Raw genomic sequence first — 144179 nt, 5'->3', positions numbered from 1 at the left:
CTTTCCTAACCCCATCCCTGCATGCTTGGACAGTGTCTCTATATTCCTCCCAGGTCACTCGTCCCTTCTCCCACCTCTTGTACAATTCCTTTTTATATTTGAGCTTTGTCAGGAGCTCCTTGTTCATCCATGTAGGCTTTCTGCCACTTTTGCTTGATTTCCTGCTCATTGGGATGGGCCATTCTTGAGCTTGGAGGAGGTGATCCTTGAGAATCAATCAGCTCTCTTGGACCCGTCTCCTCTCCATGACCACATCCAATGCAGATCCTTGAAGAGGCCAAAGTCTGCTCTCCTGAAGCCCAGGGTTGTGATCCTGTTTTTTGCCTTGTTCTCTTCTCTCAGGAACCTGATCTCCACCATCTCATAGTCCCTGCAGCCAGGGCTGACCCCAGACTTCACATCTCTGACCAGTTCTTCCTCGTCTTTAAGAATCAGGTCCAGCAGAGTGCCTCCCCTCATTAGCTCGCTGATCACCTGTGTTAGGAAGTTGTCTTCAGTGCACTCCAGAAACCTCCCAGATTGCTTGTGCCCTGTTCTATTGTCTGTCCAGCTGATATTGGAGTGGTTATAAGCCCCCCATGAGGACCACTGAGGGCCTGCAAACATCAAGCTTCTTCCAGTTGTCTGAAGAAGGCCTCATCTACTTCTTCTCCCTGATCAGGCAGCAGACACCCACAACAATGTCATCTGTTTTGGTCTGCCTGATAATCCTGACTCAAAAGCTCTTGTCTGGCTTATCATCCATCCCTAGGCAGATCTCCATGCATTCCTGCTGCTCTCTCACATAAAGGACAACTCCTCCCCCTCCATGCCATTCTAGCCTGTCCTTCAAGAGCCTGTATCCATCCATTCAGCACTCTAGTCGTGTGAGCTGTCCCACCATGTCTCCGTGATCCTAATGACATCATAGCCCTGCAACTTCACACAGACCTCTAATTCCCCTTGTTTGTTCCCCATGTTCCATGTGTTAGTGTTCAGGCATTTCAGAGAGGCACCCAGTTGTACTGACTTCCCAGAAAGGGTATCAGAGCTTTCCCCATAATGCTGTTCTGTAGTGACTTCCTTATTTATGTGCATATGTTTGGGTTGACTCCACGTCAGCCCTGTTTTGTTGATTACAAGGTCCCTCCTGTTCACATCATGCTGCACCCTTTGCTTGCCAACCGAGTCTGCCACTTCTTCACTTGATTTTTGGTCATCCTCTCTCTTCCCCATCATTCCTAGTTTAAAGTTCTCCTCACCAGGCTGACCAGCCTGTCGGCAGAAGATACTTTTGCCCCATGTAGTCAGGTGGATCCCATCTCCTCCAAGCAGTCCTTGATCCTCAAAGAGGGTCCCATGGTCACAGAACCCAAAATCCTGTTGCTGACACCAGATGTATAACCAGTTGTTTATCCACATGCTCCATGCACTCAGGCCCTTCCCTCTCCCTGGCAGAATCAAGGAGAATACCACCTGGGCCACCATGCCCTTGGCCCGTGCCCCCAGAGCCATTTAGTCACACTTATTTTTCAGGTCTCCCCCAGCAGTATTGTTCGTGCCCACGTAGAAGAAGAGCTCTATCTATGGCAGAACTATTTGTAAAATCTTTGAAGACCAGATTTCACTTAGAGGCCTCACAAATTTACTTCACTGAATGCCAGAGGTGGCAAACCCATTGTCTCCCATTTTGTTTTCTCTAAGGAGATGGAAAGAGAGGTCTTCACATTATTTTCCTGTCTTCTTCCCAAAACAATCAATTACAATACACAATAGGAATAATACATGACATTATTGTACAAAGAGCTCCAGTTTTCAACTTCTCTTCTTTCAGCATATGTGTTCAGAATGGAGAGAGTAATTCTGAGAATTTAGACTTCATAAGAATGCAGTGAAAGCTGGGAGAATTGCTTATATGCATATTTATTACAGCTTTATAGTGATTTGATTTATGCTTCTCAATAACAGCCAATTTATAGTTACAGTTGTCAATTAAGAGTCGTAGTTATAATTTAGTGAGTGATGTACCCCAAACTCATTGTACCTTGAATATAATCTTACACTGGTCCCTGTGACATGGAACTAGGGACATACATATTAGACTTCTTTAAAAGGCTGAAAATTAATGTAAGCATTCATGATAGTATTCCTTTCTGAGTCAATTTGAACTAATGATTGAAGTAAAATTGAGAGATGTTGAATACAATGTTTTACTAAAATCTGAGCATCTTCCATTTACTCTTTTATCTTCTTATTCTACAGTTTAAACAAAGAAGTCAAGTTTATCTGGTTTAATTTGATCTTTAAAGATCAATGTTCATTAACGTTAACGAATGTGTTGCCTTTTAGGTGCATACAGGCTCAGTATCTGTTGCATTCTGCTAGCAAGAAATCGTGGGTTTGTTATTTGACAACCCCCAGAAGTACCCTTTTGTGGAGGGCCATGACAGGGTTAAACTGGTGGAAAGTTGCAAGTAGCAAGCAACAGGAGTCTCAGACAAACATACCCAAGGACACTGGTGCAGCTGGAAATGATACATCCTGAGAAAGTACAGATAAACTAGCAGAAGCCAGTGGGAACCAAGGTTAAGGGCTAGACAGTTTTGCTAAATAAGTAGCAAGGTACAAGGCATGACCGCTGYGTGYGTGATCGGTGCTATGATTGGCTACCTGTGACATAATCTGTATGAACCACCAATCAAGGGTCAAGGCGCCGCATGCCTGCACCTATAAGGTGGGCAAATTGCTGAATAAAGTTGGAATTGAATCTGCATTCTGTGAGTGCGTATGATTCTTTCCCGTCACTCCCGCGGACCGCGACACCCTTTCACCTTTTCTTAACCATTTTTCCTTGCATATGAAATCTCTTCAATCCCCACAATTCCTAATTGCTATCCCTTTAGTCATTACCTAATTGTTTATTTCATATATCGTCTATGGAGGATTATTCCTATTCATGTTGCTGCCACTTTTCCTACATTTTTCTCTATCTGGCAATGTTTGTATTACTTTCTAGCTATCAGCATACTTTTATTTTATTTTTTACTTTATTTCTCCATTTAAAACTAACTTTTGGAGTAAGGATGCTTTTTTTTACTTTATACTTAAACTCTTCCCCTCACCTCAGTCCTCTCTCGTCCTTTCCGTCTACCAATTAAGAATATGTTTAGTGACAGTCTGATTTTTCAAAATGTGGTGTGCTGAACACTGGAACATGCGAACTTCTAGATATATACTACTTTTTAAAACTATGTATTTTAATTAGCTAAGTATCAATATTGGCTAACTTCAATGAAAACATATGCTAACATATGAAAATCTTGTCCTAATAATCATTTCATTCTAGGCTCTTGCTTGCACCAATGGCTTGCTGCTAAATATTTATAGCAGTATAAAAATTTCCAATAATTTATTTTTACACTTGCACCATGACAAAAGGAAGCAAATTCCATCCAACAGAAATTGATCAGTTTATGCCCTGAAGCCTATGAATTAATCGTTCTTATTTCACCTTAGTGAGCAGAATTGCAGGCTATTCTTATTAATATAAGTGATTCATTTTTTAAAAAACTTGACAATCTAATTTGCTCTATCTATCTGGTTTGTTCTCTTCAAGTAAATCCTCTGGTTGATATTGCTGCAAAAGTAGAAAGGGATTTCTTATAAACTCAGTATTGTTTTTCTTCCAGTACTTCAACCTGTACTTGTGAAGACAGACAAATCATTCATCAGTCCTCCCAGAAACATTCAAGAGGGGAATAGATTAGGGGGGAACTGATAACTACGAAAAAATACCAGTGTAATTAAAGGAAGAAATTAGAGAGTTTTTGAACAGGCTTTTTTCATGCATTTAATCAGAAGAGGTCATCAGAAATTCTCCTCTTTCAGCTAAGTACTTTAAGTAGCTGACCCAGGACCTCACTATCTGTAAAAGTCTGACTGGAAATATTCTGAAGTACTGGGAAAAATCATTTGAATAACTAAAGAAAATGTTATTACATTCTGTAATCCAATATTGTGCATCAAAGTTATTAACACTACACTCTTAACACTGATTGAACTTCACCTAAATATCAATCCATTTTCAATTTAGATTAAAATGAATTTGGAAAACAATTTTTTTCAAAAATAGAAAGGAACATGACCTTGTTCCTACCAAACTGGAAACTTCAGAGTATGTGAGTTGCTCTTGATTATTTTCAGTGAGGGAAATAGTTGTCTTTGGAAAACTCTAGCTTAAAGAGGGTGTGTTACCATGGAAAAAGCAAGTCTCTCATCTTTTAAACATACTTTCCCATATAGCAGAACTAAAACAAGCTTAGACTTTCTATATAAAAATGAAAAAAGAGAATTTGAAAATTTTAGGTTATTAGAAAAACATCTTCCATTGCTCTCATTGTGCACACCCTGCAGTAAGTTCAAATTCTGCTGCTGACTTCAGCAGATGAACTTTAAACTAAGACCCAGCCCTTACATAACCCCGCAGTAAAAACAGACACAGAAAGAGGACAATCAGGCTCTTATACCCATCTCAGCCATCTTCTTTCTCTAAGTCCTCCATCATCCATCAAACACTCATTCTCTCTACCTAATTCAAGAGGAACATTTCTTGTGTAGACAAAAATTGAAGCTTCTTAAGAACATATAATTTCCACGTTTGAATACAGTTGCCCAGCTCAAGCTCAGATAAAGTAACAGCAGGACTGACCGCTTAACTTCACAGAAATAGCTGCTAGAGAAACAAGAGTAAGCTAAGATTTTAGTAAAAATGTTTGTTTTGCAGAGAACGCTGTTGGAACCTCATGCTGTATCAAAGCCTCATGTAAGCTGAGTTCTCCCAAAATCTAGGGCTGCTGGAAATGATTCAGTCTAATTTTTTTGTTATTGGAATATGGTAGCAATGTATGAACTCTTAAAAATCATGATGACATCCTGAGCATCAATGAGAGAAATCTAAAGGTCCTAATTAGAAGCTTTTCAAGCACAACAAGGCCTACTCAGGCTTTGGTGATAATAAGCATGCAGACTCAAGGGCCCTCACCATGACATGGTCCATGGTAATTTACTCCACTGACTACAAATCTATTTCAATTAATGTAGCACATACCCAGATACCAAAATAGATTGTTAACAAAGACAATCACATAGTGCTTTGTGCCAACAAAAGAATATAGTGACAAGGAAAAGATGTCCATCTGATTTTAAATGTAAAAAACCCAAACCATAATGTGACAACCAATGAATAGAAAGAACAACAGAGAACAAGCTGAGGTTCATCAATCAAAGTTGAGAAAGATCTGTTGAAATATGCTTTCTGTCTTATGCAGTTCTTGCAAGCAGCCTACAAAATTTGCATGGATCTCACTAAATCCATGGAAAAAAGTAGAGTTACTGCAACTTCAGAAGCCAATGCCAGCAGTGACCACAGTCCTTGTGCTGGCAACACAAGAATAAAATTGTGAAAAAATCAGTGAAACAGAAATCAATACTGAAAATGGAGAACCCTCCCAAAAAAGTTAGAAATTCTGATTTGAACTGAAGAGCAGATTTGGGGTCTCTATCACAGGCAAAAGAAGAGGAAGGCAGACTGGAAAAGCAGAAAAAAAGAACAGAGCAAGAAACAACATGATTCAGCAGCAAGTCCCAGCTGGATAATAACACTGATAGAGCCACAGACATGGAGACATATTGAGGCTCTGAGGAAAGAGCAAGCAGAAAGGACAACTACTCCACATTCAAACTTCTGAAGTACATTGAGGAAAAGGGAACAAGGAAGTACACAAAAAATCAGACAAAACAGTAAAAGATACATGTTGAAGGCCCAGCTGCTGAAGTCACTGCTATGACAGGAATCCACAGAGCCATGTACTCAGTAAATTAAGTACGGACATTAAATGTGGACTTCTTAAAAAAAAATCCAATGCAAATGTTAGAAAAATGCTCAATAACTAAATATATCAAGGATGGGGGTGGGAGGTTGGGGAGTTACTCAACTGTATTACATTGAGAACACAGCTCAGTGAACAAAATGAATAAATATTCATACCAGCACAATCAAAATGGCAAAAACAAAGACTGCAATCAATAATCTTGGCAAAAGATGTTCAGACTACAGGAAAATACTAAGAGCACTTGAAACTTCTGCCCTAATGAAACAGGCAATGAAACTAAATTATCTCTTTTGAAAACTAGGCCTTTCTTGAGCAGAGGAAATATGGAGTCATTGTCCAAATATCTCAAAACACCCTTATGAATTTCAGTGACTTTCAAAAGGTGTTTAAAAGTCTGGCACAAAGCTTAATCATGCAATACATTTCTAGTTAACYAGTATTACCAATGCGACCTAAAACTAGAGGAAGAATTTTGTACAGCTAAACAGAAAACAGAATAGGACTGATGTGTGTGCAGGATATGAGAAGTCACTACACATTCTTTGTGCTGTTCTTTGGCCCCGTAGTCTGAAGTATTATGTGACCAAGACACTTGAACACTATTCCAGATGAGCAATATCTGGATATTCTAGATAACCAATCTAGAAGAGCTAAATTTTGCAATACTGAGTAACACTTTCATAAAACCTCAGATAATCTTTCAAGCTATCATGCCACACTTGGCTCAAACTCAGCCATGCCAAAACAATCATCCCTGAAATCCAAGGTTAACATCACTTTACAAAATCATCAGATAGTTATTCTAATTCACCTTCCTAACTCTTTAAATCCAACAATAACAGCAAAGACTAGAGAGGTCTCACAACATTTAAGCCTCAGCAATACTTAGGAAAGAAAGCAATACTACACCAGAGCAGAATGAGAACACTCAAAAATTAATGCTAGTCCAAAATGAGAAAAATGATGGCTTTTGAAAATAAATGAGTCAAAAGATTATGGACATTTGGTTGAAACACTCCACTACTTCTACAAAGGAAAATCACCAGTATCCATCATTATCAGAAGGAATCATGTTTGATGGAGCAGCCGATATCCTGAATCCCACACAAGGCTGTCAGAAAATAAACTTTTGTGCAGAAATGCAGATACTCATTAAAAAACTAATTACAACTCTTAGCATGGAGAATGGAGTATTTGATCTCGACACCATAAGGCATGTGGAAATAGTGGCAAGTGGCAGAGAGGAAAGGAACAGATTCGTTGTCATCCCTTGGAGCATTACTGACACAGGCAAACAGTAGGAATGAACAAAGACATAAAGCAATTCTACAGTTTCTGTTGTTCAACCGTATTAACTGCCATGTCCAGGTTGGAGTTACTGTGAATAGTACAATGAAATCACAGCTGCTTAATAGTCAGTATTTTAACTCCTGTATGCCAGTCTGCTTAAATCAGGATTTTCATTACACAAAATGTTTTCCATATGTAATTTATGACTATATATACATTTTAATTTAATAAATATTGAACCATCACTTGTAAAATAAAATGGCAATTTAAATTCAGTTCAAATTCTCTAGCAAACTTCTTATAGAGCCTCCTCCTTGTAATAACCTGTTATTTATATTAAGATAGACTGGAAAAACTTGAATAAAACCCAGTTCAGAATACAATCCTAAAATCTGTTTGCTGTGGCAGGACTAATATGCTGTAATTAACCTAATTCTTTCCAATTTAAAAGTTAACTATTAAAGCACATTGCATATAAATACACACATTATATTTATACAGAGAGAGATTGAAAGAGTCAGTATCAACAATTTCAAGCCTACAAAAAAATTAGTAATCTTAAACTGTAAATACATCCATAAAAGAAAACCAATGATAATGAATTTTTGCATCTAATGGTTTTTATTCCTAAAAAGTCTTCCTGTGATATATATATTTTTAAATATGTGGCGCCTACTAAGGGTATATATATAAGATAAATTCTTCTCATAATCTTTATTAAGGAGTCAGGAGTCATTAACGTCCTAAAAAAGCAAATGGTGAACTCCCACCTGAACAGGCAGAAAGAATGCATTTTCTATTTCAGACTGACACAGCTGAATATATCATGCCTTTGAAAAGCAACACAGTAAAGTCCTTTATCAATTCAGATCATAGAAGCAACATGGTCTCAGCCTGGGCTGGGATTAAGCACTTTTGCAGATGAAGAAGTCGTTCAGATTGTACACAGACCCAATTCTTGGCTTGCACTAGTGCAGTATGACAAGGGGGCCAACTGGTACCATTTGTAGAAGGAATATGAAGTGTATGTAGCTCTGAAACTCACTTCATCTCATTTATTCTCTAAGACTCCAGGAGAGAAGGAGTTTCTTTTTTTATCACCAGCTCTCAGACTGGGGGTTGGTGTCCAGCTGGGTCAGAGCCCGAAGGCAGGTTGTGAGGATGCTGAATACTCTGAATTCTGCAAAATCACTAATGAGTCAGGGAACTTTGCGCAAACTTTCCTTTATGATTCACTTATAAGAAGCAATCAGAAATATTTCAACGAGCTATAGATGTCTTGTTTCAGGACAAGACAAGACAGACCAAATAAAATAGAGCAAATAATATTCATCCAGTCAGCATAGTTAAAAGTAAATGCTGAAGTTGGTTGTCAGAGCATTACAGATGGATCAACTATTTTTGTCCTAAGGAAGAGTCTCCTTCCTTCCTTCCGTCCTTCCAAATAATACCCCACTTACAGTTTAGTTATCATTTTATTTTACTTTAAATTTGGAGAGAGGAAGCAATATGAACATTTTTGTGGTTGGATGCAATGGGATAACTTCTGCATTTAGAGGTAGAACTTTAGCAGAAGATGTGAGAAAGATGTTAGAAAAGTGCATGCACTACAAAATGCACTACAAAATACATTCTTCTCTAAGATGAGATCAGTATATTCAGTAAAGCCCCACGGTCTCCCAAACTGATTTTCTCATCTAGAGAGGTTTGAGTGGTGCCATTTTAAGTATTAACTATTTAAGTATTAAGCCACCCTGCCTTGAACATTTTGATATTCATAATTCTACCCAGGACAATATCTCCTCTGCAGCATCCTTCTCTTCTCCTCAGGCCTTGCTGTTTCTTTGGTGGCTCCAAGCCATTTCTTGAGAGATGTGTGCATCATACACAGATATTTTTGAAAAAATGAATGGGTACAGACATCCTATTGAGCTGTGCTCTTGTCACTGCAGTTGTGTTCCAACTCTCCCCTGAACCTTGGCTTCCACCAGATCTCTCTGTAGTACTTCAAGAATCGCAGCCTGATGCTCAGCTGCAAACCCACAGAAAATATTGGCATAATGCCATCATAATCTGTGTGATGCTCTGATTAAATTAGTTATTTAACTGTGAGTGTCCTATATGTATGACCCCACTACATCAGGTTAATTCACCAGCCATAAGTTACAACAGGAATGGTTACACCTCCATTGGTAGGTTTGCAAACTGAAAAATTCTGACCGTTTAAAGATTGTTAGCAACCATTTAAGCTAAGATCTCTTACTTACCAACAAATCTGTTAAGTATTACTTCCAAGTATTTAAATAGTACAATTTTAAGTCTCCCTATTTTTAGGAATGCCTGCCATGCTTTTTGCTGCTAGTTTAATTAAGTACAATTCATCAGACCTCATGGTTAATTATGTGGGTTTTTTTAATTCCATATAGGAATGGAGACACAGTGTTTCCTACAAAAATATTGTACTAAGTATGATTTCATTTTATTTTAAACATTTTTAATTCTAAAATATTTTTAAAGTTTAGTCATTATTTCAATTATAAAAAGGCAGTTGTAAATTTGCATCGGTTTTCTAATTATTGCAATGTAAATAAATGTTCTTAGACAATTAGCCAACTGAAAAATATCCCAGTAAATTCACAGTAGACTGATTTGTTCTGTGTGTTTTCCCATTTGAAATTTTGTGAAATACGTAAATTCCAGTGAAATGTTTTACTCTCAGCACAAAACATTTTCCAGTGGAACAGTTCTACCAGTGGCATGCATTTTAAGGATAAGACTGTCCTCCTACCTCCAGCTTCCATTCCGGAAATTATTCTTATCAGCTTTTAGCTAGGGCTTCTGAATAAAGTTCACAGTCCTTAAAGACATTTGCACAGAAACATCTTATCTGGGATTAAGGAAAAAAGTGAGCATTCCTTCTACAAACCACAGGTGTTTGACTTTCCCTGACTAATGAGGTAATCAGAGTTGTCTGATCACCCACTGTTATCTCTTAACTTTTAGCTCCTACAACTTTTTATTATTTTACAAGATCTGTGGAGATTACCTACAGATTCTAAAAGCTGTTCCTTTGATTAAATTAGTTGCAATCAGGTTTAGCACCTTCTGTGATACAGACTTTGTTCTAAATGGTCTCTTTAAGGTTAATGTTACTTTGCTTCTTAAGAGAATTATCAAAAAAATGTCTTCATTATTATCTTTAGCCTGGGCATCTGAGGTCTCAGAATTAACATTAATCAAAATTTATGACCCCTGTCGTTCAGATGTAAGGTCCTTCTGGGTTTAGATATAAAACACAATTAAATGAAAATCCTTTCATAATTTTGCAGCTAGAGAATCACATGAAAGATGAGTATGTATCCTCTATGGCCCAGAAACTTATTGACAGAATTTGGTAAATAAGGAGAGCTGTTCTGTCTGCACTTAGACTCTTTTAAACCACCAGAGAGTGGTAATTTCTTGTTGATGGGTGCATTGTTATGAGTTATGATGTACTATTATTCTGACACTTTAAATAAGGTGTTTTAGCAAGTAGGAGAGATAAGTGCTGCAGAAATTTTGTTATTATTACAATATACAATTTGGTAGTGTCCCTTCTAGCATGTACTGCCATTATATAGAAATGGAAGTATGTAATTTCCCTCAAAGACAAGATCAGTGCTCCTTCAACCTTCTAGGCTGTCCCCTTCCCAATACAACAGATTTAGAACAGTTTACAGAGGAGGGAATTTGTTCTTGTCAGCTGTTCAGGGTTTGGTGTTGGGGATTTCCATTTACCCCAGATTTTCAGTTCAACTCTTAAAGAAAATTTAACCCAAAACCAAAAGAATAATTCCTCTATGAGCTAAATGAGCTATGACTTGTGCTGAACTGGACTTCAAGAATTAATAAAGCCTTGACCAATTCACTAAATCCTCCACTAACAACAATTCCACATCAGCAAACTCAAAAAATCCCCATCTCCAAAGTTAGCATCTGCAGATCAGAGTTTCTCTCAGATAGCTAATCTCAAATCCATTTTAAGGTACTGAAAGTAAAATTGAGGGTTAGATCACCAGTTACATCAGAGGGTTAGGTTTCTTCTTCTGTGAAAGCTCTTTTAGGTCCCCAGTTCTTTCTTTGTCTTTCAAGGTATTCTTGCCATCTCAAGACACTTACAATCTGAGAGGTTAATTCCACAAAACCTGGGCTATCCCACAAAAATATCTTCCATCAGACTACAGTCGCTTTCTCTTCTTCACACAAGACTGAGAAAAGACTTCCCCAGTAGTGGGAACAGATTACAATTAATTACATTAACATTTGGGGTGGGGGGAGAGGGCAGGGATTGCCTTGTCACGTATAAAAATGTTCTAACAATAATTGCCTTCCGCTTTCCCACACTACAGTAACAGCTTTGATGGATATGTTTGCCCAAATTTCTTGAAAGAAAAACTCCTTTTTTCTCACTTAAAGAAGCATTTCCCAGCCTTATCTTGAACCTAATATAATAGCCTCTTTTCTTTCATTTTCTTGGCCTGACAGGTTTTTGAAGTTGCCTATGGTGTCACACAAATGGAAAGGCCAAATTTCCTCTCCCACAGGAAAAAAAAAAATGAAACACAGGTTTGTGCTGGGAGGTTTCAAGGATTAACTCAGAAAAGTAGTACCTTCTATCATATTGCAACAAGCAAGAAGGAAGTTTTTATGAGATAAAAGTAAAGGGGGAGAAACATTTATATGAAACTCCTAAAGTTAAGCTGAATGTCAGATTTCTAGTCCAGAACAGAAAAAAACCCAAACCCTGACCTAGGTGGAGAGACTTCCATGGAAAATTCTCTTATTTTGGTCTTTCCCATACCACCCTGAAACATGCTGAAATGGTTATTCAACACTTTGAAAGCGCAGTTTTAGAAATTACTAAGCAGAAAGCGAACAGAAGTGACTACTTCGGTGTTCCCTCAAAACCTGCCATTTGTGTTACCCACACTTGGTCCAACTCAAGCATCATCCAAAACAATCTGAAAGTCCTGATTCAGCCTAAGAATTTTCTGAAATTTTTCATACAGGAGGGTTTTACAAAGATAAAATTACACATGTTCAGCCACGACCTTTTCAGAACACTTTTGCCAGGAAGAGGAGGCTTGTAATTAGTAGGCTCCTTTTTTATGAGGAATGTCTTTTTAGTAAAGGAATAATTGCTGCTTCAGAACTCTGACAAGGAATTTGCCTGCTCCAGGAGTCAGTAAAATTTTAATAGTGCATCGTGTTAGACTCCCACACTTTTCTGAGGATGAAAAAGAAATGCACAGACAGAGGTACAAATACAGGAAAGACTGGTCAGAGTCACCTCACGGTGCTTAATTTGAACGACATTAGAAAAATATAGAGGTGAAAACAGTGGACAAGAAGTAATACTACATGTTGATCAATTTTCAAGTGAGCAGTTTAAGCATGTATCTTATTGCACTTTTAAGTATGTTTCTTATCCCTACTGAAAAGGTTGTCTTCTGTATATTCCTTATACACTACTAATAAATACTAAAACAAGATGTTTTGTGTTAGCTGCACATACATTTCTCACTTACAAGTGTCCACTGTAACTGCCATGTTTTACTTACACTATTGAAAATACAGAACCTCTGCTTACCTAAACCCATGGGGTGGAAGGGGCCCTCTTCCTCTGGTCCCTCTCTTCCTTGTTCTCTCAGCAGTGGAAAAGAAAGGGACTCCCAGCATGTGATATTTCTGATGGAACGTAAATAGAAAGATTCTCCATGACCTTTGATGATAATTCCCCAATAGCATTGTCTAAGTAAATAAGTCAAACCATTTGAAATATTTAAGATAATGAAACATCACACCAATCTTTAAGGTCAAATCTATAACAGTCTTATCAAGAGACTACTTTTAAAGCACCTGAGGTTGTAATCTTCAGCTCATCACCATAGCCTAAGTAGAACAGGGAGAAAAAAAAAAAGATAGGAAAAGATTACTGGTTTCAGGCTTTAATTTCCTTTTAATAGAAAACCCACTCTCCATGCTCCTTTGCTCTTATCCACGACATCTCCCCAGCCCCACCAAAATTTCCTGAACACATAAATGCTTCCTACTCCCCTCTCGCTGTCCATTCTCCAGCCAGGCCAACCCATCAATTCTTGCAGGGAGGTAGGATTTGAAATCAGCTAAGTATGAGGAAAAGAAGAGAGGCAGGGTGAGAAAAAGGAAAGGGAGGAGGCATCAGGATTGTCCTGGAAGTGGAGATAGACTACTGACATCTACACCAGAACATGTTCTTTCACACAGTTGAAGAAAAATTTCATAACTGGCTTCCTAATTTTAAAACAATTATCGTCTGTGAAACCAAGAATAAAAAAAGCTGTCTATCAGACCTGTTCCAAAGCAAGGATATAAAGTTTACCTGCATGGTATGAAATGATTTCCGCACCTTACAAGCATAATATGATACACCCTATAATTGCAAGACAACACATTATTTCTCAAATAGCAGAAAATACACTTCTTTCCACTATAGTCTTAAATAGCCTATATTTTCCTCTGGAGTTTTAATGCACCTATCATATAGTACTGAATATTACTGTATGCATTCTGGAGTCAAGGCTCATTAAAGTCATTTAGACAAAAGATACACTATAAATGATTCTTACACAACATAGAGCAGAATAAATATAGCAAGAGTAGTAGTGGAAATGTTGTGATATATGCGTGTCTTTCAGGCTTATTTTAACTGCAAGCTGGTTAACTACTTTAGTCCATCTATTGCACTTAAGAAATGTTGTGCTGCCTGGTGACAAGAAATTGTTCACTCAGGCTACCTACTAAATTAGTAGATTATATAGGATAGCAAGTTTATCACAAACAGAATAAATTTTCTCTTCTACTGAGATTCTTTTAGCAAAGGAAAAAGAGAGAGGCAACCAGTAACCACCCCCTGATTCTTAAACTCCCCTTTATCTTCCCTATGTTCAGATTAGAACAGCCTCTAATATTAAATAAGAGGCTGTGGTTACTCAGGGTAAGATTTGTCGCACTACTAATCATCTAAAACTTCTGTGTCTAGTCCACATTAATCATTTAGGCTCTAGTCAATGAAGAAAAAGAGCCCTCTTGAAGCAGACAATTTATCCTATTTTAAAAGAGGTTTCTAAAAGAGATGAGATGAACTATCCTCAGTGGAGGTCTGCCTTGCTCCATGGACTGAAGAGGGAGTCTGGACAGCCTCCTTAGATGAGAAGCCCAGTTTTCGGCTCTGCTTAGGTGAGACTCTCTTATGTAATCAACTATCAGTTGGAAAATGGGTGAACTGGTACTTCCCTACCTGTTATAAATTTTCTGGGGGCAATTTGCAACAACTCCCCCCCAAYGCGCACCCCATGGAGTTTTCAACCAGACAGCTGGTGTGAGACTTGTATCTCTCTACACAAATTAAGCAGCACTAGCTGTGGAAAATTTCAATCTGCTGTAACAGTGGCATAGCTAAAAATTAATTTTACTGAAATCTGCTGAGTGACATCAGGACACTAACGATGTCAGAAAAGAATTCAAAAAGCAATTATACAAAAGGAGTGTATAGGCATACCTCGGAGATATTGCGGGTTCGATTCCAGACCACCACAATAAAGCGAATATTGCAATAAAGAGAGTTACACGTATTTTTTGTTTTCCCAGTGTGTAGAAAAGTTATGTTTACACTATACTGTAGTCTATGAAGTGTGCAATAGCATTATGTCTAAAAAAACAGTGTACATACCTTAATTAAAAAATACTTCATTGCTCAAAAATGCTAACCATCATCTGAGCCTTCACCAAGTCGTAATCATTTTGTTGATGGAAGGTCTTGCCTCGATGGTGATGGCTGCTGACTGATCAGGGTGGTGGCTGCTGAAGGCTGGGGTGGCTGTGGCAAGTTCTTAAAATAAGACAGCAATGAAGTTTGCCGCATCGATTGACTCTTCCTTTCATGAAGGATTTCTCTGTAGCATGCGATGCTGTTTGATAGCATTTTACCCACAACAGAACTTCTTTCCAAAGCAGAGTCAATCCTCTCAAACCCTGCTGCTGCTTTATCAACTAAGTTCATGTAATATTCTAAATCTTTTGTTGTCATTTCAACAATGTTCACAGCATCTTCACCAGGAGTAGCTTCCAGCTCAAGAAACCACTTTCTTTGCTCATCCATAAGAAGCAACTCCTCATCCGTTCAAGTTTTAGCGTGAGATTGCAGCAATTCAGTCACCTCTTCAGGCTCCACTTCCAATGCTAGTTCTCTTGCTGTCAGTTCTAGTTCTCTTGCTGTCAGCCTGTCCTTTGAAGCTTTGAAGTCAGGCATTGACTTCTCCTCTCTAGCTATGAAAGTCCTAGAGGGCAACTTCTGCCAATAGAAGGCTGTTTCATCTACACTGAAAATCTGTTGCTTATCATAGCCACCTTCATCAGTTATCTTAGCTAGATCTTCTGGATAACTTGCTGCAGCTTCTACATCAGCACTTGCTGCTTCCCCTTGCACTTTTATGTTATGGAGACGGCTCCTTGCCTTAAACCTCATGAACCAACCTCTGCCAGCTTTGAACTTTTCTTCTGAACCTTCCTCACCTCCCACAGCCTTCATAGAATTGAAGAGAGTTCGGGCCTTGCTCTGGATTAGGCTTTGGCTTAAGGGAACGTTGTGGCTGGTTTGATCTATCCAGACCACTACAACTTCCTCCATATCAACAATAAGGCTCTTTTGTTTTCTTAGCATTCGTGTGTTCACTGGAGTGAATTTCCTTCCAGAACTTTTCCTCTGCATTCACAACTTGGCTAACTGTTTGGCGCAAGAGGCCGAGCTTTCGGCTTGTCTCGGCTTTCGACATGCCTTCCTCACTACGCTTCATCATTTCTAGCCTTGGATTTAACGTGAGAGACGTGCGACTCTTCCTTTCACTGGAACACTTAGAGGCCATTGTCGGGTTATTAATTGCCCTAATTTCAATACTGTTGTGTCTCAGGGAACAGGGAGGCCCAAGGAGAGGGCAAGAGACAGGGGAACGGCCGGTCGGTGGAGCAGCCAGAACACACAGAACATTGATCGATTAAGTTCACCATCTTGTATGGGCACGGTTTGTGGCACCCCAAAACAATTCCAATAGTAACATCAAAGGTCACTGATCACAGATCACCATAACAGATATAATAATAAAGTTTGAAATATTGCGAGAATTACCAAAATGTGACACAGAGACACAAGGTGAGCCCATGCTGTTGGAAAAATGGCGCCAGCAGACTTGCTCAATGGAGGGTTGCCACAAACCTTCAATTTGTAAAAAAGGCAATATCTGCGAAGCACAATAAAATGAGGTATGCCTGTAGTTAAATTCTCCATGAATGTGATTCATCTGATCAAGTCCTCATACATGATATGTCTTCGGTATAAAATCCCTGATGCAGCTCTTTACTATGCTTAATCTCTACAGAATATATGTACTGAATATCACACACCTGATCTACAAGCACATACCTCTAACACTGTGCAAACATTGCAGTGTTTGTATTCATCATCCACAGTATGACCTGTCTTTCATGTTGTGACAAAATGTCCCAAAATGGTGCTTATTCTTAAAGGTTATAGTTTTTTCTTACAGCTTTTTCTTCTCTTTGATATGCAATATATTTTCAAGCACTATTTTCCTTCACAAGTGCAAAGAATCCCCAGGTCAGTCTGAAACACATAAAGATGAGACCCACACATATCCATCAAGGAACATGTACCATGTAGTGTTCAGTAACAGCCACTGTGACCAGGTCAATCCTGAATCATAATCTCTCCGAGTTTTGTATTCTCTGTGAAGTTGTAACTTCAGGGGGACCTAACCTGTCCCTCCTTTAGTCTTCTTTTGCCCCAATTTTTCACATGACTTTAAACATGACCACAGTATTGTATCCTTCTCGTTACTCTTCTTAGCAACCAGTCACCCTAAGTGAATTTCCACTTACTACTAATTTTCTTAAGTGCACCACCGTAAATTAGCAAAATGTCTGTTGTAAAACTTGTCTCTAGCAACCCAGCACTAATCGTTCCAGAGCTGCCAGCCATCTTGCTCTAATAACACATCCAAGATGACCACCACCACAAGCTAACCACTATATCACCTAGTATCATTCCTATATTATCTGTTTATGTTTGCTGTAAATTCCCACTTACAATCACTTGCAAATGCCAACATGTTCTGCAAGATCTCCACATGATAAAAATTCTTACTGCAAAAGGTAATTTAGCCATTGAAAATTTTATAAATGGATAGGTTGTAAGACTAGTTCCACAAGGAAAGATTTCAAAAAATGTTCAGTTCAAGAATGTCGAAACACTTCATTGCTCATGGGTATTCTCTCAGTATTGGCTTCATTCACAGTAGCTGTGATTCTTGGTTCCAAATACCTCTGCTGTCCTTTGTAGTTATGATCTTTGTCTCTGCCTTAGTCTGTAAAGCTTTCTCACATCTCCAGCTGTACAGGATCTACAGTGAACTGAGGGAAATGGAGTCTGGAGGGGCAACTGCTTTGGTATGTGCATGCCCTTCAAGCTTATTTCAACTGCAAGCTAAGAGCCATCATTGTGACTCCAACAGGTGAAAACACTGACTGAGTCCCCACTGACTTTAGTCTTACTTGGAACCTGAAAATGTGAATGCTCCTATAAACTAGTTCTCAGCTGAGATTTCATTTCATCCTAGTTAATGAATTTCCTGCCTGACTATCATGAACCAAATAAACAGTAATGTGTACAGAAGTGGACGACATTTATAATTTTATAGGAAGTTTCTAGACAAAGCTCCACATCTGTAATAGCCAAAAGATGTTATTACAGTGTCATCTGGCATTCGGGGGACTCCATAATTCCAATAGACTGAAAAGATTCTGATACTGATTTAAAGTATCTGCTTAAGAAAGAGTATCGTCATAGAATTATAAATAGATCTGCTCATATTAAAAAAAAAGAAAACAATTATTTGACCGAATATAGAGCTAGACAGAGCTAGACCAGTTGACTCTTCTTGTCTAGCATGTATGGGATCAAAAGCACAAAAGTAATAAATGTCCACACTCCGCACCTTGCTTGTTAGTTTGCTCCAAGTAAATCAACACCCCAAATGCAGGGAAAAAAGATTGCTGATAGGAGCATTGGAAGTGGTGGTGAAAAGGCAGCCTTGGTTTGCATCCTGAGGCCCATCCTATTTCCTCACACTATGAGGAAGGAAGGCATATCTTACAATAAGGTCCCTCGGAAGTGACTCTCCTTTGGGAGCAAGGGAAGAAATTTCTGCTGTCCTGAATTGAATTAGTCCCCCGACACTTTTCCAGTTTGATGTGTTGCCAACTTATCTGGAGAAGAAACATGACACCCATAACACAGGGGTCTTGCTGAAGGTGCAAATACAATCTTCCTGTTGTTTTGCAATTTTACAGTGTATTGTAAAAATGAAACTGGGGACCAATGATAACATCATTCCATTTGTAACACATTCTATTTCACACAGAAGAATTTCTGTACTTGAAAGATACCCCTAATTGTGAGTAGGTAGCATAAATCTTTATTCTGAATATTTAACTAAGTGAGAACAAGACAGTGAAGGGTCTGTTATTCCTGTAGATGTCAGACTTCCTGGAATTTTCATCTTAACATGTTATCTATTTTGTTATTTTAATTTATGTCATTAGCCTCCCTGGTATATTTGCTACTCCTTTATGTTTTTTAACAAGTGCAATACAAGATAAACACTTGCAATAACTGCCTTTATATTTGGGGGGAATAACTGCGTTCCTTTGAGTCTCCTTATGACTATACTAAATGTGTTTATTTTAATAATCTTAATAAATATAAGCAGGTAAAACCTGAAGTACACATTCTAGGTTAGTTTAAGGCGCCTGCTTGCAATTGTATTATATTATCATGTAATGCACCCTTTTATAATTAATTAATTTAACCCTTATGCTGGAAAGAAAGGAGCACTTGCAACTCTCACTACATAGCTGTGAAAGAAAAATACTGTAAATGTTTCCTCAGATGATAATGTCAATAGTCTGTTAGCTCAGCCAAGCCCTGCCTGAAGGCTTGAGGAAGGTATTTGCTCATACACAGAATCAAAATTTTGCTTAGAGGAAGCAAAGGATTATCCTGGAATTTAGGACTTTATTTGCACTAAACTATAATAATCTATTTGTGCCTATCCTGCTCCTTAGTTTATGGATCCCCCTAAGATCCACATGAAGCGACATATACTTGCCTGGCCAATTTTCGTCTCCACACTGCCATGCACTTCTATTATCTGCTGTCAGCCATTCTAATTAGAAATCCTTAAGAAAGCAAGGTAATCTCAGCATTCAGGGGAAGAAGAAACACAAATTAACTGTTTTTGGTTATTTTAACTTCCACACATTATCTAAGGGAAGTAGCAAGCTAGATGATCCCATTTCAATCCACCAAGGCAAGGATCACATCACTTACCATTTAACAGATTCTATCCGAGTGACAATGACAAGTCTTTACACAGAAATGCAGTATCAAGGGAAAAAAGTTTTTTGCTTCTTTAGTAAGATTTAGCAACTGAAAGCAAGGAGAGGATGCAATATCCAGTGATCATCCAGACTGGACAATTTTACTTGAAAAAAGTAATGTGTTTGTTTTCCAAGAATACACAATCATCTGGTAATCCAACCATCCTTGCTTTGGTTTTGTGATATGATTTATTCAGAGCACAGATGGAGCTTGGGCCTCTCACATCCAGCAGAGAAAAAAAAAACTTGCTTATGAAAGTAACCAACATTTCCATTTCCACAAAGGGGAATTTTCCAATCACAACAACAAATTATGTTTCAGCTAAAAATTCCTCACTTTTATTTTGTTCATTGCATTTATTCTAAATTGAGGAATATAATCCTGAAAGACAAACTGGTCCGTGAGATGATTTTCACCAACCTGCCGGTGTTTCTGCTAGGACTTTGGAGGAGATGGAGACCTGCCACTAGTGAAGAATGGAAAGCCTGGCAGATTAATGCTTAATCTCAAACTGCTTTTACCTCTCTCTCTATATATATACACATACACATAAATATAAAAACATTAGGGCATTTTCTGAAGGTCCACTTTTCTAAAAATAAGCTTTTAGTGAGTTTTCAGAAAAATTTTAGTCTTCACTTTACCTAGAAACAATTTTCAGCATGTCCAAAAAATATCTAGCATTTTTAGCTTTTTTTAATTTAAAATGATTTTTAATCCATTCTTTTTCCTTCCTTAAAATTATTCTGTTTCAGAAGTTTCATTGAGAAAGCACATCCAGAATTATTAATATGCACAAGTGTACATGCACCCACTGTGTGTGAAGTAGCCAGGAGGATCCCATGTGACATGTCAAAGTGTTATAAAAGCCCCTTCTGCAGATGGAAAGACAGGCAGAATAGCTTCATACCTGTGCAGTGAAGTTTCGTGTTGTTGTTTTCTTTTCCTCCATTCTAGTATTTCTACATATTCATAAACAGCACTTCTATAACACACACACAAAACATTCACAATTTTATCCTTCACTTTATCACGAGTTTATCTGAACATATGCTGGGCCACAAATCTGTTGTCCTCTCCATTTTGCATGATGAATTATACTTGTTAGGTACAATGTCTTTCCCAATGTCAAAAAGAAAATGTTACTGCAACTGAACTTTTCATATTTAACTATCATTATGTGAATACCTGACAGATAAGACAAACAACAAACGTTCATGGATCACAGTAAATCTGACTGTTTAGCTACTCTACATACTTGGAAATATTACTTTAAACCTTTGTTAAATAAACTTTAGTGAAACTTCAAAGAACTGACAAATCCTTGGAAAATCATTTTAAAAGATATAATGAAACCATGTCCATAGCCACAAGTAGATTTTCTAAGGATTTCTTAATAAAAAGGATTTTATAAGKTTGTATCACCTATTTCAAAACAGGACAAGTTCAAGACGGATTTTTACTTTGGTCTCTAAAAGTCTCAAAATTGCGTTATTAAAATTAAAGTGAAAAGCAAAGGCTGTGCCACAAGTAGACAGAGGATTAAAAAAAGATTAAAAAATCCAGGGTGACCCCAGCATTCTCAAGGAATTCAATAATCTGTCTGGGTTCCTAATATCCTGCCCTAGACATGCCTGAAAATACTAGTTCTTTACAAGTCAGGACCCTGTGCTTATCCAAAAGCATTAGATATCTCAGTCACCTCAAAGCCACCAAGTAGAACAAGGTCCTATGTGTATACTCCAGAGTCATTATTAGTTTTCATTTCTTTTATTAAAGGCTGGTCAGCACAAAAATGTCACCTGAGAGGAAATGCTGCTTTTCCTGGGATTCAGTATTTCAAAATACCTGCAAGCAAAATCGAAGCAAGGAAGATAGGGAGCGATTTTCTGCTGTTTGCCTCCAGCACACGTGCTGGCCACAGACGCCAGCCACCGACTCCATGAGAGCTCCCTGCTGACTGATATGCTCCCACAGGGCAGCACGGCAGTTCACATTTTTTTCTTCTGGAAAACTCTAGGTAGGCCTTGAGTAAACTCATGTGAGAAAATTTTACCGATGCCCATTCTTGTATGCTGTAACTCAGAATGATTTCTTCAAAGCTATGCAGTAGCTTTACTACAGGAATCAACATGAAGTCCCACAAATATACAACCTGCTGCTCAGTCCTCCCAGTGCAAAGTCAGCCAGGAAAAGAGCATGTTTGTAGCACAAAGGTGGGGCATTCCTAGGAGAACCATCTTAAAAAGGAGGCATTAGCTCCAAGACAGGAGCTGGGGTGATTCAGTGCATTTTCTCAGAAAGCTGTGGAGCACTTGATACAGTTTAAAGCTGCCATTCACTCTACCTTTCCTCTCTGAATTATAAATATCATGGGGCATAGGTGCTCCCACTGACACATGAAGGTACAATCTGCACTTTGCAAGAGCATCAGTGAATATAGCTTTTGGTGCATTAGTCCACACAGAATAGTAAATATTTCTTTACACTGCAACTTATAAAAAAATCTTTAAGATAGAAGCAAGCATTGCCTCAAGGGAGTTATAACGCAAGGCAAGCAGACTTATGCATCTGGAGAGAAAATTGAACACTAAGTTTGAAATTCTTCTTAAAAAAAAAGTCCTGCAACCTCTCTTTACCACGATGCATAGTAGAATTAAATAATATTTTTATGAGTTGATAATAAAGTACAGCATATTTCCTTCCTCACCTGTAATTATTCTGCATATCTGAGTAGCAGTTTTACAAGGCAGAAAATAGTCATTTTGCTGTAAATTTTTTTCATTTAAAAAAATGGTGGCCTTTCCCTGTGAAAATATACGAAAAACACAACACTGCTGCAGCAAGACTAAAAAGCTTTGCTCATTTACAGGCACTGTGAAACACCTCAGTTCTGATTTGAAAATTTCTGTAAGTACTTATAAATACATTTGAGGAATTCTTTACCCAACTATAACCATGCTATTCCTGAACTAAACAAACTGAATAAATACAACTTGAACTTCCTGGCATATCTAACTGATAGAATGCTTGCAGTAAAGAAGAAGGTAAGGTTTCCAAGGCTGGGTGAACTACTTTTGAAAAGTATTATGTTTTCTGCTTGTGTTTTGGACTGAAGCTTTTATATTGCTGACTATCAGGAGTGACACAAATATAGCTCTTAGCTAAAGAAAATTTCTCTGCTATGGAAAAGATAAAACTTTACAAATCTGGGGCCCCTAAAAGCTTTTACTATAGAAAGAAATTGTGTGTGAGTTGTTACGCTATTACACAAATAATAACCATTATTAGGAAATGTATGCCAAGATTTTCTTAAATGGGCGTCCAAGCTCATATTCCTAAGTATTTGTAGGTGCTTAAATAAAGGGTCTGCTACTAAAGCTCATACTAAGAGTTCACTTTGGAAACTATCTTCATAATCCTTGAAGTACCTTTGTTTTCCTAAATTTCCTTTCTAGTTTGAAAGATCTTACACAAATTTAGAAGTGGTCCCTGCTATCACTGGCAATATTGTACTATAACTGGTTTACTTCGAAAAGGTCTAAGACAGGCAGTAGTCTCTGCCTGTGCACAAACGTGATATTCCACAATTTCCAGCAAAAACAAAGGTAAATAAACTGCACTTATAGTCTACCAGCAGTTATCAGCTAGAAAACAACCTAGCAGCCTTGTGGTGCTGTCTCAGAGATGTAGGCAGGAAGTAGCTCCTTCTGCCTCTTAATTTTGGGCCATCATTTGGCAAATCATTTTGTGTGCCGTATCAATCCAGAATCTGGATTTTAAAACATGTGGGTCTATACATTAATTATATTACAAGAAATAAATTTCAAAATAAGCAGCTAATGAATTTTTAAAAATCTAAACCATCAACTTCATAAATGTGTGTCTTCCTGATGATCAGAAGACTGGAATGGCTTCCAATTTTAATAACTTCCGGATTTGTCAGCAGACAGAATACATAAACTGAAGGATTTTATACTGTTTAGATGCCAGAAGACCTCACTAAACTGCGCCTTGCTGTTGTTTCACTAAGGCTATTTCATTTCTTGACGAACATTCACATTCTCTTAATTGTCTCCTGCTGCCTAACCCACATTACATCCTGGGGAGAGCAGTATATTGTACCTCTCACAGCATCTAAGCAGAGAGGATGAAATAAAAAAAAAAAAAAGAACATGAACATAGAGAGGAAGCCAAGCCAAAGAGGGCTCCAAAGGGTGGGTCAAATGCAAAGTAAACAGATATGCAGTGAATGAATACCACAAAGGTATGCAATTGCTCAGTTCCCCTGGATCCTCATGTCTGGATCTCAGCTGCCAGTACCACGACAGGCACTTGCTGGACTAAATCCTAAATCAATATATTCAAGTAATGCTCAGAGACCCCCAACGGCCCCATGCACCTCACCTGAGCCCTGTCCCTGCCCTGCCCATGCCCCAAAGGCTCCCAACGGCCCGGAGCGCCTCGCCTGGGCCCCGCCCCCTCCCTGCCCCAACGGCCCCCAACGGCCCCCAGCAGCCCTGAGTGCCTCGCCTGGGCCCCGCCCCCTCCCTGCCCCTGCCCCCGCGGCCCCCAACGGCACCCAAGGGTACCGAGCGCCTCGCCTGGGCCCACTGCGGGGCTGGTGCTGAAACGCTGCTCTCTCAGGCTGCCAGTGAGGCTCATCAGAGCAGTTCAGGCTCATCAGCGCCCATAGGGCCCCAGCAGAAGGACTGCGCCTCTCACCGGAGCCTGCGCAGCACCTGGGGAGCGGGCAGTACCACGAGGCCCTGATGAGCACCCAGGCCTCTCTGCGCCCTGCGGCAAGGCTGAGCTCTGTGTTTAGGAAGTCATGCCTGATACTCATAAAGTCATAATTGCCATACATACCAAGCAGCTTTTCCAAAGGATTAAGCATCCAGCTGCCTGTGCAATAATAACAACACATGTAGTTGATGAATTAGGATGTTTCTTTATACAGCCTTCAAGTGTGTGCATGCTAATATGACAATTTACCCTCCTTTATACAGCCCTATGACAAACCCATGCCCTACATGATAGGCCATCTGAAGTGACCATCAAAAAGAGATGGAAATCCAATGCAGAGAGTGAAATGCAAACTGGGTGACAAATGATCTTTCTGTTTGCTAGTGGTAACCAGTGTAACCATTGTTTTCAAATACACATTTCAGCACTGAATATATTAACATTTACATTAGCAAGAGAGTCATCAGTGAAAGTTGTTAGTACCCTCTACTGGTAGAATTCATAGTAGCAGACGATATGCAAGTCCCACCTTGTTCAAATGACTTCTGTGCAACCCATCTTTTTAAATAGGATCCATAGCTAATTAAGAGACCTAATTATTCCTCTATAAGTTACAGAAAAAATAGAATTTTAAAAAGACATTAGAAGCTAGACACAGTTTTGTCCAACTTTTTTAGATTACTTAGAACAAAATTAAGCTTGGACGTTGAAAGTCATATGAATCCACTCTGCTGGATGAGGATGTAAGCAGAATACTGTTTCTCTGGTGTTTTAGAGCAAAGTGTTTTCATTCTGCTTGCTTCTGAGCCTTTTAAAAAAGTAAATAAGTGCTATGATCTTTGTGCTTAGCACATTTCTTTCTCTCACTTTCTATAGAAACCAATCTTGAACATATAGGGATAAGAGTACTGATGCAATAAATAGAGATGTGCAGACAGCAAAGCCCCCAAAGTCACTGCTTGCATTGTAAAAACTCCCTGCTTCCCAAAAGCCAGCCAACCAGCATCAAACGATCTGGGCACATACATTGTCCAGCTCAATCCTGGCTTCAAGGCTTGAAATAAAAGCCTGGTGCCCTTTACTCGGCAGGCCACGGTGTCCCATTGTGCTGCATTAAGGCACAGAGACATATTTCTGGCTCAGAGCTTCACAGTGTGAAATAAAGGACTGAACACAGAGGTGCTAAAAGGTAGTGGAGAAGATACTGACAGTGAGCACTTTGTGTTACATTTTCAGAGGCTGGGACACGAACAAACTCTGCTCTCTCCATCCTTCAACTACAGAGGAATAGAAGAGTTTGCCAAGTGTCTAAATTACTTCTGGATGGCTTGACATATCTGTGATGATAATCAAAAGGAAAGACCACGTAGCAGCCATCATTGTGTAACAAGAAATCATAGCCTGTTATGATCTATCCAGTGCCTGTGAAAGCTTTTGCTTGAGAATTTTGCTCAGATGCCATTCAGTCCGGGGAAGCAGCAGACCAGATCAACAAAAGATGAAACGATTGAGAAGGAATCCAGAAAATCTTTGTAGCTCCAAACATCCTTCAGCCTTTACACGCAGAGTAATCCCTTTCTCTAAGTACTTATAAGGAGCTGTGCTGAGAGGAGTAATGAGAATAAAACAGCGTATTTTTAAACTTAGAAAGAAGCTAACCTGTGGTGCCTGCTAACATGGTTTAGTGATAGCAACATAGGAAATACTGATATGAAAAAATGATTTTAGCTTATCAGGATCTTTCAATTTTTGGAGCAACATAGCAAGATTGTCTGTTAGAGAATATTGGAATACTCAGTTCACGGCAGTAGAAGATAAAAAACCCAGGTATTATGGGTGTCTGTCTGTCTTACTCTCTGTCTTTCTAGTATGCAGACTTTATTTTAGAAGCAAGTCTTAAGCCTGAGTGGACTGTAAATACATTTCTGCTTTATTGATATGATCACATATTATTTACATTACTGACAGAAGTACCTAAAAATTCCAAACGAGGTCAGGACCCATGGTGCTAAACACTGGGTAAATCCGGGTAAGTTAAGGCAAACTGATGATCCAATGAGTTCATAGTTTGATGAAAAATAAGTAGCATTAGTACCCACACTTTCAGAAACATCCCTGGATACTTGTAGCAAAGTTGTGAACCTGATCTCATGAGGGCTAAACTGATGACTTAGTCAAGATCTACCATTCTTCCTTGATGCTTTAAAAGGAATTGCATCTTCCAGGTACTGGTAGGCAACACAGACACACTTGTGGAAATCTAGCATGTGTATTTATCTAGTCAGATGTCACTCCAAACCTGCTGATACTCAAATCTGAGGCAAAAAACATTAATTAAAGATACACGGGGGGGAAAAAGAGAATTGCAGCCAGCTTGAAGTAAGGCAAAAGTTATTTTCTGTTTAATACAGATCACATTTTTCATTAACTTTAGTACCATGATTTAGCACTTTTCATGTAAATAATTTACAGTAACGCAAGGTCTGTGTGAGGTGAAAAATGAAGTATATTTGAACCTAATAAGAGGGAAAAGCTAAGTGGCACATATTTCACTACTATACCAATGGGTTGAAGATCATGTATTTTAAAGATATTTTGGTACCTAGAGATATAGATAGACACCTAATGGGAACTGGAAACAAAAACAAATTAATCATATGGAATCACTAAAAATCAAGGAGAATTAGTTGCTAGCCACTTTGAATAATTCTACTATGCAGTCCTCTTTATCTTGATGTTGTGAAAGCTTCCTTAAAAAATCTGGGTCCAAGACAATATATCCTCGTATCTAGTTTACTTCTGTAAGTCTGCCATAGCAATTCACATGTTTTGAAATCCTTTAAAATATATCAATAAAAGAAATTATTTTCTGAATGTGGTTAACTGTACGGATGGCTATAATCAGCTAAGCAGCTTTAACCATTATTTTTAAAAAAGTCAATATTCTGTCTGCTCTTTAGAAGTATTAAAGTACCTATTTTCCTAGGGATTTTTTCCCTAGTGTCTTTAGCTTCCTTTATCATCTGCTATGCATGTGATTAAGTGCCTTGCTCAGAGGTAAGTTTCAGAGAAGGTGAAGCAATGAGAAAAAGTGGAGATACAAACAAGACTGAAGCCAAGGATTTTGAACTTTCAGCACAAGTTTGAGGAAGTCACTTTAAGGGGAAGAGTACAGGGGAATAAGCTCCAATTTTAAAGAACCTTCCAACCTTCAGATACATCTTTTACTCTCAGGAAAAACCCACATCAACTTCCAGTCATTACTACCAGAAGAATGTAATTAGCAACATAAAAACCCAAATACTCCTCACTAATGTAGAGGCTGTATCTGCAAAGGACTCCAATATTTAGGAGACACTGAGACCCTTCCTATCCCCCTTTAACCCTAGGGGGAGTTAAGTCTAGCAAAATCTAACTCTAGCAAAATCTCCACATGCCAAAATAAGAGGCTATGCATGATATTACCTATAGCCTGATGCCACTGAGCTACCTGGGATCTTAACTCCTGCCAAAAATCAGTAACATTAGTAGGCATTCCTCCTCCCCCTTGCATATCTCTAGGACTTGATACTTGTGCAAAAGGCAGTGATCATCAAGACTTTGGAAGGAAGTGCCCTCTGGCATATTCAGTAGATCAGAGCATGGATCTTCCCTTCACGTGTCCTGATTCAGGTCAGGGTCTTGCATAAACTTTCCACATCATTAGATACTGCCTGAACTGCACAGTATCTTGGAATAAGTGTTTCCCCACCTCTCCAACTGAGGCCATTCCACTTCTTATAAATAGTGAGATATTCCCAAGATAACAGGTAGGGAGAGACAAAACAGGCAATCTGGTTGTTAGTGCACTCACCCAGTTAGTCTAAATCCCAACCCGTAAAATATTGATAAGAAATGGAATGACTTCACAGGAGAAAAAAGTCGAGCCCAGAATACCTAACAACAGAGTGTTGGACTTAAATCTCTTCTCCAAATCAGGCAAAAAAGAAATTTTAGAATGTACTCCATTGAATGCCCTAGCCACTAGTTAAATGGAGAGGAGCCTTGTATTTCGCTTTTTTTTTTTCTCATTATATAGGATTGGCCTCAGCTTTAGGACAGGGTTTAAAACTGAGCAGCCTTAGATGTTTCCTTCTGGTTTGGGCTTAACCATTTAATTAACTGTGAAAAACAGGAGTCACAGCCTTATCCCTCTCCTTGGCATTTCCTGCTGCTTAGCTAAGAAGGCTCTTTGTTCAAATTGCTGGCTCCAGTAAATTCTCTGCTTTGGCGCTGAACTCTCCAGGCATCACTGGAGAAGCCAGATACTATTCAAACTAAGCCTGGAGATCCCAGAGACACAGGGAATAGTCTGCTGTACCGAAGAATTACTACCTAGAAATTGGGAATTGTGCCTAAATAAGGTATAAAGATTGAATGATCATCACATCATTGTCTTAACACTTCAAATAATTTATTCCTGGTCATTTTTCACTACAAAATATTTGTATTTCAAGTGTGTTTCAGTATAATATTTAAGGACTTAATCTAAAATTGAAGCAAGGAAGAGTAAATAAAATAGTAGACAGTATTTTTGTGTAGTCATGCCCAAATCAAGCAGTTGCATTCAGCATTCTAAAATAGCTGTAATTAACCTCTAAACCAAGTCTAATAAAGGCAATAATTTAATTTACGTAGCTGTTCATACACAAAATATTGTGCAACACTTGTGATTACAAGTCCTCTGTGAAGAAGCATACATTCAGAATCAGGCTTTTTAGCAACACCCTGCAGAGAAGTACATTTCAGTTTATACTATAATGAGTTCAAGGTAGAAATGGGCAAATTCCATATGAGCTGCTGTCCAAATTGCTTAGTTAGGACCATGAATTGTGGATTCAGGCATTCACCTGCTTGTACATCACAGCAGGAATTTTGCAGTAGTAAACACTCAAAAGCTTTCTGTTTTTTTCCTGATAACAGCACTTTGGGTTCAGATTGCCTAACAAAACAAGATGAGAAGCGAGGAACCCTTCAAAGACAAATTGTATTCAATATCAGAAACAAAATTGTTTGCTCCACTCCCACTTCATGCAATTAATGAAAACAAATTTAAGGTTTCACAGCAGACACTCCATTTCATGTGACATGTTCACCAATATATCTATAGTTCCAGAAGAGGGATCCACGTCCCCTTACAAAATTTTGAGACATGAATTTTCTGACCCAAGTCATTTTTCTTGTGTGCAGAAGGCAAATGGTTTGTGGGAGAAGGAACTGGGACTGTATCTCGAGGGAGTTTGTCAGCTGGCTATGGGGATAGTGAACCAGGCCTGAGGTGGTGTGCTCCAGGGTTTAGAAAGCAATTACTGAGAAGGGCATTTGGCAAGAGAAAAGATTTGAGGCATAAAATGAGAACACAAAGAAACATGCAGACAGTTTCAACGCCTCTGCTCAGTTTCTGTCTGTGACAAACACAGGGCACTCCAGCAAGAAACAGCACAGCAGAAATTGGGCTGTTAAACACCGTTCCTCCATGTAAAGGAAAGGGTTCAGACACCAGTGCCCCAGCGTGCTGCCAGCGCCAGCTGAGAAGAAAGAGTCAGCAGAAAACAAGGGTTCGCAACCACCAGGCCTCCCCAGCTACCTGGCAGCAAAGTTGCACAGACATAGACGAACTCTGAAAGAGCTGAAAATTTGGGATGGCAGTCCTCTGAAGCTGGCTAACAGATCTAAACTAAAGGAAAAAAAAAAAGTCATATCTCCCAGAGTAGATCTGGTCTATGTTTCTGGTATTGGGGGAGAGGTAGGAAAAAACAGCAAAATATGCTATGTAAAATATTTGTTTCAACATTATGTATTACTGGAGCTGATCGCATGTACTGACTTTGGTGACAAATACTTGGTTCCACTAGGCCCCACAGAGCCAAACTAGCTACACACACTGGCACATATTCCTCTCTCAACATTACTAAATCCAGGGAATTGCATTTGCATGCTCACTAAAGGGCTGAATATATACTACTAAGAGCATAATAAAGACCTCAGTTTCAATGGAAAAACTGAGGGTCTAATGAGGTTGCTGTTGCCTATATTACTGGCAGCGATGGGTAGGGAACAAAGAAATGAACTTAGTATCCAGGATAAACAAGTACCACTGTCCTGGAGGAAAAGAAATTCACATCTTTTTACTTGTAAATTGAAAGTGTTAGATATGGAAATTAGGGAGAAACAAGAAACACTGGGTACTGTCACTTTTCAGAGTAGAATTGTGCTTGACTTTTATTTGTTTCAGAATCATCTTCTTCCATAAATATGGCCTGTCTTAAATGCACAAAGAATATCTGTATAAAAAATATCTCAAATAGCAGCAGGCAGTTTGCACCTGATTATTTTTTCTCATATCTGCAATGTCCAAATCACCCTCGGAAGAGAGCCATTTTGGCAAGCAAAAGTGAGAACAGCAAAACTTTCTACATTCTATTTAGCATCCTAAAGAGAAAGGTTTGGGGTCTTTCTCAGACTTGTTTTCAGCTTTCTGCTCTAACGGGGATATTCTGCCTAGACTTTATTCCCAGCAGCACTCATTCAGAATATGCTACTTGCCACAGTAAATTTTATCACCCCCACATCCATTTTTTTTTCTTTTAGTCAGCAGGCAGGTTTGATGGAGTTGAAGGGCCAATGTCAGCCATGGCATAAGCAATCGCTGCTCCAGGACAGTTGTCAGTGCTGACACCAGCACTTAATTTGGATGGGCCAAGCTTGCCTCAAAGACCTATTTTGACAAGCCACCCTGAGGAAAGACAATTCGGCCAGCTTGTTGAGACAGCTTATCACAGTGACTAATAAACCAAGACTTAACTTCTGTAATATGGAGAAGAGCTGGGCAGCTGATACTCCTCCACTAGGATGTTCTGTGTCAGCTCCTACTAGTGCGAGAAACCCGGCCCAGCGCATGTTCCTTCTCTAGGGTTATTTAAGCATAAAGCATGTACATCACCATACGTCTTAGTTTGCTTTCTCAGAACATTTGATTAGGGGCATCAGCAAGAGAACAAACCAAGAACCAAGTCAGTCTGACCTTCTACCCTGTTATAAACACGAAGCCTTTACAAAATAAAAAATAAAAATGACTGTCAGCAGCAGCATGGTCAGGAGCAACAAACCTGTGCCAAACATCCAGCACCTGCCCGGTCTTCAGATGGCAGCCTAACCGGGCAGCCCTGCTCTCCTCTCTGCCCGCCTTCTGGCAGCCGGCTCCCCCATGGCAGTGCTAAACCCATTTGCTATCGTAATGACAAACTCTTCATTACTTCCTTAACGTGCCAGCTAACAAATTGCAAAATTAAACTTTGGTACATAAAGTCTCCAAATCCAATGAGTAATTAGTGCTTTTTCACACACATAAGCACAAATTGTGCACTGGAGAACAGCAACCCAATATTCAGCAGYGGGATTGATTATAACTTGTGTTGTGATAATATGAGAAAAGTTGACCCTCCCTCCCCCTGCACTGCTCACTCTTCCTTTCCTTCATGGCCTTCACAGCCAGGGTTCCTGCCAGAGCACCACCAGTCTTGGTTCTCCTAGCTTCTAACTTGTATCACACTAACTATAATATCTACTAAACTACACTGTTTGGGTAGTATATACAATACATTCTGGCATACCTGTGTTGTACCTGACAGTAGTATTCCTCATGGACAGTGAGTGAAAACCAGGCTCACTGGGTCTGCTGAGGTTTAAGTTTTGCAGACCTGTAAGTACTTTGTAGAAACAGCATCACAGTCAAATGTGGAGATGGTTTTTTTTGTTTGGTTTGGTTTGATTTTTTTTACTGTTATTGCATGTGAAGTTACAAATGTTGCAGAGTATAGACCACAGCTGACTGGAAAAGTTTTCCCAGATGCAGGAGAGATTGACTAGTCAATGCARGAGCACAGAAATCCAGAATAGACTGGTGGTTGGAGCTCCTACCTAGGGTTGGCACTACTGGGTATGAATCCCTGGCCTGATTCAGGCAGAGCAGAATAAAGCCTGGGTTTCTCACATCTTAAGCAAGTGCTCTCTCCTAGAGATCTTTCCTTCTGTTTTTCTGCAGAAAAATATCTGAGAAGAACTAGGGTTTCTCTCAGTCTAAAATGGCTAATATCCCAGATTTCAAGGCTCTTACATCATGAGAAAGAAAAAATATTTACTGTCTACATTTTGTGAAAGATGATAAACATTCAATGGAGCAGTATGAAAGTGTTTCAGTCTTAGAGAAGAAATGGTTTGGCATAGTTTCTAGGATTAGTTTATAGCATTTGTCTTTATTGTTTCATATTGGCTAGAGAGCTCCCAGTATTTATTGTTTTGAATTGCTTCCACGCTGATGAGTTAGCCCTTTTGCTGCTCCATTCCAGAAACAGAGTTTATAGAGTATTTCTTATTTCCTTTGAGGCTGGCAGATCTCCCAAGGAATGATACAGTTGCAAAGTCATTGGAAATAAAATAATCTGAATTATTCAAGACAATCCTGCTCAATTTTGACCACTCCAGATTTCCAAACTTCTGCATACATATGATTTTATATGCAGGAAGTAAATACATTATTTTTATGTACATCACTACAGCAGACAGTACAAACCACACTGATAATATGCAACTCTGAACGTTCAGGCTACAACAAATAATTGAATTTATAAGTATTTAAGGCTGTATTAGCGCTGTATTAGTTTTCTATGCACTATCACAGCTCCAGATGTAGAAAAAGAATAGGATTCACTCCAGAAGCAGCTCTGATCTCACCTGTCAGTAATAAGTATTGTGAGCTGTAGCCACAAACTGTGCTCCCCAGGTGAAACACTGATAAGCTGTGATCTCAATTTGTGGGTACTGGGTACAAAAAAATTGGTTTTGGCTTGGACTGTGGCAACATATTCTGCAGTACACATTCCTGCTAAGCTTCAGCAAAGCACAGGAGAAAAATGGAGATAGATAAGCCAGGGGTGATAACTGGACACAGTGAGATGGAAGAGATGCAACTGTCAGCTGGGTAATGGGATCATTCCACATACAATGATATGAAGAGGGGGAAAACAACATCACAGCAAAATAGCTGAATGTGGTGCATAGCAAAGACTTGGCTGGGTACCCAGATATCTTAGAAGTCTAATGGCTAGAAAGACTCAAGTCACAAAACAGGACATGCGCAGAAGATCATTAACATTCACACATCAAATGATGAAAACACAGAAATAGTTTGAAACTCACAGGATTTGCCAGAAGACCAAAGACCACAGCTTCATTTATGAATTACTGAAAAATGGTAGGCTATATCTGTAGTTGTCCTGCAAACTTTGAGGGTCTCACTCAATGAAGAGAGAGAAATGTTCAAACGTTTCAGTTCCTCCAAGTATACTATTTGTACTGTACAGTGTGATAAAGGCTAGCTCATTTCTTACACTGGAAAGAGGCCCTTGTTTCCAAACTCCAAAAACACCAAGCAGATTTTGTTGGAAAATGATTTCCCTGACAATGCTCTCATCTATCCACCCCAAGCAGTGAGATTGCAAAAATCTTTCTGTTTTGCCTAGCAGTGAAACAAAGACTTTTCCAAACTTTTCTTGAAAAATGAGCAAGAAAAGTCCACTACCCAGCAGCTAAAGCAATTGCGTGGCTTTTAGGACACTCCCATTCAAATTTGGGCCCTCCTGTTCTCTCGCATGTTGCCTATCCTGGAGTAAGTTTCCTTTAATAGGTTTTTGTTAGAAGCATTTCACTTTCTGTAGATAGGTACTTAATTGAGCTGAGATTTGAACCTGAACCCTGTGTTTGGAGAAAGTTCCCTTGCCTCTTTCTTTCTTTTTTCTGATTTTGATAAGAAACTACACCCTGTGGACTGAACTTTTCTGCTGGAAGTTTAACGACACCTGGTACAGTCCCATGAAAATGTATTTTGTCAGAAACATTTCTAACTGACAAGCACACTGATTAAGCTGTGTATCACAAAGGTGTCTAAAGATGGGTGATGGGAAAAGCAGGACTTGATGCGAAGTGAAGACAGAGGTCTGTGGAGGAGAAAAAAGCCTGACGGAGAAATCCAGCATGGTGTTCCCTCTGCTTCCCTGAAAGATACTCCATTTAGTCTATTTTCCACTTAAGAGATGGGACCAAAATGTGGAGATTTTTTCTCCCTTAACTGCCTTAACTGCAGAGATATTTAGCTTTCATGATTGCTCCACCTTAGACAGCAAAAGGAATATGGAAGAGACCTGTGGGAGTGAGTCTATTCACTCACCAGAGATATTTGAAGTGAAGCTTTTCCCTTGCAAAGAAACTTCTTTTAGGTATTTCACACTGATTTTGGAAAGTCATGCTGCGAACAGTAATCCATTTGAAGTTAGACCCCCACAGCCTAAGAGCAGAACCAAAAAGAGATTCCTACAGTACTTTTCCTGATTAGGGGCAAAACCTTGGAAACAAGTTAATTATCTGGACCTCTTACCCATGCTGCAGAAGCGCAGATCATTTCCTTACAAATGATCCATGCTCATTCCCTCGGGTGTTCTTTAGGCTCTTAATTTAGTATCTTTCACAAGTATAAAGCCACCTATGAATAAAACTGGAAGTTTTAAAAAAATATTGAAAGCCAGAAGAGGGAGCTTTAGCATGTGTCAAATAACCCAAAACATACCACAGAAGAAGAAACATATTATGCTGGAATTTATGCTTTCACTACAAGTAAGAATTTTAGCTAATTGTCTTCTATAAGGGTGATATGAGACCTATGAGAATCAATGATACTCCCAAAGAAAGGAAAGTGTGCTACAAAAACGCTAAGGAAATTCCCAAGGGAAAAAAAAAACAAACAACTTTAAAACCACACATTTCTTTGTAACTAAACTAAGGGAAAAGCATTAATTAGAAATCTCTCAGATTTTCTAATGAGTAACAAATAAGAGTGTTAAGAATTAAGGCTTATGTCATTTTTCTTTCTGCCGATGAAAAAATGCCAACTGCTTTCCTTAAGCTCTTCCTTGCCTCTCAAAATCATAAGTCATGGGAAAGATTCATCCATACATTACAGCTAACAGAGCAGGCTCTGCCCGCAGACAAAGTCAATAGCTGCTTGCAGCAGTAGGTCTCTCCAGAGAGCTCAGCAGTCACGGCCTCCCTATTTTACAAAAGCCAAGCTTGACTGCCCCGCAGGAGAAACCTGGATGCCTCAGATAGCAGCTACGAGGGCACACTGGCCACTTGAAATAACCGAAGAAGCCACTTGGTCTCCCACTCTCCGATTGCTTCAGGAGCAGTAGCAACACCAAGCCCAATCGGCAAGGGTTCTCCTATTCACTTCTCAACCAGCTCCAACTCCTTTCCAAATTCATGGCTCTCTAGAAAGAGCAGGCTAATGAAAAGTCACTTTTGGCTTAAATTGATGAGAAACATTGATTAACTTGTCCTCAGAACAAATAAATAAATCTCCCTCTGGATTTGTATGTGTTCTCAGAGAGGGAAAAAAAAGAAATCAAATGCACTCAAAGCAGGGTAGGAAATATACTGGTTTTGATGTTTCTCTTAGCTACTGTAAAAGCTTATTCCTCTAGAAATCAGACACAAAATAATCAATACAAAAGATATTCTGCAGTCTGGGAAAGACTGTGTAGATTGATGGTTTGGTGTGAGATTTATTCACAGGTGTATTCCCTCTTGTTCAAGAATAAAACATGCAGTAAAAAGAGAAGCACTCTTGATGCCCTTGCAAATGACTATGTGCGGTTCACCAGTCACTTTGGAAGACTGTCTCTTCAGATCTGGAAAAATCTCAGCTTTCTTACTGTCAGTCAAGTTACCGTTTTCTCCCGTACATGTGGGAAACAAGAATGATTTTCTCTGTTTTGTATTATTGTGCATTCTGTGCTAAGATTATAGAAAGAACAGCTTATATAAAAATTCTAATTTCGGAGCCAGGTGGAGAAAATTTTACATATATTTCAGTGGCTCATTATTTTATGATTCAGCCTGAAGACATTCTACTCCACAATAATCAATATAATAAATGTGATTTATATGGTTAGAAACATGAGAAAACTTCCTTCCATTGTGTTGTCATTTCAACCAAACTTGCCTCATGTTCTTTTACAGATCCTAGGTTGAGCAAAAAAGCTCAAGGAATGATTGGTTTTCCTAATCTTTGATGATGCTCTGGTTGAACAAAGCAGACCTTAATGTAGGCAAAAAGAGCTATTTTTGCAGCTTCTGTGTTCCTAAAGATTGATAATAATCTCTCTCAAATGTCATGACAATACTACCAGAAAAGCTACCCTGTAGATTTAGAATTACACTTCTAGAAAGTGTGATCAATAATTTGACAAAAGATCTTTCTTTGCTGAAATTATTTTGAAGAAAAGGATATTTTCCCCTATCTAAAAGTGAAAATCACTAGGAACAAAGGGGATATACTACTCTTTAAATGTATGCCTTTAAAAACTTACATCACACTGACCAAATTCATCCCTGACTGCAGTGAAATCTCATGAGGGATAAATGTGGTCCCTGAGGCACTTTTTAGAACTATCTTCCTGTAAAAATGTCAAAAAGAGTGCGTTGTAGATAAAGAATTCATTTTCCCTTTAACTGCCAAAATCACATAAGATTCAATCAAAAGAGAAACAATTATTACTTTTACAGTGCAAAATCAGAGGATTAACATTCAGAGTTATAATAAACAGCAAAAATGCATCAAAATACACAAAACTATTTACTACTTCATTTAAAGATGAATTTCACCTTGCTCTCCTTTCCATTTCCCCTTGCTCTCTTGCGCTAGTAGGAGTGCTATGAAACTTTCATCTGGAGGAGTTAAAGAAAGTATGCACACTGACAGGCAAGAGTCCTAAAATAGTCATACTTCCACCCAAGTAAATGACTGTAAAAGCTTAAGGGTTCAATAAAACATTGCACAAAATTTACCCTTAAGTAATTAGGCAAATAGGTGTGACTTTTTGTATTCAATTTCATCCTCAAATACATGCCTGCATTTCTGCAGGCACAGTCCAGAACCAGCTTTTGAAAAACAGGCCATAAAGAGTAGTAGGTATTTTGTAAGCACCAGTTTCACATGTCATGGGGTTTCCAGATTACAGATTTTAACTGTGGGATTTTCAAAAGTACAGAATATCTCCCCAGTTGCTCCCAAATAAATCAATGCTGACTTCACCATTAACTTACATGGAAAGCGTGGTCAATTTAAAATGGGTGCTTCTGAAAATCTGATTTCTACAATAACCCTGAAATAATTGCAGTGAAGATCTCTAATGCTTGACAGATTAATAGCACGAGGAATATATATGACAAAACAGGGATATTTTTAATGTAAAAAATGGACTTTTTTCAATCATAAATTAGGTGACTTTTGGTTGCTTTAATAAATTCAGCAAATGAAATTTAAGCAGTAACACAGATGCAAGCAATTAATAAATCTGAAACAAGAAATCCCTTTCAGACCTTCAAAAAAAATTGCCACAGGTGACATTTCCAGATGGAGATAGAAGTTTTTGCCCTTCCCTATCATTACAACATAGCAATTTGTCTCCATCCTAGATAGGTTAAAAACTCTTGTGACCTCTCCCACCCCTTGTTCTTTCAGAATTTTACTTTAGGGCTATCAGAAAGCCCAGATCTGCAGATTTTGCTTGTCACAATGGCATAGGCAATAGAAAAAAGTATGAATAAACTGATGTTTTACTAATTAAGGTTTTATGTTACGCAAGGAAATCAGGCTCCTAAAATAGGATGGCTTTGCCCCAGGATCCAACCTAAGCAGCAGCTTTGGATCTGGTTGAAAGAACTTATGGATCCAACAATTTTCTAACCCTTGGTGGAGTTCACGGAGGGAAAACTCCTCCACTTCGGAGCAAGAACCTGGGCTGTGACAGCCCCCTGCAGAGGGCCCATCAGTCCAGCCAGAAGTTATCTTAGAGAAAATGTGTTACCCTGTGTCTTCCATCACATCAGATGGGCACAGTTTCAAGAAAGCTCATTACTGCTCAGTGCAGCACCTCAGGGGATCAGGTTTGGAGCTGGTCCTTTGTTATAATTCAGAGGTGAAAACAGCAGAGGTGTTGGAAAAACAGAACATTACACTGAATAACAAAATAAGTGCCCCTGCCTTCATATGGTTTGCACTCTATACTCTCAACCTGCTGACACAGATTTTCTAATTAAACTGCAAAAAAAAAAAAAGAGTTTAATGCAGCTCATTAAAATACATCTTGTCCCCACACAGCCCAGAATACAGGCTCTTTTCTTTTTTCTGTATATCATACTATGTGGAAATGTATTTTTGAAAGTCCAATCAATATCAGCCTTTTAAAATTTAGCACTAAATAGGCTGTAGTATAGCAAAAAACTCTGAAGATAATGGCATATTAAATCTTCTCTCTGAGGAGAGGAATAGTGGCTTTATTCATCTGAAATTTTACAGCGTGGAAGGGCAGAAGGAACTGCTGCAAAAGTACTGCTGTGCTCTGACCTTCTACGTCACAACAAAGCCAGTAAAGACTAAATTTCTATTTGAATCAAAGAACATGAGAAAAAATCTCAAACAAATAGAACAGAAAATCCACCACAACAGCTATTATGTTGTTCAAGTACTTTATTACCTTTGGTGGCACTCTTACCTTCAAATCTGAATTTGTCTAGCTTCAGCTTCCATCCTTTGGGTCTTCTTGTATACTTCACTCTATACTTCTCATATTTCTGACAGACCTTGTTAGCAGATTTCTGTCCCTCTGCAGATGCCAGTAAATTATAATTCCTTCCCTTTCTCTTTGATAAGCCAAATCTATTTTTCCCTGAAGTCTCTTACCTTACAACAAATTCTTCACTCTTGTGGCTCTTCTCTGAATCTCCTCAGACTTATCCTGCATGAGTTTTGAACAGTTGTAAATGAGCCAAGATTCTGAGAAAAGCCACACTAGAGACAAATACAGAACTAACATCTTCTGTCTTTCTGTTCAAAAATCCCTGATACACTTTATATTTTGGTTTAGGTAATTAGGTGAATATAATTGAAAGCCTCTGTACTAATCTGATGCAGAATCAGGATGAACTATACTTCATASGTAGCATTAAAATGATGTTTTACACTATAATTATCTAATAACTTGTTCATTTTCAAATCTCCTAGCTAATAGTGAAAGAATAATAGGCCAAAAATGTTAAAAATAAGTCCAGTACTTTGGAGACTGGCTTTTTGTGGAAATAGACTTACTAAGAACAGAATGAATCAGCTAGTCTCCAAACGTCTCTATTATTAACATGATATGACTCTTGACCTTTACAAGATAATCTGATGTATTGTATAAAGTAATGAAAAAATTGCCTTACTGCACAGAGTGCTTAGCTGCAAGTGCGCAGCAAAACACAGTGTACAGTCCTTAGGAATGCACAACAACGAAAGCACTACGTAAATCTTACGAGATGGTAAACAGGGAAAAAATAAATACAATAGAAACCAAGTAGTCATACCTGAAGAAGTCATAAAAATAACCCAGTAGATTATTAGCTAGTAAGTCTTCTGCCTCAAGCCAAGAAAATTAAGTTCTCCAGCTCTTGAATTTTCAAGTTCAAAATGGGAAGAACAGAAAGAATCTTTTCTCTTTGCCAGGTATAGCAAACAGTTTAACTGCAGAGGAGATGTAAAGGAAAACTTTAAAATAAGATTTCATTTTACTAAAATCTTTACTGCCCAGAAAGGGCTCAGGTGCAGTCAAGCATATTATGGAAGTGACAAGACCATCTGAACATATTACGTTTCACCTTTCATAGAATTGACAAGTGCCACATCATTTTCTGCTTTCAAACTAGTTTGCTTACGTAGCCTCTGACTAACGCTGACGTCTGGATCTGAACAAAGTAAACGTGCAGGTGACGCGGATCCTGTTAGAAAACAGTCTCTCACCAAGGTATAGAGCTGCATGGCACAGTGGATGCTAGCTTGCTGGATTATAATGTAATTTTTGCATCTGTTTAAATTGTTGTTGTGGTAAGCGAGAGAAAAAAGGTTAGAGGTACGTGCAAAAGTGAACTGTGCTTTTTGCTTTCCTTCCACTGGGCCTTGTCAAAGACAATGCTTGCCATGAGGTTGAATAACAATAAACACAGTTAATAAAGAAGACTGACTGAATATGAAAATAAATGAAAATAAAACCAGACTAAGACCATGGGCTTGTCTGGAGTTTTCCCCCTCTGATTTTGATAATGCTTCAGATTAACAATTGTCAACACATTCTTGCACAGATGAAGAAAATCCCCATTGCCACAGTTCCATCCATTTTTCTAAGAAAGGCTGATGGAGATCCACAGAAATGCAGAGCGGTACAGCTGGTGTCAAAACAGAAATACACATTTTTCATCATAATTCCACCCAGTCAGTTGTGTCTATTATAGCCCAGCTCTTTGCAAAACTGACCGTGTAATCTCTGCTTAGATGCCTCTGGTGAACAATGCATTTCCTGTAGAAATCCATCAAAACAAAGTGATTTCTAATAACTTCTACCTGTGTTAGCTCCAGAGTAGCCATTTCAGAGAAGGCGCTGCCACAGGGAGACAGCAGAGGAGTCAAAGTGGAAAACCCACATAACAGTCTATGGTCAGTTATTTTCTTTGCCAGCCCTAGTGACCTGAAGAAAAGCCAAAAAGAAGGCAAGAATGAGAATGTAGGTATTAAAGGATGAATAGATCTGCCACTTCCTGATGATATCAAACTTCTCTATTCCATAATAACAATTTTTACCTAATACATCGCTTGGAGACTAAGCTGGCACAGTGTGGTTTGGCTTGATCTGTATGCGGCCTTTTCAAGAGAACAGACTTTTTTAAAAAAAACTTCAAAAAAGCTGAAGGATACATCTTAATTTTCAGTGTTTGCTTTGTAAACCATTCCCGCAACTTGAGATCATTAGTGCAGATTTTCTTGGACACACTCAGAAGATTATATGACAAATCACAGCAAGACAGGAAAATCAAGAGGATTTTTCTTTCCCTCGGGATTATCCTGGTGTTAGGATAATCTTTGTATTTACTATGAATTAAGCCCATTTTTAGATTATAAATATAATTACCTTCCACTAGTGAGCAAGTTGGGTTTTTTTCTATCACTGCACTTAAAAGCATCCATCCTTATGAATGCTTGTTAAGGAAAATGAGGGTAGTTTTCACATGACTCGAGTTCCACCTTGTCCCCTTTATTCACCAGTGAGCACCATCTGAAACTTTATCCAGCACAAAAAGACATCTAGCAACTAAACAGTTTCCTGAAGTAAACATTTCATTAACCTTTCCAAAGTGAACAGTTTCTCCCAAGAGAGAAAGTATGTTTCAGATAAAAGATAAAAGAACACTGAAGCAGGGTACATGATCAAAAGAGTTTTCATATTAAAGACTAGAAGGCAGATATCAATAGCGCAGAAGCCTAAGAGATTCAGAAGTAGGTGATTACATACCAAAAACTCCACCTTTCTGCTAGCATCCAAATCATAGCCAAACTCCACTAGGAAAACAGCTGGCTGGAAGCCATTTTTTATTTTTAGACAAAATTTTTAGATAAAAGGATGCTACAGCTACAGTTGTGCTGTTCACATATCCTTTCACTTCAAAGATAGCAATTTTCTCAGAAGAGGTCATTCTTCACATATCGAGGAGCACTTCAGTAGCAGCCTTCAGCAACTGCGGCCCAGTTTTCCACCTGGCATTTTCGGGGTGCTCTGCCACCACCCTGGATCAGCAAAGAACATGGTCAGCCATCTATACCAAGCCTACGCTGAATGTGAGTTAAAAATATCCCCCCTGCCCCTCCTACATGCCCCTCTGGTGATTTATGTCACTTTTTTTTCTTTTGGTAAAAGCTTTCTCACCACCAGCGCTGTGTTCTTCTCCTGCTTGTTGCTAAAGGGCCCACAAAAAAGCATGGACTATGGAAAGAAGAATAAACAGTGAGGACAGAATACACACAAGCGTGCTTCCAAATATGCTAAGCAAACAAATGGGAACAGGCCTGTTTCCAAATATCTCTATTACAAGAAACTTAAGACTCTTCCTATAATAACGATAGATGAAACATTTTCAGTATGATTCCTTTTTTAGAATCCCTTTATAATTAAAAGCTAGATTTTATCCCATCTTTTTTTTTTTTTTCTCCACACCAGCTTTTTGCCAGGATAAAACATGACTTTACAGTCCAGAATACTGCAAACGTTTTTTTTTAACTTATTTGTTTGTGTTTCATTCTCTTACATTTTTCTTCGTATTAAGAAATAACAAACTCTGAACACTGAGCTTCATATAAGAACATGTCTCCACCTACTTGCAAGAAAGAGACCTGATGGAAGTAACAAAGAATAAACTGAATAATGGGATTTGGAGAGTATCATCTGGTGCATGAGGACAGAAACATAGGCAGCTTGTGGTGCCATCTGTACCCACCCTCGTTGCCCTGAGCTTTTGAGTATTTTTTCCCCTCGTTGAAGGCAATGTGAAATGATGAAATGGGAAACAAACAATAGTGGATAGGCAGGAGGGGGTAGAGTTTTAAAGCATTTGAAGGTGAGGATAAAGTACTTGAAATGAGTGCGACGCAGGGAACCATACAGGGATTTTAAAGAGGTGTTAGTATAGTCCAGACTATTGACAGATTAAGTTATTATAGAAGCTTCATTTTCAACATACTTGATGGTTTGAAGTGAATAAAAGACATTTCAAATTGAAGTTAAAACTAAGCACACAGAACTGGAGAAACAAAAGAAATCCTATAAGCAAAGGTTATTACTTCAGAAACTATTTCTGTTCACTGTCCTTTCTATTTTCTTGTTAAGCTACACAGGAGCCTTAGCTGTGAAATATTCAAAAGTGTCCAGCCCCACTGAAATCCAATTTCTTTTTCTATTTTTAAAATTAAAGGTCTTGAGTCAAACCATGATATATTATGCAATGAATCTGCAACAGGAAGAGCTGTATAACATTGCCAGCTAGTGGTCATTTGACTTCAAAACACAATAACTCAATTCTATCACAGTTTTAATATTTTTGAAATGTAATAAACCCTTTTATAGCTGTAGTTTAAGAAGATGACAAATAAATTGCAAACATATTTCCGTAGCTTAGTTATCAGAAGCTAAAAATCTGCATGAAGGTAGCATTTTGTTCATAAATATGTTAGTCCTGCATTTATGTTTAGTTTTCCAGTTGAAGAACACATGGACATTTTAGGACCATAACAGCACTGGTTCCCACAGCGCAAGAAACTATTATAGTTTAATGTTATTTAATTTTGCTRTCTGTGCCAGTTCTACATATTCTGACACCTGGATATTAATATGGATTTTCATTATGATTGTTGTTGAAAAATACTACATAATTAAAAGTGAACTCCCAAAAATGCACAGATGTCAGCAGAACAAACATGAAAGAGATACTAAAGGGGCAAAGAAAATGCAGGAGAGTGCATTTATAATAAGGCACACATTTAAAAGTACACTTACAATATTAATAAGACAGATAACTTGTTCTCTAAATCCTCTCTGTAATCTAAGGCCTACCTGCAAACATGCTGTTTTATGAAGTAGGGTATAAAGAAACATGATCACCAAGTAATGTAAAATATATGGTAAGAGAAAGTAAAGGAACGGAAAGACCTCATCCTAAGGTAAATGTCAGATCCTGCAAAAATACACACATGCTTAACTCTGCTCTGCAGATGGCTTCATTGATTACATTTGCTTTGAAAAAATTAAGTCAGCCAGCATTTGCAAGTCAGGATGTAAAGGCTGTAGAGCACAACATGCATTTTGGAAGCAGACATTTCCTACAGATTAATGGAAGAAAAATTGAACTTCTAGGAAATTATATGGGAAATTACAACTGATACAAAAAATTAAAGGCATTCCTATGCCTTTATAAACAACTATCACCAAACAATTTCTATTTCTGGTTAGGGCACTGTTGAGATTGACACTATCTCAGTGTCCTATGGATATATCTACCCCATCTTTTGCAAGCAGTTTTAGACTTGCTCTGTTTACACTCTGAGCCACCTGCAATTGGGAGCTACCTTTGTGTGGCAATAAATCTGAGTCAATTCGGCTTGCATTGCAGCAAGGATTGCTTTTAGGGTCCATTTCTGAGCTAGCTGTGGAACAGGGTAGGAACAGCAAGCTCGTAGCAGCAGGGAACATCAGCAGGACCTATCTGCTTTTGCCTGCAAAAGACCAGGCAGACACATCCTAAGAAACAATCCCTGCTTTAAGGACCTCCCAGCTTGTGATCTAGTCCTGCAAAGATTTATACACTTGCTCAATTTTATTCTGACTTCAGCAGGACTACTCAGGATGGATAAATACAAACACAGCAGGCCTCTTTGCAGATGCAGTGTTAATAGCTAGGATAAGTATAAGGTGGGAAGAGAGATACGGAGTCTGAGGGACAAACCAACAGTTGTCTTGAATCTTGTACAGCCATTAAAATTTATGTAAGGAGTATCCCTAAAGAAACAGGTCTGTCAGTAAAGGCACAGAGTTGTTACAAAAAGAACTGAATATCTGGCCTAAACTCAGGATCCTTTAAAATTATCCACTACCGATGATGGAAGAAGCCTTCATTTAGGAGCTTTTAATAAAGAGGGGGAAGAGAAGACCTTGAACCCTGCAATAGCAATTAAAACAGGCAAGGAAAACACATTCCTTTCAGGCAGAATCTGCACCACTGACTCACTCCAGAGCAGTGGCGCAGTTTGGAAACAGTCCCTCTAGTTTTCCCTACTTACTGCTCAGGCGCTGTTCTCCAAGTGGTTTTCATGTGCACAGAACAGATTCCCTGGGCCTTACAGCAGGTCCCAGTGTCACAAGATCATCCAGTTTGCACTTAAACCTTTAGATATCTCCAAACCACCTGCATGATGGAAACTTTTGGTCCAGGGGACGAGAGTAAGCATAATTCAAAGCAAATCCCCTGAACCACACATAAACAGAAACTGAAGTCACAGCGCTAGCCTCCATCAGCTGATCCCCTTCTATTGTGCCAAATTATTTCCTAATATAGAGGAAGCAAAAGTTATTGAATAAACAATTCAAAGCCAAGGTCAAGCCAAGACTTTGGTCTCCTTTATTCAATGCCRGAGGTCTAACGTGAATCATCAAGTGACACAAACTTCCGCACAATGCAATTATGCCTAATTTAAGGCAAAACCCATTGAAGATACAGATCCCTGTGACTTCCTTCCCCTTCCAAATGCTGTTAACCATTTGTGCTGTTGTTAGTCAGTGCTAACAGAACATATTTTGAAGCACACACAAACATTGCTCATTAGCAGATTGTTTAATTAGCCTCAGCAGTGTCAGGTACTGTGAAGTACATCTGTAAATCTCTCAAGACACAAGCAGCATTGCTGTTGAGCAGTGAAGTTAATAATTCTAGCTGGGCCATTGCCATACTAGGAAGTGCCCAGGGATGACTAAATTTTTTTGCTTACTGTCACAGTACCCTATGGAGCCTGTCTCATCTGTTCAGCTTCTGAGATTCTTCTTAAATATTTGCAAAGGTATCCAGCTGCTGGGAAATGCATATTTTGAAGTTATGTTTCCAAGCAGTCCCCTACATACGTTCTTCTTCCCTCCAAGGATTCTCTGTAGAGCTAACTCCTGTCTTGGGTCAGACACAGTAGCCTCAGCCTTCTTGTGATCTAGCTGTTTGCCTTATGTTTTTCCCCTGCTTTCAATTACAGGAAGTTTGCTTTTGTTTGTTTGCTAAAAAGATGTTAGTAGTTCCAGTGTTTTTTCCGTAGCTCAAAACAATGTTTACAGAGTCTAAAATGCTCTAGAGGCTACTGGATTTTCTGGTGAAACTCAAATGATAGTTTCAAGGTTTGAATTTTGCCAGAAAAAATAGATGTGCTCTACTTTAACAAGGTCTAACTATATACAAACAGATTTTTTTTCTTTCTTTCTACAATAGCCAGTGAATTAATTCAATCTGCTCCTTGAGAAATGAGCCTTTCCTGATTCTCTTTCAGCTTCTACCCTAAGGCAAGCTTATGATGTACACAGTAGGGTCACCAGGCTCTTCAAGCTTTATTCTGTCCTGTGTCAAGAGCTTCCTTTTCTTTTGGAGGGCTTAATACTCCTCATATTGTTCTGGTCCTCTGCCTTTCCAGCTTCAGAACCAGCACAAAAGTCTGATATGTTCTTAGTACCTTTTCCCCTGGCAGAACTGCAGTATGCTCTTTACTCCCATTCTGGATTGTGTACAGAGAGGTACTACAAGTCTCAAGTGTCTAACTTGTAGAGCAATGAGCAACTTTCAGAAGGCTGCTTTCAGGCTGACAGTCAGTCACACCTTTCCTGACGCAGTGGTGTCCATCACTACAAAGAGTGGCACATTTGTCACCTCTTGAACCACGTTGTGCCCACTGTGCTGGCAATCCCCTCCACAGTTTTCACTCTCAACAGGGTGAAGTCCTTTGCATGTCAAATGCTCATTGATCTCAACTTGTTTTTTACTCTACCCATATCAGTGCTTGATTAGGGACTTGTTTTCCTCCTTCCATCAATAAACACCATCAATACACAAACATTTGTTTGCCTTCTTTTGTATAGTTTAAGAGCCTTCCTGCATGCAGGCTTCACTTTTGCATAGAGCAGCGTTCCTAAATTTTCTGTAATGCAGTTCCACAGCTAGCTCTGAGATAATGGAAAGACTAAAAACAAGTGTTTCAAAACCAGCTACTGTCACCAATGAAATTATCTTCTGACAGTCTTCAAGTCTGGTGCCCCCCCCCCRCCCCCTGGCTTTGCAGACACAGAAAACAGCACTCTCCAACCATCCCCCACTCTGCTAAAGTGCTGTCAGTCACAGCAGGGCTTTTAACTCACTCCTCTGTTTCTGGAAAGTTATTATAGCAAAATTCAATGCAGGAAGGCGATTTTTTTTTTTTTGTAAAATGATTTCAGATACACTCTCAGTCATGTACTAACAAGCACCAAGGCACATGACCAAACATCCTGGCCAGGATCATTTATGCATGACAAGCAACACCATCTATCCAGCTCTCACCACATCTCTTGATTTCTTCTTGGTTGACTATGACAAACTGATTTTGGGATGTGCTTTTTATAGTCCTTCAGTGTAGACACTGCTTGGGATCTTTCACCTCAGTAGCTTGTCTCATCCTTTTTAAATCTTGCACAAAATTCCTGAGATCCATGGTTCTGTTTTCACTAGTTGGGTATTTTATGCCTGCAGTCCTGTCATCTTGTCACCAGGATTTCAGTTTTCTTCATCTTGCTATCAGGTCATATGAATGAAAGGCTCTAGGCACTGTTATGTATCAATTAGCAGCAAATAGTATATGTAACACTGTTTCCTTGTTCTGCTGTTTCTAAGGTTTCACACACTTTCCATTCATAGTTTATTCATATCAATTTTCATATTTTTGCTACAAACCCCTACATGTTATTTAGATGGATTTTCTTAGTTTGCCTCAATTTGTTCAGTAATTGAGCCATGTTACCCCACAAAGGCATGGCTTCACCCATGTCCAACTCCTTTGAATCACAAGTCCGTTTAACACAACAACTGACTCTTGGCAAAGATATTTTGATATTTCCCACATTTATTTGGAAAACAGGAAAGAACATTCCACTTCCCATCACCTGCTTTGGCAAATGCTTTCCTACTGCACAGACAGTGAGCATTCTGGAAAGATTTTTTTCTTTTCAGTTCAGTGAAATCCAAACTAATCTATGCACAGACTGCTCATGCTTAGTAACTTTTGGGAGATGTGAACAATAGGGACTATGTGTGGGTGAGGTGAAATTGATCTCAGTTGCCACCAGTGGCACTTTCAAAAAGATTAACACAAAACCACCCTTTTTACTCCCTGTCCCCATTATTGTCTTAAGTAACATCAAAAGCTATGTTTGCATATTGGTAAAGCATCTTTGTGGTCCTTTGGGTTGAAGGACGATGTGTGAATGCCAGATATGGAATTTTTTTTTTGGTAGTTCAGTAACCTTTCACTTTAGTGTAGGCATAATATTTTCTCAAAAAGGTGACAAGACAGTCTCAGACTAACATCCAGAAAGTGCTTGATGTTTTATCTTAACATTTGAAGGTCAGTGCCTTAAGGCACTGTCGCAGGATGACTGACTACCTTATAGTCCTGGACCATGCGGGTTTTGTGTGGTGGGAGGGAGAGGAGGAGGGGGAGAAGGAGATCTACTGCATGACTCCACAACTTGTCTCAAAGATCAAAATTTACTGCACAAGTTACAACAGTACAAAGCAACAATTCCTATCAACAGAAACTTGCTCACCTGGAATGCTTACTTTTTAATTACACTAAAAGTTATGCTAACAGTAACTACTTAGTAAACAGAGAAAGCTAATTCATGCTAACTGTAACTACCCAAACAAATGAACCRGGCAAACCAACTCTGACTGATTTTTACCCACGTGTTGCCTCAGCAGCCAATGTACCCTCAATCCCAGGGAAGTAACTGAAGGAGGGCACCTGCATCCCTGGCCTGAGGGGCTCTGCAAGTTGGCAGACCCGCTGCCACCCACGAAGAGTCCAAGACAGCCTCCGGGGCCAACCTGTTTGTACCCTTCAGGGGAAGGTGGAGCTGCTGGGCCAGTTGCAGTTCCCTTCACGCAGGCGCAGACCTGGCTCTGGGCTGCTGCAGGGCTCAACTCTCCTCCATCGTTGTTGTGACCATCGCACCCACGGTCACGGGTTGGGGGGGGGGGGGTGGCCGAACACCCCCAAGGGCAGGCTAGCTGCCTCGCGCACTCTTCAGCACTGAAGTGACTGTGGATGACTGCTTGACTCTTGCAGTGGGGGTCCCAAGGAGAGATCCCACAGCTGGGGTAAGGAGGAGTTCATTCCAGTCCGCAATGGGGCCCCAGCAGTGGAAGCAGGTGTTATCTCTCAGGGTCCTGATGAGGGGGAGACAGCTCTGACCACAGCAATTAACACCGCCCCAGCGGTGAGAGGAGGCTTTTGTCTCTCAAGGTCCTGGGGCCCAAGCAGGCCTTATCTCAAAGTCTTGACATCCTCTCTTTTGGAGTGTAAAACACAGGAATTCAGGCTACTTGTAACTGGCACCAAATGTATATGTGGGGGGGGGGGAGGGGGAGCTGGAAGCATCCCCCCACAGCCACTTTCCAACTCAATCCACATGCTGGGTTTTGTGGACGGTTGTGCCGCTTTCTCAGATAAGATTTTTCTCCTATGACTAATTCTACTTAGTAATGAAGTGCTATAATCTTATTACAGAGACACCTATGCCTTAAAGTACTCCTGAGTTCATGCTGCAGAGGCTAACACTGTGGCAGCAAAAGTCAGGATTTTTTTTTTTTTTTAACTACTAATTCTAAGCTTTCTAGACAGCTGCAACCTAGCAGGGTGTCAGGGAGTTCCAGTACCTGCTGTTAAAGGGACTAATCATCTGAACCTTGGCTAGTCAAAAAAAAGATGTAGTCAAAGCTGAAGTGATAAACACATACAATGCTCTAAATAGCACTACTGCATGACCCTTCCTTTGACATTTAGATTTTTTACGCAGGACAAAAGGACGTGAGAAAGATTAAACTAGTGTTCTCCTGACAAACTTCAGAACTCTGATTCAAGCACAGCTATTTGCTGCTAAACGTTCTTGTGTACATATCTAAAGAAGTCTTCTCAAAAAGTGAGATGGTCAGAAACGAGCTAAGAATCATCTCCTTAGCAGAAAAAAATTGGAGCATGAACAAATAAAAAAATTATTTAAAAAAAGAACAAAAAAATAAAAAAAGTATTGAAATGAAGGAAAGTGTATCTTACTGGAATCAACTGCAAAATGGCCACCTAAGGTTGCAGCAGATGGACTCTCCCAGCTTTAAAGGACTAGGTACATGAACCTGTAAGAGGCCCACTGGGAGGATGAATTAATACTTGAAAGGCTTGTAGCAACCAAGCAAAGGAAAATGACTCTGGGAGATGAAGTCAAATCCTCCTCTTTGAAGGCCAAGTTTTACAGTTTTCAGAGCCCAAGTTTGGAGTGCAAGTTCTTCTATATGCTTTTGATTCAAAATATTAATTAAAAAAACTAGATATCTTACAGATGTAACCTTGGCCAAAATTATTGATCAATGGGATGTCAAAATATTCCATTTTAAAACTAGGTCTTACTACAGTTAAAGCATTTTAACAAATTTGAGCAAAACTTCCTTGCAACCAGAACTAATCCTTATTGTCTCAACCTCCAGGTAAAGTTTGTTCACTTCATTTTTTTGTGGTTTTTTTTTTTTTTTTTTTTTTTTTTTTAATCAGAGCTGAGCACTCAGTTGGGTATGAAAGTAAGGCTGCTTTCTTTCCTTCTCTCTTCAGTAACTCTGCGCTATTTCAAATGCACTTTTATTACACTTACCCTACACCTTAGGTGGGTGAGCATTTCCCATAATTGTGTTAGAAATATAGCATGAGTTGCAAATCTCAGGTTGACTTTGCAGTCTTGGAAATCAAGGAAAAATCCAGATCTTTATTTTTAAGAACATATGACTTCAAAATATACACATGGAATCTTTCCTACACTATTTTTACAGTCCCTTTTCCAAATACAGCTATGGCCAACATTGAATAAAAGCAAAGAAATTCAGAGTTCTTTGCCCTTGGCACCTTCCACAAACTTAGAGATAAGCTTTTACCATTGTGTATTTCCTTATAAAAGACTAAGACCTTACCAGCTGCTTGAGGCACCTGTGCAGAACTTTTTAATATTATTGCTACATGGTATTTTGACATTTTCCCTCCCTAGAGATGAGAGAAATAGGGAAAATGGGTTGTTTTTACTACCTTCAGTTATTGCCTAGAGTCATGAGTTGTTTTTCCTTTTGACAGATGCTATAACATCAAGGTAGCACCAGCTCACTCTTGGTAAGACTTTAACCTAGGAAAGTGTTTTGCTTGCAATCTACTGCCTGGCAGTCTGGCCTTTATCACATTTTTCTTTTCTTTCACCTCCAGGAAGGGCAGGTGTGGTTGTGTTGATATACTTCATATACAGATAAATAACTTCAGAATTATTTTGAAACACTGAAAATTGAAGTCTTCTATTTATCTTGCCACATATTCTGTTTTCATATGACTTGTATTAGCACTCAAAATATTGGATTTATTTTGGATTATCTGGTCCCATAATCATCATGAGTTTTCAGTGTCCCATGGTTCCCAATGTATTTGCCCTAACATGCCTTAAAGTTTAAGGAATAAAAGTGTAACTCATTGGTAAGGAAAGCTTTCTTCTTGAGGAAAAAGGAAAAATTACTGTCCAAGCACATTAAATCTTTAACCACTCAGTTAAGATCTCAGATTAACAGCTCTGAAAAGTTTTTTCTTCTAAACTTCAGGGCTTAAAATTTGTGTCTGGCAAGGATTAACAGACTGCAACTGAGTTTAGATGGTACAGTCTAGTGAATATGACTATTCCTCACTCTCCATTTCAGTTTTATACCTCTCAATATTAACAAAGACATAAGGCATGGAGTTGTACAGCTCTAAATATTCTATTTAAAGTATTCTACTAGTACTTAAATGTGCACTTAAAGCCTGCTAAGATCACTAGTTCCATTGAATTAAAACCTCCAATGCAAATAAGCATGAGCATGAACTGTACAGGCTAGAAGCACAGTTGCGCAAACCTATAGAAGTTTACTCTTGCAATTATGTATAAGCCAGTTACAGATACAGCCAATGATTACAAAATACATTTCAGCAAACCATGAAAGGATAAAGCAGTAAGACAGAAGGACGTAATAAATGTAATGAAATACACATAGCTAGAAAACACTGTCCTGGAGCTATAAGCAACATTCAAGGATGCTTAGACTTGTATATATGGTTTTTTTCTTGCCAATAAACACTTCAGTCTGTTACTAAAGGATTCAGCCATTGGTATTTCCTATTTTTCACAGTGGTGTTTGAGTCACACTCTGACAAAAGGCATCAAGTTGTCAAGAGTCACATTTGCAAACCACAGGTAGACACCCCCATATATGATTGGGTAGCTAACAAAAAAGGACTCATCTCTTTCCAAAACAACCACAGTATTTTGCTAAAAATGTAAGCTTCTAAGCATAACTCAAGGTCAAAATTGCAGGGAGAGAGTTGCCCAAAAGACTGACTTCAGTTTCTGCACAAAATATACAACAGTCCCATTTAGAAAAGCATGAACACCAGCAAATGCTAAACATCTACAAGTGTAGAAAAATCATTTGACATGGGTGATGTCGCTTGCCTTTTGTTTGCTGTAGATTGTTGCATCATGTCTAAATAAGGCAAATATCTGCTCGGAAGGACCCTTCAGATGGAGCAAAGCTAGCAGCACAAYTGCTTTTCAATTCCACTCCTTCCACTACTATATGGATATATACGCATTAAGATTAAGATTCCAAAGCAGCAAGTAAGGTGCACTTCAGGTACAAACAACTTTTTGAAAGCCATAAGTCTAAATTCTCATGTGGATATGCAAATACAAGTTCCTATCACTTGCTGTCAACAAAACCAGAGGCTTAAAGAAAAAAATCTGATTTCAAAACTTGTTAGGGCTTAATTCAGTTTATTGTATTTACGCTACCCAGCTCTACACTTCTCAGGGATTCAGCAGCTGATCCAGCATCTACTTTCAAGTTAATGCAAGTCCAAGTAAGGATTTCAGTATTTTAACTTTTAGGCCCCCATGCAATACATAGGACACCTCCATAACACACACAAAATAGACTAAGGGCCAGCAGGTAGACAGTGCTAGCCAGGGAGTGCATCTTAAACCCTGCCAGTATCTTCCATTCTCATAGCATCCAGGGGTGAGATCATCACTTCCAACTGTTCCTTTAAAGAACAGAGCAAAGCTACTCCTCTTTTGAGGACACGTGAGAAGACAAACAGTATCTTCTTTCTTTTTTGCAGCACTTATTCAGGAGAATTTGTCTAGAAAATAAAAATCTGCTTTCGAATAGTTCTTTAGACACATGGGGTTCAAACCTTCATCTCCACTCTTCTATTATCATCCTCACTGCCAAGCTTCCTAAGACACAACACATTCTACTGAAGCTAAGCCACCACGCAAATAAACCAATGGCTGGAAATCATGCTTGTTTTCCTTTATAATATAAAAGTTAGGCCATTCTGCTTGTTTTCTCATCCTGGCTCCCAAGCATTTTCAAAACAACTAGGAAGGGTCTAAGTTTAGCCACTAAAGCTTWGTACAAACTACAAGTGAGGGCTTGTTGGACCACAGCAAGAGGAAAGTCTGGGCATGAGATTTTATGAACAAGTTTAAATTCTGTCCTCGCTAAAAGACAATTCTGACACCACTATACATGAATAGTTAACACACTTTGAGAAATACAAGTCACAAGGTTTTCCTAATGTTTTCCAATGTTATTCTAAACACAGTAGCATGATACTTCTGTGATAAATGCATGTACACAGCAGTGCAAAATCTCTGCACACTGTTCACCTTCTGTAAAAATCAAAGTGAAGAAAAAGGGGACTAGGAAACAACTATCCTAGGCATAGTTTTCCAGACTTCTTTCACTTCTGTTCCCTCCTCCCCCAATTTTTTGGGGGCAAGGCTATGGCTATTTTCTCCAGAGGAAAGTAAAGAAGTATTTTGCACCAGAACAGTTAGAACTGTTTCTCTGGATCAGGAAATAATGTATTATCTTAAATGTTATTGTACATTCTTGCATTATAACAAAACATGCTCTAGAAGACCACAGCATCTGAAAGATGGATTTGCACTGGCCATGCCAATCTGTTCAGATCTGTTTCATATTCACAATAGGTCAAACTAAAAATTCAGAACTGATCTATTGCTGGAATACTATTAACAGTAGTATGTTTGGCACCTGCTACTTTTAATACTGAAGTGTATGATCTCTGACATTTCATGTCAAGCTTAAGACACTCCATGCTGGGACCATCCAAAATCAAATTGTGACAAAGCATAACACMACTCATTTTTGAAACTTACAGGCATTCTACATTCACTTTTGAAACAGGAGCTTGACTGCAGTCTAGCCTGCATCAAAAAGAAAGTATTTTCTATGCTGGATATTTTGAATTCCAAACAGGGTAAAAGGGTATTCAAAATAAAAAGGAACAGCTAAGTCCCATCAGAAATAGCATCTAAAAATCTTCAAAGGAAATTCAGATATTGAAATACAGTACTAGGATTAAAACACTTTCACTCTGAAGCAGGGAAGGCACAGTGGACTTGGAAGAACACACACTTACACGTGAAACCTAGAAAGCTTAAGATGCAGATTTATTATGCATTAGGAAGCTTATTAACTTAAAAACCAAACCGCATAGTACAAAAGGTTTGTTATCTCTGCTCATGTGAAACAAGTTTCAAAATATATATTTTTAAAATTTGTTCAGTCAATACACAATCCTTTTAAAAAAGCTGTATATCTGTCAGTACCCTCATTAAATTTATAAATACATGATTTACACAGCACCCCATCTGGAAAAATTAAAACTCCTTACAAATATCTACATATATTGCATACATATAAAACTTTCATAGGAGTACTTCGTTAAAGTCAGGTTTAATGATCCATTTACACTGCAGCAAAATACATATAAATTTGTATTTTTTCATAAAATGTCTCTAAAAATTAACATATTTGTAGCCATTTGCAACTTCTTTAAAGCATCTTTTAGAAAGGAAGTTTGATATGAATATATCCATGAGATTCAGCAGGTGAGAATGATATGAAGGCTAAATATGATTAATAACTGAACACTAAATAGCAGTTAAGGCAGGGGTGAAAAGAATTAATAGGAAAGATTGTTTCATATGGCAGATAAAGTGACAAAATGCAATAAATATACACATTTCTTGATGTAAACTTCTCTGGTACCCACTGCCTTTCCTGCCTCAGAAGTTAGGAGTGTCCACATTTCTGATGCTGTACATTACATCATTTAAAATTTTATTTTCCTATTAGCAAAACATTAATGTGACCAGTGCTCTCAGGTGCCATCTGGATCTGCTTTAATTGCTCAGCATAGACTGTTCTGAAATGTGGGTTTAAGACTTGGACATGATCCTCATTTAGGGGAAATGACTGTCACATGTAATCATTCACCCTCTGAAATCACCTCAGCTTTTATCACTGCCTTCTGGTAGCTACTGGATTTCAGGTTAGTAAGTAATATTTGAGAATATGTCTTCAGGAAATTCAAAGCAACCTTTATGAATAAACAATATTTCAGATACCAGAACTATATAGATCAGTCCCTCTCATATCCATGAGGACTACATGGGGCATGCATGCAGACAAAAGGTGTAAGAAATGCAAAACAACCTTTAACAGTGGTGGCAGAAACTGTGTTCTGTCTCAAACCTGATTATTTTGCATATGACTTTGGGAACTGACCATTCAACTTAAAGTTTCCATTATGTCTGTATATTGAGGTTTTTACCCAATACCAGGATTTGACATGCATTTGCAGCCACTTATTGGGTACTGGAAATGGAATCACATCTAGTTGTGACCTCCTATGCTAGACAAACCCTCCTGCAAACGTGGAATCAGCCTTGAGTATGGATTTGAGTACTCAGACAGCATGTGCCCTCCCTTGCACATGGTTACCTTCCTGCTGGAGGCCAGATACTCAGCACATCCTACCCAGCTTCCAGATCTGCAATTCAGCACATGGATTTCTTCCAGACTCTCCTCAGAAGTTAGCCTTCATACGCTGCTATCCTGCAGGAGTGGCTCAATGTCCTCTTCGCTACCTCTGTCTAGGCTGTTGCTCAGGGTACTGCTGATGCTGTTGCTTTGTTTTCTGGTACTGCTGGCTTTACTGTGCTCAGGAATAAATAAGGCTACCAGAAAAGCAAGAAGAACAATGCATGCTCCAACCAGGAAGGGTGGACCAGGAATGATTGCTCTCTGCAAGGAAACAAGCATATCAGAAAGAATTCATGAAACTTAAGATATTGACTGCTGCATTAAGAACTATACCCTTAAGGCAGGAGATAATGGGGGAATATTTACATGGTCTACAAACTGTATACAAACAAGTTCACATGTGCACTGCAAAAAAAACTTTTGTGCATCTACAATTCCTATGAATTTCTCACATCTTCTGCACACTGATCTAACACACACAAATATACACAAAACTATCAGTTTACAATAAGATTACCTCACAGATGAAACAGGCATTGACTAATGTTTCTTTGTAAACACTTTTTTAGGCAACAAGGCTGTTAAATCAGGAAAACTCCTCTGAAGATTAATGGAATAAAGTTTTAATAACCAGAAGTAAAAATGCTCAATAAATCTTTAATTTTATCACTTCACATTTTCACAAGTTAGCTGGATATACAAACATCCCCCAAACTGAACTATATGCAGAGAATAATGGCAGGCTATGCAATTCAGGTAATACCCCTCTCACTGCAAGGATAAATTGCTGACATATATGATAACTTGATATTTAGAGTTCTCCTCTTGCTCATGGGCAGTTCAATTTAAAATATAAAATACAACTTACTTATCCATATTCCATAACCATGCTTAAAAACCAAGCACCAAAAATTTAAGACTAATTTTAAGCCAGCTAAATTTGATTGCTAAACTCCACAGGAGAGTGCAGCAATCCTGCAATTTTATTAAAACCTTAAATATCCTTCCTGCATTTTCAGCAACTAAAATTAAATAAAAATCAGAAGCTGAAACTTTTCAGTCCACAGTACTTGTTTTTACCAAACAAAATGGAGAAAGTCAGTCTAGCATAAAGTGGGAAAGTTGAAATTGAGCATACAGTAACAACAAGATATTTCCCTTGCTTCAACTCTTTTGGCAAGTTTAAATTAAATCTAATTGTGGCAAAAAATTTAAGTTTTAYACATATTAAACAGAATTTATATTAACAAAATTATATAAATCTCCCATAGATGCTAAGCCCAGAAGTACTTAAAAATTTAAAAAGCGTCCATGAATGAATCCCCTTATCCGTGGCTTAACAGCTGATCTATCTGAGCAGCTTTTGAACATGCCACTATTGCACTTTCACTGAAGGGAGCCATAAGCTGCATTGAAAAGTGGTCCCTGCTCATAGCATTGCTGGGTGTTTTTATTACTGCCTGAATACACTCTGATTGTACTGTTGCTATAAGGGCTATGGGTGGATAATTTCTATGATGCAACCTCATTCTCCTCTTAAGGCTACCTAGTTCTGAAAACAGTTATTTAGAAGGGAATGAAGATAAATATGCTTGACTTTTACTATCTATGCTGCTTTGAGGAGCAGATAGTCAGTATTCTTTAAACAGATGCATCAAAACTTTTCCTAACAGAAGAGGAAGAGCTTCACTGCAGCTCTCCTACTTCAAAGACAAAAAAGGTGATATTAAGTAAAATTCCACTCTTAAGTCCTTTAGCTAGAGAAATGAGTAAAGGCAAGTTAAGAAAAAGGGAAACAGAAACTTAAGTCTGAACTGAATAAAAAAAGAAAACCCTCCTAGTGGCCTTAGAAAGGACTACTGGGATTTGTTTCTCTTCATTCACTTGACCTATTAAATAATCGAAACTTGCAGACTTTCCAAACAACTGTTAGAATATGAAGGTCTACAAAAATTTTAAATCTGACAGTTTTACAACACTGTCCRTCACAGAAAACTTTATGTTCAAGAAATACAACACTACATTATGACAACTTCTAGCTTTCTCAAGTTAAACTTAGCTTTTTTTTTTAAATGGGACAAAAGACAGCTTTCCCATATCAATGTGTCAAAAGTTACATAAACAAGTTAGTCACATTAAGAACTTCAACAATAGCTATATAAATAGCCTACTCATGTTGATAATTAGAGAACCTTTTCCTGTAGCTACAGGAATAACTAGTGTTACAGTAATGGAAACAAAGGAGGAAGAACTGTTTTTAAATTCACCTTGACAGCACCCTGGATTTAAACAAGGTTCAGCCCAGTAACTGTGGATTCTCAATTCAGTTCTTGTAGGCTCATAGCTCTTGACAAAAGCAGGGGTAAAACATGAGCTCAAGTATCAATAAAAAATATTTAACAAGGCTTACCCTACTTAGCAAACACTAAAACACCTGATACCATCTACTGCAGCTCCAAAGACTTTTGTTAAAACAAGGTAACCAGAACATCAAAGCTTGTAATTAAAACACTTCTTGGTAAAAACGCTATTAGCAAAATTATGTAGCAACTCCTAGCTATCAACTTAAAACACTGGGAGAAGAAAAAAACAAGGTACATGTGACTTGCATTTGGGCCCTGCAAATCCAAGGTACTTAGCACTAAGGTTTTAAGTTGGCTTGTACACATTTACTTGCTTGTTTGTCTTATCTTGCTGCATTCCCTGGCTTTCACTTTCATTTTACTTAAAAGATTAAGTTAACATATCGTTTAAAAGATGGAGGTCTTTCCCACAGTTATGCTAGACTGAAGATTAAGAATTAGCAGGAAAAAACCTGTATTGTTATTTTCCTGAATGATAGTTTAATGTTTTAGGTGCCTGGTTACTACAAACAAGGAAAAAATGCAATTATATACATTCAGCACAGCTTATGAGTACATACATAATTAAACATAAGAGCTGCCCCACTGAAATTAGAATATGAGCAATATAGTTATGCAGTTACGAGTTATGCAAATACTTAACTATTCTGCTGTATTGCTGTAAGATGTCTACTTATAAGTTTCCAAAAACCAAGGAAGTGCAAAACTATGCTTTAATTTACACTTTCAGCATGCAAAAATCATGATTTTATAAGGAGTTTCATACATTAGACTTTAGTGCATTAAAGAGCCTTAAAACAGAAGCTGACTTATCTATAACTTACTGGAATGCTCAGTCATTGCACTGTAATACATCTGGACTAATTCAGTGAGAACACATGAATTTTCTTAGAGTAACAGGAAGTATTGAAAGTTTTTCTAACAAATGCACAAAGCCAACAAGCCAACTTCTTTTCCCCAGAGAAGCCTGGTGTGATTTGACACTTTAAGAAACTTCAGAAGCTGAAGTTAAACTAATGGAAGCATGCCAAAACTCTTGAAAATCTGAATCTGAGGTTATAAAGATATTTTCAGATTTGATTATAGTTTCCTTCCTGTACAATATTAACATAGATAGAACTTTTAGAAGGGGGCAAAGACCTCTATTCTAGTTTGCTTGAGCAAATTATAGAGTTCTTCACCATGCATTAAAAAAGGAGCAACATGTTCAAGCTCTGGTTACAGTTTATACCTGGAAAGATGCATGGATTGGGGGATGGACAACAAATGGTTGTTTGCATAGTAACAGCTTCAGCCTGTTACTTATATGTTGAAGTAATTCTTTTTTCCCCTAACTGATCAGCTGAATGAGAAACAGAGATAAGACCTCTGAAAAGTCCAGTTGTTTAAAAAAAGCAATAAAGTTGTAGCTGAAGAGCTCAAGGAGATCAGGCTAAAAAGACATAAGGTCCACAAGAGATCACATTCTCCTAGCTCTAGTAATCATTGATTTGATGTTTTGGAAGCCAAATAGGAAAGAACAAAGCAGACCAAAAAGCACAGGTGGAATGGATAAGAAGACTGAAATGAGTGTCACAGAAACATTGTATAGAAAAGACTGTACTTTGGCTGGAACGAAAGAAACAAAAGCAAAAAGCATCAGAAGTTAAGGGTCATAAACAGTATTATTACTGCCATTAAAAACATCTGCACCTCAACTGTGTACTGAATCACTGTATATGTGAATAATTAGCCTAGTACTATGAGGTTCAGAAATAAAATTGCTATAACTTGCTAAGTTAAACAATGACTTTCCTATTTGCCAAAAATTCATATTTTGCTGTGATTCAGGATTATATCTGTGTTTTGAGTAGACTTGCAAAAGAAATTAACCAGTTCTGTTAGAATAGCTGAAGCCAAAACTGCTATTTAGTGTGAACTTAAAAGTTTACAATCAAATTTTAATTATGCACTATTTTAATATTTCAATAAAGTTGACAACTGGAAATTAAATAGTTCAGGAACTGGACATCAATATTTTAATCAAAGAAAAACAACAGATTTTTACCCTAGAGTTCTGCATGCGAACTCTGCATGTTTTACACTTACCTCATCACTGGGATCTTGCATTGTTTTTCTTCCAGAACTCTGATCAGGTGGCAATTCATTGAGCTCCACATGAAAGAGAAAGAAAATAAAACCATACAGTGCTGGTCCCAGGCCATTGCACAGACCTCTTATTCCAGTTATTATTCCTTGGACAACACCTGAGAAAAGAAAAAAGCAAGAACAGAGGGTTATTTTGATTAATCAAGAACACAAAATTTAACAGTCCAAAATTTTTTCTAATAGCTGTTTCAAAGTATCATATACTATAATTGTTCCTATGTACTAAGATGTTAAGAAATACTTTGAAGACAATTTTGCTGAATTAAAATAATCCTCTGCACAACCATAGTTCTGTCATTATACTACTATGCATACTATCAGCCATTTGAGTTTTGAAACTTTGCAACTAAATCAGAGATTAAGTATTCCAAGCATGGGCAAGTCTAATTCTCTCTATAAAAATTCTTCCACCCTCATCCAATGCCAACAATGAATAAGACAGAGGTTAAATATGGTACTTGCCTAGCTGATTTTCAAGTGAAAGTTGTCTAACACATCCTATATTAGTCTAATGTTACTGGCAAAATATGGCCAAACTATAAATTGGCCTCCCTTCTGCAGTCTAAACCAGGATATATCCAAGTATCAGACAACTTATTTGGGATGGAAAAGCAGTAAATTCACAATACTAGCTTAGCTGCAGTTTCAGATTAAAATATTAGAAAAGCTTGATTAATCAAAGTTCTGTGGGTATATTTTTGCTTCAAGCTCATTAAGTGATTATGATGGCAACATAACTACAATAATTTGATGATCTTAGACTAAGATGCTACAGGACATTATTTTTGATATTAGTAGTTCAAGTAGCCCCTTCCTTCTTGTGCCAGTAACTTGTAAGAAAGATGGACAATTTCCTTTTTGGCCTGTTTGCCATCCAAGATTTTTTCATTACAGTTTGACCTACAAGCTTAAAACGCTGCCTGCCACTAGGTGGCAAAACTTCACTCTAGAAACTACTGTACACTTAAGCTAATGACTTCTGTAAACTTGCTCTTTAATTAAACTATTCATTTCATGACATGAGTAGACAATTGGTCTTTTAGATGTCTATTAGAAACAAAAGAGTTTTCAGGAGGGGAGAAGATTAAAAACATGCAAAATATTGTCTTTGGCACCTTCAAACTCAAATGAAATGCAGTTCTAGGAGAGAGATTACTGTTGTTTCTCCCATATTAACCTCAATTATCTACCTTCTCATTGTACAACATTAAAGCAAGATTGATATTTATGACATATGAACAGGACTAAAATACAACATTGTAAATTCAGCTATTAGATGCCAAAATTAAGACTTAGTACTTTGATGACTCTTTCCCACACTCCATTTTAAAACAAAATGGTATTTTTGATATGTTTATTCTCCTTCAAAGACAATTACATGCCATTTCTTCTTGAAATTTTCCTATTTGCTCAGACCAACTATTTACTTAAATTTCAAAGTTTCAAGGAATAGAAAAGGAAGTCGTATAGCAAGTAGAGCCATCTTTCCCCACACAGAAGAGAGCATTTTCTTGTGAATATATGGCTTATTTTAAATCTAGTAAGCTATGTTTTTAGTTTGCATTAAAAGATGGTACTGTTACATTAATACTGGTTCTCTCCTTATAGAGAGTATTACTTTTAGTAAAAAAAAAAGAGGAAGGAAAAAGCATGAAAGTTACCACATTTTCTTGTCACTTTTGTGGTCAATATTTTTAGAGGAAGCTAGAAGAGCAACTGGTCTGATAGAAGCTATATATTTTGCAATGCAGATCTGACAGATGTGTACACCTCTTTCTTTCCTACATATATTGGTAGACTTCACAGCTAGTACCACAGAAACTTCTTACTCATCAGCCTATTTGAGAAGTATGACTAGGTAAATATTCTGCTTTCTAGTCAGAAGAATCATCCAGAAAAGCTTGCTTTGATGCTCAAACACAAGTTCATTTAATACTCACCCTGTTGATCTGACTCTGCATTTCGTGAAACCAGAGCACTGATTGCTGGGAATGTAATGCTTGACATAGCTGCTACAGCTCCTGCTGCCCACATCATCCTGTTTTAAATACATAATTTGAATTAGAAAACAATGCCTGTAATTCCTTCACCTGCCTTCCCCCACCTCAAAAAGGCCATAAGGCCACCCTCATTTAGGGCTTAACCCTCTTTCAAAAGTACTATTAATAAAATAACTAAAGGGTAGCAATTATCTAGTCAGGGCCTTCCTCTGCTTCCTTTTCTCCAATTTACTCTTGTTAAAAGCTTGATGAAATAAAAACCTTTTGATTCTACACTAGCTATTAAAGTAGGGAAAAGGGAGAGTGAGTGAAATGCCGTACTGGCTTGCCCTCTACAAAGACTATACCAGAGGAACAGTTTCAGAGGGTCTCCTGGTGAAGCAGTTCTAATTTGTAAAGCGCATGAGGAAGCACTCTGATGAAGAATACACATTCATCACTGAGTTGTAAGACAAACTTTTTTTTTTTTTTAAGGGAAAAGCTGTTCCAGCTTCCTGTTTTAGTTCACTCTACTTCCAATTAAAGCAGCTTGAATAGCTTCCAAGACCAAAAACAGTTATAGTAGGAGAATGACATGGTAGAAATGAAATTGAAGCTTTTTGATTGACATGATGAACCTAATGGAATTACTGGAGAGAACATACTACTTATTAGTTTGTGAATTTAAAAAGTTTAAAAATGCTTTAGTAATGAAGACAAAACAAATCAGTGTACTAAAATGGTGCAAAGATTCCTTTTTCAAAAGAGCTGCTACTCTACAACTTACACTATATACTCAGAAAGTTCCATCATTCTTAAGTTTGCAAAATCCAGACCAAACTTCCGCAGTGTAACACAGATCAGAATGTTTTATGCACACAAGACAAATACTCATGATGACAAAAATAAAATGGTAGGATTTCTTGGAAAAAATCAGTTTCATAACAGGTGTGCACGTGTGAAAATGCACACTTACCAAGACTGAGATCCAAAACCATACCAAGCCAACTGAAGGATCTGAAAGCCAAGGCCAAGCAGAACTGTGTTTTTGTTCCCTATTGACCTCATCAAGATACTGAGAAACACAGTCTGCAAGAGAAATTGATTCATCCATAAGTTACTTTAAAAATACATTGTTAAAGTAATTTCTCCTTCTACACAAAATAATTCAGAAGACCTTCCAACTGCTGAAGAAACCCACACTATTCAGGCTACTACTTTCCCATATTAAAACTAAAATATGTATGCAGTCATATCAGCATCTGATGTACAGATATTGTTAACTATTAAAGGGTTTCTGCTGCTGCTTAAGGACTCTAGAGTGTATGTATTGCCTTCTCTGTGCACATTACAGTAGAAACAGATGCCAGGATATAGACAGGATATAGACTGCTTCCATCCCTACAATTTATTTTCTCACAGAACAGAAAGTTCCACAATAAAAGCTGGTCTTAAGACAGTGCAGATTGAATTTAGGAGCATCTACAAACAGTAGAGRAAAAAAGTTACCTTAGAAATTTTTTCTCAGGGTGGAGGACAATGTGAATTACCACCCATATTTACAATTAAAACCAATGAGCAAGTCCTGCTGCTTCCATTACTTCACAACTCACATCAAAATTTGGCCAAGTCCCTTTCCTATGCAACTTTTATTATATATTCTACTTACTCTTCGCATCAGTCATTTGACCTTTTTATCTGCACATGGAAACAAATCCTGAAGACCAATTTTTCATCTGTTAGTAGGGACATTACTACTGAAGGGGAAGGAAGCCCCAATTCAGGTACAACAGCAATAGCCCCATGGCAAGAGGCAGACCGTTCCCAATAAGGCAAAGTCCAGACAGCCTCATGGACTTAACAGCACACACATTTTTCTTTAACATAAGAACCTTATGAAAAGCCAGGGAAAGAAAATGAGAATGACTGCAGAGCAAAGCACACTTCCTCTCTCATGTTCGTCTTACTGATTTTAGTTTTCTTGTGTTCCCATGCTTAGTTTTAGTCTCAGCTAATTTGAAAGCTAAATAACAAAAATAAAATAATTCTATCTACGTGTGAATCAATCTTTTCTGGGTATATCCAACCTGCCAACTTGCAAATCAGTATTTATGAAGCAAGATTTATTTCAATAATTTGCACTCTTTAGAGTTCAAAAAAAATCAATGCATAGTTTCTGCATTTTAATATTAAAAATCATGAAGCAGAATGTCAAGCATTGTAGAGATGTTTAGTAAAAAACATTAAGATTGCTCTGAGTAAAGTACAACTGGAAAATGTAAGTGCACATAAAAGCAACAGAAGAAAGAGACCAAGGGTTAAGAGTGGCTTGTATTGATAATCAAGGATACAGCCGACAACAATAAAACTGGTGAACACTGAGGAACGTTTACTTCAAAACAGTAAGACCTCCATTCTGCTTATAGGAGGATGGCAACAAGGTTACAACACACTGCATGTGCCATTCCTCTTCCCCTTATCACAACAGGAAGACAAACTGGAGCCATAAAGATACCTAAACAAGGAAATAGACACAGTGGGCAGCAAGATTTAGGAGGATGAAATAAGAGACAAAAGATCACACCATAATGACTGTCTGACTCCTAAAAGGAGTAAAAGACCTGTCCAAAAACCAGCTCACTGTTGCCAATTAAGAGGAATGAAAACAACGTACCAACACCTCAAAAGTCCTGCAATCTCCATGCTGAGCCTAAGTAGCCTTGGCCAGACCACTTGGACACAGACATCTTGTTTATATGAGAGTGATGGCATAAGCTAGTGAAATCTATGAACATTGGTGCAAGTGAACAAAATCACCTTCCCCTTCCAGAAGGCCTTTCGCACTGAATATTGTTAAACTAATCTCCTACACCAGTTTAATCATCTGAAGTCAGAGTTTTTGGTAAATTTACTGATCCAGGTTTGGTGAGTTTTGGTTACATTTTCTAATGCCTAAGCACCAGTACTCCTGAGGAAAAATCTATCCAAAGGGAGAGGGATTTACTCAGAGAATCTGTATGAATATAATCTTTAGTGAACACAAGATCTATAGGTGTTTCAAAGCAGGTAAAAAGTTCATAGACAAGTTTAACACTCAGAAGTGCCTCAGCATCCAGTTTTGAACTGTTTAATAAAAAGCTAAAAAATAAAGAAAAAAAATAAAGCTTACCTGAGCTATTATAGACAGAATTCCTACCACAGCTATAAATGCTGCAATGCTAGCAGATCCAAACCCTATAACCTGAAGAGAAACAGGAAACGCATAAATAAATGCTAAACAGTCTAGGAGAAGCACTAGCAAAAATATTTCTCCTTAAAAGAAAGTATTGATCCCTGCTTGTGATCTGAATTATTCTCAAACATATGAATACTTACATTAACTTTACTGCTTGCCAAGAAATCCACAGAAGAAAAACATTGTCGTTGTTCCCCTCTCCCCCCCCCCCCAAAAAAAAAAAAGAGCAAGACACACAAAGCCATCTATTTGGAAATTAAAGTTCCCCACCTTCCCACGGACACAGCAGTAGCTCTTCAACAGGCAAGATGCCAGCTTGAGACAAGATGCCAACTTGAGACATATAAACTACTACGCTGAACGGGAACAAAGGTCTGCTTAACTCATTAACACATACTTAAGCTAGGGCAAGTTTTATGCTTCCCTAGTCAAGTTTCCAGCTTCATTCAGTTCTTGACTAGTGAAGGACCTTGCCTTAGCTTTTAAAACTGTATTTTGCCACAATGCAGTTTTCTAAGAGTCTTCAACAAGAAACGGGTCTCAGGGAACCCCTATTTAAACAGAATTATCAAGATAAGAAGTGACCAACACTTACCTGTCGCAAATATAGAAAAAAGCTAGAATATTGGCCAGCCTCAGGCAGATAGGAGAGAAACACTGTAATATAGATCAGGAGAACTGTAGAATCTTTTCTAACCTTCTTTAGAGACTGAAAGACAAAAGAGCAAAACAAATGTTAAAACATGAATATGAAGTCTAACGAAAGCATAAAGAAGTTGGATTCAATTTCTTTTTATCCACTTTTACTCACACATACTAGTCAAATACTGAGAAAATAAAATTGTACAAGGAAATAGGTAAGCTAAACATTAAGTTAAAACAGCAATTTGTTCCATACAGTTCCTGATATCTGAAAGTTCTGCTAAATTTCCCATTTAATTTTTGAAGCCATAGTTTGGTGACAAATTTCAAGTATTTGCTGTAAGCAACATTATATACTGCAATATTTAGGGAAATACATAGCATCTAACTTATGTCCCTAATAGYCTGTTCTGAATGATGCTAGCAAACATTATAACCTCATTGTTATTCTGTATAAAAGTATTTTTCCAGTTTGAGCAAAAAATAAATTGTAGAAAACAAGTTTAACTGCAGTCTTTCAAGCATGTCACTCATCTCTCAACATTCACAACAATTTCCAGCAGGGTGATCTGACTAAGAACAATTCATTCTCCTCTTCAGATACCAGTGTGTAAAACAAACACAAATAAACCTCTCTATGAAAGCAGAAAGCATAAGATTCATATAGAAAGTCTTGTAGTATCAGTTGTTGGGGCTGCAGCAGCATAAGAATTCAGCATTTCTCTTATCTTAACAGAGAGAAAGTAGGTTAGAAGAGTAAAGCATTTCCCTTTGGATTTCACATCAAAACTTGTTTCCAGTATAAAGAACATTTAATCCAAAGTACTTTATTATTATTTAGCTGGACCTTTTTGTACAAGAGCAGAGATTATGGTGTATTAAAGCTACCAATTAAACATTTACAAAAACAATTATTTAAATATCTATGGAAATACGTCTTACTGCAAAAGGGTCTGCTTGTTCCCAAGATATAGAAGCTCCCCACGAAGCAGGCCTCATTTTTTCAGGTAGAGATTCTGGTACTGCTAGCAGGATGAAACAGATGTCCACAACAGCCACCACTGCGGCCACTAGCACAACAAGATTATCTCCATAGCTGGCAGACAGGTATGCACCAATGGCAGGACTAGTTACCAAACTCGCAGCAAAGGTGGCAGATACCTATGCATAAGAATAGTTTACAAAGTTGTCAGATTGGTTACTCTGTCATTGCATGGTAATGCAACTTGCTAATGAAAACACCAGAAGTCCAGCATTCAAATTCAAACTGATTTCATTCAAAAGTCATATATGGCTGGAAATATGGGTCCAAATAAGAAGGTTCTCCACCCTCCTATACACAAGAAAGATAGCATTTATGGTCAAAGACTGAAAACTGAGTCTGGCCAAATCAAAGGAAAACAGCTCTTAAAAACTGTTTAGTCCAAATGAAAGTTTTCCCAATTATGAACGTGACAAGATTTGATGGAAAAAAGTTGTCAGCATATTTAAATGCTTGCCTAGATGAACTTAAGCCTCAGAACTCTGCGATGAACAGAGTAATAGATAATGCCTTTGTAAGCATTTTGAATTATAAATACACATAGCTACAACTGTACTGGACAGCACAGCAAATTAGGAGATCCGTAACTATGACAAGAAGTTCAGTAACAACCATACTGCTTCATATTACGTTGTAAGGACACGCAGCTACTAATAAATCACTTACATTCACATACAGAGGAACATGCTGGAAAGTCTAAGGTGCTGTTTAATTTCACTACAGAAATCATCAGAAAGGGTTAGAAAAAGCTGGATTTTTTTAAGCTATTACCACTTTTCTCCACACCAAAATAAAAATTCTGTGCATGACTATTCTGTAGAATAAGTAACAACTCAAGCTAGCAGCTTAGTTTTACACCTACCTAGAAGAATCTTAAGAAAAAGGTGGTATAACAGATGAACCACTTAGAAAAAGACACAGACCTCATTGAAACAGTTGCACTTTAGGATCTATTGCTTTATAGATTTTTAGGGGAAAAAGGGGGGGGGGCAAAAAACCCTAGAGAACCCCACACTGTTTCATTGTTTAAAGGCAGGTGAATGGATCCTCCAACTACACTTATGGCCCTTTACAGGCAGGAGAAATAAAATGGAAGTTTCAAAACTTGTAATCCTGTTTTGTGCTCTGCTACAACACCACACACAAGCTTGATGCAAGAGAACTAAGTCCTTTATTTTCTTAACTGTTAAATTAACATCTGAGAATCATTCATTCTTAAGGTTTTCCATTATTTTTAGATTACCCCTTAACAGCTCAAAGGACAACAGAACACAGTACAGTCAGTCAAGAATCAAGTCCATGAAAAATTGTATAATGAAAAAAATGCACAGAAGATGCAGGGATAAATAAAATTGAAAGATTAAAGGCACCTACCAATGGGCCTCTGGCTGCACAAAACCTAAACCAATATAGCTACTTACAAAAGTAAGCTAAGCAGGAATTATATTTTTTTGGAAAAGCCGGTTTGTACAAACTAAACTATTTTCCTCTCCCCTTGCAAAGAAAGAAAGGTCATGAATAAGGTAATAGAAAGACTACATTATGTGGTTTTTCCCCCCTTCCTCCCTATATATGGCTATAGAAAAGCCATTCTATATAGTTCTATTCTATAATAAGAAGTCATGTATAAGCAAAAGTGCAAATCAAGGTGGGGGAGAGAAATGGCCAAACCAGCATCAAATAACTTGTATTGCTGTCAAAACCACTGCTTATTCTGACTGCAAAGCCTGAAACAACATGTTTTGCTAAATATGCCCTAGATGCAGGCAGAGTAGTCAAACGCTGATTCTGTTTTGCTATGAGCACAAAGCAGTCTATGCAGCAATAGAAAAATCTGAATTAGACATCCCAAATTCTAACACAATGCCTTGATCCATGGTTCATTCCTTTCTCTGTCAGCCTCGTTACATGTATTGGGAAACAATCTGTGTATTAAAACACAAGTTCAATACAAAGGTCACAATTTGACCTTTTTTTCAAATTTAAGTTTAGCATATCTTACCAGTCCATAGGCTGTAATTCTTTCATGTTCTTGTGTTACATCAGCTACATAGGCAAATATTACAGAAAAGGTAACAGAAAAGATTCCAGATACTGAAATCATAGCGAAGTACCACCTAATGATTTAAAAGCAACAATTAGAAAATTTAAGCTGAGAAAGACCTCTAGTTCTCTTACTAACCAAGCAAGTTTCTATCCTGTGAAAACAGTTTATCTTAGAGCTCTATAGGAGACGAATAAAGTCCAGTATTGTGTAGTCTAGCTTAAATACCGGAAATCATCGCTTTAATTTTTGATCCTCTAGTGTTCACTTTACATCAATGTAAAAGGAGAAGTGGCCTCTTAAGAAGGACATGATAACTATACATTTTCACACTGTCAAAGCTGAAGGAAGTTGAAGTTGAGAGGAATCATCTCAGAACTCTGTTCAGAAGCTATTCTAGGGCCATTTATCAGCCAATTAAAGAATAAACTATCATATATTAATGCTTCAGAAGCTGAACTCTGAATGCACTCAGTGTACACAAAGTTCTTGTGTTATCTTCTTAAGTTTCACAACCAAAGTAAATGAAACTGAAACCAAGTCAACTCCAGTCAGTTAAGATTTCAAAGTTTCATAATCAAAATGTTAAATGTGGTCAAATATATACTAAGATTCATTCATCTTTTAAGAATACACTCATTACAGCATCTTATGAGGCCTCAGAGAAAGTCACAGTTGAGCTTATAGCTACAAATTAGGCAGTGCTATCAAACCATTTCAATTACTGCCTTCCATAAAAAAATACTTAAGACCAATGCTGTTAACAGTCCTTGAACAAAAAGCTCCGGAATAACGTTAATCACACATCCTAAAAGTGTTTTCTCTTGCCTTATTGTCCCTCTCCCGCTTGCCCAAACTACTACTCCTGTAATTGAATTTCCTGCTATACCGACAAGTTCCCTACTGCAATCTGTACTACTTACCATGAATTTATTCTCATTAATGGAATTGGGACACAAGTGAAGAAAACTGTGAGAAGAAGAAAAGGTTTTCTTCCCCATGCATCTGATAGAGCACCTATTAGTGGAGCACTGAGAAAGGACAAAAAACCCTGTGACAGAAGAAAAAAAAATTAATGTCTTCATTTACATTTCCAAGCTTCACTTCAGCTGCAACATAAGAAATTGAATACAAGAAAACTTACAAAAAATTAATGTAAACTGCACAGCTTCTTCCACAGTCTACTTTTCTCTGTGATTTAGATTTTTGTTTTAAATTTATTAATCCTGAATGGATTTAAAGAGGCAGAGGGGAGATAAATTTTTCAACCTCAATTTGATTCAATACAAAAGTATCACAGATGGCAAAAGCTTCTTTAAAATATCCAAAACCAACAGCCAAGTTGCACAAAGGACAACTTCTTAGCCTTAAAGTAAGGCTTCTCAGTGCTGGGTCCCAAACCAAACTTCCCTCTAACTTAGAGAAGATTGTCCTAAGACAGGGCTTCAGATGACTTAACTGTTCTCTGAAACAAATAAAAGAACTATGAAAACGGAATAATGTTTACTGCTTTACACTGTACTTTTATCACATACAGGACATTTGTACATTGCAACAGCTATGAAGACCACTTGAGCTCAGAACTTGAGACAGCAATACACCATACTACTGACATTCTGGTGGCAAAGCACAGACCTACAGGTAGAGTGGCCATGGATAAAATGTGTGAGAATCAAACACTAGATTTTAAGCTATGAAACATTATCTAGGTATCTCTAACTAGAAATCAAACAGTAAGTCCAGCGGAACATACAACATACTTGCAAGTAGCACATTCTCTCCATTGCATTAACCATGAGATTACTACATTTAGTTAACAAAACATTTCATAAAGCCCTAGAATCTAGGGCTTATTTCTGTTCTGTACTACAGTGAAGAATTAAAACAAGGCCTTTCACAGATCTGAGCTTGGGAAAACCTCCAGAAGAGACATGCCTACCTCCTAATTAGTACAGTGTTCTCACAACAATCCAGATCTGCCATAAAATCAAACATTAGTAAAAACATGGTTCTGCAAGTACCTAAGGTACCTACATACGCTGAAGTCTACTCCAGCTAATTTTAGCTAACCTCTGGYGTTTAAATGTAATCACCTTCCAGTCTAACATCAGCATACAGGCTACTGTACTAAAGCAGCATTATGCCAAATCCCAATAGCTAGTATTTCCAAAGATTTCAGGAAAGTAAATTGAGAGCAAAAGCTGTAAAGCCAGACCACCAGATCCTAACAAAGTTAGATGCCTTACTCAGTTGAAATTAATATTTTTGCTCCTCGTAGCCAAAATTCACTAGAATAGACTAACATATTTTGCTAATTGGTACCCAAAATAGTCTTAATGTTTCATTAACAACATTTTGCAGAATATTACATTGGACACAAAAGGCCAAGCTCACTCTGATCTATCCCTCCCCCATTTATTACACCTGTTAGAGCAATACGTACACTTACAGCATGAGTTTAATGCACTTGTCTTCTACAGATATACTCTGTAGAAAATATAAGGGGAACTCTCCACTCATTGCTTTTAAATGTTACTCACAATAGTCACGCTGCACTGCGAATGAATAGAGTTGAGAGAAAGCAACAGGAGAAACATAAGCTTTGTTTTGCTAAGAGAAAAATGCAAAGCTAACTTCCTCTTCCGGTTTGAGGCATCCCTAGATGCCTGCTGCATGGGGTTTCTGAAACACTGCCAGTCCACTACAAAAGATAGCAAGCTAGCAATTCCTCACTAAAGTTGTCATCTAATAGCTAAAGCTGTTGCAATCTGTTACAGAATAGAGTTAAATAATTTCTTGGCTGCTGTAAATCAATACTCAGTGATAGGTTACACTAAGTGGTTTGAAGTCTCTGTGTAAGATGGTTAGCAAAGATGACACTTCCTGAAGTTTTACCAGAGAAAATTTTCCCAAGCATTTTTTTTTCCAGGCAACAATCTAGTATGGCCCCTGTCTAAACACCCAATGTATCACAAGTAAGCCATAAGTTATCGTAAGCACCTTGGCCACCTCAAAATGTTCAAAAGCTCATAAAAGACTAGAAAAAACCTGCTGAAATATAAATAGCTTTTATGCCACATCTTGGACAAAATTATAGCAGTTTAAGTGCTCCATTTCTCATCTCAAAGGCTTCAACATGGCTGTATTAATCTGCTTTTGAAATATATCATCTAACATGAAAAAGCAAACACTACTGCCATTCTTAGAGGGATCTTACAATATTTAACTGCTACCTATTCAAATCAGAGGTATTTAAACTTCTAAGAAATATTTCACTTGTTTCACAATGCTACCATTTAACAGTAAATCTTGAATTGAGCCCAAGAACACGCAACCATGACAACAAGAGAAATGGTTTGAGAACTTATTACATTCTCAATGTCCAGAATATTCTTATGGATAATAAAGGAAAGACTAATTACAATACAGGAACAATTATAAAGAATATTTAGCTCAGTGTTTCTAAGCAATCTTACCTTAACACCTTGAATAAGACCATTCATTAAAAACGTATGATGAGAAAATGTTTCATGTAAGACCTAAAGAAAAAAAATTATTTGAATCAGGAGAGACAGGAGGGAATAAATAAATAAATAAATAAATTCAAGGTTTAGATTTGATTTGTAAAACAGGATAGCTCAACTGCTACTTGTTAAAAAGATATCTTACCCCATGATTATATTAGTTTATATTTTTTATGTATTTTTCTTCACAAAATATTGGCAAGCTTTAATATCGATTTACCAGTATAAATGCTTCTGTGGGCACACATGGGAAATGAATGGATATTTTCATTTAGGACATTTTGCTCAGAAAGGGGATTAATGTAAGGAAAAAGTGTCCATATCATACAAATCAGACCTTTTGCAGTAGATAATTCCTTCATATGGTTGATTTGACCACTGTTACTAAGGAGAAGTGAAAATGAGGTTCAAGTAACTGTTAGTCTGTCAAATAAAAAACAAAACCAGAAGATTCCCCCACACACTCAGAAAAACCACATGCTATATTCACGATTGCCTAAAAAGGGACTGTACAAACCATTTCTGAATTGTATGCATCCACAGGCTCCACCTCTTCCTGTCCCCCTCCACATTACATATTAGTCTCCACTTAAGAAAATTATCACAACCTTAAATTGGACTTAGGGATGGGGAGGAGGAAGAAAGAAAAATACGACAGCCAACTTACTGTTATGAGCATGAACTGCAGATTTTCAATGATCACACAGTTAGAAACAGTTTTAAGGAACAATTAAACATTTATGAATACTAGCAACAGTTCTGAGTGGTCAATACATTTAAGTACCACCATGAATTCATTTAAGAGGCTTTAACAGTAACAAGATTGCCCTTGAATTAAGGCTAATCTGTAATAAAGAGATTGTCCATAAAGGTAGAAGAGAGTTAAAAGGCCTTGCAGGTGGCAATATATCAATTTTAAAAAAAGAGACATTGATATAACCAAAGTGTGTATACACACACTTTTCAGAGATCAATGCTAGGTAAGTAATGCCTACATAAACTAGCATCTATTCAAGCTCTTAAAGGATGACTTCAGACTGGCTTGCTGCTTTTATTTATGAATAGAAGTGGCAAAATCTACAAAAATTATGTATGTGTATATTGAGAAATTCACTAGCTTGAAGAAAACACTCCAGTGTCACTGAAAGACATCAGCATCATTTTTTCAGGAATGGGCAAGTTTGTCAAATCATAGGTTTAAAAAAATACCTCTCAGATAATTCTGCTTATATACACTCCTTTTCCTACTGATATTTTCATCTGTTTAGATATTTAAAACAATTCTGCATCTGTTTGACCATTGATCTTCTCATACGAGTGGAAGAAGATAAAAGAGTCAAGTTAGAGATCAAAACAGGCACTCTAGAAAGCAGGTAACGTCTTGCAAGTCTTAGCAAAAACAGGAAGCTTAAGTCTAACTATCTTTCTGTATAGCATTTTCCAGTATTTTTGCTAGGAAGCAATCAGCACTGATAGAGGTTCTAGCTTGTGTCTATAAATTAAAAGAAAATTACTTTCAAAAGATAAAAAAAATCCAACAAACTGATAGATGGAATTGCCTTAGAGTAAGGCATTTGATATTAGATATTTACCTATTTACAAAAATATATTATATTGAAGTCATTAAGTGATTAAAACCACTTATGGTAATTCACTAATATTCACTTACAAGCCCATAAATAAGAGTAATGGGCATCAACTTTGGGCATTCTGTGAGCAGTATCTCCTTTGTGTATGTTTTATAAACATTTTAAATCTTTTCTTATCCAAGTACAGTATGACATACAAGCACTACAGTTTCTTTGACAAACAGATGCCAAAAGAAGCTGAAAAGAAATCTAGAAAACTCACTTTAAATAATCTCAGCTACCATGACCTGCATACAATTTATTTGGGTAATAGACAACAAAACATTTTAATCTGAGTGTTGAGCATGACCTGGAGCATCAGAACACAACCACCAAAATGTGAGTCATGAGGAGTTTTGATCAGCACGTTTCTGCCCTTTTCTCGCTACTAGACAAAACTGAACAGAAACGGGCAGCTGGCAGCTCAAAGGCTCACAAGAAGGCTCTCCATGACCTCTAGTGCTGCTGGCTGATCAGCACGCCAGGCTAAGTTATCATGAGCATGTAATGAAGGAGAGCGGTGCAAATATCAAACCAGATCTGAAATAGTTTAAAACAAACACCATGTGTTCTGAAGAGCTGATTAAAAATAAAGAGAAGCCACAAGCATACAGAAGTCATCTACACCTGTGTTAGGTTACACCATTATATTTAAGTTAGTGCTTTACATTAACTTTTCAATCAAATGCAACAGCCTCATAAGTATTCGAGACTGTGTAGAAGAAATACAACATTCAAAATACAGAAAGACATTCAAGACTACCACTTTTATTTTTGCAAGTATAAAATCCAAATACTTAAGTCAAAATAATAATTTTCCTTTAAGTTAGAAGCAGTTCATAACATTCCCATTAAATACAGTGCACTGAGAAATATTAATTTCAATTACAGTTTGAGCTGCATGAGACTGACAGTATGAATTTATATGGAATGTTTTTAATTGGGTACAACACTAAAGAAGATACTCACCTAACGTAAAATATAGTTTTACTACAGAGTTTTTGAAGACTAAGGAGGAATTACTGTCAGAACATCATCCCTCTAAATTAGAGGTGCCAAGCTGGCACAAATTGAAGTTGAGCACTCTGGTTTAAAAATAAATAAAATAATGAACACCCAGCAAGCTTCCTCATACTTTCATTCTGGCAAGACAGGACAGGACAGCAATCCAGTGAGACATCTACTTTACAGAAATCTGTTAACCATTTATACACACTGTATTATTATTAGTTAAAAAGATCACCAAGTATCTTTAGGAAGGTTACACAAACACCTTTTAAGAGCAATGTAGCTCATTTTACCTGGAGATTGGGGAAGGAAAATAGGAAATACCATGGTCTCCTGTCCCCAAAACCACGCCAGTCATGTATTCAAAGTATTCTCAGATATCATCTGGTGAAAAACTGGGCTAACAGACTTTTGATAACTAAACTTCGGCACATCTGATTTCGACAAATAAGACCCATGTGTTCAGATGAAAGGCTTTATATCCTATTACCAAATGCTCAAATTATCTATTCATCTGGAACATACTTGTAAAATCCATTTCTTACATGAAAGCCTTTATTTCACTGCAAGTTATATGCTGACACAACAACCAGCCCACACTAGAGTACAAACTTAATTATGGGAAGTGTATATTATTCAATGGTTAAGATTAGCAGATGAATTGGACTATGAAATCTTAAAAAAAAGATCTACAGAGAACCCTACAGAGTAACCTTAGTTACTCTAAAAGGTAAATAAAAGTTACTTAAAATATAGTAATGTATTTTGGACTATCTTTTAGTCTTCCAGCAGTCCAGATCTCAGCCTTAGAATGATACCATTCTACAGTGGTGAATGTTAAAAAAGACCACCCCTGAATTTCAGAATTCAGCAGAAAGTGTAAAACAAATAAAAAGTATTATTTCTAGTAAGTAACAAATTAACCTTTGTCATTACTTTAAGACAGACCAGTGATACTTACTGTTAGCATTGGAGTTGTCAACAGTCCCCAGGCAAAGAATTCTAGAAATATGACCACCACCGCATGGTATACGCTTGGCCGACCAAAACCTTGTTGCTAAAAAAGAAAAACATTTGCAGTGGCTGTACATATCCAGTTCATTACATGTGCAAAGATATCTCACAAACTTATTTTGAAACCATAATCAGCTTTCAAGATGACCTACTGCCAAACCCTTGGGAACAATAATAAGCCAAACAAGGGTGGAGAAGAATTATTACAAAATGACTGAAGATCTCCAAGGAACTTCAGAAAGATTGTTCCCTCAATCTCTTGCTGACTGAAGAGAACTATTTTCCCATTCCTGACATTGCCCTACACTACTGTCCCCTCCAGTCTGTATTTAGGTTCCCTTCTTCTTGAGCAATTCCCAACCTTCCGCAGTAGTGCTACAAGCTTTGTAATTCTCCTTGCTACCTCCATAACTTTCAAAGCAGTGGCAATGAAACAGACCAGTTTTATGAAGACTATGTCACTATTACAAGAAGACTATGACAACCTGCATAATCAGAAGAGCAGCACAGATTTTGTATTTGAAACTGTCAGAGAAAACTGACAGCTTATGCACCCCGTAAAGCTTTCTGTTGACCAATTATTTCTGTGCGGACTACAGATCCAGAGCTATTCTGCTAGTCAATATATAGCTCCCAGGAAGAATTAGCACAGAAATGCTCATGCTGCTGTGAACACAGCTGCGCAACACCCAAGGACTGGATCCCAGTTGAGAGATCTGGGAGCACTTTCTTTAGATGAACCACACAAAACCCTTGGGTAAAACAGAAGAACGGTTGCTTTCTTTCATTTCTGCATCTACCCCTAACCATAGTAACCGTTTTACTAAGTTTTCAAATTCTAAACTTATTTTTCCCCCTTTACATTAATATTTGCCATGTAGAAGGTTGATTTTTCAGGGTTTCTAGCCAATCCAAAGCCATTCCACTCCCAAGAGATCAGTAATTCTTAGAAAGGAATAGTAGAGTGTTCTCATCTAGCACTCCCATAGAAATCTCAAGTTTACCCAATAGATGCAAGGATGCTTCTCTTGCAAATTGCACAATCTAACAATGCTGGATGCAGTTCAAGAGACATCATCTAGTGACACATATCAGCCAGATTATGTCATTTGGGCAGCTGGAGAGCAAGGAGAACATGAACCTCAGGATATTCCACTAAACCTGAAAAAGTCAGAGAGTCTGCTACAAAGGCAGAGCACAGTCACGCACTTACCATTTTTCCTGTCCAGTACCTTTTGTCTCAATTAGGAGGAATGACAGGATTAGAAAGCACTTTTTAAACAAAATTCATTTAAGTCTGATGCCTATATTAAAGATTTTTTTAAAGAAATCCCTATGCCAAGACAGCCTAAGTGCCTGCTTCTCTAATAATTTTAAACTTACCAGATTTCAAAGTCTGTAGTAGCAAATTAAAGCTAACACAGATGATACTTTTCCAACTAATAAGAATTTTTTATAGCATAGCTTGTTTAGAAGCTACAATTTTAAGGAAAATAGTTCTCTCCAGGAAAACAATATGATAATATCCTAGGTCAAAGATTATCTGAGACACTGATAACTTTCAAGCATTATTAACATTTCTTCTATGTGTTACCATGCAGTTTTTAATCTTGAAATAGCCAAGTTTCCAAAGATTACATCTAAGATTTTATTTATATAAGAAGCCTACAAGTACTTTTGGATAATCAAACAGGGTAATAATTTTAAGAGCATATTTTTTGACAAGATGTCTGTCAGTAAGGATACTATTTAAGACAGATTACGTTTCAGTCTGAAGACCCCTTCCCACCATGCTCGCCTCAGAAAAAGGCAAACTTCACAGTAGAGAGCAGTAAAGGACTCCCCAGCCTTCCCCTGCCTCTATTCTACTTCCCCCATTCTACTCCCCCCCACCTCTACATTACTAAGTGTGATGCTGGACCATAAACAATGGTGTTTTGCATTCAGCAAACACTTCCAATGCCACTAAATATTATGTTTTGTTGTTGTTGTTTTTTAAGCACCAGAATTACAGTATAACAAAACCAGAAGTTTTTATTACATGGGGACTTCATCTGAGACTTAGATGGTTGACCAGAAAGATGTACACCCATATTCAAAAACATTTGCCTGATCTTCAGCAGTCACGTAAATCCTTTTGTGAAAGAAATGACATCTTCTTGTACTGATCCTAAATGAATATTCCTTGGAGGTGAAAAGAAATTTTTGGCAGTGTCATCTTTTGGCAGTGACATGCAGCTTTAGATAGTTGTACTGAATTATAAAAAACCCACAAATATCTCTATACCCTTTTGGAATCAAGGGGTAACCTGGAAAAGAATTCATGAAAGGAATATGTGCCTGTCAAAATGAAGTCATGCATTCCAAATCAGACATACAAATAGTTTGATTTGAGACATACCATTATCAGTGATCTGCATAGACTGTAATTGATGATTTTCAGTTTTCTTTATAGAGCCCTAGCCATCTAGACTACCTGAAGAACACTCGTGCAAGTGAATATCAGGTAACTACAATCATGAAAACAGGAAAACTTGCTGATTTTATCTAACAGACTGATGTAGATACTTACCTCTGGATGTCTACCTTTCCTGTAGGCCCTAAAAACTCTCATCACAAGTTTTTAGTTCTCTCTTTTTTTTTTTTTTTTTTAATCGGTGCCTTGATATTTTAAAGGAAAAAAATTACAGTTGAACAGGCACACAACCAAAACCCTTAACTAAAACAGATGAAAATCTCTCTACCGGGTTCAAAAACAAAGCTTCAGAAGGAGTTTCCCAGAAGTGCTTCTCTTGACACAGCCTTTTAAGAAGAATCTACCCCAAAAGAAGTGGGTGGGGTCAGTTTCCATACTGCAAAAATATTTTGCAACAGAAGACAACTGTATGCAAATTGTATAAAGACAGAACTTGAGACCTACACATGCAAAGCGGGTAACAATTTGAAGCACAAAGAGCTTTAGGATTCTTGAACTAGAAAATATGGGGACGAAATATAACTTTTTAAACAAAGAAATATAAGTAGAAGTAGCAGGGATCTGAACAATTTAGAAATTGCTTTCCTTTCCTCCTTCCACCCACCCTTAGTTTTTAAAACTTTGCTGGGGCCACCCCATTTCTAACATGCTAATGCTTCAAAATTTGTTACAGGATTACTTTCCATCCATGAAGATTTTCATACAACTGCCTGGAGTGTGGGCTGACAAATTATGTATGAACATTATGATCACTTTCAAATGCAGCTGTTGGTCAAACTATTACACTTGCATAATCAGTAACAAGCAAAACATTACACAATCTCAAATGCTTAACAATAAAAGTTTAAGCCATCACTATGAAACAAGTGCCAGGTGTCACACAAGTTCTAACAAAATATCTATCATTTCTCCAATTTTACAATGTTTCAACTCCTTCTAAGCTTCTTCCCCCTCCCCAATTCTAAAGAGTTGGATAGAAACCCGCAAGTTAATTTGAAGACAACAGTAAAAACTACTGGGATGTAAAAAATTTTTTTAAATTAGAACACAGCTGTTGAACATGAACAAACCCATGAGAAGATATCGAGATTATAAATCCAGATGGTGAGGAATTGCTCACAGACAAGGGAAAAGAAATTGCTATTGTGCAGCAGTAAGAATATCTTCTCTTAGTCACTCTAAAGGAAAACAAGTACAGCTCACCCTAAAATATTCCACATCAAGATACGTTTTTATAGCTAGCTTTACTCTAAATCTTCAGAGCAAAGCTTGAATTTATAATATTTGTATATTCATATAAGTTTTAAGTCAACTATTTACCTATTAAATCAAACTTGTACTTTAGTTACACTCATTGCTCAAATTGGCTGCAGAAGCACTCTAACACCAAATTTCAAACATTTAACTACTGTTTTGCATCTGTAAGTACTGTGCTTATTCCAGAACAAAACCACTTCTCACTTTTTGAATGCTAAAGCCCTCCAAAGTTCCTTTTCAAACTTTTCAAATTTGTATGAGGATGAGGGCTAGGCAGATTAAGAAGACTTGCTTTAACTGGATGAATACACCATCCTTTTTCCCCCCTCCATGAGGGCAGTCAAACAGTGGAGCAAGTCACCCAGGGAGGTTGTGCAGGCTCCATCTTTGGAGGTTTTTAAGCTCCAGAAGGATAAAGCCCTGAGCAACCCGATGTGGTCTCAGAGCTGACCCTGATGTGAGCCAGAGGGTGGACAAGAGACCTCCTGAGGAACTTTCCAGGCTGAAATACCCTGTTATTTCTCAGGAGGATAACAATCAATTTCAAGCTGAACTTCTGAACTAACAATCACAGAAACTTTCCTTCTCCCCCCCCCCCCCMCCAAATTCTTTCCCACCAAGTAGTAAGATATCTCAGTGTGGAAGAGATTTTGCAAAGAGTATTCAGTCTTTCCACAGCACTGTAAACCAAAACTTAAATGCATTACTATGAAGAGTGTTGTTACTTTGTTTAAAAAGAGTCTGTAGAAACATTCTCCCCCTACAAAAATTAACTGCTACATGTAAAATTTAGCACGGCCACCTGCACTGTACTCTTATGTCGACTGTTGCATTTTCAAGAAACCAAACAACTGAACTAACAGAATCAGTACAATTTTTTTCAGAAGCATACTTTCCTGTGTGAAACATTTTGACCTTGAAGGTGATACCAAATTATCAAGCATGTCCCATTTTCACATACATCTTCACTATTACTTCCTCAGTCTCCCTCGTCTCCCTCCCTCTCCCCCAGCCCAAGAACTTCAATGGTTTCAAGACCAATGATACAAAGCAAACAGTTTCTGGTACACTTCACTGCATCACTGGTTCTTTTTTTTTTTATTCTAGCACAAACATTATGGTACCACTGTATTTTAGTTTCTATTACATTTGTAGTTACAGACGCTCTTTTCTCTGCACGTATTACCCAGCTAGCTCTCTAGGTAGATTACCTGTTTATCCTGCTCTCCCCCTCTTCCTAGATTCTAGTGTCTAACTTTCAAACGGGACTATTTAGAAGCCACCTTAATTATACCCTGGTCCCTACAAAAGTCTCTTGATCTTTTCTGCATTTGCTAGAAATGGCAAAAATTCACTCAAGTGCAAATAGCACCCTGTAGACCTAAGTCGCCTTTGTCACATGAAGCAATCACCAAGTGACAGCGTGCACAGAGTCTAAGACACTCACCTTGTGCACAGTGTGAGAATACACTCAAAACAAGTGAAAGTACTTTCTAATCACAGTGCAGCTTTTAACATTTTAGAAATGCCATATGAGCTGAAATATAAATCACAACTAATTCAGTTTATACATTGTTCAAACTTGTGTTTTCATCACCAAAAGAAATACAATAGAAACATCTGAGCGAAGATGTAATTGCAATTTATTAAACTGAGAGCGACATGAAGAGGATGAAGAGGAATCAATAGCCATTGCCTTCCGATACTAAAATATGGGGAATTAAGCAAAACTTTGAGACATCAGGTTTAAAAAAGTGAGGTGGCATTTCACACAGTTTACTCTCAAAGCATAAAATGTCTTGCCACATCCTTTTGGGGGACACTGGGAAAGCATTTGCGTTTAAATGTACACTAGACAAGCTTAGGTAACAGAAAACCTCTGAGGACTGGTAAACATTAAAACACTATATCTAGTTCAGTCTTTGAGTCAAGAGCCATTGGGGGTAGGAAGAGTATCCAAGAGAACCATCACCATGTGCATGCCACATTGTAAAAGCTCTGCTTTAGATGCTACCATATTTTCAAAATAAAATACTTCTAGAAGTAATACACAAACATCATTCCACACTATACAAAACCGCAAGCTGATTTATCCAGTGTTGAACTTTAAACAGCTTTCCTCCCAAAATATAGACACACCTAAGGCATGGAGAATTCTCTCTCAAAAGCATAGGTTCTGGTTCAAAAGCATAGCATATTTAGATACCTCACATGCCTCTCCATGGGATAGCTAATTACTCACTGGGCAATGACTTTAAGTCTGGAACTTCAGTACTAGAGAATCAAGTCTCAGTTACAGAGTCAAGTTTTTACTGCTGTAGTCTAGCATACTTCTCTCCCAACTCAAAGCGTTCCAGATTGTCAGAGCCTAGAGGATTAGCAACAGAACACTCAGAACAGCAAAAGTGACCTCTCAATATGAATAGAAACAATAATGATTTGTATTTAAGACACCAGCTAATTACTCCCTGCATTGGTTCAGAGTCCAGAAGCAGTGTTATTTTAATTTAATATGGTGTGAAAATTCAGAGTGGCATTAACAACCTTGAGAAAACAGAACAGTTTCTCTCTGATTATTCAAATTTAACAATCTACAGAAGATTTAACATGAAAAATAACTCTTTTGTAGGACAAAAATGTGCTCCACAAGGAAGTAGATAACCAAACTGCCAAACTGATTCGCCTATTTACTACTAGCAAGTCTCTCTAAATCCTACATGTAAGAAATTTAAGGAGCCAGCTCACTGGACTGAAAGGCATATCAGTAAAGTCTCCTAACCCTTAAATAGTGCTTCATCAATCCCATGATGCCTTTTTTTTTTTATATATGAAATATTAGAAAAACTCTAGCACTAAGAATAAAAATCTGCAATTCTTTGAGTAGGCACTAAATGCATAAAGCTCTGTAAAGCAGAGTTTAATGAATAATGACTAGTAAAATTTCTTTGAAGATGTACAGTTTTAAACTTTAGAAAGTTTTCATTTTGTTGCCAAACATTTCATTTGGTTGACCAAACAGAGGTCTTGGTCTCCACAACAGCTGTGTCATTTTATAGTGTCTGAGAACAGAGACTGAAGTATGATCAATTTACAAAAAGGTACGCAGGTATTTTTTCTCCTTAAATATCCCATTTAAAGATTTCTCCTATAAAGATAACTTTATTTGAACAGTATGGCATTGTATTTTGCTAAAAAGCTTCCTTAGCATGGCAGCATGCTACTGATAGTCTGTATAAAAATTAAGTACATGGCATAAAGTTTAAAATACTCATACCAAGTTTTATACTCTGTGTTCAAAATCTAGCTGGAACAACATTGCATAACCAGTAACACAATGTCCATGGCACCATTTACTTCAACTTTTGAAGCTCGCTGAAATCAGAGAAACACATCCAAGGGAAACTGATTTAATTCCAATGGAATTTACTTAAACACATTTTCCCTGATTACTTTTGAGCCAATAACTGACTTTTGTAAAAAGTCACTTGTGCAGCATTTATTCTTTCGTTCTTCCACTCAAGAAAGTCAATGCCAGAGAAGAATTCAAAAGGGAGAAGTTAGTTACCAAAAATTGAAACAGAAACCTGTTCTTCTCAAGCTGGGTGTGGGATGGACAGAAAGCCTTGTGCAACCTGACAGACAACTTCATAATTGCTTTTCCACTTTGTCACATCAATTTGTTCTAATTCTTCTGTCCTACATAAGATATCTTTTACAGACCAAAGTAGATCAAAATTTCACTTCTCTAATTTCTTCATCAGCAGCCCAAGGGCAAGCTTCCAGTTTCAAGTGCCAGAGCTGCACTCCCACAGGTTTCAGAGATCTCTATGTTCATATCTAAAGCCATGATCTGGCCCCTAATATTTTAGAATGAATAAGCTCATTCAAAGCCTTAGCAGAGTGTTCTAACAATATGACAACCACGTGAGTATCACAGGGAGGTATACGAACTGCAGTGACAAAATAGGAAACAGGCTATTTAGTCAGGAATTGTAAAGCAGGCCCTAAGCTGATGCAAGTATAATTTTATTACAGCTATACCAATGCACAGAAGATAAGGCTAGAGCTTAAGGCCTGATATCTTCCTGTCTTGTAGGAGATGCATTACAGGAACACAAACTCCCTTAAGGGCACAAGTGTGTGTTTGGGGTGGGGGGAAATCAAGCAAAACCTGAGATCATTTTATAAGTTAATAATTTATATCATTTAGTAGCTAAATTTACAAACTGGTATGAAAGTAATTTACTTTGTTTCCTTTCTCTTCCTACCTTCTGTTCATATTTTACTAAATTCATGCATTTTCCTTCTATATATTGACATCCTCTTCTATTTCTTTTACTAGGTCATTCATGATGATAAAAGTCAAATTGAAAGGAGTACTGAAAGTTTACATTTTGTAACTAATAAGTAAATGGGCCCCTGCTAGAGTTATTTCCCCATTCTGACTTGAAAAATGCATGACTGCATCACATACATCTAGAGTTTTAAACAGGAGTTGCTGTATGGAAGAGCAAATATATCATTCATCAAATGTCAGCTGAAGTTCTTGAATGAGTCCAACCTGCTTTTTAGAAGGCAGTCATGCATTTTTCAGAAACAGTTATGCCTTCTAAAAAGCAGGTTGGACTCATTCAAGAACTTCAGAACTCCAGATGTATGTGATAACTATTTCTAAAAAAACACCTGAAAGACTTGAATACAGACATGATATGCAAACAAAACTCCAAATTGACCATGTGGTCAACATTATAATGTTACAAGAAGGGTGAAGCAGTCGCTTCAGAACTAACATACACAAGTGTACTTTTGTGTGACTGATGAATACTACATAGAGTATTTTTTACATCACTTGGCTTCACCACTCATCAAAAGTATTTAACACCTTCATCAGATAACCTTGGATGAGTAAGGGATAAAGAACCTAATAATCTCAAACAGCTGATTTCAAGCATTTAAAAAAACTCCAGTCCTGATATCACAATAATGCTATACCATTAATGTTCAGCTAAAGAGATGACAAGTTTGCTCACTTCACATTAACATAAAACAGTAAACCATCTTCTCTCTCCAATAGCAGAGATGCTTACATGTGGAGCATGGGAGGACAGAGGAAATGACATGTAACAGAAGTCAGCCATCTGACAAAACTTAAGAATGCTAAAAAAACTTCCAGCATAAATGATGCTTTCAGCACATCTAATTTTGTGATTAAACAAGTACTAAATACATTACTCAGGAACACCTGAACATGAAAGTAGTTTAAAAACATATGTACACACAAACATTTATATATTAAGAGCTAGTAAGTCAGGTTTCAAACAAAGTTTAAATCTCTTTTGTAAAGTTGGAATCACTTATCACTGAAAGTAAAATGAGTTATTGTCTTTGACCAGTTTTGTATTTGGGCCCCTTTAAAAGCTGTCAATGACATAATCACCTATTTTGTTACCTTACACATTTCCCTAAATTCCTCTGCTCCCATCCTGTGCCCTGGATTCACCCACTACAAGCCAGAACAGGTTATATCCTCTCAGCCCAGCCCACCCTGCCTGAAATAAGTCATCTGTCCCCAGCTACACAAAGCTCAGGTGGTGTGATCTCAGGTGTGTTTTTAAGATACCCTGTGGACATGGATATACAAAGGGAAAGCTTAAGCCATCTGAAATACACTCCTGCTGAAAATTACTTATGCACCACTTACAAACACTTATGAAAGTAATCTTTCCTCCAGATGCTTTCAAGTGTGCACACGGACCATTTCTCTCAGTCCAGCTCCTTTTAAGTTAGTTGCACAAAGACGTTTTAACGTAATGGGAAAGGAGTGGACAAAAGAGCGAGTTGTTAAAACTGCATGGTAATTCCACAGTTTCTGCTTCCAAGAGCGCCAACAAAGAAAGCCTAAACGTTGTTTTGAAGCACCTCTATCCGTTCCTAGCTACTAATTTACTACCACCTCCGTCTTTACATTTACTGCCTTACCGACGCTTGCCCGCGCCGGCAGGAGCGGCGGCAGCAACCGGCGCGCGCTCGCGCCCTCAGGCCCGGCCGTTAACGGCCCCCGTGCGCGGGGCGACGCCGACCGCAGCGCCGCATCCACCAGCTTGCGCAAAGTTTCCCCGGGCGTCAGGGCACCTGCCCCGGAGAGCAGCGCCCCGCGCGGAGCGCCCACGACGGCTGGGCGACCCGGCACCAGCGGGGCCCGCGGAGCGCTGCTCCGCCGCCGGCCGCCCTCCCCTCCGCCCGGGCAACCGCGGCGTCGCCCCCGACTCACCGCGCCGCCGCCGCCCGCCTTCAGGCCGACCCTCTTCACCAGCATGATGCAGCCGCCCCGCCTGGCGCCACCGCCTTCCCTCTGCGGCGCCGCCGCCTCCTCTCCCTCCCGGGCCGAGGCTGGCGGCGGCTCCGGCTCGGGGCTCATCTCGCTCCCACCATGGCCGCGGGGAGGCCAGGCCGGCGGAGCAGCGGCTGCGGAGCGCGCTGGCGGGGCTCCGCCGGCCGCCGGCCTCACGTGACCGCGCCCCCCGCCCCCCCTTCACCTCGGCGGAACTACGTCACTCCGGAGCCCCGGAACGTGCCGGAAGTCCAGCGCCACGCGCAAAGCCCGCCCCGGGGAAGGAAGTGGGCGTGCCAGTGCTGGAGGATAAATAGAGGCGCGCGCGCGGTGGGAGGGAGGGGCTTGGGTACTGGCCGTGCCCCTCGGCTCTGCTTGGCGGGAGGGTTAACGGGTGCGGCTGAGGCGCTGCGCTGGCTGGGGCTTCGCGCTGCGGGCCGAGATACCCTTACCTGTCCCGCAAGTCCCGGGCGAGTCACGTTCAGCGACGGCTCCTCCCTTTTGACGGGGGAAATAAGAGTCCGTCTAAAGCCAGGTCATGTGCTGTGATGTCAGCTTTATTAACCTGTGTTGGATCCCGGGGTTTCGTCACCGCAAAGGGGTAATAGGGAGCTCTGTTTCCTCTCGCTTGGGTATTAGAAGACCTTTTAACTATTATGAGAAGTATTTAGATGCTTCCTACCTCTCAGTTCACTACATGCGTACAAAYGGAGTATTTTCAAATAACGTTGCACAGAGAGTAAAGACTGTGTCTACTAATAAGCCATGAGAACTCGGTCTAGCACATGAACTGTCAGGACTAAAGTGTTGACCGGAGAGCTCGGAAGGCCTGTGTGTGGCTGCGGGGAGAGGCTTTCCTCCTGCCCGCTCTCGCTCCATCTTGATATATCACTGGAGTCAAGTCATCCGTTTCCCTGAGACTGCCCAGTTGTTCACAGCAGAGTACAAAAGTATTTACAGAATCAGATTTTTTTTTGGTTTTCTGGAATAATAATTATTAATTTTAAAGGCCTTTTTGTATTTTATGTTTATATCTATTTTGTGAATGTGTAACAGCCTATATACTCGCTAAGTGTAGCATGCTGTGCAAATTTGTCTTCTACAATATGCTACAGTTCAACAAGCATTCTCTTCCAGCAAAGTTGCACGTGTTGTTTTGAAAAATTGTATTTCTCTTTTTTATGTGACCTTTCTTAAAGCTCTGTGTTTTGCTCAATCTAGACATCAGCATTTTAAGAGGAACACTGGATACCATGAACTAAATAGATATGCAAAATTCAGTTGTGTAGAGATTAGTAAACTGGCATATATTATTTAAAATGACTTCTCACAGGCTGCCCAAGCTAATTTCCTTGTCGAGTTTCATGCTTTCCTTCCACTTTCTTATTCCTGTAGCCTACAGGCTTTTAGAAAACCTTTCATTTCTTTAAGAGTAGGCAGTGCTATGAAATATAGGTAATATCTTGGGTCCTTTGAGGTCCTGACAATTTTTCTATTGACCTGAAAACAGGGATTTCATTCCTTACAGTCTTTTTTGTTTTTTTTAACAGGCTGCAAGATGCTCAAAATTTTTGGCATTTGGACAGCTTCCTTAGCTAGCAAGGTACGAATGTATAAGTCTAATACATCAGCTTTTGTAAACTGATCGCAGGTTTCAATTTGTATAAGAAGAATTGCTTGAAGTCACCATTGTATTTTGAGAATTTCAGCATTAAAATAATTTCCATTATGTACTTAATCCAATTTGGATCCAAATCAGTAGAAAGTCTTCTAGCATCTTTGATGGCTATTGATTCAGGCCCAATAAAGAAGCTACTTGTAATTTCATATCATAATGTTATGGCCTTCTCTGATACAGAATTTAAAGTTGGAAGGTTTTCTCCCAGAAGATTTTGCATTTGCCTTATTTCTTTGTCTGTTTCTTATACAGTGGTCTTACTAATGCTTGAGCTTTCTAAATTAAATCTTGTTTCACTGAAGGAGATAAGAATTTTGTTATTGATTTAAACATACTAGAGCTTTATCCTTTGTCTTTGGTATAGCACAAGTTAAGTACATACTATTCATCTTCTTTAAATTAGGGCCAAGTTATTCAGCAGCTTGTAGAATAAGACCTGTCTGTTTATATAAGGACATAAAGTACCCATAAGGCTTGTCACTGGAATATCACAGAATCGCAGAATGGTTGAAGTTGGAAGGGACCCCTGAAGATCATCTAGTCCAACCCACCTGCTCAAGCAGGGTCACCTGGTGCATGTTGCCCAGTAGAAGAGACTTGTTACGGACATTTGCAGTTTGGTCAGAAAGTCTGTTCATTCCATGAGCAAGCTCCTTTCATGAAAAACAGTTTGTCTTCAACTCATATATGCTTAAATCTGGATTTATTAGCCATATCATAATAGAGTGAAATGTGAGGTGAAAATTGGTCTTTTTTTGTTGTTGGTTCAGTGTATCAGTCCCATTTTTTTGTTGCCTGCCATCTTGAGCAAAGTATATAATATTTGTTAAGAATTGGTTAAACAAATAATTGGAAACAAAAAGAAGGAGTAAGTAGTCAGTTTATGAAGAGAGGTTACCAGCAGAGTTCCCTTAGATTCTGTGCTCCATGCTATTTGGAATATTCTTAAGCCATATTCTTCAGTGATGTGGAGGAGAGGATTAATAATGAAGAGATTAAGTTTATTACAGAATGCTATTGGGTGTGATCAGAACAATCAGGAGTAGTAGAAGAATATCATGAACGTGAGTGAATGGGAAAATGTCAGCTGAAATTAACTGTTGATGAATGACGATCATTCATCTAAGGGAAAGGAATTCTAATTAGCCATTGGGTGTGTAGAGCTCTGAAGTAGCTATTCCTACTTACGAAAGAGATGTTAGAAACCTTGTAGGTACTTTTCTGAATGCTCATCAGTGTTCAAAAAGAAATATAGAAATTTAGGAAATATTAGGAAACATGAGAAAAAAATTGAAAATGTCAACATATCAAGAATCTGTGAATTATCTGTGCTGTAAAATCCTCAAAAAATAATAAAACTAAAATAAATGCAAAACATGGAGACAAGGATGAGCAGAGTCATGGAATGGCTTCAGTATGTGGAAGATGACTAAGGGAAGGGAAGAATATGACAGAAGTCTATAAAATTGTGACTGATATGGAGAAAGTGGCTAAGTTACCGTTACTTGCTATTTTCTTGTTATGCAGAAGTGCATACACTAAATAAAATGATCAGGTAACAAGTTTAAAACAACAGAAGCAAGTATTTTCTCAGGCAAAGTGGCATTAAATTCTGGAACTCATTTCCACCGGATCTTTTGGTTCAAAAGCATAAGTGGTTTAAAAGGCAGTTACACAAATTCATGGAAGAAAACTCCATTAAGGGCTATTAAGCAACAGAAAATCCCTAAGCTGCAGATTGCTAGAAGCTGGGTGAGTTTATTGAAAGAAGGATCAGTCTGCTGTTGCTCATTTTTTCCACTCTTTCTGTAAGTATCCACTAATATCTCAGAGGCAGGATACTGGAATAGGTGGAAGTTTGGTATAGCTTGTATATCTGTTCTTATATTTTAAGGCTCAGATCTTGCCAGTCTTATAGACCGAAAATCTTTGAAACAGAAATCACAACAGCACTCTCAGGCTAAATTTGCAAGTATCCAGTGACAGGTCTGAGAGAAGTATGATGGCCCCACTTGTATCAATGGGTATATGCTCTCTAGCTAATTGATGATAATTTGTAGGTCAACACTGATAGCCATAACTACTGATCAAAGAAATACGAAAGATCATGTAATGATTTACACGGTCTTCAGAAAGTAACATTATTGGTTGCGGCCAGCTGGGTGGAGCTTGAGAAAGTGCTCTGTACAGTTGTTTTGGCAGGATGCTGGTGAATATGCTCTTACTAAATGAGTTGTCAACAAAAACAGCTTGAGGGCTTCTATCAGTGAAGCAGTAGCGCGTGCGAGAGGCCGGCCACTTTGTTCTGCAGGGTAGACACTCACCATGGCTTCTGCGTTCAGTCCCAGCTATGTATTACAATAAAGTGAACTATAGATATTACAGACCTGAAAAACCCCCTGCCCTCTGCTTGCTCCATACATCACAGTCTCCTGGCAAAAAGAGTTTAGACTTGAGGAGTCATCTTTCCTCTTCAGTTTCTTCGTGTTATAAAAGGCAAGAGGAACAAAGCCAGTGGAAGGTGCCAGTAATGCAATTTGCCTGTGCACACAGACAGAACTCATTCTTGGGCTGCTCAAATTCATGATAACCTAGTCCCCATCAGTCACTGTTCCCAGGTAACACTGCTAAGCAGGTAACATGCTGCCGTGAGATTTTCCTTTACAGTCTTGGGCCCCCTTATAATTTATTAATTTCCGTGACCACAGACAACTTTGATGGAAATCCTTGCAGTCTGGGTGATCCAAGGACCATTGACCTACACTACTTCTGCATTGTACTTTTCTATCTATAAATCTCTTACCTTTCTCACAGCTGGATGCTTGTATTTTTTCCACAGTGTTACTCCAAGCTTGCTCAGAGTTCCTCCAGATAACAGATAGTATTCCTGTATACATCAACCCTTTATTACTGATAAGGTAGTCCTAATGGTAGCAAGGATAGAATACTTTAGGGAAAAAAATGGTGCCAGCAAAACCCAAAAGTCTCCAGCTCTTATTTTATGGTCTTTACTAACAGAAAATATTCAGGGTAATAGTAAGAAACAGATCAAATCCTATCACATAGCTATTAAAAAGGAGTCCCGCTAGATGGGGTTATAGTTTCAAATGAAGAGCATTTTTTTAATCTGGCTTGAGGACAGATCTTTTTTGCTTCTTATTTTGTTCAAGTTACTTACCTAATTCTGTGCAGTTAGAATAGCTTCTTTTTATCTCTTCTGTTGGTAATCTAGAATTTTTTGAGCTTTCTTAATTATTTCATAGTCTTTCAGCCTAAGCTATTTTAGGTTTAATTGAGTAAATTACTGAAGTGTTCTGAGCAGTCTTGCCACTTCAGTGGCCAAACTACAGTATGTTTTTGTTTAGCAGGGTTTTTCTTCTCTGCACCCAGCACTACTCTAATACCAGTCATTATTTTATATGCTTCCCATATATCATTTAGAAAAAAATCCCAGCACAAATCATCTTTATTTGGAATTAGTAAGATAGTTGGTGCCATCATCTACGATCTGTTTGGAAGAGAGATTTTATTTTTTTATTTGTTTTTATGAGCAAAGACTGGTTAGCACAGGGGTGCCCTATAACTGGGTTCAAATGTTCCATCATGTAAGAAATAAATAATTATGTTAAATTTAAATAATAATTACGTTCTTAGGTCCTTGTTATTGCTTAGTTTCAAAAGGAGCTTCTCGTATGAGAATGAATCAAATATAGTAATACTAAAAGGAAGAAGGCGCACACACAAATCATATGAAGACAAATTAAGATTATTAGGCAAAATTAATTTTTGGCATTGCCTGATTTGTGATTATTTTTAAAACTTAATATTATGGTGCCATATTTATTGTTATTGTGTGTGGAAGAATGGTTAAGTGAAAAGGGGCATGATCTCTTAGAAGTGAGCAGTCCTGTCTTCACAATGGAGGGAGGATCCCTGCAGCTATGTGAACTGTCCTTGAGCATTCCTAGGCCATTACAGAAGGGGAAGGCAAGTATGGTAAACAAGTAAAGGAGGGGGCCGACAAGCCCCTCCACGGGAACAGCAACTTTGCACCAATCGTGTATTCGCTTTAGGCACGTGAACAGAGTCTGTAAACCAATCATACAGCTATTGCTAGCACATGCTCTATCGCCTGTCTATATATACTCTGTGTAAGCTCTAATAAAGGGAGAACGACCATACTCGCATTGAGACTCATCATTACTCCGGGTCCGTCTCCCACTCCGACAATTGTGCTGGGCACACTTTCATTCTTACATCAATTTAAGTAATAATTATATTAATGCCTTTGAATTTTTGCTTTAAGAATGGTGAGAGACATCTCAAGGGTCATTCCCGCTCTTAATATAATGAAGTTATTTGAAATTAATTAGTGCTAAATCGCTCATATCTACCATTTTTAAAACAAAGAATACCAAATGAAATTATCTTTTACAAGGACAGCAAAAAAAGGCAGGGGGGGAATGGAAAGGGACAGGAAGACATGGAAATTAAAAGTAATCTAGTGATAAACTCAATGTTGTGATTTGCACCAATTGTAAGAGGTACTGGGAAAATAAACAATTTATGTTTTTATGATCTAAAACATATCAAAGCCCTGTTTTCACAAAGTGCTTTGACAGGTAGCTTCCCTAGTCAGAGTTTGAGCTCTCATTTGGTATAAATCCTGAAAGCTGAAGCAGTGTAAAGCCTTAATGTAAATTATGTACTCTCATGGTCTTTCCATGTACATGCAATAGCAGGGACATCTCTTGATAACTATCCGTATTTATTGATCAAGTTCTAATAATTATCTGGGAGTCCCAAACTACCAGTCTCATTTGTATAGGAAAATAAAGAGAAGACTATATTGGAGAGCTGAGTTTCTAGTATTACGAAGAAACAAACAGGATTTTTTCTTTAATTTCTGTGGTCTGAATTGCTTTTGAAAATCAGAACTGTATACAAAAGGAACAATTAAGTTTAGTATAATCCATTTACAGCCAGCAAGTTTTTTCTGGAACAATTATACTGTGTGGAATGAAAATCCCAAACTGTTTCAGTATGTTACTCTTTCATTTACAATAAATTCCTGGGTTTAGACCCAAATTTCTGGTTTGCTCCTTTGTAGGAATTCCAAATATGATGATATAGTTACTTGATAATGGAGATAATCAATTGTATAGAGTAGATAAGGTTAATTATTCTTAAAATTAACAACGAGTATAGCTACCAATCAACTGATGCAACTTTTCTCTAGTATAATCTAATAATAATATAAAATACTTTTGTTTACTGTAGTGCCACACTACAGACATATCAGCATGAACGCAGAGGTCTCAGTTATCTGTGTAACTTGCCATGTGTTTCAGCAACCCGGAAATAGTGCTGCATCATCAAGCAAGTGTGCATCTTTTTTCAGTGTACCTTGTGTCATAGCAACTGCTACCAAGGCAGATAAAGAATGAATTGGAGCTGGATAAATTAGGCCAGAGTTGAGTTTCTGACAACACACTGAACCTACAGAAAGACATTACACTAAGAGTGAAAAAAAACAGGCGCAACAGGTGAGTGGAATATGAGTTGAAGGAAAAAAGAAAAATAACAAAAGGTTATTTTTGACTTGCCTTCTGACTTGCTGATTGTCAGTCTTTAAACTTTTTATTTTTAGCTTGAAAACTGTCATAAATACAGTGCTTTAATGTATGAAAGAATAGCCACAGACATAATAAAGAAACAGTGGTTGCTTTCTTCTAAATCCCTTTTTAAGTAAAATAATCAAGATCACTGATTCATCCACTGAATGAATTTCAGAATGTTCTTGCAGAACCTTTTTAATAATATGTGTTTTTCCCCATAGCTTAAAGGTGGCATTAGCAAGTGGACACTCAATTACAGAAGAGGTCACTGGAGACCCTCCAAGCCATAGGTATGTTATATTTATCTCCCTTTTGCTTGTCAAATGCCTTCCAATTGTATGTCTGCATGTACACTATAATTCGGCTTTGATGAGACTTTTGTTTGTCTTGTTACACTTGTTTCAACATAAGAGTAAGTTTAACATTAATTAAAAATCCTGTGGCTCTCACATGAGAAATAAGTTGTTATTCTGATCATTTGTGGTTATTTTTGAGATCATACATATAGTACAGTTATTACACAAATAAGGAGTTTATCATCATGGTTTGATCAAAATCTGATTTTGTTTGCTTCCAAAAATTTACCTGCTCTTACCACTACTCAAGTTGAGTGACACTCAAACATAACGTATTGAAATAATGTGTAAGTACACATCTGGAATAATCTTGAATGCATAAACAGTTGGCAGAGTGGTTTGGGGCCCCTCTAGATGAAGAATGCCATAGGCATTCTTATTATTTTGCTTCATAGGTTGCAACAGAATAGCTTGCTAGCCTCCAGGAAAATTCTGCAACGCTTTTTTAGCTATTTTTATATCTACCTTTTATAAAATAGATATGGTGTTTAGCAGATGCTTAGTTTATGTGAAGATCTTTAAGATTTGATAATAAAAATATCTAGAAGCACCTTTCTCACTAATAATTTTTATCTTTTTGTTGGCTTAGCCATTTTGAATGTATACATTTTATTGGGTTAAAATTATTGAATTGGCTACTGTGCAAATAAAAAGCTAACAACTGACGAAAAGTTTACCACCTAAGGTCTTATTCCTTAAATAAAGAATTTGTGCATGTCCTCTACTAATTCTATGCCTGGGTCCTTTGCCACACTGGGACACCGAGGTCCATTTCCCACCAGAGGATGCTTACAGCCAAACTGAGATCAAGGAGATGCCATTTAGCAGAAATGTTCAGATATGTTCACTGGATCAGGCTGTGAGCTTTCAAAAAGGCAAGTGCTAGAACTGCAGAAGAATTTAAGGTGAGAACCTGAAAATTAAGAATCTGTTCCCAGAAAAGTGATTCCAAGTACCTCTTTTGGTCATGGAGGTTTTCTGTGCTGTCAACAGGCAAAGTTACACTTCCAAATGGCAACCCAGGCTTCCCATGTTCTGAACAAGGATGTAYGTAGAGTTATCTAAGAGGGGTCACTATGTAGAGAAGAGCACTACACTTGAGGTGCAGCCATTCACTGAGAACATACAGAGATGAATCCTTTCTATTGGCAGGCAGCTACATTCACAGGACTCACCTTCTTTAATGTAGTGGTGGCAACACATCTCCATTTTAACTAATGCCTAGCAGAGCACTTCTCAGGAAGTGACTGATTTGAGTTCAATTCCCTACTCAGGCTAAGGAGGTTCAAATCCATCTCTTCTGCTACCTAGGCATCCTAAGTTACGCCGTCAGATTAAGGGCAAAAAATGTGAATAATTTCAGCAGGCCACATTATTCTCCATCTTCCTTTTCAGTTTAGACATGGACATGCTTTGGCAGTGACAGGCAACAGAGCATTCATGTTTGGAAGCTGTTCCATTGATAACACCTTTGTAAGTATAACTGGTTTAGGCTTGTTATACTTTATTAAATTTGCTGTAAAACTGTGTTCAGTGATATCTTTTAAAGCCTTTTGTTTTCAGTCTTCAGTACTACTAGATTTCTTTTTTCTAATCTGAATATTTACTAGTCATTGTAGAGGGATTCCTTGCATCGTGTGCTGCTGTGTATTCCTGTTCTTCACCCACTCCTCCCTTGGTAACAATTTATGTTTTATTTCTTGTATCAGTCACTTGTGATATCTTAAACACCTCTTTAATTTAAAAAACAGTCCTTACTATGGTGTCATTATTAACGTCCTGTAAATAAAAATATCAGCTTCAATCTCTCTCTCTCTCTCTCTCTCTCTCTCTCTCTCTCTCTCTCTCTCTCCCCCCCACCAGGATGATCAGCCAGCATATTTCAATGGCTTCTACATGTTGACAAGTGAGATATTATTAATCTTTTCTAGCTGGCAAAGTACTCACAGATTTATTTCTCCCTCTGGATTTGCACATATTTCACAATAATAGGACAGTCATTTGTGCTGTATATGAAGTGTTATCACCACAGAATTAGTGAAGTGTTGCTGAGAGCAAGATTGAGATGGTTTAACAACCATTTAAAAATTACAAAATCTTTTATATTCTGCTGTTTCATGTGTATATAGAAATAAAAGCTGTGTAATTATAATTCCCTGTGGTTTTTAATTTACTTCATGTGATCAATTAGTGTCTGCTCTCTCCATATGATAGTTTATTTAGATGTATTTTACAGTCATTATTTGCTAACCTGCTGTATTTGTATGTGCATCTAGAAATATTTCATGTTATTAGAACAGTTTACTGTTGCTGCTAGATATCTAGGATATAGAATGCCTTTTTCATAATCCCTTTTTTAAAATATAATTGAATTTTGGATTTTTCTGCAAGAGTTTTGCAGAGAAACTTGACTTGTTTTGGAAAAGACTGGGCAGAAGGATAGTGAACTATGTGCTCACAATGTTTTTCTTCCTAGAAGATGAATAGTTCACTTCGTTACCAGAAGCAGCCATGTCACAGGATGTAGCATATTCTCTTCCAAATAAAATAAAATTATGATGATGATAATAAGGTGAAATGATTATGGGAAAAATAATGGAAGTATACCATGTAAGCTGTTTCAGTCACCATCTTTCCTCGTTTTTCAGTGTGTTTATCCAAATACATTAAATGGAATACTGCTAGATGTTAATAGTCTAACGTTCTTATTTATCAGCAGTCACTCTCACTGATTTGACTTGGGAGAGGATACTGCAGCAGGGACATATTCCTTGTAGTGGAGAAGAACATACATTTTGGTAAGCTGGAAAATCAGAGGTATCTCTGCTCAATTAATCCTTGAACTATTTTATTCTATTTTTGCTGTGTCCTCATGAGTAGTAATTATTTGTATAACATTTTCTTTCTTTCAGTGGTCAAACCTTGCAAGCATACTTTAAATGCCAATCCTTACTTTTGAGAAAAGCAATATAAGCAAAAGTACATCTGTCCTTTTTAGAAAAATTGTTGAAAAGCAGATTTTGGTTGTCACTTTTAAATATTAAATATCATATTAAGCAAGTATTAAAAAGGAAGAAGTGAGTACTGAGCTGTTACAGCCATCTGCTTAATTCTCAGTCAAAAGTTGCAAGTCAAAATTAGTTATTACATCTAGCAGTACAGAATATTGTTATGGATATACTTTGTGACTTACAAAAATATACAGCTAAAGCTAGTGACAGAAGTGAAAGCATTTTTCCGTGAGATACATATAAATGCGTCAACTAGAACTTCTTGTATTGTGTAAATGCCCATGAGTGGTAAGTTGCAACTGTTGCAGGCCAACATGCTTAAAGGAAGTTTATGTAATTCTGTGTTCTACAGCTGCAGGATATGGATAATTTCCCACTTTTGATCAGCAGTTGTGGAAGCAAATTTTAGTTTGATTTGGCTTTAGTTTGTGTACAGCCGTAGGACTGATACATGACGGTATGCGTGAGAATTCAAGTTTTTAAATGCATTTGCTTTAGATTTATCTGAGCAGTGATAAAGACTTCATTTCCATCATTTCTTTTGATATCTGTCAAGTAGGTTATATGTAAATACGATAGTCAATAGTCATTCAGGGAGCAAAATGTTGCTCACGTGTGAACTGCAGAAGGTATTAGGCACATTTTATTTTTGTGTTTTATAGGAATTCATCTGGAGGTAGACCTCCAGTTAGGTTTTCTGCTCAAAGTAGTCTTGCAGAACTTCTTTATGAGGTGCTTTACTGTTAAGTATATGGAAATATGATAGCTGATTTAACCAAACCTAGATAGACGTCCTTTTAAAAACTGTGAAAGTGTCATTGCTAATGAATAAGAAGCCTTACTGTTGAGTTGTTAGTGTAGTCAGAGAAGACCTGGCAGATTAGCATGCAGACATTTTAAACAATTGTTTTGCTGATTAATTGTAATGACTAGTTGGCTTGGGTGTTTTTCTCTGCTATTTGATGTGAAATTATCTCATAGTTGGGGAAGGGACTAGGAAAATCAGCTGAATATTAGCATTTTCCCCTGGGGTAGTGCCTCTTTCAGCTTCTATATCAATTAGAAAACAGTTGCTCAATGTGTCAACTCTGTATTGCAACACACAGGACACACAAGAGCTCCAGTTAATGTTGATTAGAGACACATGGTGTCTGGTCACTGACTCAATAGAACTGCTAAAGTAATCTCTGTAATTCATTCAAAATGCAAGAATATTGGAGGACCTTRTAGCTGGAATCCGATGGAGGATTAGGGTCCAGGAATGCTTTGTATAACTGAGTGAAGATGCAAATATTTTAGATCAATGTTTTCTGTGGAAAAGTAGCCATTCCATGCTGGACAGCCTTGCCCTTTCCATATGGGCATAATATCTCCACAGATGCTATTACAGATGAAATAAAAGCAGCAGTGTGTCGACTTCATGAAAACCACAGACAGTTAGAGAATGATACGTATTTTTACATACATACACATTACAGTACCCCATCTGATATTCAGGAGTTATACATCAGATAAAGTGCAGCACTCAGTGATATGTCTGTTTTAAATAGCAAATTCTGCTTCCATTTCAATTCAAGTACAATCAGCCTAGACATGTCTGTGTTCAACCTCTAGATCTAAATATGGCAATGAAAAATGCCTACTTTTTAATGCAGTCACAAATTACATTCCAATTGGGAATGCTAGGATCATGGGAAATCAATATAAAAGACAAATGAGACCTGTTAAAACTGTACCCAGTTATTCAATTTAATTTTTTTTAAACATGATCAGGTCCAGCACCTGACAGTCTTTTGCATCAGTTACTTCAGAATTCATATAAAAGACTGATAGTTATGCAGTGGTGTATCTGTCAGAAGAAAAAGATTAAGGCAATTATCTTCCTCACCCACTGTAGGAGTTTCAAAAGCTTTATCCCTGTAACTCAAAACTGACAATTCTATGCTTATGTTCCCTTAAAAATCCTTTTTTTTTTTTTTTTGGTCTCTTTGCTTATAACAGAGGGTTCTACTAGTTAACTGTTGTATAAAGAAGTATACTGTGTAGCCCTACACTCCTGCTTGGAAAGTACAGGAATATTTAGGGATTTATGAATTTCAGAAATTAGGATATTGATACATTCAGCAAGACAGAGGATATATGGGCTGTGTAATAGGGCATGTATTAGCAAGCATGCAGGGCAAAATTTTTCAAAGCTGATTTACTAAAAGTGATTACTTTAAAGTGAATAGACAGATTTTCAGCTGTGCTGGGCAACTGCAGCTCCCTTTGACATCATCAGAGAAATAGGCAAGTCAATGACCTCCATCACCTTCAGCTCTAATGAGAACCTCAGATGCTGAGAACATGTCGGGACAAGGACGTTGGTGGGAGGTGGAGCCTACACAGTGAGCATATATAGTTTAAAAAAAAAAAATCCATAGCCTGTCTTTAAATTAAGGGCCTGGTGTCCTAAAAGTCTTTTTATTGATTTAATTAAAATATTTATTACTTCCTACATAGCCACTTATCATCTTATTAAGGATGAGACACAGAGGTTCACTGAATATTCTTATTATTAAGGAACATATTGATTCTGTTCATAATATACAGTCTGCTGAAGCTATGGGCCAATATTGAAAGTAAGCCCATTATTATGGGCTTGGAGGATTAAGGGAAGCAGGACACCTATGCAGAAGTCAAAATATAATCTGCTTTCATTCTCAAGAGGGGTGTCAGCATCAAGGAGAATGCATACACAGGCATTAGGGGAAACCTTACTGGCTCACAGCAGCGATTAAAAAATCTGGATCACAGTTTAAGGTCCAGTAACCCCTATAGCTGGTTTCTGATGGGAGGGGAGTTAGAAAGAAGATAGCTTCACAAGGTTCTGCTGTCCTCAGTTATTCTGGAAGGAATGATGCAGGACTTACTGTTCAACAATGCTGCAGCCATGCAGCAAGGTTGACTTTATGCCATATTTCCAATGCACTCACACTTCTGTCACTTTGCTAGGCCTTTGCTTGTGTTTACATTTCAGGACCAGCAGGTAATCAAAGGAGAAGAAACATTGCTGTGAAAATTACAACATTATCAAAATGTGGCTTTATCAAGTGAGTGAGATCCAGATTTGGACAAATATAGAACACTTCTAATTAATATTGTTCTGTATTTTTAATTGCCTTTGCTTGATATATGTATGCATCTCTTCTGCTTTCTTAATGGGTTTTAGCTGTAGAAATTATTGACAAAAAATCTCTAAGTTAAAATACTGAAGAATCCTTGTCRACAGAAATTTGCAGGTTAGTTACAGATGCCAGAAGTAAAAACCCAAATGCAAAAGTTCAAACTTAAATGGGAAAAACGAAAGATGATATTTGACTTTTATAAACACAGAACCTACTTCTTTTAAGCTAACCCCTAGATGAATTTATTTGCTACACATCTGAGCAATGGAAATAGGAACTCAGCCTTAACTATAGTGGGCGCTACTTACCCATGTTTTATTACAAGAATCACTTCATCACTGAACTGCAGATAGTTGCAGTTTAACAGTTTACATCAAACTGTATAATTTAACAGATGAAATAAAGAATATAGCGTAGTCAATTCAAAATACTGAGAAAGGTCAAGAAGGCAGAACATATTTACTTAAACTTGAATTTACTCAAGAGGCAAGAAATGTAAATATGAAAGACTGCAATGTATATAGCTGCAAACAAGATCATTYCTCTATTGGAATTTCAGCTAGCGTTGTCTTTATCCAGTTAAGTCTATCTATTGCTGGTACTGCAGTTCCTTCACTTCTCTGGTGTGAAGCAAAAGGTTATCGAGCCCTAGCCTGTCTTCAGGCTCAGTACTTGGATAGTAGAAAAGCTATGATTATTGTGATTACTTGGGTATATCCCTGACCTTAGACATCACATATTCCACCAGCTAAAGAAGAAGAATTCAGTTCTCACTTTCTATGTACTACTTTCACTTAAAGAATACAACCTGAACTATAACAGTGATTTAAGGTGTTAAATGTAAAAGAGCGTAGAGGTTGGAACACTTACAGCACTTCTCTTTGAATGATATATTCGCATACTACCAAACACTGTAAGCTGTGTTCAGTGGCTTCCTGCAACAGGGAGGGTCATCACCATCACCACTGCTTGCCCCGTGACTCAGATTTCCCATGGGGGTCTTCCATTCACAAAATAACTAGCTCCATTTGTCAGTTTGCAGCGCATGATGATAGAAATGGCTTGCAATATGTATAGCTTCAGCTTTTTTACTGAAACATTAATACCATTCTGTAAATTACTCATTATTTTGAATCCCCCTTTTAATTTGAAAAAAAGCATCCTAAAATATATACCTGCCAAAAGCTATAACTAACAGCTAGTGATTAACAAAGTAGTGCTCTAAAGAGCCAAGGGAATTAATGAAAATGAATGTGTATGCTCACAGCATACTCAATCAGCATATCTATATAAATTACAGGTACAGAGGAATTGTAAGTTTTGGTGGTATATAGCCAGTTAAGGCCTTTTCTGAGAAAGTTAGAAGTTATGAACATCTGCCTCCAGTACACAGCATGCTAAACTTTAATAGAATCAGTTATTTCCCTTGCAGCTGTGTTTACACCTGTATCATTTTTCAGAATTCCCTCTTGGACGATTATTTGGCTTTCCTTTATGGTTCTTTTATAGTTTTTTGTATTTATTTTGAATATCAAGCCTGGGACTTTGCCTTCAGAGCTTCAGAAAAGATTAAAAAAACAAAGCAGTCCTAGAACTGCTAGAGTATAGGTGCATTTTTAAGTCAGTTTGGAAGCCTCTCTCCTTTCACGCAGAATTGGTGTTCCCTATAATTTTGCACAGCTGTAATAGGACAGAAGGGAAGAGCAGTCATTTACACAGCATGTTCCCTTCCCCTACTTGCTATTCACATATAGCCAGTCGTATAATAGTTAAATATTTTTTCAAAAAGCAGGAGAATAATGATAATGCTTTCTCCCCACATGAAAACTGATGGGTTTTTTGAGGATCCAGTTAAAAGTATTCTACTTCACGGCACCCCCTTGACTGGGGAACTTGATAAAGGTTTTACTTCAAAGATTCTTGTAAACTCTTTTTATTCTTATGCAAACATGGCAAAGGATGGAGGGGGACAAACAAATACAGACATTTGTACGTGTAACCCTTTTCAAACAAATGACATACTCTCTTCCCAAAGTGACAGCACATATGGCTCCTTTGCTTCACGGACAAAAAGGAAAAAAATAAAAAGCCCTGTCTTTTATTTCTTTTTCCAGGTTAAACAGCAGCTTTGTGAATCCAAGCAGGGAGTCACTTGCCCATTTAGCAGGCAAAACATGTCTGTCAGGGATTCCCTTTTCTTGTAAAGATTTCAATCTTGTATTCTCTGTGGTAGCATGATAAATACGCATTATATGTCACACTGGATCTGACTTGTCTCCAAGGTCCCTGAGGATCTAGAGAACTGAATCTTGTATTTCTAACAAACCGATAAGATTTGCAGGTTGTGCCTTTAGGACTTCCTCTGAAACTACCAATTCCCCTTGAAGGAAGCATAAGCCAACGTGTCCTGGAATCTATGGAGCCATAGCTTTGACTGATGTCAGCTGGGTATCTCATTGATTGTATGAGGAGGCCAGTATGGACCTCTCTAAGGATCAGAGCATAGACTGAGTGCGTCTTCCTTGCCTTGCCCCCTCGAGGGCTTAAAGGCCTCTCTCTACTCTAACTTCGTATCAGGTGTTAAGTGTATTCCTTTTCTACTATTGGGAGCTCATTAGTACATCAGCGGTGTCATTTAGTGCATCACCCATAAGTCACAAATTACTCATAAGGCAGCAGAAGATAGTTCATAAAAAATATTGCAATCAAAGAAATAGTAAGTGCCCTGAGGGAAGGTTGGGAGCCAGTTCATGATTGCTACCAGTGCCTTCTGGCATCCCAGCCCAAGTGTCATGTTCTATCTTATCGGTATTCTATACTTTATTGTTTCCAATTTTGAAATAAAACACAATTTTGTATAGCAATAACTTTTTCTTCGCCTACATGACACACAGCAGTGCTCGGCTTTCTTGCCTGCTGCTTAGCAGTAGAGGCATGTGCGTGTGTGTGCGTGCATGCATGCATGCATGCATGCATGTGTGTGTGTGTTTTAAAGAAGTTCGGTGGTCTATTGATTAAGAACATTGAGGAATGCTGCCGTAAGGGAACAAAATGAAGATGATGTGGCGGGAGGTTCCCAGCTGTGCTTAAATTAGAGATATTTGTTCTCGTATAATTATGTTCCTGTATTCTTGTGCAACCGTCTAGTGCAGCAGGCTGCACTGAGGTGAAGCAGAGCATTTGCTGATGCAACTGTCTCTGATGTAGACGACGCTCTGCTCTCAGTGTCAGGCTTCTCAGGAAATGCACCTCAACAGAACTTCATATGCTTGAGTGCAGTAAACAATCTGACTGCTAAGTGGAAACACACCATAGAAAACATCCCACAGCAAACGATCACATTTGTTAACGATTTTGGGATTGTTTGTAAGGTTCCTTAACATTACCCCTGATTTATGCTATTGTCTTCACTGCCTCTTGCACARGCTTTACCCATATGGAGCCAATTAGTGCACTGGAGAAAAATACATTCTTAAGGAAAAATGGAATTTTTAATCTAAAAAAAATTTTGGAACATTTTGCTACTTCTGAGAATCCTAAAGCTCTTTAGAGTATCAGGTAATCAAAACATGCAGCATTCCTATGAAGTTGCTTAGTACTAGTTCCTTTTTAGAGATGAGGAGAGTGAGAAACAGAGCTATTTTAGTGTTTTTACAAGCTTGTGGTTAGATAAGGCCTAGAAGCTCGGGGCCTTGATTCTCAGCACTGCCCTCTGGACCGTGCATTTCTTTGTCCTTGTAATATGTATTCTTGTAAATGGAAGGATTGTAGTAAGCACATAAAACTTGTGACTGTTTTCTCCTTTCAAAAATATTTTATTTTGATGCTTGGAATTGTTTTCATATGGTAAAGCCAGCAAATAAACCAAAAACGTGAGAGCCAAGCAGTTGCATGGCAGGGAGTCTTTAACCATGAGAGACATGTGGAAGGGCTGTCAGGAAAACAGCTGACATCACTGTGTTTTGAAATCGTCTGTTTTTGAGGCACATATTTGTAATCATTGCAACTTCCAAATCAGTATCCCAWTTGGCCTATAGTAGTAAACTTTTTTTTTAGTAAGATTTCCACTTCCTGTGTAAACATCAGTATTGAATATACAAGACCTGTGAGATGACTCACATAAATTAAATTGCTATTTTCAAATAAAGTAACTGTCTGCATTTTTGCTCAATATATATGTATTTCTAGTACTGTATCATTGTTTTAGAGATATATGCTTTAGACAGAAGAATATATCTCATATCTAGCTTTTTCAAAAGCAGGATAATGGATCAGTATACTACAAAGGCATACACATTCTTTAAACCATATAAGTATATGAAAATACACAATGTTTAATGAGGAAAAATATAGAACAACTAGAGATGCGCAATAGATTTGTGCTTAGAAGTGCAGCACAAACTTCTTTGACAAGAATGACTTGGCAAAAATCCCTGTAAATAATTAGTCGAATATATATCGAAGCACTCCACAAGACTGAATATGATATGTTGGTGTCAGGAAGATGATGTAAAACATTCGTATTGGTATCTGTGGGAAAATGAAAATTGTGGAAAACRATGTAAAAGTTAAAATCGAGGGAAGTATAGCTAGAATACAAAACTCCATATTAGGCAAATTAAAGGAAGAATCACGTGGTTCCGTTTTAACAGCAGTGATGAATTACACTTGAAGGGATTGCATCAATGTGGTTTTGCTTTCCAGGTTTTTAATCTATAGATTAATTTTCCTTAAATACATCAACACATTTCCATTTTTTGAATTAAGAGGCACTACCATGTTCTTGCCTTGATTAAGAAATACTTTCCATTTTTGTAATGGTTTCTTTAGAAACCTGAAAATAAAATTTATTTTCTTATAAATGTTGTCATGGACAAGTAGGAATGGGCAAAGCTTGGGGAATATTTGTGAATTGACAGATGTTGTGATGCAACATAGGAGGTTATAGGAGGTTTAAAGATGTGTCATAAGGGCAAAAACAGCACTATTTTTTTCAATTACTCAGAGATGAGCTGGCAGTATGCCTTTTTAATTCTCAGAATCAAAGGACAGCTTTTTCTGTAATRCTTCTGAAATCTGTGCAATTATCTGCGTTTTTAATATACCGAAGAGTAAAATAGAAGGTGTAGACGCAAGCAATGTTATGGTAAAGATTTTCGTCAGATTGCAGGTAAGGTTTAGTCTGCCTGAATCTAAGAAATGGTTTACATGCATGATTTGCTATAAAGAATAAATCTAAAAACATGCTGATTTTATAGAAATTCTGCTTATTCATTCAGGAGCTGTTTTACAAACCAATCGTACAATCTTTGCTTTGCATTTCAGTATAGGAAAAGGAAAGTTACATTTATTTGAAGGATGTTCTACCAAAAATGCTGAAGATTGTCTTCCAGGAGCCTACAGCTTTGCTCTTAGTGAGTACAAAAGTTCAATCAAAATGTATACGATTTGTAGTTACACTAGGGCAATGATAAATGCAAAGGGCTGGAGGTTTTTTTACAAGTATAACATTTTGTTTTCAATATGTTTTTTGTAATGGAAGGTAGTGATGGGAATTCTCATGTACTCGGCTTGTGCCCAAGTAGGACTCCCTACATCCTTATCACCTCCAAAAATGTGCTATTTCTATTATGAATATATTAATATATATTATAATATATTGTAGTATTATATATTATTAAATACTTATATATTATACTATGTGGCAAAGAATCTACCAATTGCTTTAGAATCTCATGGTTTTCAAATATGAACACTAAACAAGATCTATTTTGCATTCTAAAAGTATAGCATGTTATAGCAACTTTTTGCATCAGGAGAATTCTATGTAAGGCATGTGAGCTACAAGGCTTTAGCTAGAGATACTGTGTTTCTTAGTGGTTTAATAGAGTAAAGGTGGATACAGCAATAGGTTAACTTTCTTTAGTGATGTAGCTGCTGCTGCTGCAATTCTAGAGCTTACTTTCCCAAGCCACATAGAGGCCTAGTGGGAATGCAGCTTCTTTCCTCTTTTACGTGTCGTCTTACTTCATTCACTGAAGGCAGCTTGGCTCAGTGGGTGAGGTTCTTTGCTGTGAGCTTTCCAAATAAGAGACGAATTCTGTGCCAAATGTCAGTTCTCAATGATGTGCAGCATTTCAGGTCCCACTTCAGACTTATTAGTTCCACAGAGAAACATAATTTGAAACAGTGAGCTAAACACAGGTCCTTTCAAGAATATCATTTTCAATATTCACATAAAAACAGGAACTTTACATCTTGAAAAGTGTTCCCAGACATTGTGCGTAGAGGTTGGTGGGAAATATCTTCAGAATTTCCAGAGTGTTCCCGTTCTACATTAGGATAAACTCAAGATATTTTAAAGTTTCCTTTTCCTTCTTCAAGTCCCCTGAAAAAAGTACTGATACTAAGAACAGCAACAGGACATTTCCATGGGATATGGGCTACTCTGGCAGAGCAGGCATTTGAACCTGAGTGTTCCATAGCTGAGATACCTGCCCCAGCTACTGGACTATGGATTTAGTCTCTCTCTTTCTCTCTCTCTCTCTCTTCCTCTTTCTCTCATTCTCTGTTTGTAGGTCAATTTACAGAAATGGAACAACTCCAGTAGGAAAGATCAGCAGATCTATCCCAGAACTTTTCTGGTTTTATTTTATTTTATTTTATTTTATTTTATTTTATTTTATTTTTTTGTAGTCTTGTGGTCAGGATATGCACCTGGGATGTGAAAGAGACAGCTTCAAGTTCCTGACTTGAAGCAGGTGGGGCGAAGCTTTGAATGTTCTTGTCTAGCTTTCTAGCTTTTTTTCCCCCAAAAGGATCTCAATTAAAGTACAGGAGCAAATGATAAAAAGGGGCACATACAAACCAAATACACAAAACTGACACATTTTGATTTTCTGACACAGTGGGCAACAAAGGCAAAACAACCCTAGCAAGATAAAGAGTGATATTGAGTCAGACAATTTCTTATTTGAAAAGATGAGTATACATTATGTACTGTGTCTTCCATATGAAAGTTATGGGTGAGATCCAGTTTGAACTGATGCTCCAGTGCCTGCTGTGGATCTTGCTTGAGAAAGGAAGAGAAAGGTCACTGTAGATATGTGTTGTTGAGCAAGGCTGTCACAAGACAGGCAGTGGAATATTCATCATTGAAACAACTGTGAAGAGGGAATAGCAAGTGAGGAGCCAAAGGGCAAAGTCTGACCTGTTACATGATATGTTTTATATGTAGATGTGGTGGAGCATGGGAACTTTGGAACTAATATAAGGGTGACTCCTACAGGGAACTTTTTTTTTCTTCTTAACTTTCCTAGTTTTTTAATGAATGTACAATTTATTTATTACATATAGTAGGGTAAGAAAGAATAAGCCAAGGTTGCTTTCTGTTAACATGAATATTATGAATGTTGGTTCTGTTTTTTTTCTTTGTGAATATGAGCAGCATTAAAATTTTCCAACTTTTTATGACGATTATTTTGTATTACATTAGCAGAGTGAGAGCATATTTTTCCACAATAGAGCATTATGGATGCTTAGGCTGACAAGAAAACCTCTCATACATTGGGAAATTCTATGACTCTGCAAATGGAACTTTAAAGCTTCTGGTACAGCAGAAAGAGTTGTGCAAATTATTTGGTTGAGTGTACTTGTCATGTCTAGTGAAGTGCACATCCTGCAGAGTTTTCTATCAGCAACCTTAACCAGGTTCATTAGAACCCACTCAGAATTTTATGTTCTCTAATGTTGAGCCAGATCTGAATCTGTGCTTCACACTGAGGAGAAAAAAAGATCTGACTCAGTTTGCTCTTGGGTAGATGAGGAGGCAGACTAYGAGTAATTTAACCCATTTTGGGGTTTCATGTTTCCTTCTAATTATTAATTGAGCTATCTCTGCCTTCAGGTTTTTACAGGTGTCTTTGAATATAAGAATTTTGCGAGCGTTGTTCATGCAAGGTGATGTTTTGCACATTTTGTTTAGTTTCTTTATGGATTTTTTTTGTTTTTGCTTCTTTTTTAATAGTTATTATTCTGAGGCTGAACAGCAAGGGTAAAATCTATCACTTCTAAAGAAGCGATAGAAAATTAGGAGGTTCAATCAGCTTGATGCATGACTACAGTTGTTTATGAAGAAGAAATATGGGATTAAATTCAGATCTGAAGCTGCGTTAGGCATATGTCCAAAAATCTACATTTCTGAGGAAGAAAAGCTAGACAGGACAGGACAGGACTTTACAGTCATTTGCCAGGATCCCAGAAGTGCCATTCTGTCCAAAAGCTGTATACATCTGTCTGACCAGATAGAATACAGGCTCATGCTTCTATTGTATACAAGACATATTTCAGGTGAACTGTGGGATTTCGAAGTTGGAGGTAGGCAAAAGGAAAGCCACTGGCTTTGCTTGATACAAGCTTGTTGCTAGCATTGTCAAAGAACAGATAATAATTTTTCATTTTAGGCAAAAGATGGTACCTCTGGGCTTGATTTTTCAAATGTTCTGTAAGACAAAATCATGTAGTTTGTTTTAGATATGTTTATCTAAAACTTGCCTCTTTCTGTGGCCTAAAGAGGATTGGTAACTGTGTTACTATATACCTATGGTAAATTGCCTCTCTGCAAAACTGATTCCACACCAGAGCCATGAGTAACTAAAATAAGAGATTTTAAGCTTTCGTGTTTTTATCACCATTTATGTCCAAATCTTGCTGCCTAATACTGCTAAGAAATGACTTTTGAATTCTTTTCAGGCAGCCAAATCTCCTGCCTGCAGCTTAAATATCTCAGAATCTTGTAGTCACAATTTTTGTCTTCCCCAGCACTACTTCCTAACACCTACATTGTCACAAAATCATCTTTATTGCTCCGTCCATTTTACTCCGCTCTTTTAGTTTTGCAGCTGGCTTTCTCTGTTTCGCTGTGCCAAGTTGAAGCCTCTTTGCTGTTCTTCCTAGGCCCTTTACAACTGTACACTGTTACTCTTTACCATTCTTTCTTACTGTCTCATTTGACAATTCATGATATCATCTTCACCAGCTCATGGTCTCCTTGTCATATTATGTCTCTGTTGCTCCTTCCATTCTTTCCTTTATGTTCACCCTCCTTAACCTGATCTATAAGATACTAGACTTTTCCCTCCAGTCACACCACTAGACTTTTGGAGGTAAGGGTGCCTCTAAGAAAGTAGTCCTGAATAAAAGTTCTGGTAAGTTGCTATGGAACAATTAGTATATTTCTATTAGTATGAAAAATATTAACGCATTTATCACACATTTGGATACACTCCGCTGCTTCCTTTCTTTCCATTCTTTCTTCTTTTGTCCCATCCACCTTCTCCCCTCCTTCCTACCACGTGTACACATCCTTTGTTGTTTATATTCTTAGGTTCTGGTTCTATGGTTGGGACAGATCATCAAGGCTACCAATGCATATTTTCTTTTACAATCAAGGCCATTTTGTTAGACTTCCCAAGTGGTACCAAATTCCTGCTCAGTCTTGTCTCTGTGTTGCAACAGTATTCTCTTCTTTCTCAGCTTTAGGACTAGCTAGCTCAACAAATAGTGAAAATATGCATGATATTGTGGGTTTTTTTTCCCAAAATAAACACAGCATGGAATCTTAGGATTGCTGAGGTTGGAAGAGACCTCTAGAGATCACCTAGTTCAGCCCTCCTGCCCAAAGAAGGATCAGCCAGAGCAGGTTGCTCAGGACTGTGTCCAGTCAGGGTTTGAGTATCTCCAAGGATGGAGATGCCACAACTCTCTGGGCAATCTGTTCCAGTGTTTGACCACCCTTACAGTTAAACAGGTTTTTCTTATGTTTAAGCAGAATGGCATAATATTTTAATATTTTAGAAAACAGATTTGTAATATGTTTCAGACACTGTTTCCAATAGTATTTCATTATAAGGATTGTGATAACCTGTGCCTCTCTATAGTCCCCTCAATACATATGCACGCAGCTATGCAAAGGTTATTACACTACAACCTCTTTCCCCAGCCTCTCCACACTTCCAGTGAAAGTGGTTAGGGATCTGTGGCTACCCAATAATGTGCTGGTGAGGAAAGCAAGCCAGCAGGAGGTGACTGATTTAAAGGAAAAGGTATGAAATGAATTTGGATACAAATCAGAGCTCTGCACACCTAGTACTGTGGTGGGGAATGTATCTGTGTGTGGTGGTATCCACTATGGGAAAGTGATTGGTGATCTGTACATGTTCAATACAGGTAAATAAAACTGTCCTGTCATCTTTGTGTTTAGGAAACATGTCTCGCAATGCTGCAACAAGATACTTGAGTACCAGAGAAACTCTTTCCAAACTTAGAAAAAATTGCAACTGGAAAGCTATGTTTGCAAAAATGAATACTATTAAATAAAGAACACCATTAAAATATCAGGCTTGCAAATCATTTGGCTTATGCCATATAAGCATGAATCAGTTACCTTAATAAATTTTTTATCACCTTCTGTAGGATAAATATAATGTAAGACTTAAGGATGTGCATGTAAGTCACCATCTTTCAGGTCATATTATTTATTTGAATGTGCATTTAGGCACCCGAGCTCTTAAAGTAGTTGAAACTCACAGGTTCCATCCAGGTTGGATGGAAAATTGTTTGTAGATATTAACTATAAGAAAACCAGTTACATAGCTGGATAATTTCAAGTACTTTTTTGTTTGGTTTTGGTAAATTATTGGCTATATTGCATATAAGTAAAGCTTTCTTAAGGTTGCAAAAGTTATGACAATACCTTTTGGATACTTAATATTCTTTTTTATTGTCATATAGAGCCCTAATGTTTAGAATTTACAATTCTTGCACAGGATGCAAGTTATAAATTGAACAATTACTTTGCTGTTACTCTGACTTCTGGTTTAAAATTCCATATTATATTTCAGTATTTCTTAGTTGGAACCCATTCAAAATGACTGGTTCATCACCTGGTGCTAGGTTAGTGATGAATTCTTTTAAGACTACCATAGTGGAAGACAAAAAATTATTTGATTCAAAGGTTCAAAGTAAAACGAGCTCACAAATGATGAGGAATTTATCAACTAATTTCAGCTTCAAGCTGACATTTAAGCTCCAAGCAGCACATGCTATACTTCTTTCCAATACTCTCTTAGGAAAAATGTCACTTTTTCTGACATTTAAACATATAGAAACAATACATTCTTATTATTTTTAGGTTGTGACATAACATACATAAGTTGACATGCATACTTAAGTTAGAAGTAAATAGGATACACCTATGTTGTTAAAATGATCCTCATTAAGAAAGTCAATTAACTGGCCTGAGAAGTTTATATTCTAGAGAATATGATGAAAGAAATCAAATTCAAAATACAAAATTCTTTGATGAAGGTGTTACACAGATGCATAAGACCTGAGGTAGGAAAAACATTCTTCTGCAAGTATTTCACTTACAAGAAGTACTTAATTGTCCTCTGAAAAATGAGTGTGCCAGAGTTAGAAAACTGAAAGAAGAAATTTTGAATGCTGCTTTAAATGCAAATCTCAAAGCAACTTCAGGTTTTTTTATCATTATTGCTGCCTCCATAATGCAGTTCTTATATAATACCATTTTTGAGGACTGCAAATTTTTTTTACTCTAATAGAATAAGAAATAGCACTTTTGTTATTAAAATTCTGCAGTGCACTTCTTAGCATGAGAAATGTGTAAGAGATGAATGTTCAGCCAGTGTAGAAATCATTAAAAGAGAGGGTACAAAACCACAAAACACAAAATGACAAATTAACAGTTACTGTGTACAGTATTTTAAAGGGCAAAAAATCTTCATTCATTCCTCAAACAGCCTCCTTGCTGGTTTACTTTCAAAGTAAGGCTTTTATACAATTTAAAATTAAAGATTAAATCCCACTAAGCGTGACAAAAATATGCACAATTTAATGCTGCTAAGCCTGCAGTTTGTTGCAGAAATGCTGAAAAAATTATCTTTCATCACTTACAGCCATGAGAAAATGCCTGGAAGAGCTGAGCAAGATTCATTGGGCTCTAAAGTAGATTTGAAATGAAGATGACATTTTCAGTCTTTGTTAGTGTTTTTTGGAAGCCTCATCAAGATATTTTGAGTTTTTCTCATTTTCTTGGCATGTCAATAGACGTATCAACATATATGACAACCATTTAAAAGAGTTTCATCAGACATAATTCTTTTAAAATTCTGTTCAAGGAAATGGGAACATGAAAGCAATGCAATTTTCTGATTTGTCAAGTATGTGGACAGTATTTGGATCTTAGACAGCTAAATGTTTACCTATTCCATCAGTGGAACTCATTGCAAGCTCTTACTTGTGTACAACCCAGTGAAGTTATACCCAGGCTAACAGCTCGCTTCCTCCAGAGCAGARCCTTGAAAACTGGGAGTAATAACTGGCAGCAACTGTTTATGTTCACTTTCTTTCTTTTGAAAATCTGAGCTTTTGGCAGTAATGCAAGGCAGTTCCTTGGCTAACATAAACATTTGCTGTCAGTCATTACAGACTTTTCTCACTTTCCCACCTTAAGGGAACTGAGCTTCTGGACAGCTCGCAGGAAACTGAACTGCTGCTGCTGCTTATTGTCTTCTGCCATGTAACACTTCAAGACTTGCTTGAGGGTCTTGACCTATAGGTTAAAGATTATAGCTCTACAGAAAAGAGTTAGTCATTGTGACAGTTAAAAGAAGTCTCCTCATAAGTATCTAAAATATTTCTGTCTTTCAGCATACTATGCAATTTTAAAAAGTCTCCTCCTTGCACACATACATACTTACGTACACACAAATATACATGTGCACATATACGTACACACACATTTTTTCAGGCAGATCTACTAATTTTAAGGTCAGCCATCACTTCTCTTTATAATATGCCTTATAACTTTGCCAAGAGTAATCATTAGGGCTACAGTTCTGCAAGCCATATGTCTCTTCCCTGATGCTGGCTATTATGTTTTGTTCAGGATACAAAATTCTGGCAGATTTTCTTTTTAGAAAGCTTAGGTTTGGGATAGCACTGGAAATTTTGTGAATGGTCTTTGGCTTCAGATTTGTGTCTTTGATCTGTGCTCTTAATCTCCCCTTTCCCCCACCTTTTGAGTTTCTAGTTCAGCAGTGAGGACAAAGACACCTCAGCGTAACTCAGGGTTCCTGAAATTCAGTATTTATTTGGTGCCAACAAATACAGGAGTACCTCATCTTCCTTCAGAACTTGTCCAAATAGAGGCTGGCAAAATGTCAGGCAGTTATTGTGTCAGTTCAAGTACAGAGGTCTGTGCAGAGAATTCTGAGATTCCAAGCCCACTGATGACCTGAATGAATGTCAGTACAATCTTTTGGACGGTATTTCTGTTTTTCCATTGCTTCTTTTTTCAGGAAATGAGCAGTATTCATATTGTGGACTGAATCAGGTAGAGATTCCACTGGGGGGAAAAAAAAATGTGAAATTACAGACTATATCATAATGCACACAGAAGATAGATTAATTAATCCTATTTATTTTCTGACTTTGCAACTTGTCCAGGAAAAAAACCCAGATATTTCATTTACCTGCAGCTGAATTTTTGAAGGCCGTAATAAATAGATTTAAAATGTTTTGCGGACTGGGGGGTGGAGGTGTTACCAATTTTGCTGGAATCTCTTCCCTTCAATGCAGTTTCTTCAAACGTGCAAAAACAAGATCAATCACATAAACAATCCTTGCGTTACTGCCATCAAAAATAAGCCTTTTTTTTTTTCAGAATGTTAACTTATGGGAAACTAGCTACATCAGTGGGATTGTAATGGAATATGTAGACTTCCCCTTCTACTTTCCTGCATAATGTCCAAGTTACCTATGTTAGCAGTGACCATAATTTGTTAGTTTTATAATGCAAACCATTATATGAAACATTTGATGGTTTCTCTTCTGTGCACAATAGATAAATCAGTAGAAAATTATCCCCAAAACACAATTCTCTTAACAGTCTTTGTGTAGCAGCCAAGAACTGTGTAGAAGCAGAGGCTGACATATTTTCTTGTCCTGTAAATACCTGTCCAAGTCTCTGCTAAGGCACTTTGGTCACATAATGAAACATAGCCATGTATGTGTATACTCAAGCTGGTGGTGGTGGGACTTTGACTGAGTTTATAAGACTCGAGCTTTCAAATTGAACAATTGAGTACTATTCATTAATGCCAATGCCATGCTTAAGAAAAGAACAAAAGCATAAGAAACAAAAGAACAAAAGCATTAACCAATTTACAGCCAAGCCACTGCTGCCCCCAGGTGTCCATCAGGCATTGACACATGAGCAAGATTGCAGCTGTAGGATCTTGAAAAACAGGGAGAGATGGAACATGTAATCTTGTAGTGACACATGACGTGAGTATCTGGCTTTATTCATATTACCAATTCATTTAAACCAGCAGAGCTTTTTCTCTGAGTTAGCCCTAGAGGAAGAGCAGTCATTATTTAGGCTATATTCCAGCCATTCCATTTAAAATTATCAGAGTTGTTGACCTGTCCTTCTTACAGTATTTCCAAATAAACACATAAAACAACTGTTCAGTTTCTTCAAATATAGCCTATATACAAGATCTCAATTAGTTTTAATATGAAGAAGAGTCTGAAAGGGCTGCTTTATTCTGTTGTTTGTATTATTGAGGGCAAAGAATCAGCTCACACAGATGCTGAAGTTCTGACTCATTTTTAGTTCCTTTTAATCCAGTTTATGAGTTTATATGTAAATTCTGAGAAAAATCATTCAGCATTCAATGAATAAGTGCTCAGCATTTGGGGAAGATATGCCAAATTCTACACACATAACAATGAAATTGAATTCCTGCTTTATAGACAAAATTGAACTCAACCGAGGCCTCACCAGTATCTCTGCAATGGATTATGCCCTAAAGTCCAAATCTGTTCCTGCATGGCATCTATCAGGGAAAGGCAATTGTTTCAAACCCATATAGGATGTCTGTGCTTTGTAAAAAAACAAATCCTAAAATCCTTCCGCACCCAAAATTGTCTCAGTAGGATACTGCTTACATAATGAAAACCAAAGCCAGAAAACTCATAGTAAATCACAAATTCCCATCTTTCTTTAGAAAAAGCTAGGAACAAACTAAACAATTATTAATAAATAGTCTGACTTTGTATATCATTTAAAAATTGTAAAGTACGCCATAGGAAGGGAAATTGCTTCTGAAGTGGATATTAAACTAATCTGTCTAGGCAGCTTAAATATTTTAAATGTTAGACCAGTCTTGAAAACCTTATAGGCAGCTACCACTGGAGTATTTTCTTGGCTAAAGGCAAATGTTACTCGCTTATTCAGATTGCTATTTTTTATGAGTATGTTCTCCTAACATTTGAAAGTTTTATTTCATGTACAGGTCATCCTAGCAGTGAAAGATGGCAAATGAGTGTTTAGGTAAACAAAAGTGTCTCTTCTCTCTGTCTCATGCAAGAAAGTGAGACAAGAGTTGTCCTCGAAAAATACTTATATTATGAAAGTATGATGATAAGAGGTGTTTTCCACTTAATGTGAAGCTTTAGACTCCCTGAAAAATAGAGTTCACTGAGGCCCTTTGAGTATGGAAAAGCAAACAGTTTTGGTGCTCCAGGAAAACATCTTAGTTGAGCATATTTTTAAATGAAGGGTATTCTAATATCAGTAAAATCAAAATATGTAATGTGCATGGGAATGATCTGTATTGTGCATTCTTCTCTTTCTTTGCATCTTTGCTTGCAGAATCAAGGGAGTTTGGTTGTGAAATTAATTTCATAACCATCTGTCATCCTCTGTGCTTTGTTATTTCTGTTTTAAGCTAAATGCATTCATGATGGTTGACAGAATGATAAGTAGTACAAGTTTTAGAATGACTCAGATGGGTTAATAGTACGGAAAGATCTTTCTTACCTATCTTGTTTTTCCCTTTCTGTTTAATTAGATGTCTAATGAAGGGACACAAATGTGGTTATACGATCATGGTTAATAGAAGAAGCAAACATGATTGTTAAAAAAATTATTATACTGTATTTATAAATGGCAGATAAATAGCTTTAGGCCATGTTTACCCCTGTCATAAACAGAACAATCATTGTGGCACCCTGCTTACGCCAGGACTGAATTTATACCCTTTGCAATTGAGTCACTGAAGTAATTTGAGTAGATATAGAATGCAGAATTTAAGAACATTGTGGCTAGAAATGTTCATGGCTATGATTCCAGCTGTATAATCAAACCCCTAATTTGCCATCCTGTTTGCTGCAGTTTTTCAGAGCTGTAATTGTCACGGAAAAATATTTCTCATGCCTTCACCTTTACCATAAAAAGCTTTACAGCAAAAATCACAGGGTCYGCTTTACAAATGAGGTACACAAAGAATGGATTGTCCTAGAGAATGTATTTTGACCTTGGCTCCGTATTTACATTTCCATGACAAAGTATTACTCACTAAAAATAAAACATGGGGGCTGGCATAGCTAGTAAGTAGACTTAAATCTTCTCACCTGAACAATACTTGATTAAATAGGCCTTGAAGAAAGAAATGAGTTCTGCAGGGTTGCGGTGAACAGCATCCTACTCGGCAGGTCCTGTTGTGCAGTAGAGCTTTTCCGTGACTGTTGCTGACATAGCCTGCTCAGGGATGTGTAACAGCTGAGTGTACATAGTCACTTACTCCTACATAAGAAAGTGGAATCAGCTGCCTTGTTACAAGTCATATTATAGATGGCAAATCTGAGGGATAAGCATTGTCTTTTTGTTCTGTATTCATGCAGTACTTAGCACAGTGGTGTCTTGTTCAATAAAGAAAGATCCTAAGTGATTCCTCACTATACAAATGAGAAATAATCATTATGATAATACCAGCATGGGTTGTTCCAATTTAATTATTGAGGCAAAAAGCCATGCTCTTAACTAATACATCTTTTTTAAAAAAACAGACATTACACACTAGACCATAATGGGATCTAAAAATTCTGGTAGAAAATCAGTACCGTAGGTTACTTAATTAAAGATGCTGCATGTTGGTATTATTTTCTTGTCTAAGACTCTTAAAGAACTTCTAAAAGTCGTATAGACTCAAAAACAGATGTTCAAATAGATGAGTAGTCTGCCCATTTTGTATACTGAATTATTTTTCATGGCTACTATCTATCTGGATTTTAAGCACTTAGATTCCTTTGGAGTTTTTGAATAATTTTATGTAGAAAAGGATGTTATTCCATTCAGAAAATGCAAAGGAGATACACTTCCATATCTGTTTGATTCAAGGAGGAATCCCTTGAGCTCTTGGAAACTCAGCCAGAGCATGAGTCGTGATTCATTGAGCGATGAGAGGGGATAATATACACATTTCTTCTTCTGTCTTTTCATGAATATCTCTTTGATTTTAATTCTAACTTTTCTAACTTGATAGAGGATTTGTAGTGAAGTGAAGTCACAGACTCTGTTAGGGAAGTTAATATGACAATGTAAAGAGAATGAGTGTTAATGCCATTTATGTATTTAATTTTAACAAGCCATTTGTTTTCTCTTTCTGCTTTTTGTGGTATCAGATATTTTTCCTTATTCAGTCAGGATCATTTTTTCTCAGTTGAGTAGTTAGTATAAAATGAGAAGTCAACTTTTTCTACAGTAACTGGGGGTAAGTATTGCATCGCATCTGAACAGTGACATTCTTTTGGTTGGACCACTGAATCACTGAGTAATTTATGTTGCAAGGGATCTCTGAGGGTCATCTGGTCCAACCACCCACTCAAAGCATGGCCAGCRTGGATCAGGTTGCTCAGGACATTGTCCAGCTGTGTTTTGAATATCTCCAAAGATATATATATATCACAGTCATTTGAGAACTATTTCTAAGTTTCACTTCTTAGTTAGGAACTATTGTTTGCTTTAAATTTGTATTCTTGCTGAATTAACAAAGTTTAACAAAGTAATATTGCCATGCTTCTTGAGAGTGGCAGGCAAACAGGGAACCAGGACTGGATATTTTGTTATGTCTTATGCTGTATAAAATATTGAAAAAATGGAAAGTAAGCTTAACATTAATATCAATTTATTTTCAAACAACACTTTTTGATTTTTATTTTGCAATGACGCCTTGAAATGTGCTTAACTTTGTTTTTTAAAGAAGAAAATTCTGAACCTGCAATAAAATAATTTACATTATTTGTTTGTCTGACAAAATGCGCTTGAATCCTTTTGAGGGTACATTTTAGGAAATTAACATTTTAAATCGATGGAATGTATGCTGATTTGTTTAAAGATGTTGAAAGTCATAATAAACATGTCTTATTTCTCCTAAACCTGATTATGTGAAGAACTTTTAAGACTTTAGAAAGGCCGTACATTTTGTAAACACAGAGACACTGTCCTCCAAGGACAACTTGTATGGACATTTTCACTTACATTCTCTGATACAATATTTTATCGCATATAGTATTTTAAATATTAATGGTATAATTTGATGTTTTATAAGTTAAGACTTGGCATTGCTGTGTAGGACTTACTCCATTTTTTCTATGTACTGATGTCTTTTATTGATTAATTATGTTTTAATTAGAAAATAAGTTTTTCATTCTTTTGAAGCAGATTATTTGATAATCTTTTGTGCAAATTCCTTCATTGTTTGCTTCTTAAATTTACTTTTATCTGGACTGGGATATATTGGTCCCAGTAGTGGCAGTACACCAGATCTTGTGAAAATATCCATATTCTGCCATGATACTTCTTGTTCCAAATCTTGACCAAGATTTTCCACCTTCAAAGCATACAAAGCCTATCCATTTTGTACATCTGGGGATTAGCCCAGCATGCTGAAAAGTGGATGAGGGAAAATCAGTGGTAAGAAGAATTATTTCCTCTGTGATATTGGAACATACTGGGAATATGGAATTATGACTTATCACCTCTTCAAAAAAGGGAAAGAAGCTTCTACTGACAGCATTATAAACACGATATATTTTCTGCAATATTCTTATCTTCATCTAATGGTAGTCTGATTTCCCTGCATTTAATAATTTTCTAATTTTATTAATTCTAGAAACACTGTCAGAATCAAAAGTTATTTCATTCTTTCCAGTTTGGGCCATGCTTTTGCTACAGTTGGACAAATGATATACATTTGGAGGCTTTTCTAATGAAAGTACATACTGTACTGATGTGTATGCATTGGATTCTGGTAGCTTTCAATATTACAAATTATTTCCCTCTAAAGATATTTAATGTCCAATAAAATACACTATTATCAGATTATTTACTGTTAGAGAAGAAGAGTTTCTTGCAGACTGCTAATACCAGCCTCCTAGGAGATGCAAAAGACATTTTGCAGACAATGCTGATATCCTATGGTATTGTATGCTCCTCTGAACAAGTTATCTTTTGAGACTGATTAATAAAACATTCTTCTCTTCCCCGCTTTTCCTGCCCTCACCCCCTGCAACTCCAGCTTGCATTTCAGTTGTTTCACTTTGAAATCAGTCATCTTTGTGAGAACTTGGCATTTTATAGTTAAAACAGATTTGCTCTAAAATAAAATGGTCTGTTGCCCCTTTGGGTGGTTATGGAAGGGTCACACCAGAGACTCCTTGTGTTCCTTGCACGGTGGGATGTGCAGACAGTATGTCTTAATCTTTCCTGGAAAGCAAGACTCGTAAAAAAGAAGTAGAGGGAAATCATTCTTTTTCTGCATCACCCCTAGACTGGAGCCAGTACTATTTTTTATTTATAGTTATCTTTCTCTTGATAGCTGCATTTCAAAGAATTCCAATATGCTGGGAAGGAGGGAGAATTTTAAATACAATTTTCAGACAGCAGAAGGAAGTAATGGAAAATACATACTTATTCTAAGCTATTTTCCCACAGTTACATTGACATGGCAGCAATGCAAAGCCAAAGGAGAAATACCCAGTGGAAGGACACATCATACACATACATCACACTATGACAAGGTAAAGACTGATCCATTTTGGACTGATGCTCTGTCCAAAATGTTTTTTCTTGTGGTGTGTAAAAAATATAATTTTTTTCCTTTTTGGAATTCTAACAGGAACAGTGTTAGTGGGGCTGTCTACACAGTCTTCTCTTCCTGTGTTTTGCTGAGAGTTTGCTGTCAGTGTGCTCAAACAGCCTGAGCAGAGGGCCAAGAGATGGCATCTCCTGCACTCTAATCCTGCCTCTGACATCTATGAGCTACTTTGCAGTCTTGAGCAAAACATTTAGGCCCAAGTTTTCAGAAGCATTCTGCAACATATGGCACTCAAAGTACTTTTTATCAGTTTTTCAAAGTTGTAACACAATGACAGTTCTCACTGACATCATACACTGTGCTGAGTTGCTTGCAGCCTCTGAGAAACAAGCCCAGCTACCTCAAGCTTAGAAGCGAGGAGTTGCTTAAAAGAAAATGTAGACATCCCTATCTTTTCCCAGTTTCACGTATGTGAAAGATGTCTCCCTTACCAAATCCTTCAAGTGAGTGCTATGAGAGCAGCTGTTAGTATTGGCAAAATGCAACATAATCTGCTTTCAGAGTGCTAACATGTAGGTAAGAGCAAAGATTTCCATTTAGTACTGCCTCATAAAAATCAGTAGCTTGATATGATCCACTTGGTGTATTTATTGGTCATTAATTCACACTTAATCTAAGCGAATAATGAATAAGCATTAATTTCTAGTGGTTTTTTGAATTTTGAAGGTGATCACAAAAGTGGAGTGTTGTTCACATGAATAAATACCACTACAGTTGGAAGGACACCCAGGATTGATAAGAGAGGAACTTGGACTGTTTTCACCCCTATAGTGGCATTCTTTACAGCACTAAGTTGAGGGCCACAAGCAGCACAACATGGGTATTTCTTGAATTTCACTGCCTTTCAGGGGTGTATAAGTGAGAGATTCATTTCCAAGAGTACAGTGTTGCAAGTACTAAGTTCACATCAAAAGAAAAAAACCCATAACTTCCAGCATGATTTGTTCATGTAGCATTTTATGGGTTCCTCTTGCCACAATGCGCATCAGCCTGCAGAGGTTGCTGTTAGAGTGCTAACTGGCAGGTCTGTTTCTTTGAAAATGTAGCCATGCTGTTTGTGTCATCTTCTAGGAATCCATCTTCCTGAACTRAGGACTGAATAATCTTGCTTAACTGCAGTCCCAAATGTTCCTTTCTTCCCAGTGCCCCAGGGTTTTGGGTTTTTGTCCTTTCACTAGGACAGGAGAAGCATCCAGGATGCCTGAGAACCTGCTGAAATTACATTAGGATATTCAGTAGCCCACATCAGGGTAGTAACCAAGCAGTTCCCTAATAAATGAGATCTACATAGAGAGTTCATAGCAAATTTCATCAAATCCCACACTTATCTTCTCTCCCTAGTAATAAGAGATAATATGAGCTCCTTCATTCTTTCCCCCACCTTTTTTCTTTTTTAGCTCTGCATGTGAGATGAAATTTTTTACAGTGGCATAAATGCTTGTCTATCTATCTACCTATATATATGGGAAAGGCTTTGCATAAAATACTCCTTAAGTGTGGTGTTATCTATATTTTGTTACAGGATATCTATTTGTTTGGAGGAACATATGGGTCCAAAGATGGCAATAAACTACCAAAGAATGTTATGATGAAATTAAGGCTAGGTGGGTAAAATTTCAAAGATGGGTTAGTCAGGCAGCACAGTTTTTAATTGCTGGGTAGAATAACACAGCATACAGAAATATTCTAGTTAAACAGATACACCAGGGCCATATAAAGAGATTGTATTTGCCTTTGGATCTGCTTGGAGCTGTATCAAAGAATATCCAAATATAACTCTAGTCAATTTGTGATCTTTCATTTAGCAGTTAATTGCAAATCTGTGAGATGTAATGAAGACTGTAAACTGTTTATACATAAGAAACATTGGACTCTAAATCTAAGGCCACTTTTCTGTGCCTTTAAAAAAGTTATGGCACCCTCTGGTATTGTCTGGAATCTCTAATGCAGGTCTGGGAAACATTTTTTGTGTTAAATCAGATTACAATGTTTTTCTAGACAAGCTTTCTAAACAACTTTAATCCAACACTTTATTTTGCCCAGGAGCCTGCAAGATGCTGTCCTATTTATCTCTGATAACACATATCCTCAGACACATGTTGAGAACCCTTTGCTTCCTTTCCATGGTGAACAGTCACTCAAACTGTACCAAAAGAGCCTGTGTGTTAGTTTAGACATGTAGTTATTTACCAATGAAATCAGCAGGTTCAGAGTATGATCCACAGTAAAAAAGGTTGTAAATAAACACAGTTCTTTAGTAAAATCAAATATGACTTTACCATTTCTTTTAAACCAGAATGGACTTCACTATGCAGTACAGAGAAGTAGGGGTGATTGCTTATTGCACTTGTATCATTTTTGCCTGTGGAAGAATAAATCAGAAAAAAATAAGGCAGTCTATTTTTTGTAAATTCATTATCACTTCATTTTTTTCATGTTAATTTGATGTTTTTCATGATCTTTTTGGCAAGCTTCTTTTCCTTTAAATAACTAATATACTTAAAATTAAATATTTTGAAGTTTCCAAAGTTAAAACAATGAATTGGGTCGCTATGCATGTCTTTCTTTCAAGGAGAAGTACTACAGGGCACAATATATGAGTAGATCTGATGTTGAATTTAATATTAATAAGAACTAGGAAAAACTGCAAAGAATTTTTTTTATGAACCCATATGACATATTTGAGAAGGGAGGCTCAGCAATCTGTTTTTCAATTATTTTTTGACCTCCTCGAATTTCAAGGAACTGAAAATTATTTGCACTAAATATTACCCAATATCAGAGGTTGTTTATGCTTAAAAATCTATCTGAATTTTGATAAAACTGTTGGAGGAAGTGCCTTCAAAAAGATGTAGGAGACAAAGCTCTGAAAACTAAATATTAACCTGCTTGAGACCAAGTTATTCTTTAGAAATTCTCTTTTTTTAATCATCATGTTATATGATGCGGCTGATGATTAGTCATTTTTTTCCAGGAGATATCAAGACAGATAACAAGGATTGAATTTGAAATACTGAACTGTGGAGGTTAGTGCAGACACATCTTTGCCCTTTCTTACAGTCTGTTCCACCTCTGTAACCCCACCTGATTCCTTGGAGTGAAACTGCCCTTTCTCTCAGGGAGGAACTAATTCAAGTTAGTGTACTGCCAGTGAGGCCAGCTTATGTTCCCTCAGTGACTGTCTTTCACTGGTGGGGAAAATGATTCTTTAATACAGCTTATAAAACCTTTGGGATTAAAAGCTATTCTGTCTATATAAAATTTGCTCATAATATTGTTATTCTTTATGACATTACAAATAGACTTCCCTTTCATCTGTCATCCTTAGAATGTTTTCTTAGCAGCTTGTTTCAAATACAGTTATTTTATTATAATAACCCACACACACTTTTTGTGGGACAGTGGCTTTAATTTTAGGCATTTTGAGCTTCCTGAATTCAACCTTTCACCRTCTGGAAGAATGAAAGATATCTGCCTGAAAAAAACTTCCTTTCTGTGATTAGAGGATTGTGCAGAAACTTTCTGTATCTGAATCTGAATTTTTCTGTAGCTTTCATTGCTGCAATTCTTTCCTTGGAAAGTCCTATAATTATACAAATGTTGTAGACTTGCAAACGTTTCATTATTCATTTGTAATACGAAGAACACTAGGATGTAATCTGCTGCAGAGATATGTCTCTTAATGCAAAGGCAGTGTATTTCTTTTATTTTGTATTTGTTTTTTTCTATTGTTTGCTGTTTTACAGCAGAGATAAAATGGAAGATGCCACTTTATGTAGGAATCCCCTCTGCTTGTAGACACAGACATGGGGCATTTATTCTTCATTGCCATGTAAGTGAAAGCAACGTTGGAATAAGCCTTCTGCTCACCCTTGGTCACAGCAAACAGTTGGCCTTTCTGATTTGTGTGTTCTGCATGCAATTTGTATGTATGCAAGCAATATACAGCTCAGCACTCTCTTCAGTTCTTACATATATAGTCACTGTCTACTCACTATTATCTCTGTCTACTCTGTCATTATCTACACTTCAGTTTCTGTTTTCCTATCAAACTTTATTAATTTGTATTGTTTTAAAAAATGGAACTGATGGCAGTTTAATAGTACTATTTAACAGTGCAAACCACAGTTTATCAGTAACTTACAGAACCTGAAATAAATTTTATTAGTAGGAAGAGGGGTCAGCAAGGCTTCTGACTTACCAGTGCTATTTCCACTCTTGAAATTTGCAATCAGATTCCAGACACTGCCATCCTTCTTACGTGCTGGTAGGAAATGAGCAGTTGGCAAGGCCTGCACCGCACAGGATTTGCTTCATCTCCTCTCCATATCCCAGCAATATCTTTCTTTGCTATCTAAAGAGAGACTTTTACTAACTGTGTCTGAGCTTTTATTATCTCTTCCACTTGTTTCTGATGCAGTTTTTACATTACAAAAGTTTTTTCCTGGAGCACTTCTTCACATTTTTGCAGTACTTTGTCGTTTGGGATTTTTTTAGTACCTCTGCTTGCTTCATTTCTCATACTGCCCAGAGAATGCAAAACTTGTTTGGTGTATCTGCATTCTTTTTCACAGTGCTACCTGTAATTCCTGATCAGTTTTTCATAGTTGTTTGGCACTGTACTGTGTACTTCAAGGTGGCATCCATTTTGTCACTTAGTGTTTACTCCACTGTTCTGCTTTGAGGCCCTACCAAATAGAGATGGCCCTCTGTTAGATATAAGACTTCTTTTACCCTACAAGCTGCATACAAAAGTGTTGTATGACCAAGAGTCGAACATGGTGGAGAGATTGGACACATCTCCCACACCTCCTTTTGCATAGAACAGATCAAGTTGTTCCTTTACACCTTCGGGACAGGGCAGACAGTATCTCAATCTTAAACATTCTTCTGCATGTTCCAGGGCTGTGGTATAATTAGGCATTGAGTAATTGTCATATGGGTTTGATCATAATACATTGAAGCAATGTCATATAAAAATATAGTACATAATACAGAAAGATATCAACAAACTTTAACTCACATGTTTTTATAATTATGTGCTCTTGACATATTTTGCTGATTTGCACTGCAGTCTTTTGCTTTTATTCATATTCCTAGCTTTGTATCTTTGGTAGAGTGAATGAAGAAGAGCTCAATGATAAAATGTCAATGAAACTTGTAAACCCTTCTGATAGACAACCTAGTAGGTTAACACTGCATTTGTTAAATTCTTAAGTTGTTGTTAACATTGAGCTAATTAGTTGATATCTTTGTCTTCTCTCTACTTCTGTCTTATACTAAACTCTGTGATAATACTTTTTGCAGTTTCAGAAAGAGAACGCTGTGGCTAGGCAGTAAAAGACTGACTCAATCTCTGATCTCAGGCCATAATTCATACTAGAAGTAGATGCCTTATACAAAATGTGATTATGGATAGGTCTGCAGCATCCCAAAACAGGCTCAGAAGCACACATCAGCCTCAAGTGTGTGTGTGTAAATGAGCATGAAGCTGATGAGGTTCAAGTTGTGAACAGATTTTGATGAGAGAGGTTGGTGGCCCCAAAAGAAGTGGCTGAATAAGTGTGGGCCGAACAGCTGAAGAATCACTGAATAAATATAAGAAATATTCTGAATCTGTTTCACAAAAGGGCCATACTTCTTACCTGATCTCAAAAGCTCCTGGTACTTGTTAGACTCTCTGTTCCTGTTGAGATCTAACCCTAGCGACCTTAACAGAATATATCTACACAAAATAGCTTCCCTTTTTGAAGCCCTGCCTTGTTCATCTCTAGCTAAAAGAAGTAAATGCAAGAAGTGTACCACCAGCCAGAAACAAAAAAGATTCCCAGAGAAGATCCTCTGACCTGAATGGGGAAAGTAAAGGCTCCAGTCATGGCAGTGATGAGAAAGACTTTTCAAGAATTGTAGACCCTAACCTGAGAGTGGTCTTGAATCCCATTATAACAAATAGGACAACTGAAAAAAGAAGAAAAAGAACCCAGACAAATCAGGAAATAGAACTAAAAGTATTTATCTAGATTTCCAGCTGAAACAGCAGAATATTTATACCTTGAGCTGAATCCTAGTCATGACCATGGACTGATGAAAGTTAGATCCATGAGAATAATAAATTGCCCTCACTTCTTGATTGAAAAAACTTTGTTCGGAATATCTTCTAAGACCTTCACTCTTGGTACCTTCCAAGAAAAGTAATAGTGAATGAATTGCGGTTTCAGTTTCTAATCAAGTTGTCACTGAAATCGGGAGAAAAACTCCTTAACACCAATGTAGCATTAAGAAGCAGGCATTCTCTTTATTACGACGCCAGCTACACAGGGGATAGCTCCACCCAACATGCACACCGTGTGTCGCATCATCTAAAGTTTATATTGCTCTATCATATACATATGCATTAAATTTCCAGGAATGATTACATATTCATTCTATTTCCTAGAACTAATTACTACATTTACATAATCATTATGCATGCGGTCTGAGTCTCTGGGGGTCTTCTGTGGGGGTCTCTGGTGGTCCCTAGTGGTGTCAGAAGAGGTGTCAGTCAGCATCTTGCCATGAACTTTGCTCTACTTTTCCATACATGGTCTCAACTTGGCCTGCTTCCTTGTTTGAGAAAAGCTGTCTTGTTCTTAACCTTGGTTCCCACTGACTTCTGCTGGTTTATCTGTACTTTCTCAGGATGTATCATTTCCAGCTGCACCAGTGTCCTTGGGTATGTTTGTCTGAGGCTCCTGTTGAGACTCCTTCTTTTCCGAGCTGGTAACAGTTCCCCCATTCCCCCCCACCCCCCTTTGAGACTCTTTCTTGTCTGGGCCTTTTGGTAACAAAGTGGAAAACTTAGCAATGTCCCAGCCACCTGGAACACTAAAATATCAATATATGTATATTCTTGCCCAGTTTTTCTGGTTGGAAGTCCATAAAAATGCCTGTCATGCCACAAGAGCTATCAAGAAGGGAACTCAAGCCTCCAGTTCTGCTCTCCATATTTGGGACTTGATTTGAAAGAGCTGGAAGAGGCACTGCTGAGTCTGTTAGTAAAAGCTTGTTTGGCCTCCTTAATGAAGCCTGTGAAGGAAGCATGGGAAGTGCAGCTTTGGGTCACTACCATAAGTCAAGAAAACCTTCGGAGGGTCCCACTTAGTCTGCAGAACATTAAAATGGTTGTATAACAATATTTAAGCCTGGTGAAAAGCAACTATTGTTGTTTGCATTGTTCCCCATCCTTCTGCTGAGAACCTGGAGGTGTTTTAGAAAGAATAGATCCAGTGCACTACTTGGATGCCAACTGACCAGTCACAGTATAAGACACACTGGATCTAATGTGTCAGCTTTTTAATTGCTCTGTCCTCTTTATAACATTGTTCAGAAAAATCAAAAATAGGACCTCAGTTTGGGACCTTAACAAGAGAAAACCATCAGTGATAAAAACATCTCAAAGGGAACATTAATTCAAAACTCTGTGGGCATTAACTCTGTATGAAGGCAGTGATGCCATGGAAATTCACAGGCAAGATTTCTCTGCTTATGCCAAAAGCTGTAAGTTAACCAAAGACAAAACTAAAAGACACTTTTACCAGCTGCAGCCTATTCAGAACTTTGCAAAATTTGTGAAGCTGATAGACTTTGTCTTCTTGCTATTGTTTGTTCTTGCTTTGAATGACCATGTTTCCTCAGTGCTCTAGGCAGGCTAAAGCTTATTGAGAACCCTCCTTTAATAATAGGATCCATAATTCAGTAAGTTCTTAAACATATACTTTAGTCTTATGGAACTAAGTAAAAAAGACATAAGAACATACATAAGTTTAGGTGTGCTTAGGTATGCCTAAGTGTTCTGCTGAATTGGTGCTACAGAGCCACTGCACATGGTCTTACTGGCTGCAACAAGCATTCATAAGGAGAAGATGCTTCCTGTGATTGTGATATACAATGTACTAAAGCCTGATTGATTTCAGTGTAAGAGCATTTTAAAATAGTAGCATGGCAATTTAAAAAGACAAGATTATCCTCAAATAGTCAAGCAGTTCCAGTAAAGCAAAAATAGCAATAATTTACTATTCTTTTTCTAGCTCTTTAATTGGGAACAAGTCTACTTACCTCCAGATATAGAAAAGATCAAAAAAGGGCTGTCCAACAAAAAATTGCCTCTTTAATATTAACCTTTTAAAATCATTACTGGACTCTTTTTGCTTTCAGCTCTTCTTAGGTTGCTAAGTTTTGAGTCTGTGCAAGTAGAATTTGACTTCAATAACATGTACAGCTTTAATGAATCAGTTTCTGCTGTCACTTCTCTAACCATTGGCTATCATTGATCTATAGACCAGGAATACAGCAGAAAACAATTTAATGCAGATGTAAAACAGTTTTAAAAACATAATTCCTGGAATGAACACAGCAATATTAATATTTTGGCTGTAAACACACAGGTATATAATCAATGGCTTTGGATCACTTGTAATGGTTGATTGATTTTAATTCATGATATTTCAAAGGGCATTCAGATATCTTAGAGAATAAATTCTCTATCTCATCCATAAAAGGCTGAGTGAATCATTAAACACTACAGTGCTTATTTTGTGAATTACAGAGCTTAGTCACTAACATCCCAGTAATATGTATCTACTGTATTTCTAGCCTAAAACTGCATATTAAGGAGTGAGCAATTTCCACAACTGTAATGAAATGTCATTGCATTATACCACCTCTCGGATATCAGCACAGAAACATGCTCCAGCTTTCTTTGCCCTCTGCATTTACAGACCATTTTACTGGCATGCACCTCCGCAGCCCTGCTTTACAATTAGTGATAAGAATATCTCCACAAGTACAGCAGCAGTGTATAAGCTGATATCCAGAGCTCTGGACCATTTATAACATACCACTCCAGACCTCTGAAGAGGCCATGGTTCTCCTTTTCCCTCTAGCATAGCTCTGTCTTCTATCAGACTCCAGCTCTTCTCTCAAGATTGAACAGAGGTTTTTTTTCCAGTGATGTGAGCAAATCTCCTATTCTGGTGGCAGGTCTTTTATTGTGGAGGATGGTATCTGGCCATCTGTGCTTGCATTGATGGGTGTTTCCTTATAGGGGCTTTTTCTTTTTAGAGATGTGTAAATGTTTAAGAACCTTGCACTCCACAGGAGGAAATAGCTAGGTGGAAGGGACGTAAGCTCTGAGTGATCCATTTCCTGTTAGCATCTCTTCATCACTGTATGATTTCTCTTGCTTTTCATCCTAGAATGTATTTCCACAAGTCTTTCTGAAGTCAGAAATCAATTGGAATCGCATACTCATTATATTCTGGGACTGGCTGATATTTAGATGCAAGTCCTTAATATGAGTTTCCACTCTTCTCGTCTCTCTTTTCCATCTTGCTCCTCTCTCTGCTTTCAACCTCCCTCCCCTCAGGCTTACCTTCTTCACTGGGTTACTGAAAAACCAAAATCAGCATGTTTATCTAATCAGTTGGTATGTCAGGGAGAAAAAAGGTTTGTACCAGGCTGACCTTTGGTTGCTCCTTGAAAGTATTTGAAGGCCATTGGTTTTCTGTCTTGTCTTTGATGATGGCCAAGGAACAAGGGCAAACACTTATTTGATATTTCATCTCTTCCTAAAAATCAGGAAAAGAAAATGCTATTCTAGGGAGTTCTGAAAAAAAAAAAAAACAGAGGAAAAGGAAGGTGAAAAAACAGCTTCCAATCCATCCATGTAGGTGACAGAAAACATGGAGTTAGAGCATGAGATGTCTCTACTTCCAAGTGGCAGAAGTATATGAAAAATGCAGGGATAGATCTGTGATTTTACAGAGCTGTGAGCATATGCCAGTCTAGAAAAATTTTCTGCCTTCTTCCTAGTGCCATCACATGCTTGGAAAGCATCCAGATGATGCACATCACCATCTTTGGTCATCCATGCAAGCTGTCCACTCTGCCTTTCTGTCCAAGGGAGCAGTGTCTGTAGCAAGGATGCTGTTCTGCAGTTCACTTGCTAAGACAAGCTCAGTTCACATAGTAACACAAATCAACAATTCAGCCTGTTAATATGCCAGACTGTGAGCTGCAGTAGCTGAAAGTCCTCATTCATTAGCCCAGTCAGATTTAGATACAGCAGCTGAACTGGTGACTTCAGTCAAAAACCTCTTCAGAAGCCTCAGGTAGTCTTGACAGGGATCGTTTAGCAAAGCAGTACTCCTCCAGTTTGAAGATGAAACCAGGCAGAGTGAGAAGAAAAATGATGTCTTACTCTTAGTTCTGCTGCAAGGTTTTTGGGGGGATGACCACGTACCTGGAATTTAAGCTGTTCTTCATTTTTCTTCATATATCAATACAACTGATTTTTATTGATATGTACAAATTTACATCATTTGTAAACATAGTTAATTTTCATAAAGATTCAGTTTTCACATTTCCACAGTTTTCAACCCTGGAGAACTTATTCCTTAGTGGAACTAGTTTGGTGAAATAAGCAGGATAATGATAATAACTCCTGGGATTAGTAATTAGGGTTATCATGGTGACATAAAAGAGAAAACATGGACATCGGATTCATTGCAAGAAAGAAAACGGAATGCAATGCTGTAAGTTCAGGTTCTCAAATAATGTTGCTGATTTGCCAGTGCTTTATTCATTTCACCCAAATATAACTAGCAACTCTGTAGCTGTGAACTTGAATTTCCTCTGAGTAAATCAAATTTCCAGAAAAAAAGAAGGAAGAGCAGCATTCATTCTCTGTGGAGCCATTTTCTCTTTGAAATTTGTTGAATAGCAGTCGTGTGTGTGTGTGTGTGTGTGTGTTGGTGTGTGTGTGTGTGTGTGTGTTGGTGTGTGTGTGTGTGTGTGTTGGTGCATAAGTTTCCTCCCACTTAAATTCCCGAAGTGAAATACAAATTAACAGAATCAACACTCTCCACAAGGACAGACACCCTACCTGCAATAGCAGCAAGCATCTCACCTTGTCACCCATAGAGCTAGATGCTTGCTTTCTTTCTCTTACTGGAGCTGTGGATTTATCAGGCACATTGAGGAAATGAACTGTCACCTGAAAGCAAAGCAGGAAGGGGTGAAATACTGGATGTGTTTCATTCTGTATGACATTAACCCCTCAGGTGTATTGCAAGGAAGAAACACAGGTTTCCTGAATCACCTGGGCATAATTTGTATCTTATTATGCCTCAGGGCAAATACAAAATGGCTTCTTTGCAGATACACTTTCTTATTTGTTTAGGTTTTCAGAGCTGGGTTTTATTTTATTTATTTTTTTTTTTTGAAGTGCATATTTTATATAGAATTCTCTGCTTAAGAGAGAAAAAAATCACAGGAGAAACACTCATGGCTCAGAACTTGCATGCTACTCAGAAAGCACATAAGGGAAGAGAATTTTTTCTTTAGTAAAACCCTTGAGGACCTGTGGAGAGAATTTCTGTGTTGAGAACGGGAGATGCAGCAGTGACTGCTCCTTTTCTGCTTCCCTACTCTCTGGCAACATGACTCCTCCAGGACTTGAACTATTATTGGCTGGTGTCCATCTGTGACTGTAGTAGCAGCTGCAGAGGTGACTCAGAGGGAGTTAATATATCTGTATTTGCTCCCACCTAGATATCTGCAAGGCAGACCCTAAGACTGGCAAAGCTCTGTGGCCAAGAAACCAGTCCTCCCACTCTTCTGTTCTCAGACTTCGCAAAATGACCCCGACAGAGTTCCCTACAACAAGCAGATTGAAATCCCAAAGAGAAGCTTCTATGCTAGGCAAGGAAAAGGTGATGACACAAAATGGAAGAATATTCCTTTTGTCGCAGAAAACTCCACATATAAGGGCTGATAAATATGGAAATGACCGTGTAAACATCATTGGAGAGGTGAATGACTTCAGCAAATGGGAAATAAAGTTTTGAAGTGCTCCTACTGGGAACTTCACTGTGAGTCTCATGACTTCATCCCTTCCATCTATACTGTAGGCTTAAATCAGTAACAGCTTACCTGTACTTTAGATGCAAACTGCTGAAATTGTGAATTTTCCAAACTCACATGGAACAGACAAATAATACAGTGAGCATAAATATCCTGTAAAATATATAAGCATTTTAGCTTATCTCTGAATCTGTGTGCTGAATCAAAACACTATAGATCCATCAGTACATGATCCATGCAAATTCATGAACAAGAGAAACAAGGTCATGTTAAGACACCAAATGTACTTAGGCTGACTCGTATTGAGCTAAGACTCCTTTCTAGCATATGCTTGTTTGCTAAATGTGCAATGGACACATTTTGATAGCTGGCTTACACTCCAGCTTTCCCGACAGTGTCAATATACCCTTTGGACGGGTCTGACGGGTAAGTAGCTTTCATTCTCATTGAAACAAAAATGACACTTAGATTCCTGTCTAAATTTCATTTTGTCGTGGTTAAGGTCCCTGTTCAACAAAGCACTGACTCAGGTGCATAAAGGCTTTGCAGAATATCAAAGGATGGTGAGAATGGGTCAAATAGCATTCCTCCATCACCACTGTCATACATACAGAAATTTCAGCAGTGACTTTCAAGTTATGGGCTAATAAACTTTTAATTTGGTAGAAGCCATTCAGGTCAATTTCATACATTTTTATGGTATGACAAGAGAATTTGAGTTTGCAGGCTCAGTGTGCAACCTGCTTATGTGGTCTTCTGAGGATATAATTTCAAAATTATTGCTACAATACAATTACTATATAAACTATTTGCTGGAGGGAACAATTTAAATGGGTCACATGTTCCTTCAATTATTTGCTTGGGAAGATTTCCCAGATTACCCAGTAACAACATTACTGAGCAGATAAATTACCCAGTACTTAATTTACTTAGTAAAATATTTAATTAGTGATTTAATTACTAAGTAAAGACATTGCTCAGTAAAGGAATTAATTCATCCTGAATGGCTTGAAACTACTAAACAATCCACTATGAGTTATTTGCAGAATGGGTGCATTATTTTATTACTATTAATAATTTCAATGCAGACTTATTCCTTTTAGGGAAGACTACAGATGATTCAGGTCTGAACTTGAGAAGAATTGCATGCGCATCTCCAGAACTAGTGGTAGAAGCCTATTTTATTTGAGAGACTGGAATTTAATAAGGAAAGTTGTCAAAGGGATTAAACAAGGAAAATCCATGGCAGAATAAATCTCTCTTGAGAACAGAGAAGGTAAAGTGGCTACTGAGTGAGACAGGGTGAAAAATTAAAGGTAAAAGTAAACGACTTAAGTAAGCTAGAAATTCTGAACTGGCTCCCTACTGTGGAATAATGACCAACATAGGTCTGTGTTGTAGCAAAATCTATCTCCACTTATCATCACCAAGGGAAAAACAGGTTAGTAGAACAGTGGGTCTTGATGAGAAAATTCAGAGTAATTTTGAAATGCCATTGTAGATATAAGTGGAGAGACTACTAGTAATTAAATTATTTTTCTTCTTCTCTGGTTCTTTATGGTAGCTCAAGCTGTGTTAACTAATGACTTTCTGCACAGGCAGTTCAACTCAGAGATTTCATTTCAGTGTGTAACCAAGCAGTGGACAGGATTACAAGAGCCTTTGTCTTGCTGGACTTGGAGTTTCAAAAGCTAGACACATAGGTATTATGTGGAACCTCTAGAAATGTTCTTTAACATTGGTGTGAGATGTAGAGTCATAGAAGGGAAGATTCTTTTCTGTGGCAAGACAAGTTAGAAATACCTGTAATTGTAAACACTGTGAAGAATGATTTTCATTTCAATGACATTTGCCTCCTAAGATGCTGAATTGCACTATCCTTAAGCTGTTTCCGCCTGCATGGGACAATTTGCCTCACATAATGATGGCCACTGCCAGGAAAAAAAAAAAAGCAAGTGTCATTTAGAAATTTGCGAAGGCTATAATCTTTATACTGCCTGCTTACGATTTGTCCAAAATTAATACATATTTGAAAAGCTGAAGGTTGGTATTTTTTAAAATTGAATGAAAATTTGGAGGAGCTGCTCTTAGATTTAGTGCTGGTTTTTAAGGTGCCAGATTGCCCCTCTGGCAGAATGATACTGAGTGTATTATATGTATGATTGTATAGCTGTATGAGGATGAGACTCATTCATATATACATACACACTCCCCATAGTGTCCTAGAGATTTAAGGAAAATACAAATGACCCTAAGCTGCCCCAACTGTTGTAGTCCCAACAAAATACTCTGCCCACCTCTGGATCTATTTTTAACAGAGATTCTCTTCGGATGTATTTGCTCTAAGAGAAAAAAAAATCTGGAAAATGTAGATGCTGTGAAACCTAGCGAGGAAGGACTGACTTCACAGTAATAAAAAAGCGTACTCTTGTAAAAGGGAGGCCACATGATCTGGAAGTCCATCTGTTTTATAAGTAATGTGGATATGGGGCCAGTCAACTTCATTCCAAGGTATGGCTCTTAGATGAATGAGGGATTCAAGGAAGGTTCACTAAACAAGATGGACTATAGCCTTGATGCCACAGATGTGTGTTACCTGCAGCAGATTGAAAATGAATACTAGTAACTTGGTCAAGAAGAACTTGAAGACATGAGCTATTCAGAAACACTCTTCTAATAGAATATATTGGGGTAAGAAACTGGGCTTGACAAAAGAAGGATTTTGGCACATGGGACTAAGTGGAAACCTTCTGCAAACGTCTTTCTACAGAGACCCAAGTCTAGAGTAGAAATTCCCCAGTCATTTTTCAGGCAGTGTGGCTGGTCCTAGTCATGGAGGCTATGACAGAGGGTGAATGAGAAGTGCTGAAAAAGGATCTTGGAAGCCCTGAAAAAGGAAGGGGTTAGCCTGGCTGGTCTCAGAGAACTTTGACTTGAGGGAAGACAACATAATTGCTCCACCTGAAATAACTGAGGAACTGAGCTGGGATGTTGCAGTGCTGTGTCATGTCACAACTTTTGCTAGACAGTGCTGACAGGTACAAGTGGAAACATGTGCTTTACTCTGTCAAAAGATGGTAAGCCCAGCAGTCAAGCACCTTCCTCATTCCTGAAGGCACAGCATCTCCAGAGAACTCTTGTGATTTTTTTCCATCAGTATTTACTGATATTTTTTACCTTGTGGAAATGGTTTGGTTTGACAAACTTCCTTGTGGAGTCCAACTCCCCTGGGAGCCATGTTCTTAGAAGTTAATATTGTTAGTACTTCCCAGAGTCTTGGTTGATGTGAAGTTCCTGAAGTTCCTGAATTGGTTGGAACCATGGGCCAAAATAACTTTAGAAACAGGCCTGGAAAGCACCTGAAACACAAAGTCCCTATATTGACAAATTCTTTTCTGCACATCACAGCATAACTATTGTGCAACTAAATGTACTGTTCTTAATTTGCTAAAAATGCCTACATATCTTTGTAGAAAATGTACAGTTTCAAATCATGGTCTCTCTCTCTCTCTCTTTTTTTTTTTTCTAAAGAAAAAATGATATCTAATATCCTGCTTGAAGGAAATTTTTACAGCCAGCTCAGACTATGGTGCTTGGGTCTTGCTGCTGGGATAGCCTCAGTCCTATGAAATTTCATTCCTTCGGGTGCTATTGCACAGCTTCTATATGTACCTCCTTCCTATAAAGAAAGGAAGCCAATGATGCTTGTTACAGTCTCAAAAGGTTAGAACAGGCTGCAAGCTGAACATGTTCAGGTGTCTGCTCCTACTCTGTGCTACTCCATTTTACATGTGAACCTACTGGAAGCACCGATTTCCACTTCAAATGATACTATGTTTTGTGTTACAGAAAATTGGAAACATCAGCATCTTTGCATTATGACTCTCACAAAACATAAAAACAAACATTCTCTTTTTCCCTTTCTTGGAATTTTTACAGAGAGAAATCTTAACTGATTCAGGCCACTTCTACTTTTCAACAGGGGAAGGAAGCTTACACCAAACAATTCAGAAGGGCTGATACCACAAATAATGGCTTCATTTTCATAACTAAAATTTCTTCTTTGGGTCATTGTCAGATGGACACGAACAAGAACCTCTTGTGGTGTTAGACTTAAGCCTAGAATTCCACCTCCTAAACACTGACTACAGAAGGCCTTTGGTATATGAGAATCCTGGGGATATCAGCATGTGATATAATTATTGAGACTAGTATGGCCACACCTCTCTTTCTCCACACTTCTCTTCCTCCCTGCATGATGGAATGACCTTCCTGGTGTGATCCTGTATATTTATGCACCCCCAGTGTGTTTTCTGTATTACCTCAGAATTTGAAAATGCTGCCATTAAATGAGGGTTACATGAAGGAAGTTTCTTGGGCAACAGCCAGCTGGATGTGATTTCTCTCAACTCTTATAAATGGAAACTATCCTTGTGGGATAGAAAGAGGAATATGATAGGCAGAGAATTAATAAATCCAGTACAGAGTTAAGAGAGCAGGGCTGCCCTCCTTCTCCTTTTTCCCATCTATTAAAAAAAAAAAAAAGCTAGCAATAAATTACACAAGGAGACCGTATACATTTTTATTTCAAGAATATTAATGAGAATGTAATGACAAGTTTACAAACCTCTTGGGCCATAGTCTTGAGGTGGCCTACAAGAATCTGTCATCAGCCTTCAAGAGGAAATGGTCAGCGCCCAGGAAGGAGTAGGAACAAATCAGCTGAGATTTGAATAGATTTAGCATCTCTCCTGTATGTCCCTACCCACCCTTTCCACAAGGTCTTGCAACAGTGAGCTCCTTCCAAAACACTTTCTCTGATGTACTGCATTGCAACTTGCTTTCTCCTTAGGACTTGAGCACCTGTTCTGCACTGCATCCTTTGCTGATGGGGGTGCAATGATCCCCTGTTGTGAATATGAATTTACCACTGCAAAGAACAAGATGGAAAATGTAGTAACATTTTCCCACAGTGTTTTATTTGAGGGTTATTTCTACACAGACACTGTAATATGTYGCTACATACCTTAGCCAGCTGTTATGTCCCTTGGCTACCAAATTCCAAGGCAGCCTGCTGTTCTTCTGAGAGATTAATTGTCTGGGTTTTTTTCTGTAACATTCAACTCTGTTTTTCCAGTTTTTCAATTTCGTGGTGGGGGTTTGGGGAAGGGGAGTTGACTGGGTTTTATTTTGTAAAATTTGCATTGGTCTTTCTTATGTAAAAATACCTGCATATATTTATGATTTAAAGGAATCATTAATTTTGTAGCTTGTTAAAAAATCCTTTTCTTTCAATGCTCAAAGCTTTGGCACCTAGTTTTAAGTGCTTCTACACTATGACCCTACTTTTCAGAAAATTATTCCAGAGCCACCAAAAAAGTCCCCCAAATACTTATTTCACTTTTACAGCAAAAAAACTTCTGAATTTCTTTCTCTGTGAAACAAAAGAATAATCCTCCTTGCCATTTTTGTATGCAGCTCCAGATGCAATGATAGAAAGTTACCATGCAGCTGAATTTAAGTCTCGACTACACTATATTGTCTCTGGTTCACTAAGCTGTGCATGAATCATAGCAATTTTTTCATTGGTCTTCTCTCCTCTCTGCGCTAACCTCAAGATGTTCAAACAAGATGTTTAATGGCAGTAACTGACACTTGGAATATGCAGAGGTAGAAGACACCACTCTGGAGTAAGGTTATTAGATGTTTATTACCTCAAAATCCCTAAACCTCAAGGGGAACCCCAGGAACCTTGCGGGGGAGTGACCGGGCTATTCCAGGCACCACAGAGCATCGGCCCGTGGCAAGGTTTGGGGGATTGTGGGTTTAAGGCAAATTAATAGGTTACAATATGGGGTACTACGCATGCGCTACAGATAACAAGGGAAACTATAATTCCTTAGGTATACAGATAACAAGGGAAGCAGTAATTCTTTAGGAGTACACGAGTCCAGACTGACACCTCTGTGGTGCAAGTCTGAGGTTGCGACCTGCCATTCCTTATGGGTTGTGCACACCAAGTGCTTTGGCAACTGGAATAACTGATCAGTCAACATGCTCCTGTCTCCTCACCAGTCTTCTGCTGTTTACCCACTACACAAGGCTTTACACTTTTTTTTTTTTTCCAGAGCAATACTACAGGTAATTAAATGTAACTTGCTTTTTGGCAACCCTAGCAGGAATCTATCCTTTTAACTATGTTAAGATACTTATGCCTGACATCTTTTGCCTTCTGTGGCAAACCCTTTCATTCAGCACTGAGCTGGCTTAAATTTGGGAATGGGAGCAGGGGAAGGAGAAAACTTTGCCAAGCAAGTTACCCTGAGAAGCAAAGTTATTACTGTATATCTGGCTCTTTTCTTGCTGAGCTTGGATGATCTGAGCTGCTGCTTGCTATTAAGACTAATTTAATGACCTGGTCTATAAAACTAGCCTTTCTCTCAAAAATCTTGCAAGCCTTGATGATCAATATGACTTCCCTACTGAGTGCCTGTGCTGCTAAGTAAAAAATTAAGCAGATACCTAATTCTCTATACAGACCTGGTCTTTTAAACAGGATTTAGATATGTAGCACTTGATTGTCCCTGCCAGATTTAGATCCACAGCCCTTGACTGTCCCTGCCAATCTCTCCTTCATTTTTCATATCTCTTCCACATTTTGCCTTTTTTCTGTGGCAGTGTCCATTCTAAGCAGTTTTCATGCTATTACAAAAGAGTTCAGAGGAGCCTCCAGTGTAAGGAGTTATTTTCTTCAACTACAAATAGCAGTGGCATATGGTACGGTTTCCTCATCCTGGAGGTATGGGTTTCCAATTCTTTACTTTCCTGTGTTTTGTCCTTTCCTTTTGTTGTGCTCAACACACTTACTGGTGATTGTGTTTGGGTCTAACCACACAGAATCCTTTGATTCTTCAGTTTTAACACGAATTAATAGCCTGACAAGACTCATGATCTTAATAGCTTCTCTCTTCACCAGTGCCAGTTGGAATGAATCTTTCTTGAACCTGGTTTACCAAAACTGTCAGTTTCACTAAAAGCTGTGACTCCAAACTTGGTGCAAGAAGTCCTTACACTATTCTTCAGAAGCTCTTTCTTTTGCTTGGATATTGAGATCCTCTTTTATCCTACAAATGCAATAGGATTTTGGCTTTTCTCTCTCCTCTAAGAGCTTGTATATGTGCAAAAATATCTCCAAATAAGTATTATGCAGTAGCTCTTCTCCACTAGCTTTTCAGTAGAATCCTTTTACTCTGCCCTTATAGCACTGATAAACACATACAAAAGTTTAAGAAGTTCCCACTCCTCAAATCTCTATTCCACTTCTTTGCTAGAGGTCATTCTCTCCATAGCACAGAATAAAAATATATGCTTCTGTGGAAAGACCAGAGAGTTGACTTCAACTGATGATGCAGGTGAGTTTAAACAGGCTGCTGGACTTCATACTGAAGCAGTGGAAACACATTCTTTTTCCCCTTTTGCAACCTCTATGCTGAATACCTGTGCACTGGGAAACCTTCAGCAGCATGATGGGAGCGAACTGTTAAAGCTGAACTGCCGCAATTGTCTTGCAATGCCAAAAGAAGCAGTCTTACCCATGGCTGTTTATTCCTGCTCCTGCACAAGTATTTGTGTAGCCATGCAGTGAGGTTAGTCGTGGAACTAGGTGGGAGGAGGAAATGAGCAAAATGCTTATTTTTCATCTGGACAAGTTTCCTGATCTAGCTAACCCTGCAGCCACACAGACAGCTGTTCTAGAACAAGGGAGCAGGTATAAGCCAAAGGTAACTGAGAGTAGGACCGATTCTTTTGACAGCAGAATAAGTATTAAAGTATTAACTGAACTGCAGCCTAAGTGAATGAGCATTTTTAGCCCATTTTGGAAGTATATTAAGCTGAATTACAGTTAAGTATTTATTATAAAATAGTTTTGTGCATAGAGAGTGAATACTGAAGAAATGGGGTTGCAAAATGAGTGGTTAAATTAAAGCACATATTCCTTATGTAGACAATAAATTGAGTCAGTGATGAAGAGATGGCCTATTAAAGATCCAGTGGTATTTAATAAGTATCATTCAAATAGGTTGTTAAACTCTTGAGAACAGCTCTTCTGAATGGCCAGTAAGGGATTTCTGCTGTTTGTAGAAGAACTTTAAAACTCACTTATTCTAAACTACTCCTTTCTTAACTTCTTGGTTCTAATATTATTTTGGCTGAAACATTAAATCTGTTTCCGCACTCCATTGAAATATCCCCAGAATACTGTATCTCCTAGTACTTACCCTGTTTGTGACAATATGAAGATTTAAGCGGTTGGAATCAAATGTCAGCATTGGGATTGACCACAGCTTTTTGTATAGAACATCTTCCACTCAATATGGAAACTTAAAAACAATTTTTCCTTCATCTTTTTGAGCTCCTACTCCCAGATTTGCTTGGGTAAGCTCAGCTGCTTACACTCTTTTCCAGTGTTCTTACAAGTTTCTTTTSCAGTTCTCTTTTAATCAGACCAAAACCAACCGATTGAAGCATGGGCCATCATATGTTTGCCTGAATGAGTCCACTAATGCCAGAAATGCCAGAAAAAGAAGGCAGAATTTGTAATTAGAACAAAGAAAAAATGATCTCTCACTGGCTGCAACATCACCATAAAAATCTTTGGATTTAATGGTTCACATAACATGAGCCACAGTAAAATTCAGCTCAGCTCCTCGTAGCTGTATTAGCTCTGAAAGACTAATACAAGTAAGTTGTATAGGAGCTGACCGTCGGACAAACTCAAAGCTCATTTTACTACTAGGAGAGGATCTCCAATTAGAAGTTTAATTTGCTTTTACTTACTTTCATTGACTCCACGCTTTTGATTCTTTCAATTTTTCCTGACCTTTTCTTCATGGAGGTGTGTATTAGGCAGCAAATGTAACATTATGTAAGAAGGTGCCATTTTGCATAACTGCTTGATGTTTAATTGCTCAATACCTATTTGAGATTCCAAATTGCCTCTCAGTGGTCAGAAAATAATTGAATTGTAAGGACTGCAAATAAATCCTCATAATACTCTATTCCTATCTCCGTAAATTAACAACAGCTATTTCAGAATAGTAAGTTCAGTGAACATCTTTCAGCAGAAATATGGAATTCAAAAGAGAATGTAAACACTAAGCGTGCACACACTTCAATATGCCAAAAACTGATAGATTTAAACCATAGTCTATTTAAAGTTAATACAACATCAATAACAATAATCATACATTTCAGTCATTCACAGATTCTGTCTGCATGCTTCATTAACCTAACATTAGCAGAGTACCATGATCTCATTTCTGAGGCTGCATGTTCTTGTAGTTCTATTTTGCACCCATACTTGTTCCAGGCATTCTAAACTTAAGTTAAGGCCACTTTTCCCCATACCTTAACTTCTTAATTTAATTTTGTTCATCTTCATTTGCAATTTTGCTATTAATCTAAGAACAACTTTTTTCAAGCAGCATCATTAGGCCATTAGTTACACACTCTTCAAAGCTGCAGTTCGACCAAGCACATAAAAATAATCCTTACTTAGGTGACTTCAGACTTGTATAGAGTCTGTTGTGGGAATCTCCTGGCAATGATTTCAAATGTGCTTATATCTCTTCTTTGTGATATTGAATGATGTTCAGGGCAGGCACAGAAGAGGTTTTGGATTTCACTCACAAGTGCCACCATTCAGGTATAAAGGTTCACTACTTACCACTCCTCGCACAAGCAAAGCTTGTTCAAGTGAATGAGGATAGGGATATATAGGATCAGACACTGAAATGGTAAATGACTGCATTTCACAAAGCATTTCTTGTTGCTTATTAAGCAGAAAAGTGAATAAAATATAGTTTAGAGGAAAAAAAACTTAGGGAGATCTCAAGTTGAACAGGATTGTGTTTCAGAGAAGTTTTGTCTTAAAGATGACCTCTCTGAGAGACTAGATAATCTTTTAATCTTTTAAGTCATGTATAGACATATTTAAAGGATCAGATATTTGGGATATATTTTCATTTCAGTGATTTTTTTATTTTAAAATCAGAAGCTGCAAGAGATTCTTGGAAAGCACAAAGCCCAAATGAAGCCTGGCTCAAAGCCAGAGGAGGGAAGAATGGTGAGGAAAGAAAAGAGATCTGTAAACTAAGGGTAAACTTTTTTCCAAATGAGGTTGTACAGCTGTGGATGTAACTGTAGATTCCATTTGGATCCTTTTTATATGTGCTTTGGGCACAGTTCTTACTGCAAAATGTTTTTCTTCTTTCTTGAACACTGCATACCAAGATGATACAAAACCACCATTATCTAAATACTCCAGGGAACTGTTAGAACAATTCACTGACTACTAGTTCTGGGCAACATTTTTAAATTGCTTTCAAATACTGTACTTATTTTTTTCTTCAGCTTCTTAGTTATGTTTGCTGCACATGGGAGATGGAACAATTGTATGAATGCTAAACACGTTTTGTTTCACCACAGCTCTCTATTATTACGAAACTCCCACATTAGGAACTGAACCAAGAAAAGGTTTATTTTTTAGGAAGCTAGGAAACCCCCTCTTCTTATACTGCTTTACTGGTTATGCATACATTTAAAACATCCTAATTTGTCCATGCAGAATCAGGCTTTATTATTATTGTTATCAAAACGCCTTTCTTTTATTACTATGAGGGTAAGGATGGCCTTCTGAAATTATAATGAGAGAAAGCATTACGAGGTGAAGCTTGGATGTTTTTCCTTCTCATAACATGAGCAGGTCAGGAACACGGCTCCAAGTCTTTTCACGGACAGAAGACACAACTCAGGCTGGAGCTGTGGTTTGGCTGTGCAAGAAGCAGGCAGCAGTTTTAACCTCTGCCGTATGTACTGACACACATGCTGCCCACCGGCGCTCAGAGCGTGGCACAGATGTCCCTCCAGCCACCTGAGAGTTTCTGCAGACCCTGCTTTGCCCTTGTTGTCTTGGAATAAGGGTCAGACAACAGAGGAAAGCTTTCTGGGAAGTAAATGCTTTCTGGAGAATCACCCTCTCCTTTACTTACTGGAACTGTGATTAGAAGCAAAACAAGGGCAAAATTTGCTGGCCAGGTGCCTTAGATTGACGGGGGGAGTCACAGAGTAGATTCATATGCTAGCACCCCCAAGGAGAGCCTTTAGGATTGCTGCTCTGCCCTGGATTTTCAAAATAGTACATGGGACAAGTAATTGTGTGTTTATTGTCTACAGTTTTCCCCAGCCCTTTCAGTCTGTGAATGTGGGGAAGTGAGGTACCTCGTGCTGAGGCAGCAGAGGAAGAGGAAGGACCTGGCTGGGTTTGAGTGGCATGATCTGACTTGTGCCCAGGCCCTTCTGAGAAGGGGGGATGGAAATGTTCCCATCCTGTAACCCAATAGAAAGGACGTGCTGTTTATTTTTCTTCTTCTTTTTCTTCTTCTTCTTCTTCTTTTTTAACTTGATAACCCTAGTATAATAAGCCCCAAAGAGGGTGGCCAGCTCTTCATGGTGTTGCCTACCTCCAAGGATCTGGGAGGGCTCTTTCTTGGCAAGGCTGGATGCTCCTGTGATGTTGAGGAGGGCTAGGG

The 144179-nt window shown here is 37.8% G+C and overlaps 1 protein-coding gene and 1 long non-coding RNA gene across 5 annotated transcripts; one reads left to right on the top strand and one right to left on the bottom strand.

The window, feature by feature from the left end:
* Positions 1–54741: 54741 nt before the first annotated feature.
* LOC112965246 (hippocampus abundant transcript-like protein 1) lies at positions 54742–86987 on the bottom strand. The gene is made up of 12 exons (XM_026064060.1): positions 86774–86987; positions 76717–76812; positions 73072–73134; positions 70519–70646; positions 69554–69668; positions 67452–67670; positions 66463–66576; positions 65802–65873; positions 63609–63721; positions 62594–62691; positions 60594–60751; positions 54742–56403 (listed from the first exon to the last, which is right to left on the bottom strand). Exons 1-12 carry the CDS (start codon positions 86918–86920, stop codon positions 56200–56202), a joined length of 1527 nt encoding a protein of 508 aa, XP_025919845.1. The 5' UTR covers positions 86921–86987; the 3' UTR covers positions 54742–56199.
* Positions 86988–87193: 206 nt separating this feature from the next.
* Positions 87194–120611, top strand: LOC112965256. Of its 4 annotated transcripts, none has more exons than XR_003253224.1 (8): positions 87194–87368; positions 88384–88436; positions 93863–94057; positions 94351–94419; positions 95881–95958; positions 97202–97283; positions 105989–106077; positions 120525–120611. It is a non-coding gene; the product is annotated as an uncharacterized LOC112965256 (long non-coding RNA). The 4 variants fall into 4 exon arrangements; XR_003253226.1 differs by having other exon boundaries at positions 87194–87434; XR_003253225.1 differs by lacking the exon at positions 120525–120611 and adding an exon at positions 110925–111004.
* The last annotated feature ends 23568 nt before the right edge of the window (positions 120612–144179 follow it).

The sequence above is a fragment of the Apteryx rowi genome, unplaced genomic scaffold (assembly GCF_003343035.1).
Source record: "Apteryx rowi isolate R43461 unplaced genomic scaffold, aptRow1 scaffold_208, whole genome shotgun sequence".
In the NCBI taxonomy this organism is placed as follows: Eukaryota; Metazoa; Chordata; class Aves; order Apterygiformes; family Apterygidae; genus Apteryx; species Apteryx rowi.
This window is presented reverse-complemented; position numbering and strand designations above follow the sequence as displayed.

Excerpts from the sequence above, each read along its gene's own strand:
- LOC112965246 (XM_026064060.1), bottom strand. The coding sequence starts at position 86,920 with ATGAGCCCCGAGCCGGAGCCGCCGCCAGCCTCGGCCCGGGAGGGAGAG. Across the intron at positions 73,135-76,716 it reads TGACAACTCCAATGCTAACA|GTCTTACATGAAACATTTTC; the intron begins GTAAGTATCACT and ends TTTTTTCTTTAG. Across the intron at positions 62,692-63,608 it reads GGTTTTGGATCTCAGTCTTG|GATGATGTGGGCAGCAGGAG; the intron begins GTAAGTGTGCAT and ends TATTTAAAACAG.